The sequence below is a fragment of the Lygodium microphyllum genome, chromosome 6, assembly GCF_053477565.2.
Source record: "Lygodium microphyllum isolate KBCC chromosome 6, Lygodium_microphyllum_v1.1.10, whole genome shotgun sequence".
Lineage (NCBI taxonomy): Eukaryota > Viridiplantae > Streptophyta > Polypodiopsida > Schizaeales > Lygodiaceae > Lygodium > Lygodium microphyllum.
The window spans coordinates 128117254-128261432 of NC_141140.1; the positions used below are offsets into that span (position 1 = coordinate 128117254).

The following is a 144179-nucleotide window of genomic DNA, read 5'->3' on the forward strand; positions in this document are numbered from 1 at the left end:
CGATATAACACAGGAACAACATTAGGATTTTTTGTTTGGCCATCAGTATTTTGAGGAGCCATCTAACTAGCCATAGGCATAGTCACATTGGGAGGAGCTAGCAATAAAGGAACATTTTGGACCATGCTTCCTCTCACATTCGGGTTACTCATAGCTATCCCTTGGCTTCCATTGCCATTGGTCAATGCCAAATTATTTCTCGAAACTAAACCCATATTAAGATTTGTTTGAGAGGCATAGGCCGCTTGTAGTTGGGATTCTACTTCTTGTGCTCGTCTAATTGCAGTGTCTACATCTGGCAAAGTGACACTACTCAACTATACCTGAATATTGAAATCCAGACCATGCAATAAACATGCAGTTGGGAAGCTGCTGGAATAGGGATAGAGGCTTGCAACTTGTGAAAGACCTCTTTTAACTTCTTGGCATATGCTCGGATATCCTCATGTGGCTCTTGACATGTCACATTTAGTACACATAGCCAATATTGACCACCCCTTTCAGGGTCAAACTCCCTTTTAAAGACTTCAAAAAATAAATCAATAGTGGTTATGGTTTCTGCTTCTAGGCCATGATACCATATGGCAACTCTTCCTTTGAGAGTCATGTTAAAGAACATAATCAAATGTCCTTCATCTTGGATACGACAATCAAACATCAACTTTTGGAATTCGTTAATGTGTAGTTCCACATCCTCCTCCACTAACCCATTAAAGATGGTCAGGGGGAAACCTAAGCCTGGAAAATCTACCATTCCAATAGGTATAGCAATAGGTTGTGCCACCATGGTAACAGCCGGATTCACTACTACTACAGGGGTTCGAATAACCAAAACTAGATTTCCACTTGAAGTGGAGGGACTGATTGGAGGGGCGGGAGAATTAGAGCTTCCTCCCCCTAATAGACAATTTGTTGCACTAGGGTTATTAAAACCCTGCCCTTGCACAGCTATTGGACCACTCCTTTACAGAGAGTAACTTCTATTCATCTCAGCCTACCATCTAGCTTATTCAGCCATTTCTTGCTTTTGGAGCTCCACTTGATGGTCTTGTGATTAGCTCACTAATTTATGGCATACACTAGAGAATATGTCCCAATCCACCAAGGCACATAAACCGCCACTTGTAGGTAGCTCCCGGCAAATGTACCACCTATGGGGACCTAAAACTGGCCAGACACTAGCTATAGGCACTAGCTCGGACCTCTAAGATCCAAAAGACACCCCACACAACATCGTGGCCAGGAGCGTCTAAGGGACATGCTACACTAAACATAAAATATCGATCTTGTGTTGTAATAGGACACAATCCAACATTTTCCCTCCCCTACTCCTTAGAGGGAGATCCCATACACATTGGTATAATATACTACGTATCACATACATAGGAGGCAACCTCTCAGCTAAGTGTTGTGGCCCCACTGTAGCTCTCCTAGATCTCGAGGATTGGCCCCTTGATGCGCTACTCCAACATAAATAACAGACATACAAGCTCCACTCTTTTGTATATTGAATGATCCAGGAGTTGATATTTTCTCACTAGACTTGCCCCAAGGAACCGCTCATCTATCCTACAGCAGCCTAGGAATCCTCACGCACTCCACATTGGTCATTTATTTAGCAATCAAGTGCTATGCATCTAGGTTTTATACCATGTGGCATGCAAAATGCAGAAGTATGTAACCATTGTGCGAAAGCATTTTATGATTAGAAATCAGCCACGTGGTGTGCAAAACAATCCTTTAATGATTTTCAACCTGCGCATTACTGCGGCATTGCTAGAGACTAGCACCGAGTTTCCTCGTGCTACTAGTCTCTTTAAACTTAAATTATTATCGGCCTATATGCTATGCATAAACCAAATGAATCAAATTTTGATGTATTTCTAGCAACTAAACACACTCACAAATGCTCTCTCTCCCTAACCATTTAGGTTTTGCAACGTTGCATAGGTTCAAGGTTCATTTGTATGTCATTTTTTCATATGGAAAGCAAGAAAAACACACTAAAAATACAAAAAAGGATGATTTGAGGCTTAATCCTCATGCCTCAACCTTGTCACACATCCACAAACATGGATCATATTTTTTCTTTTTTATTTATCGTGAGAAACTTAAAATTTTCATTTTTCTCTATTTATTTCTTCAAAAATTATGAAAAAATCTGAATCGTGGGCTCTCATTGATCAAAAGCACTTAGTCCCATTTTTCTATTCATTTTTATTCCATGAGACTCAAAACACTTACTAAAACCCCCGATTTCCATGATTTCTTTAAAAACTACACTTTGCGGGTTTTATGTGTTTTGATGAAAGATTATTATGTCATCAAAATTTCTGGGTTTTTTTTTCATTTCAGAGATAATTCAGTATATGCAACCAAGATCAATCATCATCAATCATTTCTCTCAATTATCTTTCATCAAACAAAAAAGAGAACACTTACTCATAAAAACCCGCATGTTCAAGGAGTGTATCCCGAGATTGAGAGGCCGTTAACACTTCCCTCTTGCTGTGATGTGCTCTCTAGCCCTGATCTATGTCCTCTACCATTCCATCATCATCGTTTGCTTCAAAATCGTCATCACCCACCTTCCCCTTCTCTCTTTCATTGATGCATATGAATAGCCCACAAGAGGAGAGAGGAGAGAGGAGAGAGAAAGACTAAACAAGCAATTTTCTTATTCCTTAATCATATCCCGTGATTACAACCTTCTTGTTTGTCTATGCGTGTACTCTCTCTCTCTCTCTCTCTCTCTCTCTCTCTCTCTCTCTCTCTCTCTCTCTCTCTCTCTCTCTCTCTCTCTCTCTCTCTCTCTCTCTCTCTCTCTCTCTCTCTCTCTCTCTCTCTCTCTCAATCGGTGTGTCATGTGAAGAGGTGCCCCCCAACACAATATTATTGAGTTTGGAAATCTCCCAATTCCCATTTTTTGAATACTAAAAGGGTGGCACTCAGATAACATGCCTATAACTTTCTCGAAACCATATGATGTGACCTATCATTGGAAAGCGCTTGAAAAATGGAATCTATTGAGCTATAGAGCTCTCGATTTGGAGTTATAGTGTTCAAGTTATGACAAATCCAAAGATTTGACCACATGTCCCAAACTTTGGAAAATTTCCATATTCCCTAATATGGTGTTCGCCCCTTGTCTCGTCAAATTTCATGAGCTTAAGCTCTTTTAAATAGCCTTTAGCCTTTAAAGATTTAAAAAATAGTTTAGTCCCAAGTGTTCACACTAACCAGCAAGTGTTTTTTTTTTGTTTTCAAGGCCCAAACGAGCTCAGAATTGAAATCCGTCTGGTCAAGCAACTTCGTGACATCGAACTCCATTATCTTGGCCTTCCTTGCGCACTTTTCAACTCCCGGATCCAGTAGCTGCTATATAACGCCAAACCTTGTGGGGATTAAATGGGGGGTCAAACGACCTCCGATTGACAAACCGAGACTTGTGTTGGATTTCTCATATCAAACTCCACATAGGAAAGCTCCAGCTCTTGGCCATCCACCACTGTTTGATTTTTCATGAAAATTGGCTCTTTAACACGTCACGACCATGTTTTCGCTTCAAAATCGGCTCGAAAGGCTTCTAAATTATTGGCTCAAAACCGCTCCTAAACCCTCCCTGTAACATCAATCCCTCCACCTACCTACTCTCCTCATCTACGTTGGGAACATTACTTTCATCATACACTCACACACTTCGAGGTGTTGAGGATGACACAACATACCACCATCAAGATTGTTGGGGATTGGATAGAAGATTACCTATTCAATATCACATATAAGAGTGAATCAAATTTGTGACTATTTCATGTCGTGAAAAATTTTTTAATTAGGTTATGCACATGTTCACAATGACCCGAATATGACATTGCACTTGATGAGCATGATTGGCATGTATCTTCAAGCGGTCCACTAAGATATTGCCGATTATCACAAAGTGGTCGATTGGCTATCAACTCTATGAGCTCTGGTGCTACTCATGACCAATACCTGCATTGATGAAGACCCTACAAAATACCATTACAAAGACTGTGCAAAAAGTAGAAATTGGTTTATTAATTTACATAAATGGGATCACTTTATTGATTTAAATAAGTGAGCAGTTTAAATCCAACAGAATATGTGGATGTGAGATTTGGTATTATTTTTGTTGGATGTTTGAGGGGTTTATTTTATATTTTTATTAGCCAATTGCAACATCTACACCTCCTCCTCAAAAGAACTTAATGCATTTCTATGAGTGACAAGTAATTATCTAACCTTGCTTTATATAATATACCTATGTGAACCTTTAATAATCTCTAGCTTCTCTTCTTTCAATCTAGCCTTTTCATATCTTGGAAAGCTAACTAGGAGGTGGAAAATAGTCTTTGTAGACTAAAAGAGGTGTGTAACCATGGCCATTGCCAATGACTAGCTAGCCAATCAACACCTCTATAAAGTACAAAATGATCTATGCTAGCATAACCATTTCTCACCTCCCAAAGTTGGCCATGGACCCCCACCTCCCAAATGTTTCTAAATCTATAGCTTTGCCCAATCATTTTGATATTAGCATAGATTATAGTCTTATCTTCTAAGGCATACCTCACACAAGGTTATAATGGTTATCCTATTGGTGTAGCTAACTCAATTGGAAGGAACCAATGCAACTACAAGATATAGGCCATGTAGCGATGTTCAAAGTGATGCAAATATTCATTTTAAAAATTGCCCCTATATGTGTGTTGCTAATAGCATCGCAAAAAGCGATGCTAATAGTAATGTAGATAGCAATGCAAATAATGACGGTTTGCAACGAAAATAGCAATTTGGATAGTGACACATGCAGTAAATTAGCGACACAAATACTGACAGTTACAGAGAAAAAAAATTGTTGTTGCCACCCACAACACCATGTGCTGGTTAATATTCTCTGAGGCAATTACATATTGGATACGTAATCATCATCAAGATGGGCATAAAAACTACTTCAAACCACAAGATTGATAACTCATAAAATAAGTACAAGACTATCTTAGAAATCATATAACGAAAGGAAAACACCTTTATCCATTAACACATCTTATAAACAATAGAAAGTCATGACAAATTCGTAAAGGATATAAGAGGTTCTTGAGCTTTGCATCTTAAGATTGTCATCCACCATCACCATCACTTCAAATAGTCGAAAAGAGAGCTCTCGAATAAATCCAATATTCAACCACTATGAACTCATCATATAGAAATTAACACATCACAAACACAAAACCACCATCTAAATGGCACCTCCAAAAGAGAGATATATCATTAAGAAGCATAAAAGATACATCCAAGGGTTTCAGTGAAGATGATCCCTCTTGAAGGCTTGATGATTACAAAAATGATCCATGGATAAGGATTCATCTACAAAAGTTTTTGGAGGATTGTGGAAAAATTGAAGGCATCACATCCTTTCTAGCAAAACAAGGTATCTGTTAGGCAAACAAAGGGCATGAAAATATAGGACATCCAATATGGTATTCACCTTTAGCATCTATAGTTGCTCTATAATCATATCCATAAGCTCTTTCTTGATACTTTCTACTGAATTGGACATATATTCCTTTAGATTTTCATTTCCTAGAGTACTTGTAGTGGGGTTTTGGAAAGCTTCTGTATTACTGCATACACTAGTTGGGTTCATCCATGAGGTCCTCTGTTTTGGTTCTAATTCAGAGCTCTTGTTTTGAAACTTGGTGTTGTTGATTCCAGTGGGTAGGATTCCACTCTTGTTGAGTCGCCATTGGAGGAACTATTTGAGACCACTGTTGTTGTGGTTGAACCACCATTTGAGGCATTGTCATCTGCATCCATTGTGGATTAGGTGCATTGTACTGCGGAACTATTTGGTTCTGGGGGATAGGGGTAGGGAACTATCCTTGGGACTACATTTGGTGGGTATAACATTCCTAGCATGGGAGGAGGTAATACTCCTCTTGTTGAGGTCATTGATCACCTTGCTTCAACTTCATTATACAGTATTGCACCTTCCACTGCAGCTTGTAGATTGACTAGTCTTCTCAATTCCACGAACTTGTGGACTTCTGGTTGTAGGCCTCTGAGGAACACTTCTTTTTGGATGCCTTCATCTAAATGATGATTGGTCCATCTCTTCAAAATGGATTCCATTCGCGAGACATAAGCTTCTACTCTTTCTTCAGAGGACTGACTTAGGTTCATGAACTCCTCTTGCATCCGCTCTTCAAAACCTTTACACCTAAATTTGGTAAGGAAGGCCAACTTCAAGTCATCCCATGTGCCAAAAGTTCCTACTACTTGTCTTTCATACCACTAAAACGCTGCACCTTTGAAAGTGGCAGGGAATATTGCTAACCAATGCTCGGGGGTTATGGCATTGTTAGCCACACATGCTACCATAAACTTCGTTACATGAAGATCATGGTCTTCATTGTACTCTCCCTTAAAAATTGACAATGGGACTACATTTGCTGGCATGTCATCAATATTTCCTGGACAATTTTGACTAGGAAGGGGACCTTGAGTCGCCATGGGGACTTCTGTAAAAAGTGCTTATAGGGCATCAAAGGAGGCTTCTACTGCAAGCTCATTCTCGGCCTTGATTTTTTCCTTCTCTCTTCTCACGTATCTCTGGACTCATTCTAGTGCTTGCCTCTTGATTGTGTCATTCATCAGGGGGTTGGCTCCAATCAATTAGTCTATACTCAACTGAATAGAATCAAAGGGACTTTAGTCTCTGGAGGACTCTCTAGCCAACATCTCCTCTACTTCCTTCTTTTCTATGTCTCTAAATTCAGCCTTTAAACCACTACAAAGGGGGAGATATTCCGTTCTAAAGGTGTCAAAACTCATTCTTCTGAGAATCATTATTGTGCCATCCACGAACAAATTCCAACTCTTTTCTTTCTTGTTTTTGTGAACCTCCACTGACTACGACTCTTGAAGCTTTTTCACAATCTCCCACTTGATAATGTCTAGAAACTTCTCAATGAATGCCAAATCTTCCATAGATGGTCATTCCCTCTATTTCTGCACTTCAATTTGTTCCCAAAAAAATTGCCAAGCAAGCTTCAATCCTTCTCACCTTTCAACTGGTATCAGAGTGTGGTTGCTTGAGCATTCGAGCTTGGTTCGTGACTCCTTCAACTTCCTATTGATTACCTACACTCATTGGGTCTCCTTTTCGATAGCCATAAACTCTCTTGACCTCTCGTCACTCCTCAGCTTCCCGAGCACCTACCCGGTCCAATTGGGCACCCTCAAGGCATTCCTTCAAAGGTATTGAAGCATTATTTTGAGTGATTATTTCAGTTTTCAGGATACAATAGGAAGGGATTGCAAAAAAATCATTTTTTACTTTAGCCCTCCCTTGGCACTCATTGGCAGCCTTATTTGGACACTATACACTTAGTTTATACTTGGTATTTGATCCTGAGCCTTGGCATTGAGCATTGAAGTTATTTACTTCAAGTTTGGGACTGTTATACACTGTTTACAAGCACCCCACAACAATGCTACATTAGGATTTTATGTCTGGATCACTTTGGTATTAACATTTGATGCTCGGTTGGTCCTGAATCCTCCCCAAATGCTAAGGGAATGTATGTCTATGATGTGAGATGCTTTTGGGGATGAATTTTCTCAGCCATTAACTATTTTACATAGTCCAAAAGTGGCCCAAAATAGGGCATCCCCCTATCATTACACTTTATACTTATGCTACATGATCATTTGATGTCTGATTATGCCTAGTTGGTCCTGAGTAGTCCCTGAATGTTTGGGGAATGTATGCTTATTGATTTTCCAACATTTTGGACTGATTTCCTTGCTGAAAATACTCAATTTTAATAGTAAATATTTTTTGTAATAGAGTGAGCTGAAGCCATCTTACATGCCTTTGGTTATGCCTCTTGGTTTCGAGCTATGTCTATGGGATATGCAATGAAGTATTGACCTTCAGGGTACAACATCGAGCTTGTCTTTGGTTTTGAATCTTCATTTGAGGTTGAGCCCTTGGCTTTGGAATGCATTTGATGCACTGTCTTGGATGTACATATGGCATGTATGTTACCTATGTCTGACCGGCGGTCTTGACATGTTTGGCCTATGCCACTACTACATGCTAATTACATCGTTTGGAGCCGATTGCTACTAGAGCCTCGTCTTGGCTTGCGTTTGGATTCCCGGAACTTACTTGGGATATTTCTTGGCTTGCCAAAGTTGTATTTGGGATACAGTTGATGTCTATGGATGCTATAATTGGAGGCTACATAGCCTATATGCTCATGATGTCTTATTGATGCTCGGTCTTGGATCTTTCATCACTAGTGCTATCATATGCCTTTCTTGAAATTCTTGGCTTGATCCATATGGATTTTATGCCAGTGGGAGCATCATTGGATGCTTGACAGACATTGAGCAAGTGGTTTATGCTATTGAGGTTTGAGTCTTCTGAGACTAGGATCTTCTTCACTTGGATGTTGCATGGTTGATATGGCATGGTCCGCATACATGTACTTGGGATGATTTGGGCTTTGCACTCCTTGAGCATACACCTCCTTATGTCAGGTCTTGCCAATGTTGTGTACAATTTGCCCTATTACATAGGGGGTGTGCCAACTTACTAATGGATTCGTTTGACATGCTTGGATGTTTGCTCAATGTTCGTATGACTGTCACATGCTGATTTATGCCTGCTTGATGCTAATTATTCTTTAACAGTCAATGGTTGCCTTGGTGTACTTATTTTGCATATAGTTTGCTCGTATTGTACCTGACTGTAATTTATTACAACAAGAAGTTATGCATGGATTGACATGGAATTTTCATGCTAAATCATCCTGAATTTATGTACTTTTGATGGTACTTGGTGGGCAGCATCATTAGCTATCAATTTGTGGTCATTTTGCCTTGGTTTTTTGTGGTATTTTGGCTGCTTACAGCAGAAAACAGCAAGCAATTGTGAACTATCTTCACCATTTTGGACTATAGTATGGCATCTTCTTCCATTAACAGTGCTATCTTCAACATCACTAAGCTTGATGGTACGAATTATGCCTATTGGAAGAGCCAAGTTTGGTGGGTATTGGTGTAGAAATCGCACGTAAACCCACTAAGGATGCATGGCAAGTAGCCTGAAACTATGACTGATGACAAATGGGATGAGCTTGATGAGTTATGCAAGTCCACCCTCATCTTGTCTCTCATTGAGCATGTGCATTACAATGTGGTTGAGGAAGCATAGAGTTCTTGGCAGCTTTGGGATAAAATTAAGAACCTCTATGACAAGAAAAGTCTAACAAGTCAGATGTATTGGCTAAAGCAGCTTATGGACCTGCGCATGAAGGAGAATATGATAATGTCTGCTCATTTGAGCTAGTTCCATGCTATTCTCAAGAACTTGACTTCGCAAGGTATTAATTTTAATGATGAGGTTACTCCATTATTTTTGCTTGGGAGTCTAAGTGAGTCATGGGATGTATTCTGCACTACCTTATGTGCTCCTACTACTATTTTGAACTTGCCTAACGTAAAGAGTGCTCTTCTGCATGAAGAGATCAATCGTAAGTACTTGGATGCCTCTTGTGTGTCGTTAGAGGCAGACATGGTAATGGCAAGAATGACCATGGGAATGGCCGTGGTAGAGACTCGCAAAAGTCTAGGTCTAAGTCGCATAGCAAGTCTCATGGGAGAAATGCTAATGTGGCATGTCATCATTGCGGCAAGAAGGGTCATATACGCCCACACTGTCACGAGTTGCGCAATGAGAAGTGCAAAGAGAAGAGGAAAGAAAAAGTACAAGAAAAGTTCTCTAATCATAGCATTATGCCTGCAAAATCCAATGTGAAAATCGAGGAGATAAATGTCACCAGACTAATGACTCCGATGGGGAGTACATACTTACAACTAGTTCTTATGATCCTACGTCATTGGCCAATGTTCACTCTATGTATGCGCAATGCTGGCTTTTGGATTATGGTGCTTCATTTCATGTTATACCATGTCATGAGTAGTTTCACTCCTACTACACTATCTCTGGTTCAGTTCACTTGGGTGATGACAGGTCACTTGCTATTGTTGGCATTGGGGATGTACGGTTGCAGTTCTCTGCTAGTAGTACTTTTCTGTTATAGGATGTACGTCATGTACCTGTGCTTACATGTAGTCTTATGTCTATAGGGCAGCTTGATGATGCTGGGTTTCATGTTGGCAGCCTCTATCCTCTTGTAGTTGATGGATCCTCTATTGACCATGTTTTTTCAATGGGTTCTATCCCACATCTATCTCTTTGGCATTCATGTTTGGGCCATATGTTCTTGAAGGAAATGAAAATGCTTTCTGGTTTGCAGTACTTACCGCCCCTTGACTACGCATGTTTTGATTCATGTGAGCATTGTCTTTATGGCAAATAGACTAGGAATATGCATAAGAAGTCTAGTAGGACACACATGAGTGAGCCCCTAGCATAGGTACATTCAGATGTTTGTGGGACCGTGCCCTCTCAATCTATGGGTGGTGCAAAGTATTTTGTGACGTTCATTGATGATTTTTCGCATAAAGTCTAGGCTTACCCCATTAAGCTTAAGTCAAATGTCTTGGTTGTATTTCATAGATGGATTGCATTGGTTGAGAACCAAAACTAGGCATAGGATGAAATGCCTTAGGATTGACAATGGGGGAGAATATGTGTCACATGCTTTTGAGTAGCTATGTGACGAGAGGGGCATTAATCATCAGTTGATTGCCCCCTATACCCCACCCTATAATGGTTTGGTTGAGTGGACGAATAGAACCATCCAAGAGCATGTACACAGTATGCTTACCCATGCAGGCTTGCCATAGAGCTTTTGGGCTGAGGTAGTCAGTATAGCTGTGCATGTCATAAATAGATCACCTTCTAGTGGTTTGGATTTCTAGGCTATAGAGGAGGTATGGACTAGGAAACCTTCATCTTATGTGCATCTACGTGTCTTTAGATGTGAGGCATTCTGCCATGTGCTCAAAGACAAGCGTACTAAGTTAGATCTTAAGAGTGTTAAATGCATTTTCCTTGGCTATGGAGATGCAAGTGAGATGGGTTACCACCTCTGGGATCCACAAGCATGGAAAGTCATCCGCAACCATGAAGACAATATGCATAGTCATCTTGAGAAGGTGGTAGAGATATGCAGGGTTATATTCCATGTGCTCCTGCATAGCCAGTTGGATAGCCTGCATCAACAGTTGGTACACATAGCCACGGTGTTGGACAGGCACCAGAGCCTACAGTGAGACGGTCTACTAGAGATAGATGACTGCCTTATAGATTTGAGCCCTTGATGCATTACATCTTGGTTACAGATGCAAGAGAGCTTCTCACCTATGATGAGGCTATGCACAAGGGTGATAATCACTCCTGGGAGAGGGCTATGCAATCTAAGATGGACTCCTTACATAAGAATATGACTTGGGATTTGATTGCATTGCCTTATGGCAAGAAAGCTTTGCCATGCAAATGGGTGTACAAGTTGAGAAGTACCCCTTGGAAACCCCAAGCCAACTTATAAGGCAAGACTTGTCACTAAGGGTTCTAAACAAGAGCATGGAGTTGACTTTGATGAAGTCTTTTCTCCTATGGTCAATATGACCACCCTACGCTTGGTTTTGGCCTTAGTCGCGCAGCTTGACTTGGACATGTATCAAATGGATGTCAAGAATGCATTCTTGCATGGGGATTTGCATGATGAGATATGACTCATTACTTATTTTGGTACTTTATGTGGATGATATACTGATAGCAGGGAAAGCTCATGATGAGCAGGATGCTCTTAAATCTCAGCTGAAGAAGAGCTTTGAGATGAAGGATTTGGGATAGGCCTCTCACATTCTTGGTTTGTGCATTAAGCATGATAGGCATCAAGGACTACTCTATCTCTCACAGAGGGAGTACATTCATAAAGTCATTGAGTGTTTTTGCATGTAGGACATGAAGCCTATTGGCTGTCCATTACCTTCTTATGTGAAGGTTTCACATGCAGATTGTCCACAAATAGATGAGTAGAGGGCCGAGATGGCCAAGATCCCTTATGCATCAGTCGTGGGTAGTTTGATGTATGCCACGATAGCCCCTCATCCAAATGTTGCCTTTGCAGTTGGTGTTGTGGCACGCTATATGGCTACACCTGGCAAGAAGCATTGGGATGTCGTGAAGGGTATCATGAGATACCTGAAGGGCACAACACATATGTGTATTTTCTATGGTAGCTAGGATACAGGAGTTGTGGGCTACATAGACTCCGATTATGCACGACATGCAGATAGTAGGAAGTCCACTTCCAGCTATGTCTTTACCTATGCTGGAGGTGTTGTTTCTTGGATGTCCAGGGTTCAGAAGTGTATGGCTCTCTCTACCACTGAGGCTGAGTATGTTGCAGCCAATGAGGCTTGCAAGGAGGCCATATGGTTGGGCCATTTGGTTCATGACCTTGGGATTGATGCTACACCTACACTGCATTTGGATTCTATGAGCGCTATTCAGTTAGCCAAGGATGTGGTCTTCCATGTGAAGACAAAACACATTGAGGTGAGGTATCACTTCATACGTGGGGTTGTGGAGGACAAGTATGTTGACCTTGTCAAGATCTCCACTGACGAAAATCCTACAGATCTACTCACAAAAAGCCTCACTACTGAGCACTTTGCCTTCCTCAAGAGATTGATGGGTGTTGAATGAGATGGCGCTTTTCCTCATCCTGTTGTACATGTGTACATTGTACTGTCTTTTTCTTTTTTCTTTTCACTCCTCACTGGGGTAGATTCTCCTTTAAGTGGGAGGTTATTGGGGGTAAATGCACCTCTTCCTAGCTGCTCGTGTATTACTACACTGATAGTACCTGCTACTGCACACTGTAGGTGGTGGGAACCCATCACCATCACTTTATTCTTTATTCTTTATTCTTTTAGTGACAGTTTGAATAAAGGAAGCCCCGATCACACATTCTGACTGTTGGAGTTCCCATTTGTGTGTGTCTCTCTCTTCTTGCTCTTGCTCTCCACTATAGCTCACTTCCAAGCAAGCTTTGATCCTTCTCACCTTTCAACATATAGAGCACATGCTCCATTTTGTGGTAGGTAAGGGTGCAAACAATTTTATCAATAGGTTCTCAAGTTAATCAAGTGCAAGTCCATCTAGACAATAGAAATAAAAGGAATCATTGAGTAGAGGTATTTGCTTGAATAGTAATTTCTTTTGGCCTAACTAATGTTGTTGCTACATTTCAATGACTCATTTGTACCATCTTCAAGGATATCCTGAGGAAGTTCTTTGAGGTATTCATAAATGACCTCTCTATCAAGTGTAGTGGTGGGGAGAGAACCCAGACAAACTAAGATAAGTATTTGATAAATGCCAATGGTCTCTCTCTAAACCCCTTACTGTACAATTTTTTTGTAGAACATAGATACATTCTAAGAAACATGGTGTCAACAAACCAAAATGTAGGTGATTTCTTAGGTTATAATTACTATTCCACCTTCCTAGTACATCCACAATATTATCAATATTGTGTTTTGAAATATCATTATTAGTAGAGCTCTATACAAGCTATTGTTCATGTTTGAATGGACTAGGAAATTCCAAAGTGTATATGAGATTTTGAATAAGGATCTAATGATAGCAAAATTTTTCCAAGCCCCAGATTGGTTAATACCTTCCATATTCATATCTATGCATCAAAACCGTCAATCGGAGTGGTGCTATGGTGAAGTTACTAATTGTAGCATATGGATTTCAATTGGAATGGTGCTACAAAAAATTTGCTTAACATAGCATGGATTTCTTATGAGCTTTGCAAGCAAGTACCTCATTAATGTAGAAATGAACTACTCAATGACAAAAAGGGAAGGATTTGGAATGGTTTGTGCCATGGAGAAGTTTCAACACTCTCTTTCTTTGTAGGTCATCAAGCATTAATTTATCTTGTGAACAAACCATGTGTAAGTAGATGCTTTTCAATGTTGCTATTTCTTCTACTAGAATTTGATAGTTTAGTGGCAATGCATAAAGGAAAGAAACATTACAAGGTACATGTCAACAATCATGAGTGGAAAGTTAGCCTAATGGATTACCTAACTAATATCACTTGGTTTAGATTCAACAAGAAATGAAGTTGTTCAAGGTAGATCCTCATTTCATATTAGGGAAATGGTGTTGTTCCTTTGGAACATGGACTACCTAATCTCCCAATGGAGAAGGCTATACTCACTTGCCCTCTCCTCAAATTCCAACCCTACCATCTTATTGGTGTAGAGTAAATATACCCATTAGGGTAGGATGATGGACTCTTGGGAGGTGCACCTCAAAAAATGTAAATTTACCTCTCAATGGACTATTGAGGAGAGATGTTATGTGAGTAGATGCTAGATGTGCTCCAAGAAGCATAAAGACTTATAGTTGTAGGACACTTTATTGGGCATATTATAGTGGGAAAGGTGTGGCAAGCCCATTTTCGGTAGCCCAAATTATTCAAGGGCATGGCTCAATTCATTAAGCATTATGGTGAATATCAATGGATAGGAGTGCCAATTCGGGAAGAAAAAATGGATTTGACACCAATCGTATCCCATCAACCATTTGAAAAGTGGGGAATAGACTTCATAATGCACATAAGTCCCATAGCTCAATTGTTACAAGAATATAGCATAATTGCAAGTGATTATTTTATCAAATGGACCATGGAAAAATCCATAAGAAAGAATAATGCCTACACAATGGAAAATTCTTGTGGGAGCAAGTTATCTTTAGATTTGGCTATCCAATCAAAATAGTATGATTGACCAAGGAACCCACTTCCTCAATGGATTGACCAATTGTCTCCTTTCAACATTCATGGTCATGGTCATCCACAAGAATTTATCACTCTATTACCACAAGAAAATGTCCAAGATAAGTCTACAAATAAGAATTTAATCATTATACTCACCACATCTATTTTGGCCTCTAGGAGTGACTGGGACAACAAACGCATGGTAGAACTTTAGGCCTATTGAATGGCCTATAAGTTTATGACAAGTTAAATGCATGTTAGACTTAACTATGGCATTTTTATTTTGAGTTTTTAATCCCTACTTTGATAGTAGCTATATAGGAATGGTGGGAACACAATGAAGCTTGACCAAGCATCTCAAAGGACTAGTATGACTCTTAAAGACAAGACTACTAGCCATGCATGAGATGGTATATGCAAAAAGATATGTAGGAAGGCTTGGTTTAATAAACAAGTCAAACAATAGGACTTTGTCAAAATGTTGAACTTAAACCTCTAGAAAGTGAAGGGATTAGCTAATTTTATGATAGCTATATCAAGAAATGTTTCCATCTGAAGATCTAGAGCTGGAGCTAGCCATACTGAGCTGCATAGTATCACATTTAGAGTATCCAAGTCTACTAAACTTGATTGTAAAGATGAAGATCTAGTATCATCCAAATATCTTAGGGTCAAGACAATTGCAAAGAGAGATCATATCACTAATACTTTGATTGGCGGATCATCAATATTCTAACCTATGATGCATGGACCCAAATTAAATAGCATGAACTTGTGCCAACCAACACTACAATTAACCCATATGGGGAAACACCTTACTCTCTCTTGTGGACGTGTAAGATTATAGTGATAATTAAAACTAAAAACATGCCACTCATGTTTTCTGTACTTTTTATTGGGAGGATGTTGGAAAACAAATCTCATTTGGATGAAGCTATAACAAAATAGCCACATGTTAACATCATCTTTGATATGAGATGCATACATCTTAGTCTTCCCAATCATTATAGCTTTTAATATAGGAGATGTCACTTATCCTCAAGGGAAAAGCAAGAAAATTGCATCAGGAGTATTCATAACCTCTAGAGAGGGAGTTAAAGAAGTGCTCAAAGAACTTCTTAAAGCACAAAAGGCAAAGAAGAATGCCGTAAGCCAAATTCTTCCTCACAAAAAGTAAAGGAGCACTAAGTGCATGCCTAAGTTCACCAAAGATGAGATGGCAGCTCCCTTGGACTCTAACAAAGAAGCAAAAAAATGGCCCCATGGGAGACATCCATGAGGCCAAAGTCTTTTCGTTGTAGATACAAATAAAGGCTTAGTTTAATGGCATGATGCATTTCCGATGCCTATTGCATGGTTAATCCTATTATGTTGGAAATACATGGATATGGCTACCTAGACCATCCAAACCAACTCCTATAACATATGATCCATGAATGCTTCCACAATTGGTAACATATGTGCCCAAACCAAAGGGCGAGAAAATCAAATTTGAACCCAAACCTAGATCACCAAAGCCCAAAGTGGAGATAGGTGAACCCAAACCTAGGTCACCAAAGCCCAAAGTGGAGATAGGTGAACCCAAACCTAGGTCACCAACACCCAATAAAGCTTGCTACAGAACCCAAAGTGGAGCCCAAAAGGATACTCCTAAGAAATCAACAACTAAAAAGTCTATGTCTAGTCTCTAGATAAGTAGATAAGTAACCGTCCATGATTCTTGATAATCAAACAAAGAAGGTATCACTCAAATCACCAACCTAAGAGACCTAATACTATAGTTATAGTATTGAAGCCTACTAACATTTACCCCGAAGATGAATATCTACAATCAACCACATGTCTTAAGGTCGCAATGATTGCAAAGAGTATGTAACTAATATTGTGATTGATGAGGCCTCTAATTTCAACTTTTTTACCTATAATGCATCGATCAAATTTGGATAGCTTGAATTTGTTATCTAATATTGTGTGCTGCTAATATATACCAAGTCAATCTCTCCTACAAGTACCTTCTCTCAAAAAGTGGTAATGCATCTCAATGTGTTTTGTTCTAGTATGGGATACTAATTTCCTTGCTATCTATATGTTGTTTATATTGTCATAGTGGGTGACAACTAGATCATCTCTCTACACATCCAAATCACCCAATAACTTATGCAACCATGCCACATCACATGTTGCCATAGCAGCACGTGTGTACTCAACCTCTATACTCGATAAAGCAATTGTAGGTTGCATTTTTCTACTCCACGTAACTGCTGCACTACCAAGGGAAAACATGAATCCACTGGTAAATCTTCTATTAGACATGCTACCAGCCCAACCTAGATCTGTGTATCCAAACACCTGTATATTCTTACTTGTCTCATAGAAAATTCCATAATGAAAACTGGACTTGGCACACCTCAATATGCATCTTACTTCATCCAAATGAGGCTTTTTAGGCAGCTACATAAACTGGCTTAAAAGACCAACACCATAACTCATGTTTGGTCTTGTGATAGTCATGTAAATCATGCTCCCTACTATCATCCTGAACATAATAGGGTCTTCTATCTCATCCCACCATCAACACTCAACTTCACATATTGCTCCAACAACACTAAAAGAGGCTTACATGCTATCATATCATACTTGGATAGCATTTCCTAGCCATATTGCATTTGGGTTAGCCATATACCATCATCACATTTATCACCTCAATACCAAGAAAATACCTTAGCTCACCAAAATCCTTCAACTCAAACTTCTTCTTCAAAAGGTCCTTGGCTTCAGCAATCCCATTGTTAATGACACATGTAATAATCAAGTCCTCCACATAAATGACTATGATGACCAAAACTATATCTCTCTTTCTCACATAAAGTGATTGATCACAGCATCAGAAACATAAAAGCTAATGTTGACAAGATACTCTCCAATATTGTCAAACCATGCTCTAGGTGCTTACTTCAGTCCCCATAGAGAGCCTTTTTTAACCTTGCATATATATGTGGGATACTCTAAATCCTCATAACTTGCTCGCTACTCCATATACACGTCTTCTTGTAATTCACCATGCAAGAAGACATTTTTACATCTATTTGCTACAAACTCAAACCTTTGGCTGTTGGCCAAAGCAATCACATATCTAACAATTGTCATCCTAGCAAACTAGACTGAATGTATCTTCATAATTTTTGCCATATGTTTGAGCATAGTCTTTTGCAACCAGCCTAGCCTTATACCTACTAGAACCATCTACCTTATGTTTACTTTTGTAGACCCACTTACAGCCAATATCTTTCTTACCCTTAGGCAATGGTACTAGATCCCAAGTCTTGTTGGCAACTATCTCCTCATCCATTGCTGCATCCCAAAGCAATGAGCATGACCAACATGGCCTCAACATTCTCAACCAACTTTACCATATGAGCATAATGATGAACTACATAATCTTCAAAACCAAATCCCAATAGGGTATCTAACCCTGCTAGAATTATGGACCACTGGATCACTTAGTGGAGCCTTTATATTACCATGTGCTCTCTGTACACCTTGTTTCCTAATTGAAGGAATGCCAAGCTCATCATCCAAACTCTCTAAACCACTGGAATCTCCATCAAACCCCAAATGACTAGCAGATGTATCATTACAATCTAACACTTTTTTCTTTTCTTTGTCTTTACCTACAATACTAGTGGATGTACCTGAAGATATGGTACCACTCATTAGTCTCCTAGACCAAGGGCTAACTATAGATGTAGTACCATATGATGTTTCTAGTCCACTAAGGCTCCATGATTGTTACTTTTCTATTTGTACTTAACTATCATAATCATCATCTTCTTCCAATATATCACCACTAGATGCATACAAATTGCTCATCTCATAAAACAACATTGCCCATTCTAAACTCACCCATGATAGGATTATAATAGCGATACCCTTTCTACTTTAAAGAGTATCCAATGAAAATATATTTTTTTATTCTTTAGATCAAGCTTCTTTCACAACTCATATGGCACGTGAACATATGCAATATAACCAAACACTTTCAAATATGACACATCAAGCTTCTTGCACCTGAAAAACATCCTTCAAGGATCATTCCATGAGCTATAACTATGGATGTTTAGATCATAATATAGTCACTAGTATGAATAGCTTTAGACTAGAAATGTTTTGGCAAAAAAAATTTAGCCGTCAATGCTCGTGTAACTTTTGCAATATGTCTATTTTTCCTTTCTACAATCCCATTTAACTTTGGGTATACTTGCAAGTAAATTGTCTCTTTATCCCATGAAACCTCAAGAAGTCACTGAACTCATTAGAGAGGTAACCTTCCCCTCCATCTGACTTTAAGTACTTAGCTTTCAATTTTGTTTCTATTTCAATAGTAGCCTTGAAAATTTTGAAGTTCTCAAACACATTGCTCTTTTCCTTCATGAAATACACCCACAACTTTCTTGAACAATCATCAATAAATGTAACAAAATATTTACTACTATCAAGAGATATAATTTTTATAGGTCCCCAAACATCTATATGTATAAAATCAAGTATATTCCTACTCACATTTCTATCATGTAAAAAAGATTGACTTGCATGCTTACCAAACAGACATGCTTCACACACTTTATGAAATTCTACAACTCTAAAAGTAGGTAACCCTATAACTAACCCTTTGTACTACTTTAATTTTAGTATTTGCACATTTGCATATCTAATAAATTTGTTCAATATTTCAATGTGTGTAACCACTCATTTTTCTTTAGCAACATTCATAGAAGGAATTCCAACATCTAAAGTAAACATGTGGCCAGTTCTACTTTCTTTTGCAACCAACCTATACTTATTTTTAAAATCTTCTACCACCTGGTTAGATACGTCTACACTTAGTGCATTGATGGTCATTATGATCCTCATATGGCCCCACTGACTTATCACTTATTATATTTGGTTTGTTGCACCTACCTATAGCCGGCATAGTTATAGCACTAGTTGATTAGTATAGTCAGTTATATACTATTTGACTTAGTAAGCTACTTTTCTTTATGCTATATCTTATTTATACTTTGTGAATATTGTATTGTGTATGAAAGAAGAAGAAGAAACCATCAAGAAAATGTTTTGGCCTCCATCTCTCTTCTTCTATTCTTAAGTGAGCTTCCTCTTGTGTGTATGGTATGTGTTTGGTACAATAACTCAAGCAAGTCCTCCCACCATGCGATTTATGACATGATATTAGAGTGGCGGCACTAAGAGAGGTTGGTTTTGAAGGATGAAATGAAGGAGAAGAAGCAAGGATTCGATTAAGCAAGTAATGGGTAAGAAACTTTCCCAGTCTTCCACTCTTTCTCTTGGATAGTGTATGTGGAGACACTAGAAGTAACGCAAAGCAAAAATCTCAAATTGTTATGAGATTTGGTATACAAATAGCCATTCTAGGCTTCGATTTAACTCACAATGTTATAAATTGTAGTTTCAAGGTATACTGTGATTTTGATTGTGTCAACCAAAGGTGGGTGCATAAGTTAAAATTTTCAAATTTTTATTTTGAGGTATTAACTTGGAAGCAAATACAATTTTAATCTTGTAATAGATTATATATTACATATACTATTGAATAGGTAATGAAAAAGGCTTCTTTGTGTGTTGATGTGTACTTATTGACAGATTGTAAAAGACTTGCTTGCTATTTTGTATTAATTTTGTGATAATGGCAGAGAACACTAGAAACCCCATCATCGAGAATCTAGATGAGAACAATTGCCCATCATGGAAGTTTCATGTGACAAACTTATTAAAAAAGGCCTTTATGAGTTTGTTTCAAGTGAAGAAAAGAAACCAAAACAAAGTAATCCTATGACTATAGAATAATTAAAGGTGTGGAAAGATTGGAATGCAAAAGACAAAAACGTGATATAGTGGCTATTTGCAGTCATCAATAATACTATACTAGGACATATTAGAAATGTAGAAACTTCATACACAACTTGGACAATTATTTAGAATATGTTTTCAGCAAATACAAGGCACAAAAGATTCAACTCAAGAAAGAGTTTAATACTTTGAAGAAAGGGAAAATGTTTGTAAATAAGTATGTTTTGAAAGTGTGTCACGTGCTTGCCTAACAGTTCCCTGGCAGCATGTTTTAGTGGTTCATCGAACCTAGACGGATTTGCCTGACACTCGCAAGAATGCACGGGGTCTATCATCTAGGTTTCCCAAAGTCCACACCTCTTAACAGAAGGTATTGACCGTCCCCACGAGGATCAACCTACAAGCTCAAGGTCCTAATTTGACAAACTGAGGTCTCGATACATCAGCTAGCTCCATCAAAGGTATCCCACAAGGGCTTCTCGTCTGACTCGAGCGATCCTAGTTACCCTTGGTTCATGGAGTGCAATGCTTTTTTCCAATAACTAGTTAGGATTTAGGGAACCCTAACGGAGTTCTGGCATAGCCTCCGCACCTTTCCCCTAAGATAATTTATGATAAGGGTTTTAAGACCTAACCCTAGGTAAGTCAACACTCGACTCTGCCTAATTTTTCCTAATTAACGTTTCGTTCAATCTCTTGAGAGAACCTCCTAGCTTACCGAGACCACCCATCCATAGGATGGATCCGTCAGGGATCTCGCCCACCTGCTTCCCATAAATGGTTTTCTTTATTTTTCTAATTACATATCACATTAAGTTATGGCATATAAAAGCGGCTTCGTTAATTAACCAGTTATCATAGATTCATTCACGTAATTTTACAGCACAACACAAAGATAGAGAAAATAGTTTTTTGGCAAAATATATTTATTTATTATTTTGCAAAGTTATCTGTACCCTCCAAGATTTATGTCCCTTCACTAGTACTGAGGACTCCATGATCCTATCCTGATTCATGTGAGGATCAGGCAGTTCCTAGGAGCAATCAAGAGGTTTACGCCAAAACCTCCCTGGCACTCCTACCTCCTCCTACCTAACGGATTCCTCACTAAGCAACCTCTCACCGTTGAGGCCGGTCCAAAGCTCCTCATGGCGGTACAAAGCAATCCCCCTTGGAGCAGGGTTCCACGTCTAGCCGTGGGGGAGGCATAGCGCGATCTTTCCTCTTATTATCCTAATTATATATTTACAATCAGATCTAACTGCTACAAGCACAATCAATCTTTCCTGTGTAACCATCAATGCATGCACAAATAGAAAAGAAACGGTAGTAAGTGTTTTTAGCATAGGAAGCAACCCCACCCAAATCTATGGTTTCTCTTTTAGGGTCCCACCTTATTCTTAGGGTTTTTCTTCCTACTTGCAACTGTTTTTCGGGATCCTCAAGTTATTTTGTGAGTATTTTATCCTTATGAAAATTTTGATATTTCTACCCTAAAAGATAATATGGGCATTTATGCCTATGGCAAGTAATTCATTCGTTACCCTACCCTAACCCATGCTTAGCAAGATTTCAAATACTTTTTCAAGTCTGTTTAGACTTTAGAATTTGTATTGACAAATTTTTATCAATGTCGAACAAGTCCTATAGACTTTTGATATTTATTATTTCTTGATATTGATAGTTTCAGGGTTATCATGTATTTCAATATTCTCAATATTTTAGATTAAGATATCTTGATGATTCATACGTGGATCAACTCATGATATTGATGCTCTTGCTAATCTAATCATTAATATTAAAATAATGTGTGTTTTCAACAAGAAAATAATTTGTATTTTATTCTACTCATATTCTATGGTTTAGTCGATGATGTGTGACCATTTGCCAAACTTTCAACGTTATCTACAAAGATTAATTTTCTTTTAGCTATGTCCTAAGTGCAATGCAGAATGTTTTTCTAAAAATTTTACTCCATGTAATGCAAAAATCATAAGTGTAATTTTTATTTCATCTTTCAAACATCAAATTATATTTCCATGCATCTAATTTGTGTGTGTCTAGTATATATTTTACTATACAATTTTCTGTTGATTTAATACATTGATTATTTCATGATATTTTCTATTATATGATTTTTCATAAATTATTATAAAATTTATATGCATATATTTATCATTAACAAAATAAAATAGAGATAGCCACTTTCAAGAAAAAATTACAAAATATTGTCTTCCCTAACAACATCTATCATTTTTATGTTATTATGATCACATGCGTCTTTAACTAAATAACAATAACTATCGCAAAATAAACCATAATTTAAAAAAAAAATTAATGACATCATATGCATTTTCATTAGAATGCATTTATGATTGTTTAAAGTCAAATAAAGTGATAAGCTTATAAAATATTAATTTTTTCCAAACCGACAATATGTTATACCTCTCTAGTTTGTTGTGACGAGGGTCTTACCAATTCCTATCACATCATTTTCTCCATCGGCCATGTTCCTTGCTTCCCTTGCTTCAAATGTGCTTTTTGAATTTCCGTGACCTTGCAGAGCCATCGAACGTCAAGCGAATTCGACGTGGTAGTTCAAGGAGAGTTGGTGGTCGTCCTCCAGAAAAAATTCGCCAACGTTTCGCCTAGCAATTTGGTCATATGGGACGAAGGTGTAACAAGGGATAGAGAAAATGAAAATGAGGTATAAAGAGGGGAGGGGGGGGGGGGGGGGGGGGGGGGGGGGGGATATTTTCCTCTTTCAAGGCTCAAAGCTTCAATGGATAAGAGAAGTAGATAAATTTTTCCATCATCGAGAGGTCTTCCTTCTTGCTTTTTTGTGAAGGAGAGGGGGTGTATTTATAGGCATGAGGGGGAGTTTGCAGTCAATTGATTCATTTGGTTAATTATCAAGAACGAATTGAGCTTTATTAAATATTCATTTTGATTGCTTACCTGCTGGATGGTGACATGGGGATAATTTTTAAATACTTTCTCTCCCTCCAAGTATAAAAAACATCATGTATTTTGGCTTATTTTTTCAAAAACGTCTTTTTTTCTTCAAAACAACTTCTTCTAGTGGTTTTTGACAAGTTACTTCATGACTTATCTAGTATATAAAGTCATGTAACACTCATTGATACTTGACTTACTCAATATCGTGCTCCTTATTGCGCCTTCTTTATCTACCGATTAAGGCTTTTACGAATTATCTTGCGGTTACGAAATCAATGTGATCCTTGACGTATATAAATAGAATTGGGAATGCCAAATCAAATATAATGCAGGAAAAATTATATGATAAAGTCATCGTAATATTATTTACGAGGCGTCTTTGCTTTTTGTTGGCTGGGATCATTAAGGTGTCTTCTCATGTCGGATTGCAGAATTGATTTAATGCGAGACTCGACATCAAGAAAATTACATGTAGTCACTTATGTGACAGCTCGACGAGTAATTTTTAAAATGCCTCAAGCCCGAATTTGTTTCTTGATATGAAGCGCTGTGGTGGGAATATTGCATCCTCTCCTCCTTAGAGGAATCAAGATGTCCTCATCTCAAAAAGAACCAGGGAAACTGTTTTTCTAGAGCTGTCTCTTCTATCCAAGTGGCACCCTCCTTAGGATAGTCTTTCCACTGGATAAGATACTCTCTAATGGTTCTGTTTCTTAGAGGTTTCTCTTTTACATCTAGAATCTTATCAAGATGGAGTTCAAGGGCTCCTTGACTAGGCATTACAATTTTCTGGTCATCAAGAATATGATCTTGATTTTCCGCATAAGCTTTCAGAAGGCTAACGTGAAATACATTGTGGAGTTTCACATGATCAGGAAGTTGCAGTTTGTAGACATTAGCTCCTAGGCATTTGAGAACCTTGTATGGTCCACAATACCTTAGACTCAACTTTTTGAAATTTCCTAATGATAGGCAACTCTTATTTGGGTGTACATGGATGAAAACCATGTCTCCCTCTTAGAAGATATGCTCTTGCTATCCTAAATCAGGATAAGGTTTCTGGTGGTCTTTGGCAACTTGGATGTCTTGTCTGATAGTTTTGACCTAATCATCCATGTCTTCTAGCATTTTCTTAGAAGCCTCACTTGTTAGGGTTGGATTAGAGAAATTCAGTAGCATCAAACAATCTTGCCCATATACAATTCTTGAAATGGAGTCATTTGAATACTCTGGTGATATGACACATTGTAGGAAAATTCTACCAAGGGAAAATATTGTATGCACTTTATGAGTTCTCTAGAATAATAAGCTCTTAGTATATCTTTAATGACCTGATTAACCCGCTCTGTTTGACCATCAGTTTGGGGGTGATAAGTTGTGCTAAAGCAAAGGGTTCCAATTACTTCAAATAGGCTTCTCCATAAATGTGACGTAAACAGAGAGTTGTGATCATTAACGATTCGTTTAGGCAATCCATGCAGCCTAAAGATTTCTTTCACAAATAGTCATGCAATATCTGAAGCTTTGTAGTTGGTCTTGACTGGGATAAGATTAGTGACCTTTGTTAGCATATCCACAATCACCATGATTATGAATTATACCCTCTTTGAATAGAAGGTAAGCCAACTATAAAATCCATACTGATGAACTCCCATTTCATCTATGAAATGTCAACTAGCTCGAGCTTGCCTGGCATTTTGGCATGCTCAGCTTTCACCTGCTAGCAACTTAGGCATTCAATAACATATCTAAGTACATCATGCTTCAGTCTTTCCCAGTAGTAGCTTTTCCAGACTACATTAAGAGTCTTTGCATAGCTAGGGTGTCTTGACAACGGGGAGTCATGGACTTCCCATAATATCTTCTTTTCCAACCTTGACTGAGAGGAATGCAGAGCCTTGTCCTGAAATAGACAAGTCCATCATCCACAGTGAAATTTTGGTATTTGACTCTGAGCTTAGGATCAATGTCCTTAACTAGGATTTCTATAAGCATTATGATACTTAGGATCCTTGTCTGCCTCTTCTTTGTCTAGCTCAATGACTGGATTGCTAGGCATCGATATCATGGTAGCTAAAATCTCTCCTTTAGATGGCTCTTCCATGATAAGTGCATTTAGAAAAGCTTTACGACTTAATGCATCAGCACAATCAAATTCTCTTTTCCAGGTTTAAAATTGATTTCAAAATCAAATCCTTGCAAGACTTCAATCCACCGACCCTGCCTCATGTTGAGGTCTGGCTGAGCAAAGATCCATTTGAGACTTTTGTGGTATGTGACCAAAGTAAACTTGCTTCCAAGAACATAGTGTTGCCACAATTTGAGAGCATGGATCACAGTTAACAACTCAAGATCATGGGTGGCATAATTCCTCTCATGGATTTTCAACTTCCTTGAGGAATAGGCTATCAAATGACCTTGTTGCATAAGCACACAATCTAATGCAAGAGAACTTGCGTCTGTTATGACCTCAAACTCTTGACTTAGGTAAAGTAGCTTTAAAATGGGTTATGCTACCAAACTTTTCTTGAGCTGCTCAAAACTGGCTTGCTCAATGGGTGTCCACACAATAGCAGTTTGCTTTTTCAGCAAATTAGTGAGAGGTGCAGCTATTAGGGCTTTTTTTTTATGAAAATTCTATACCACCCAGTCAGCCCTAAAAAACTTCTCACTTCCTTAACTATCATTGGTTGTTGCCACTCTTGAACATCTCTAACTTTGGCTAGGTCTACAGAGATTCCTTTAGCAAATACTATGAATCCAAGATATTCCACTATCTTTTGAAAAAGGTACACTTCTTTTTCTTCACATAGAGCTTGTGCGTCCTCATTGTGTCCACCAGCACAATGCGCAATCTCATCTCATGGTCTTTGTCTCTCTTGGAGTATGTTCGGATTTCATCAAATAAGACTAGGCCAAACTCATCAAGATAAGGTCGAAAAATGTCCTGCATTAATCTGTTAAATGTAGCAAGGGCATTAGTTAGACCAAAAGACATTACAAGAAATTCAAAATGACCATATCTAGTATTAAAGGTAGTTTTGGGGATATCATCTTCCTTAATCCTTATTTGGTAATAACCTGATTAGAGATCAATCTTGGAAAATATTTTTGCCCCCCTTGTAGCCTATCTAGTAGCTCATCTATTCTGGGGATAGAATACTTATTATTGATTATTACCTGGTTTAGTCCTCAATAATCAATGCAAAGGTGAAGATTTTCGTCCTTTTTCTTTCGAAACAGTATTGGGGCTCCCCATGGCGAATTACTGGGTCTGTTGATCTAGTAACTTCTTGAGTTGCTCTTTCAACTCAATTGCTTCAGGGGATAGATATTTAATACGAACTCTTAGAGATTGGAGCAGCTCCTAGTTCAAGTCTGATCTCGTGATCGAGGTGGTAGTTCAATCAGCTCTTCTAGGAAGATGTCATCATATTCCTTAAGCCAATATGGCTCTCCCTCATCTTGATTATTCTACTCAACCTTACTTAATTTTATGAGATACATAGGCAATCCTTTTCTTAACCCTTTTATTATGCGAGATGATTTGGCTAGTTGAACCTTGGGTTTTCTTCCCTCACCTTGAGTCATCACTTTTTTCCCCTTTAGGTTTTGAAAATTCACCTGGCCTTTTCTACACTGAATAGGTGTGTCATTGGGGATTAGCCGTCCATACCCAATAGACATTCGTAGGTCCCTAAATTCATGATCCTAGATCCTATTTCTGAGAGATTACTTCCCAGGCTAAATGTCACTTTGCAAGTTTACTGAGTAGACAGGATTTCTTTTCCATTGGCAAGTTCCACAAGCAACCTAGATGTAGGTATTGTGTCTATACCTAATTTCTTGGTACACTTTGGTGATGTCAAGGATCGTGTGGTGGGGGAACTTGCTCAAGATGCTGCACCGAACACACACAGAATGCGCAAGGAGAAGCTCACTCAAGAGACAAGAAGAGAGATGGAGGCCAAAAACGTTTTCTTACTGGTTTCTTCTTCTTCTTCCACACACTTTACAATATATACAAAGTATAGATAAGATCCAACATAAAGGAAAGTGGCCTCCTAAGTCAAACAATGCATAACCGACTACACTAGTCGACTGGCGCTATAACTATGTCAGCTCTATAAATAGGTGTAACAACCTGAATATAATAAGTAATGAGTAAGTGGCCATGTGAGAGTCATAATGACCATCGACATGCTAAGTGTAGACGTGTGGACCCATCTAACCAGGCGGTCCATCATCAATGTCCGCATGTGTTGAGCTTGGCATCTCAACACTTCCCCTCAAGCTCAACTGCATCTCTGCAACTCCAAGTAAGCTTCGAAACTTTTGAAGCTTCTCTATACCCACTGCCTTCGTGAAGATGTCTGCTATTTGATCTTGTGTGCTGACATACATCAAGTCAATCTCACCTGCTAGTACCTTCTCTCTCACAAAGTGGTAGTGTACCTCAATATGTTTTGTCATGGCATGGAACATAGGGTTCCTAGCCAACTGTATATTGCTCATGTTGTCACAATAAATGACAACTGGACCTTCCATCTGCACATCCAAATCATCCATTAACTTTTGTAGCCATACTACCTCACATGCTACAACAGCAGCACCTCTATACTCAGCCTTTGTACTCGACAAAGCAACTGTAGATTGCTTTTTGCTACTCCAAGCAATTGCTGCACTACCAAGAGAGAACATGTATCCACTGGTAGATCTTCTATCAGACATACTACGAGCCCAATCTGCATCTGTGTATCCAAGCACATATACATCTGTACCTGCCTCATAGAAAAGTCCATAATGTAATGTGGACTTCACATATCTCAATATGCATCTGACTGCATCCAAATGTGGCTTTCTAGGTACTTGCATAAACTGACTCACAAGACCAACATTGTAGCTTAAGTCTGGTCTTGTAATGGTCATGTAGATCAAACTCCCCACTATCCTCCTGAACATAGTAGGGTCTTCTATCTCATCCCCAACATCAGCACTCAACTTTACATTCTACTCCAACGGGACTGAAAGTCATTTGCATGCTGTCATACCATACTTGGACAACATATCTAAGCCATACTGTCTTTGGGATAGCCATATACCATCATCACATCTGATCACCTCAATGCCAAGGAAGTACCTTAGCTCACCTAAATCCTTCATCTCAAACTTCTTCTTCAAAAAATCCTTGACTTCAGCAATCCCACTATCACTATCACCTGTAATAATCAAGTCATCCACATAGCTGACTATGATGACCAAACCTACATCTCCCTTTCTCACATAAAGTGAGTGATCAGCATCAGAAACATAAAAGCCAATATTGACAAGATACTCTCTGATCTTGTCAGACCATGCTCTAGGTGCTTGCTTGAGCCCATAGAGCGCCTTCTTCAACCTGCACACATACGTGGGATGCTCTAAATCTTCATAACCTACTAGCTGATCCATATACACTTCTTCTTGCAAATCACAATGCAAGAAGGCATTCTTCACATCCATTTGCTGCAAGCTCCAACCTTTGGTTGCTGCCAAAGCAATCACACATCTGACAGTTGCCATCCTAGCAACTGGACTGAAGGTTTCATCATAATCTATGCCATATATCTGGGCATAGCCTTTTGCAACGAGCCTAGCTTTGTACCTACTAATAGAACCATCTGCATTGTGCTTAATCTTATAAACCCACTTACATCCAATGGCTTTCTTTCCCTTCGGCAATGATACTAGATCCCAAGTCTTATTGGCCTCTAATGCAGCCATCTCCTCATCCATTGCTGCATCCCAATGAGCATGACCAACAGCCTCCTCAAAACATGTGGGCTCAACATCCTCAACTAGTTTCACCATATAAGCATAATGGTGAGCTGCATAACCTTCAAAACCAAATCTTTTAACAGGGTATTTGACCCTGCTAGATCTGCGTATCACTGGATCACTCAATGGAGTCTTTGCATTAATGCGTGCTCTCTGCACACCTGGAGTCCTCACTGAAGGAATGCCAAGCTCATCATCCAAGCTCTCTGAGCCAGTGGAGTCTCCATCAAGAACTGCATCAATGCCTTCTGACACTTTATTCTTTCCTTTGTCTTTACCTGTAGTGCTACTAGATGCACCTGAAGATGTAGAGGTACTCCTTAGTCTCCCAGACCAAGGTCTACCAGATGATGTCTCTGGTCCACTAAGAGTCCGTGATTCTTGCTTTTCAGCCTACACATGAGTGTCATGATCATCATCATCATCCAATGCATCACCACTAGATGCACACCAACTGCTCATTTCATCAAAGATGACATCCCTGCTCACTCTAAACTTACATGTGACAGGGTTATAACAGCGATACCCTTTCTACTCTAAAGAGTATCCAATAAAGACACACTTTTTAGCCTTTGGATCCAGTTTTTTCCGCAACTCATCTGGCACATGAACATTCTCAATGCAGCCAAACACTTTCAAGTGTGAAACATCAAGCTTTTTACCTGTAAAATATTCTTCGGGGGTCATACAATGAACTGCAGCTATGGAGTTCTGTTCATAATATAAACAGCAGTATGCACAACCTCAGGCCAAAAATGCTTAGGCATATTCTTTTCAGCCACATCAAGGCGCGTGCAACTTCTGCAATATGCATGTTTTTCCTTTCTACAACCCCATTTTGCTGTGGGGTATACTTGCATGTGAACTGTCTCTTTATCCCATGAGACCTCAGAAAATCACTGAACTCATTTGAGAGGTATTCTCCCCCTCCATCTGACCTCAAGCACTTTACTTTCAAGCCTATTTCTCTTTCAACTGCACCCTTGAAAGTTCTAAAGTGCTCAAAAGCTTCACTCTTTTCCTTCATAAAATATACCCACAGCTTTCTGGAACAATCATCAATGAATGTGACAAAGTATGAACTGCCTCCAAGAGATACATTTTGTGCAGGCCCCCAAATGTCTGTATGCACAACATCAAGGATATTTCTGCTTACATCTCTGTCATGTGAAAAGGGTTGTCTTGCCTACTTTACCAAACTGACATGCTTCGCATACCTTACGAAATTCTGCAACTCTAAATGTAGGCAAACCTGTAACCAACCCTTTGGACTGCATTAATTTCAGCCTTTGTACATTTGCATGTCCAATGCGTTTGTGCCAAATTTCAATGTCTGCAACAACACCTTTTCCTTTAGCATACATAGCAGTATTCATAGTAGAAATTCTAGCATCTAGAGTAAACATACGTCCAACTCTACTTCCCTTTGCAACTAACCTGCACTTGTCATTGAAGTCTTCTACAAAGCAGCCCTTTGCATTAAATCTCACTTGCAGCCCTTGCTCTACCATCTGACCCACTCACACCAAGTTCTTTGTAATAGATGGCACATGTAATCCATCTGAAAGACTCTTTGTCTTACCATCATGCAAGGACAAGGGAACTTTTCCAATGTGTGAAATTGGGTGGCATGAATCATCACCCGTTTGCACATAACCTGCATTTTGCAAATCCTGCATCTCTCCAAACCATTCTGCATGGCTGGTCATATGATTGGATGCACCTGAATCAACATACCAGACATCATCATGTGTTCCCTTTCCTATAACAGCATTCAGCATATGCTGCATAACAAACAGACGTTCATTTTTGTCTTCATTCTGTCGTGAAGACGATGCATAGTTTCCTTGCTGCAACTTACCACTACGGATATCATCTTTCTTAGCATAACATTGGGCTGCAATATGACCTGTTTTGCCACAGTAGTGACACAATACCAAAGTTGTTAGAACCTATGTTCTGCCATCTACCTCTTCCTCTAAAGCTCCCCCTGCCTCTAAAGTTACCGCGACCTCTTGAAACCTGCATATCACCAAATTGCTAATTCAATCTGTTTTGCTGGTTGTCACTACCACGTCCTGTACCACGGTCTCTTGAAGAGAACATGCCACGTCCCCTTCCTGAACTGGAGTAGAAAGCTTGGACATGTTCACCACTTCTTTCAGATGTCTCACTCTGCATATTGATCTCTTCAGTGATCATAAGGGAGACCAACTCATCGAAATCTGGAAATGGCTTTCTAACATATACGAAAGTTACAAAAGACTTCCAAGCCTTTTCATTGTTAAGTCCACCCAAGGTAGACGACACCAAATCATCATCATCGGGCATTGCATCAATCGTTGCCAATGCATGTGCAATGCTCCTTACCTTCAGTGCATACTCATTGATAGACATCTTCCCTTTCTTCAATGTATTCAACTCCTGCTTGAGTTGAATCTTTCGTGCCTTTGTATTTACAGAAAACATACTTTCAAGTATGGTCCAAGCTACATATGAATTCTCTGCATTTCTAATATGTCCCAGCATATTATTGTCAATTACTACAGACAACCAATACATGACATTTTTATCTTTTGCATTCCATTCCTTCTGTGCCTTTGTCTCTTCTGCAGTTGGAGGATCACTCACCTCCGGCTCCTTTTCTTCACTTGAAACAAACTCGTAGAGGCCTTTTCCAATAAGGAAGTTCGTGACATGAAACTTCCATGAAAGGTAGTTGTTCTTTTCGAGCTTCTCAATGATGGGGCTTCCATTGTTCTCTACCATTATCACAAAATTGATACCAAACAGCAAGCAAATCTTTTGCAACCCTCGACCTGTAGTGCACAGCAATACACCAGACAGTCTTTTTCACTGTCTGCTCAACAATACATGCAATCTGCAACCAATTTGCTGATAAACCTTGTGTTTACTCGCTAATAAACACCTTTGTACTTACAGATCTGAAATCTGTAACCTGCACACCCACTTTCGATCAATACAGTCGAAGTCACAGTGTACCCTGAAACTGATGTCCGCAACCTTGCGGCTCTAAAACGGGCCTTAAAACGGCCTCAGATGCCCAAAATAACTGTGGAAAATCCCTAAAGGTCCTATATGCAGAATATACCGCAATCTTCACGCACACCAAATCTCACTGCAATCTGAGATTTTTGCTCGACCCTGCTTCCGGTGCCTTCACAGGCACTATCCAAGAGAGAGAGTGGAAGAACGGGAGAGCTTCTTACCCATGGCTTGCTTGCTCGAACCTTGCTTCTTCTCCTTCACTTCAGCCTTCGAAATCAGCCTCTCTCAGTGGCACGGCTCTAATACCATGTCAAGAATCGTGTGGTGGGGGGACTTGCTCGAGATGCTACACCGAACACACACAGAATGCACAAGGAGAAGCTCACTCAAGAGACAAGAAGAGAGATGGAGGCCAAAAACGTTTTCTTACTGGTTTCTTCTTCTTCTTCCACACACTTTACAATATATACAAATTATAGATAAGATACAATATAAAGGAAAGTGGCCTCCTAAGTCAAACAATGCATAACCGACTACACTAATCGACTGGCGCTATAACTATGCCAGCAAAGTAAATAGTTGTAACAACCTGAATATAATAAGTAATGAGTCAATGGCCATGTGAGATTCATAATGACCATCGACATGCTAAGTGTAGACATGTGGACCCATCTAACCAGGCGGTCCATCATCAATGTCTGCATGTGTTGAGCTTGTCATCTCAACAGGTGACATAAACAAGTGTGTGCTTCCACATTCAATCAGAATTTTAAAGGACTTACATTGATATTCTGCTAGTGTTTGAATCACCAGAAACTGGCAATTTGGGCCTTTCTTATGGAGGGTGGCATGAGCAGATGCCCTCTCCATACCGGCTTCCATAGTTAGGTTTCCCTCTTCTTCAAGCTCTTTAAGAATTACAGCATATGCTTTTCCTTTTGCAATTGAAGCTTGGTTTTAACCTCTATACTCTCCTTAGCAAGGGATTTGGCCAAGCTTTGGGCATTGTCTTTTAAAGTGGCTTGGCTCATTATAGTGGAAATACCTAGGTACTCCCAAATTACTTTTGGTAGGTATGAAGTTTCTGACTACATTTGTTTTGGCCCTCTTTCTTTGACTAGGTGGATGTGACCTTGGGCTTGCTTAACATAGCCCTATTGTGAAGTCCCTTTGTTTTGATTCAAGGGCCTATTATTCCTTGGCTTTGACTAAATCTCCTGAACAAGAGGTGTTGCGCAAATCAAAGCATCTTGCAGATCAATCGGGTGCATAGATTCAAGGCGTGTGTTCAGAGGGTGCATAGATTCAATCTATGAGACAAAACTTAGACATCTGCTAAGCAGAAGTCATGGAAGGCGCATATTTAAGCAGTGCGATAAACTTTGAGTAATATGCCTCCAAACTCATTCCAAGTTGTCTTAAGTTAAAGAACTCATTCATTTTATCATGCGATAAGCTGGTGGCAAATATCGGCCACGCACAGCTTCTTTTAGCTTTTCCCAAGTAATAGCTATCTCAGCAAGTCCATGGTCTTTACACCACTGTTTCCACCACATGCCTACATCACTGGTCAATTTCAACTTGACCATCATAGCTTGATTAGCAGGGGTAGTTCTTGCGACAATAAATTAGTCCACCATGGTCTTAATCCAAATCTCTGTCTCAGCTTCAATGCCTTTGCCCTTGCCATCGAAATTCTGGTGGCTTAACCTGCTTAAGGAGATACTTCTTCTCCTGAATTTCAATCAAACTAGTAATAATTGTATTACCATGGGTTATCATAAGTTTCATGAATTAGTTTAGCGCTTAAAATTTTCAGCTTTGTTTCCACATTAACATATCTTACTAGTTTTGTAAAACAATGATGGGCCAAAGAGCACAATATTTTTACAAAATCTAGCCGCCATTATCTTTTATTATTAGTAGCCATAAGTTATGATTTTTACAAGGGATATTTACACATGGTAGATGTTTACAAGTAGAGATACATAAGCATTGATAGGTTAGGCTGGATGATATGTACAATTTCCAAAACAAGATATCATTATATCTTTCTTTTTTAGGGATGGATATCAGTTACATTCATATAGAAGAAAGTAGGTTGATTGATGTCTATGTCTAGAAACCTATACTGTGGAAATGGAAGATCTGAAAAACCATGGATACAGTTATATTGATATTTGCGACATCCTTAGATTATAATCCTGTCGGCTGGGATTACCTTCAATGTCTTGTCATAGATATAATGGTCTAGACGTATTTGCCGACCACTAGTAATCATAAGTGGATTCCTTCTAGACAGACAAAAGATAAAGGACTCAACTACTTTTAATTTTTCCATCCATTCAAGGCATTTTAGATTAGTCTTCATGTTGAAGAATCGATTGACCTCGATGTAGCAATAGTGCTCATCCCAAAACCATCTTTTTTCACAATTCATAGGGGATGGATCATATAGGTGATTGAGTATCCTCGTCATTTTTCTTCTCCACTCGTCATCTGTGGAGTTCAGCATAGATGTGTACATTGCTCGAAAAACAAGGAACTGGTTCCAAGCTTCATTATTCTACCAAAGTTTATCCCTTAACAATTAGTAGGCTGATTATTACTTAGAACAGTTAGTCTTAAAAACCATAGATATTTTTACTTTCAATTATGCTTTGATACCACATGTCATGTGCCTACCTAACAATTCCCTATGGCAGCATGTTTTAGTGGTTCATCAGGAAACTAACCTAGACGGCTTCACCTGACACTCATCATGAGAATGTACAGGGTCTATCATCTAGGTTTCCCAAAGCCCACCTCGTAATGGAAGGTACCGACTATCCCCATGAGGATGAACCAGCAAGCTTGGGGTCTTAATTTGACAACTGAGGTCTCGATACATTAGCTATCTCCATCGAAGGTGTCCCACAAGGCCTTCTCATCTGACTAGAGCGATCGTAGTTACCCTTGGCTCATGGAGTTCAACGCTTTTTTCCAATAAATTGATTAGGATTTAGGGAACCTAGGAGTTCTAGCACAGCTGCCACACCTTTCCCCTAAGATAATTTCTGAATAGGGTTTTAAGATCTGGACCCTAGGTAAGTCAACACTCGGCTCTACCTAATTTTTCCTAATTAAGATTTCATTTAATCTCTTGAGAGAACCTCCCAGCTTACCGAGACCACCCATTCGTAGGACATATCTATCAGGGATCTCGCCCACCCGCTTCCCACAAATGGTTTTCTTTAGTTTTCTAATTATCTATCACATTAAGTTATGACATATAAAAGCAGCTTCGTTAATTATCCTGTTATCATAGGTTCCTTCACATATTTTTACAACACAACACAAAGACAGAGAAAATCGTCTTAAAACATATTTATTCGTTATTTCACAAAGTTATTTACAATGATCTTCACACAAATGGTTTTCTTTAGTTTTCTAATTATCTATCACATTAAGTTATGACATATAAAAGCAGCTTCGTTAATTATCCTGTTATCATAGGTTCCTTCACATATTTTTACAACACAACACAAAGACAGAGAAAACAGTCTTAAAACATATTTATTCATTATTTCACAAAGTTATTTACAATGATCTTCACACAAATGGTTTTCTTTAGTTTTCTAATTATCTATCACATTAAGTTATGACATATAAAAGCAATGTCGTTAATTAACTTGTTATCATAGGTTCCTTCACATAATTTTAAGGCACAACACAAAGATAAAGAAAACAATCTTAAAACATATTTATTCATTATTTCACAAAGTTATTTACAATGATTTTTCCCTTCTACCTACGCAGAAGATAAACCTCCGTTCACCGGAAAATCTCTTTTGTTTGCGCGGGAAGAGAAAAAACCCTCCAAGATTTCTGTCCCTTCACTAGTATACTAGGGACTCCAAGATCCTATCCTGATTCATGTGAGGGTCAGGTAGTTCCTAGGAGCGATCGAGAGGTTTACGGTCAAAACCCCCCTAGCACTCCTGCCTCCTCTTGCCTAACAAATTTCTCACCGAGCGACCTCTCGTCGTCCGAGCCCGGTCCAAAGCTCCTCACAGTAGTATAAAACAATTCCTCTTGGAGCAGGGTTCCACGTTTAGCCGTGGGAGAGGCATAGTGCGATCTTTCGTCTTATTATCCTAATTATATATTTGCAATCATCTCTAGCTACAACAACCACAATCAATCTTTCTTGTGCAACCATCAATGTGTGCACAAATAAAAAAGAAACAACAACGAGTGTTTTTAGCATAGGAAGCAGCCCCACCCAAATCTAGGGTTTCTCTTTTAAGGTCCCACCTTATTCTTAGGGTTTTGCTTCCTACTTGTAACTCTTTTTCGAGATCCGCAAGTTATTTCGTGAATGTGATTAATTATGAGAAGTCTATTTTATCCTCATGAAAAATTTAGTATTTCTGCCCTAAAAGATAATATGGGCATTTATGCATATTCATGCATTGCCTCGCCCTAACCCGTGCTTAGCAAGATCTCAAATGTTTTTCTAAGTCTGTTTAGACTTTAGAATTTGTATCAACAAATTCTTATCAATGTCGAACAAGTCCTACAGACTTTTGATATTTGTTTAATTTCTTGATACTAATAGTTTCAAGTTTGTCAAGTATTTCATAGTTGTTCTTGCTTCAACACTCTCGATATTTTAGGTTAGGTTATCTTGTTGATTCATACATGGGTCAACTCATGATATTGACGCTCTCTCTAATATAATCATTAATATTAACATTACGTATGCTTTCAATAAGAAAATAATTTTATTTTATTCTACTCATATTCTATGGTTTAATTGATAATGTCTAACTTGCTTCCAACATTATCTAGAAAGATCAATTTTCTTTTAGAAATGTCCTAAGTACAATGTTGATTGTTTTTTTAAACATTTTATTCTAGGCAATGCAAAAATCATAATTTTTCTTTCATCTTTCAAACATCAAATTATATTTCCACATATCTAATTTATGCACGTCTAGTATATATTTTTCTATACAATTTTTCATTGATTTAATGCATTGATTATTTCATGATATTTTCTAAATTATTTTCCATAAATTATTATAAAATTTATATGTGTATTTTTATCATAAGAAAAATAAAATAGAGATAGTCACTTTTAGGAAAATTTTATAAAATATTTTCTTCCCTAACAATGTCTACTATTTTTATGTTATTATGATCACATGCGTCTTTAACTAAATAAAAATAAATATCGCAAAATAAACCATAATTAAAATATTTTTTGAATGATGGACATATAATCCTTTTCCAAGGAAAAGAGTCTTTTCACTTAATATTTAATTATTATATTACTAAGGTTATTTTTCTACGCAGCTTTTCATATGTATTTTCATTAGAATGCATTTATAATCGTTTAAAGTCAAATAAAGTGATAAGCTGATAAAATATTATTTTTTTCCAAATTGATGAGATGTTATCTTTCTCCAGTTTGCTGTGACAGGGGTCTCGCCAATTCCTAGAATGTCGTTTTCTCCATCGACCGTGCTCTTTGCTTCCCTTGCTTTAGATGTGCTTTTTGAATTTCTACAACCTCGCAGAGCCATCGGATGTTAGGCGAAATTGACGTGGTAGTTCAGGGAGATTTGGTGGTTGTCCAAAAACAATTTGCCAAAGTTTTTGCCTAGTGATTTGGTCGTATGGGACGAAGGCATAACAAGGGGTAGAGAAAATGAAAATGAGATAGAAGGGGGGGGGGGGGGGGCTGCGGTTATTTTCCTCTTTCAAGGCTCAAAGCTTCAATGATAAGAGAAGTAGATCAATTTTTCCATCATCAAGAGGCCTTCCTTCTTACTTTTTTTTGTGAAGGAGAGGAGATGTATTTATAAGCATGAGGGGGAATATGTAGTCGACTGATTTATTTGGCTACTTGTTAAACAAGAGGCAATTGAGCTTTATTAAATATTCATTTTGATTGCTTACCTATTGGATGGTGGCATGGGGATGATTTTTTTAATGCTTTCTCTTTCTCCAGGCATGAAAAACATCATGTATTTTGGATTTTTTTTCAAAAACGTTTTTTTTCTTCAAAACAACTTCTTCTGGTGGTTTTTGGCCAAGTTACTTCATGACTTATCTAGTATATAAAGCCATGTCATACTCTTTGATACTTAACTTTCTCAATATCATGCTCATTCTTGCAGTTACGAAATCAATGCGATCCTCGACGTATTAAATGGAATTGGGAATGCTAAATCAAATATAATGTGGGAAATTTTATATGTTCAAGCCATCATAATATTATTTACGAGGCATCTTTGCTTTTTGTTGGCTAGGATAATTGAGGCGTCTTCTCATATTAGATTTCAGATTTGATTTAATGCCAGACTTGATATCAAGAAAATTACGTGTTGTCACTTATGTGATAGCTCGACAAGTAATTTTTAAAATGCCTCAAGCTTGAATTCATTTCTTGATATGAAGCGTTGTGGTGGGAATATTACAAAGTGAGACACATTTTGGATGCCTTAGCAACTATTGATGAAATGCCTAATGATGATGATTTGGTTTCATCTACTTTGGGTGGCCTTAATAATAAGAAGGCCTAAAAATCATTTATTACTTCTGTGTATGTACAAAAGCCATTTCCAAATTTTGATGAGTTAGTCTCTCTCATATTCACTGAAGAGATCAACATTTAGGACGAATCATCCGAACGACACCGTGAATAGGTCCAAGCATTTTACTCAAGTTCAAAAAAAGGGTGTAGCATATCCTCTTTAAGAGACTGTGGCATGGAACATGTTGGTGATAACTAGCAAAACATGTTAAATCAATAGTTGAGTAAAATGCAGGTTTTATGAGGCTATTGCAACTTTAGAGATAAGGCAGCTCTAGAGGAAGAGGCGGATGGCAAAAAAAAGGTTCTAGTGATTGTTGTATTATTTAGCATTATTGCAATAAAATAGGTCATATTGCACTCTAATGTTATGCTAAGAAGGATAATATCTATGATGGTAAATTATAGAAAGAAAACTATGCATTGTCTTCACTAAAAATTGAAAAAAAAATGAGTGTTTATCTATTATGCAACATATAATGAATATTATTATAGAAAGAGAACATGTGATGATGTATCGTATGTTGATTCGGATACATCTAATCATATGACCACCCATACTAAATGGTTTGGAAAGATACATGATTTACAAAATCTCAGTTATGTGTAGATGGGTGATGATTCATTCCATCCAATTTCACACATTGGAAAATATCATTGCATGATGGCCAGACAAAGAATTTGTTAAATGTATTACATGTGACATCCATCATAAAGAATTTAGTGTATGTTGGTCATATGGTAGGGCAAGGGCTGCAAGTTCGATTTAATGCAAAAGGTTGTTTTGTGGAAGACTTTAATGATAAATATAAGTTGGCCAAAAAAGGAAGTAGAATTGGCCACATGTTCACTTTAGATCTTGGAATTCTTGCTATGAATGTTAGTATGTATGCTAAAGGCAAGGGAGGACTAGTTGCAGACATTGACATATAGCATAAATGTATTAGATATGTAAATGTGCAAAAGGTGGCATTAAAACAGTCTAAGGGTTTGACTACTTTTACAGGGTTCATTATTATAGGATCAATTGCTTTTAGAGTTGTAAAATTTCATAAAGTGTGTGAAGCATGTTAGTTTGGTAAGTAGGCAAGACAACCTTTTTTGCATGATAGACATGTGAGTAGGAATATACTTATTATATTGGTAGCAAATATTTGTCACATTTATTAATGATTCTTTTAGAAAGTTGGTGGTGTATTTCATGAAGGAATAGAGTGATTTATTTTAGCACTTCAAAACTTTCAAGGCTCTTATTAAAACAAAAATTGGCTTGAAAGTTTAGTTCTTTAGGTAAGATGGAGAGGGAGAGTACCTCTCTAATAAGTTCAATGACTTCTTAAGGTCTCATGGGATAAAGAGATAGTTTGCATATATGTATATCCCACCATAAAATGGGGTTTCATGAAGGGAAAATAGGTGTATTGCAAAAGTTGCATAAGCATTGATAGCTGAAAAGAATTTACCAAAATATTTTAGATCTAAAGCTGTTCATACTGCTGTCTATAATATGAATAGAACTCCCACAATTGTAGTTCATGGGATGATCCTTGATGCTTTATAAGCAAAAAGCCGAATGTATCACACTTGAAAGTGTTTGGTTGTATTGTATATGTTCATGTACTAGATGAGCTACCAAATAAGTTTGATCCAAAGGCCAAAAAATATAGTTTCATTGGATACTCTTTAGAATAGAAAATGTGTTTTGTCATAACCTTTTCATGTGAGTTCAAAGTGAGCAAGGATGTTTTTTTTAAATAGATAACTAGTTAGTATACATCTAGTGGTGATGTATTGGAGGAGGATGATGATGATGATAGTTATGTGAAGCCAAAAAAGCAAGAATCACAGCGTCTTAGTGGACCAGAAACATCATCAAGTGCTACACTTATAGTTAGGGAGACTAAGGAGTAGCCTTGCATCTTTAAGTGTATCTACTAGTGTTGCATATAAAGAAAAGGGAAGAAGAAAGTATCAAATGATGCTAATGATGCATTTGCTAGCCATTTGAATTTTGATGGAAATTCTAGTGGTTTAGAGAGTTTGGATGATGAGCTTGGTATTCCTTCAATAAGAACACTAGGTGTAAAGAGAGCACATGGTAATGTAGAGGCTCCACTAAGTGATCTAGTGGTACGTAGGTCTAGCAAGGTTAGATACCCTATTAAAAGATTTGGTGTAGCTCAACATTATGCTTATATGATAAAGATGGTTGACAATGTTGAGCCCACTTGTTTAAGGATATAGTTGGTCATGCTTATTGGGATGCAACAATGGATGAGGAGATGGTTGCATTAGAGGTCAATAAGACGTTGGATCTAGTAGCATTGCCTAAGGACAAGAAAGATATTGGCTGTAAATGGGTTTACAAAAGTAAGCATAATGCATATAGCTCTATTAGCATGTATAAATCTAGGCTGGTTGCAAAAGTCTTGCTCAAACATATGGCATAGATTATGAAGAGATATTGAGTCCAGTTGCTAGGATGGCAACTCTTAGATGTGTGATTGCTTTGGCAGCAGTAGTGCCAAAGGTTAGATTTTGTAGTAAATGGATATAAAGAATGTCTTCTTACATGGCGAATTGAATGAAAAGGTGTATACGGAGCAGCCAACAAGTTATGAGGATTTAGAGTATCCCACATATATATGTAGGTTAAAAACAATGCTCTATGGGCTAAAACAAGCACCTACATATGATTCGAGAATATCTTGGCAACATTGGCTTTTAAGTTTCTAATCCCGATCACTCACTTTATGTGAGAAAGGGAGATGACAATTTGGTCATCATAGTCATCTAAGTGGATGATTTGATTGTTACAGGTGATAATGATAGTGGGATCGCTAAAGTCAAGGACCTTTTGAAGAAGAAGTTTAAGATGAAGGATTTGGGTGAGCTAAGGTACTTCTTAGTATTGAGATGATAATGGTATATGACTATCCAAAAGGAAATATAGCCTAGAAATGTTATCCAAGTATAGTATGAAAGTGTATAAGCCTCTTCCAGTGTCGTTGGAGCAAAATGTGCCATCTCAACAACATTGACTATACCAAATCAATAGCATATTGAGTTCTTGTTGCACAAGAGGGTCAAAATTTTGGATCCTGTTGCTATTTCTCCTTCAATAGTAAACTACAATAATAAAGGTGTGAGCATAGGTGAGCCAACTACAACCTTTGAGCCTTCTTTGTTTCTTTGCTTTCTAGGGGAGAGAGAGAGAGAGAGAGAGAGGATCGGAGCTTGATTATGAGTCAACTAAGTGAGGCATAGCTATATTCCACAATTGATATGAAATTCTTGAAAGAATAAGAGTTTTTCCAAAGTCCCACCATTGAGAGATCAACAACTTTCAGTTTAGCACAAAAGAAAAATAGCGATTCCTAGGCCTTAAAGGAAAAAATAATTATTGGCTATTGGCAGGTTTTCTCTTAAAAGATTACCTTGCAAGATTGTTAAGTTACTTTGGAGGTGTAAGAAGAAGTATGGATATTTTGGCCCCTCAAATTGGCAATTTTTGAAAGCCTAATAGAAGAAAATATCCCTTTGTCCAAGCTGACTACATGGAAAAGGAGGGTCAAATGGGTTTGCTAAGCTACTCCTTTTGCTTGGCTAAACCTCCTTCTATAAAAGACTATGATATTGAATATCTCCACTAAAGATAAGTTGTCTCAGAGTATAGAAATATCTCCTCTCTATGTTTGTGCAAGAGAGATGAGGAATTTGCAACCTATGTCTTTTGGGATAGTACCCAAGCGAAGCATTTTTGGAGTGCATTAGAAACTAGTATTGTGAGATGCATGATTTAGGAACAATATCACTCTTGAAGTAGCTTAGTTTGGTTATCATGAAACCTTTGATGAGGAGACCTTGAAAGCTATTAATGCCAAAAGGGTTGTTGCTTTGAAGTTTATTTGGAGATTCAAAAACCTAGGTGTTTCTAGAAATATGACGATATCTAGGGTTTTAATGGATGAGGTTCTCAAGCTTCAAGAGCCTCCTTATAATTTTGAGGGGTGTGAAGTTTAAGGCCAAAACCTATAAAATGTCTTGCATGGTATACTTAAGCCATGATGCATCTATGATGTTATAATTATTTTTACTTGTCTAATTCAAGTTGTTCATTAAGGATTCTTCTTATTTATGGCACCATATTGGTAAGATATCTTCTTTCCACCAACTTAGTTCTAGTTTATGTTAACAAGTGCATGTACTCTCTCAAGTCTATGTGCAAGATTAATATATTTTACTTTCATTGAAGGATGCCCCCTCAACATACATCTTGCATTATCAAAAAAAGATGGTGAAAAATGTCTTCTTTTGGTCTTTCACATAAATAATGATGCATCTATGTTGCAATCAACATTGCAATGAAATATGGATCATGAATTTCGAGTGGACTTAATGGAATTTACCATGTTAACACTTTTCATCCACATAGGTATTTTATGGTTATTGTTTGTTTTGATGTTTTTGTCAAAGGTGGTGGTGGATTGTGTCTCTCATGAAAAGCACACATGATGGTGAAGGGTTAAATCATTGGCTGTGGTCTAGAAACATAATTGTTAACATAAAGTTCTCAAATTTTGTGAGCCCCATAAGGACACTTATCACGTGTTAGATAGGGATAGTTGTAGCTTGTTTCTAGCTTCTAAGTGACTCTCTTATTTTATTTGACATAAAGTCCAAAAAGTGGGACATTAGGAGTGATAAAAAAGGGACTTAAAGTTTCAATATGTCTCTATTAGGTAGATATAATATATGTAAAGTAAACTTAAATCTAGCCTCACACTACTCCTATGAGACAAAAGGAGGATGATTCCAAATATTTTATCTCCTTATTTTATAAATAAATAAATTTAGGTGGATTTTTTATGAGACTTCCATGGGAGTACATTGTGATCCATTGAGAATAATGTGAGGTACACAATGGTGCACTTGCTACAATGAACTATGTTGAGTTGAAGATTGAGTCAAAATATTTAGTGAAAATCACAAACGAGTTACAAGGCCAATTTGGTTTGACTGCTTTGACTACATGCAAAAGGATACATTCTTTATTTAAAGGCTATAGATACCATTCACCATTGTTGGCTTGACATGATGGCATTCCACCATGGATCACAAATCTAGAAGGCATCTATGGCCCAATTTAATACAAATCAATTGCTCAATGAGCAATCTTAGGTGTCACACATGATATTGCTATAGCAAACTTATTACAAGAGAATAGCCATTGGTGGAGAAAAATCCATGGCATGGTTGGTTGTTGCCTCTTTAGTGTCCTCTTAATGGACATTTAAGTAGAGATGTAGCAACTCTAATATTGTATTATCATTGACATGTTGCTATTGAAATCACACTCTTCTTTAAAGAAAATACTATGGATGTTAGATGTGTGTAGAAAACACTCATAAAAGTTGTAAACTAGTGATGAGTATTTAAGTTTTGGTATTATTATAAACTAGTGATGAGTGTTTTGTAAATGTTTTCTAGGATGTAGTTATTAATTCCACATTGTGTCACAAAACCACAAGAATTCATAGGCTTGTAAAGATAAGCATGACAAAAGGTACTTCATAAATTGTAACTAGTTGATTGATCCTCTAAAAGGCTCATTCTTTCATTTTGTTATGATGAAAAGATGCAATTTTTGAAGCATTTACCATATTTTGTGGATACCATTATATCAATATAGGTGTTGTGTTTTGAGAGCTGGGAACCTTTGAATGATGAAGTGAGGTTTTTGCTTTGCAATAAATATTGTGACTGAAGTGAAGTTATTGCACCTTGCATTGAAAAGCATGTTGATAGTTTATATAAACATATAATGTGAGTTTATGTGAATATCAATAGGAAATGTTTGAGAGAGAGAGAGAGAGAGAGAGAGAGAGAGAGAGCATATTTAGATACTCCAAAAATAGGTTCCTTGTTTATACTTTTTTTATTGGACAAACTAGTAACGGTGATAATTCTATAATTGGCACCATAATCAAGCCTAGTTTTTGACACATTACATTACACTTAGAGTTTAAAGAAAACACTAAAATTTAAAGTTCCTATCAATTATAAAGTGTTTTACTGAAAAGCTATGGCATTGGTATGGCATGGCTATGAATGAACCAAAGTTACTAATATTAACTATAATGAAGATTTAAACAACACATGGCACTGTGTGATTGGCTTAAAGTTTAGTCTAAGACTCTACAACATTGTGATTAACTTAAAAAATTATATGGCATTGATTTATTTAAATATTTTATTTAGTCTTTTAGCATGGCTACGTATGGTGTTAAAAGTAATGTGAAGTTTTTTATTGTTTTCCTTACAAACACCAAACCTAAATCAAATTTCAATATAGAAGTTATTACTCTATCTTCTTGTAATTCATTGAGTGACTTTAATATGTATAAAATACAATTTCCATGGCATTCAAATCTGTGCTACTAAAGAGAAATAAGGCTGATAAATTTAAACAGAATTGGCATGTGTGATCTACTTGCAAACATTTTTGGACCATACCTTTACCCATGGCTTAAAAAGTTTTGGGGTTTGAAATTAACAAATTCAAACACCATGGAAACTTGCAAATGTAAGAAATTGTTCCCATCCTAGTTGCAAACCAGGCCCTACTAGAGACAAGTTGAGAAGTAGGCCATATTGGAGATAAGAACTTGTCCTCACCAGGTCTTGGTGGGGACAAGTCCTTAAACATGCAACTACTTTATTAGTGAATCAATGTATACATTATTGTATTTTACTATGGTCATCATGATACATATTACATATCCACCCCTATCTAGACCAAGGGAGGTAACATTCAATAGACACTCATATGCCTTTCCCAAGTAGCACCATTTGAATCCCATAGGACTCACAAACTTAACTAATCAAGTGGTTTGCAAAACTACCTCTCCCTAGAACACAAATGTTTCAACCCACTAGAATCAACTTATGGAACCCTATACATCTATGACCATCAACCATTTAGAAAATTGCAAACAATTAGCTCTAGGTCCAACAAAACATGTAGAAAGCCACCCAAATTATCAAATCCACCCATATGTACAATAACATCATTGGAACCACCCACTTTCCACCCAATGCACAAGTCATCTTTAGTTTGCTAATAAGGAGTCCTACTATGGTGTGATGACATATAGAATGGCTTCCTTAATTATTTATTTGCACATGTTTCCTTGAACTTCCTTTAGACACTTGCACAAAAACCATGCAAAATAATCTTTTTGGAAACAATTTTGTGAGATTTGTGTAGCTCGTCTCTAGAAATGTCAACATTGCATGACACAATGCATGTCGGGTTTCACCCTACCCTTATCTAGAATTAGAGACTATTAGATGCTTATACATCGTGATCATCAAATGGTTTCCTTTCCAACATGGGGTTTAGAATCATGGATTTAGGAGCTTATGAGTGCTTATTAGGGATGGATTGGTTAATCCCCAATTATGCTCACATTCATTGTGCGAAAGGTCAAATCACATTCTTAGATTGAAAAGAAGAGTTAGTAATCATTCAAGGCAAAGTTGGAAACCCTAGAATTCAACTAGCAAAAGCTTCCCAAATCACGAAGGGGCTAAGAAAAGGACTTCATATCTACCTTATCAAACTTAAGAAGATTGAGCAAGGAAATGAAGCTAATAAAGAATCATCCTAGCTAAAGGAATATGAAAATGTATGAGAAATGTATTCCCTGAAGAGCTGACAGAACTTCCTCTACCAAGAGAAGTTGATCATGAGATCAAGCTAGGAGTCAAAGCGACCCTATCGTATGTCCATTCTAGAAGTCATTGAGTTGAAAGAACAACTCAATAAACTTTGGATCAAGGATAGATCAAACCATGTAATTCACCATGGGGAGCACTGATGTTGTTCCAAAAGGAGGATGGAACCCTCTATCTGTGCATCAACTGCTATGGGCTAAACCAAGTGACAATCAAGAACAAATATCCAATTCCAAGGATATATGAATTACTTGACCATCTTCAAGGTGCAAAGATATTTTCAAAGATTGATCCACAATCACGCTATTATTAGATAAGGATCAAAGAAGAGGACATTCCAAAAACTACATCCAATACAAGGTACGACCATTATGAATTCATTGTAATATCTTTTGGGTTGACCAATGCACTTGCAACCTTTTTAACGAGATGATGCAAGGCATTTTTTGGCCCTATCTTGATGATTTGTTCTTATCTTCTTCAATGATATCATGACCTACTCAAAGAAGGAAGAAGATCATGAATCACAACTCTAAGTTGTCATTGAAACAATGAGGACACACAAGCTTTATGCCAAGAAGAAGAAACGTGCCTTCTATAAGAGGCATATTGAATACCTTGGGTTTATAGTCTCTGACAAAGGGATTGCTATAGACCCTGCCAAGGTTAAAGATGTACAAGAATGGGCACCCCCCAACGAGAGTTAAGAAAGTCTTAAGTTTTTTGGGCTTGACTGAAGGTACATGACTTTTATCAAGGATTTGCCTTGATTGCCCTGACTTACTCAAGAAGCAAACTACCATTGTATGGACTTCCATTGAACAATCTAGCTTTGAGAAGCTTAAGCACAATTTAACCATAGCTCATATCCTAAAATTACCTGGCTTGAACCAAGAATTTGAAGTTGTCACTGATGGAAGCTCTCTTGCATTAGGGCCTATGCTCATGCAAGAAGGCCATCTGATAGCCTATTCTTCAAGGAAGTTGACAATTCATAAGAAGAACTATGCTATCCATGATCTAGAGCTATCCATGCTCTCAAACTGTGGAGACACTATTTGCTTTGGTAGTAAGTTTACCATAGTCCCCCACCGACCCACAAAAATCTCAAATGGATCTTTACTCAACCCAATCTAAACATGAGGCAACAACGATGGATTGAATTCTTATAGGAGTATGACTTCGAGAGGCCAGGTAAGGAGAATGATGTTGCAGATACCCTAAGCCACAAAGTGTTTCTCAACGCCCTTATCTTAGAAGAACCCTCCAAGGAAAGGCCTCTAATAGCAATGTTGTCAATGCCTAGTAGCCCAATCATAGAAATGGCTAAGGAAGAACCAATTAAGGACCCAAGATATCAATAGGTGATAAAAGAATTCTTATCCAAAGAGACAAACCCTAAGTTTAAGTTCAAGTATTTGAACTTCTCTATAGAAGGAGGACTTATCTACTTCAAAATGAGCATCCCAAGAAGTTAAGACCTCAAGAAGAAGATACTTTGGAAAGCCCATGATTTTCCTTTCTCAAGACATTCTGGTTATGCAAGAACTCTCAATACAATAAGAAGAAGCTTTCATTGGGAAAAGCTCAAAGGAGATATGCTTAAATATGCCACTGAATGCCTGAGTTGCCAACGGGTCAACGTTGAATGTGTCAAAATGCCAGGGAAGCCCCAACCACTTGTTGCTGACATCCCGCAAATGAAGTGGGAATTTATCTGCATGGATTTTATAGTTGGGTTACCTTGTGTCTAAGGAAGATACAATTCAATCTTAGCCATTGTGGATATGCTAACTAATGTTGCTCACCTTATGCTAGTTAAAACCAACTACAAGGTTTTAGATATTGTAAGGATGTTTGTGAAGGAAATCTTTAGGCTACTTGGACTACCTAAAAGGATCATTGTCAGCGATGGTGATTCTCTCTTCACTTCTTACTTTTGGAAAAGTTTGTTTGAAGCAATTGGTACCCAACTTTGTTTTAGCACCACCTATCATCCTCAAACTAATGGGAAAAGTGGATGGGTCAAGCAAGTTATTGAAGACATACTTAGAGTTTATTATTATAGGGAGCCTAAGAGATGGATACAATACCTACCTTTGGTGGAGTTTACTTACAATGCATCCTATAGCCTTATCTCAATCTTAGGCTAATGTTATTCCTTTAGGTGTCAATTGTTGTTGTTGTTGAGAGAGAGAGAGAGAGAGAGAGAGAGAGAGAGAGAGAGAGAGAGAGAGAGAGAGAGAGAGAGAGAGAGAGAGAGAGAGAGAGAGAGAGAGAGAGAGAGAGAGAGAGAGAGGATAGAATAGAAGAAGAGATGAGGAGGAGGAGGAGAGGAGAGAAGAAGAGAGGGGAGAGAAAAAGAGGTGAAGGAGAAGAGAAGAGAAGAAGAGAGGAGAGCGAAGAAGAGGTAAAGGAGAGGAGAAGACTAGGGAAGAAGAGAAGAGGAGAGTAGAAGAGGTGGAGGACAAGAGAAGAGAAGAATAGAGAGAGAGAGAGAGAGAGAGTGAAGAAAGAGAGGAAGTGAGATGGAGGAGCCAGAAGAGATAATCTTTGTTCACAAAGAGAAGCACCACTCTGATTCGCAAGAGCCTTGTCTACCTTCTTATCTTTCGTACTCTGAAAGATACAAAGTCTTAGCGAAGTCACAATCTCACAAGGAGCTGCCAAACTATTTAGAACTCAAGACCGTAAGAGCTTGGAAGTTAGTGTCATGAATGTCTTCTTGCAATGGCCCTAAAGAGGACATATTCTAGAGAAAAGAGCGCAAGAGCTACCAACGCTATCACAAACATGGTTGACACACCATCACATGCGGCACAAGACCATGTTCCTTCCCAAATTAATGCTTATTCAATACATGACTAGGAATGTAACGATAGGACAAGTAAATATTATTAAATTAAATTTGTATAACTCGGAGTTAGGATAAATTGCATAACATCGCATTGAGCAAATGATATTAAGTTCCTTATAAACAAGTAGTTGAACTAAGAATAACATTTTTAATATTAAAATCATATAAAAATTTAGGAAGATGAAAGTTATATTAAGAAATTATTTTTGCATTTATAAATCATGCAAATGATTGGAAAGATGAAAGTTAGATTAGGAAATTCTTTTTGCCTTTATAAATTATGTAAACATTGGAAAGATGAAAGTTGTATTAAGAATAATTTATTTTGCATTTATATATTATGTAAACATTGGAAAGATGAAAGTTACATTAAATTTTTCTTTTTGCATTTATAAATTGCATAAATTTTGGAAAGATAAAAGATGCATTAAGAATACTTCCTTTTTGTATTTATAAATTATGTAAACATTGAAAAGATGAAAGTTATATTAAGAATAATTTATTTTGCATTTATAAACTATGTAAACATTGGAAAGATGAAAGTTTCATTAAGAATAATTTCTTATTTTATTTATCAATTGCATTAAGAAATTCTTAATGTTAGAAAAGGTGAAAGTTGCATTAAGAATAATTCTTTTTGCATTAAGAAATTATTTTTGCATTTATATATATTACATAAAATGTTAGAAAAGGTGAAAGTTGCATTAAGAATAATTCTTTTGTATTTATAAGTATGTAAGCATTAGGATAAGTAAAGTTGCATTAATAATAGTTCTTTTATTTTTTACAAATTATGTGAATGTAAGGGAGGTGAAAATTGTATCAAGGATATTCTCTTTGCAATAACAAAATCCTTAAGTATCAAGAAATACTCCATTAGTACTTATAAACATAGAAAAAATAGCTTTACCTTGATACTTAAGTAAAATTAGGATAATTAAAAATAGATTATCAAGATTATCGATTAGGGGTACTTCTTAAGGGAGAAAAATCCTACTATAAATTTCAAAATTTAATAAATCCCTTAAATTAGGATAATCTCCAAATTCTTAGTGAGGTCAATGACCAATCCTGCTTGACAAGGATTATGAACGAAAGATCGCAAACAAAGACCAATGACAACTAAAGAAATAGCCTAAGGGAAGAAGGTTAATAGAAGTTTAAAGAGGGAAAATCTAGAAAAATCAAACCTCAAGGGAAATTAGGGAAAGCCCCAAGAGTTAGAAGAGAACCGAGTCGAAAGTGGTTGTCCCTAAGTTAAAATCTCACTCAATTGCCTCTTTATTTGTTAGGAATATTGCTTGAAAGAAATTGCTTGTGCTTGTAGCAATGCATACAAGATTAACTTGATGCACTTAGGAAATTGATTTAATAATTTAAAAAATCCTAATACACTAAGTCTACAAAAGGATAAAAAGAAAAGTGCACTAGACCTTGGCTAAGGCTAGTTGTTTGCAGGTCCTAATCCAAGGGGAAAACATATTGTCGTCTTGGAAATTTTTTGGACCAACCTTGATGGTGAGAGGTCACTTCGTAGTAAGAAGTCCTTGGGCAAGAGGAAATAAGGGTACCAAGGGGACTCTAGCTGGCAAACTCTTAGGCTCTTAAGAATTGCCCAAACTCCTATGTGACTCAAGATAGATTTCTTGAGGCCCTGGTACTAGTTAGGGACAAAAATCTTGGAGAAATAATGGCCTTTGTTCCGTTGTTCCATATGGATAGAAGGTGAACAGTTATATAATAATTTTTTATTAAATAATGGACTTGTCTTTCTGCTTCATGGTCACTCAATGGCTTGAGAGATAGCCCTCCATCAAAGGAGAGCTCATAGAGCAGTGCACAACCTCGTGCTTGTGTGGCTTTATGGAGTGCAATTTTTGCCATAGTTGGTGCAACATGCCAACCTCCATCCTGGGCTTGTTCCATCATTCCTTCTTCTACCTATAGTGCCCTGGGACTTCTAGATCTTGTCTCATTGTTCTACTCTCTCCTCTCCAATTTAATCATTATATTTTTCTACCTTGGCTTTGCCTACTCTCAATATACCCTCCACCTCCACCTTGATCCTTGCTCGTCCTCCTCTCTCTTCATCCCCTAGGATTTCATCAAGTCTTGCCGTCCACACTCATTGAGACCCATTAGATCAACCTTATCAAGGCTAGCGAGTTAACCTTTTCAAGGCCTGCAAGGTCCTATGCCTCCAAGATCATGTTCTTGACCTCATCCCATCTAGCATTTATGCCCATCCCAACCGACTAGTCTGATGCATTCGATATCATTATCAACATCCCCCTCACCATGGCCAATGATACCATTGATCTTGATGGATGACCGTGTTTAGCAACAATGGCTAGGGATCTATGCATAACTTCTCAAACATATTGTTTGCCATTGTCTCTTGGATAGATAGCCCATCATCCATTTGTGTTGAGCGATGTTGCTAGAGAAGCAGTTATGCAACCACTGAGTGATGAGCAATAATTGATTTAGAAATAAATAAATAAATAAATAAAGTGATATTAACATTCACTAAGGCACCTCAAAGGTGCATAGGACACAATGACAAACTCAAGATCCAATATACAATTCACTTTGGGGTTGCCAATGGCACTAATAAACATGAACTACTAAGGTTGAGAGAGAGAGAGAGAGAGAGAGAGAGAGAGAGAGAGAGCTTTATAGTCCATAGTATCCTCATTTTGAGATAGAGAGATCCATTCACCAATGATCTAAGGCATCATTATCCAACAAGGTATAGCAATATCCCAATGTTATCAAGTAGATACTTCAGAAAATGCAAGAAAAGTTCAAAAATATAATAGGAAATTTCAAACTTGATTATTGAGGCCTTTTGTGGTATGCTAAAAAAGGAAAAGGCTAAGTGAAGAAGGAGAGTAATAAATTTATAGGCAAGAACAATTCCAAGGTGCTTTAAGGCACGTGCCACTTTCTAGGTTTTGACTCTTGTGAGTTCAAACTTGAATTGGAAAAGACCTACAAACTTTGAAGGTCAAGGTTACTTTTTCATAGTGATGAACAATGAATTGTGTCTTGGTCACTAATCAACTAAAAAAATGTGGACAATGCTTGGAAAAAAACTACAAAGTTTGACGTTGAAGGTATCTCTATTAGTGAACAATGAATTATGCCACTTCGGTATTTTTCTTTTTGTGATTTTTTGAATATGTTCATCATGATTGACAAATTATAAGAGGATGCATAAGGAACTACGAGACATCTTAGGTTCATTTCACACATCTCTAGCTATATGCATGTGAAGGGACATTGGATTATGTGGCCTATTTTCATTTGTCCCAATAATGCAAAAACTTAATTTGCATTACAACATTTTTGTAGTCTACGACTGGTAGACCATTGCAAAAACACACTTTGAGCTTGATTGCATCCATTTTGATATTAATACATTCACCATTTGTATAATGCTTGTCTTTTGGAAGGATTTGTAATCTTTTTAAATAAAACTATGTGTGAAGCTTGGACATCCAATTAAGATTTAAGAATGTTGTTAAATTTGAACTGACCTATACCTTCTTTTAGAGGAGCTTATAGGCCACCTTGAAAACATGATAAGATTTTTGTATGACTCTTAGAAAGGGTAACAACTCAAAACTAGGGCATCTAAACTCTACTTCTATTTTGCCATAGTGCTTACAAACGACGGCTTTGGATACATTCATAAGATCACATGATACTAGGGGATCTAAACTCTACTTTTGTTTTGCCATAGTGCTTACAAACGACGGCTTCGGATACAGTCATAAGATCACATAATACTACTTGCACATTTAAAAAGATTTGAAATCGACCATACTTCATGTCTTTAACCATGTTAGTCTATCATAGGAGGTTCCAAAAAATGCTCTTTCTTGAGCAATGAATTAAGAGACTAGGTCACTATTCTTCTTATCGATGTGTTTGTCTGTATGTATTGAAGTTCTAATCATTGTATTGTTACTATAGGACTATATGAGTTCGGTTCTTAGAAATTACGCTTTGTGAGCAATGCATTATGAGGCCTGGTGAGTGGTCACCGGCCACCATTCTTCTCATCGGTGTATCTCAAAAATCGTTCTTTTTGAGCAATGAAGTCCCTCTCTTTAACCACTACTAGGTGGGTAGTAATAGTAGGTATTCACGTATGACAGTTCCAATTGTAGAATCTTTGATGTACATATCTCGAGAGTCCATCTCATTAACCACTGGGACGTACCAGTAGGACTATTTGGTACTCGTAGACAGTTGCAATTGTAGAAAGATTCTCTCTTCTCGAGCCTTTTTGGGTGTTCGGGTGGGGGGGGAGTCAATGGCTGAAGAGACGTACTCATCCAGATCAGGAATTCACCAGAGTTATCGTTTCAATCGTTTGGTGCATCACGACGGATGAGAGGCATTGAGAGCAGAAGGAAGAAGCTCTCTCTGTGCCTCTGTCTCTGTGTCTGTCTGTAGAGGCTGAGGTGGCTGGCGATGGGTGCTAACCCGTCAAATAATTGCAGATAACAATTAGTGAGAGAGCGCTTGAATCGACGGTCCGCATAATAACCTATCAAATGCACACTCAACTAGACGACAGAGACGCACACACCGAAAAGCATTACATGATATGATAATCCTACCAGAATTGATGAGGATGGCCTAACGCCGTCTTAGGTGGAGCAATTCCTGGTCAACTTCCTCCGATTCGATCCGCCCTCATCATCGCGATCGTCATATGCGACACAGAGGGAGAAATTTTGTTTTTTGATACATCCGATCTCTTACCCACCCATTCACTCAGTTATTTCCAATATACCTACATATATCCATCCCGCGTTTACCCCCAAATTCCCTTGTTTTTCCCCAATTTGCACACAGCAAGGATATCAGCATATATCCATCCCCTGTTTCTCCCCCGAGTCCCCTGTTTCCCCCCAATTTTCACACAACCGACGGCATCTATCCTTCCCCTGGTTTTCCCCAATTTGCACACATCCAAGCATATCGGCCTATCCTTCCCCTGTTTTTCACTCAATTTGCACACAAGCAAGTTTATACCCATTTTTTGCTTCCAATCCAGAGAAGCAGTTCCCCTGCCTCTGATCAAGCGCAGCAGCTCCCCTGTTTTACCTCATCTTTACCCACAGATAAGCAAGGGCCTTGCCTTTCCAAGCACTGTTCCCATCCGGATTTTGTTTTCGCAGTTTTGATTCTTCCGGCATGATGCTCTGACAATCCATTCAGCTCAAAGAAGCATTGGACGGTTCAGTTTTTCTTCTTGGCCTGAAATCTCATGTATTGTCAATTCGGTTACTCAAATCAGAACTGCTTGAGTTCGTCTTCCAGATCTTTCAAGCATTGAAGATTGCTTTCAGGAATTGGGCTTATTCCATTCGCAGTACAGCATAGATGGGTTCTGAAGCGCCTCAGCCCTTTGTGCTCCATGTGACGGGTTTCAAGAAATTCCATGGTGTAGATGAGAACCCAACAGAAATCATTGCACTCGCGCTGCAAGATTATGTAGAGAAAAAAGGTTTGCCACCAGGAATGAGGCTGGGCAGCATCACCGTCCTTGAGACTGCTGGCAGTGGTGGCCTTCCTGCTCTCCTCAACCTGTTGGATTCAGCTCTTCCCGCGAAAAACACCAATTCATCTGATTCAAGCACGGGACCCTGTTCTTCGGATGAAAAAATTATATGGGTATGCTGCCTGCTTAAAAGTCTTAGCAATATGGCGAGTCTTTAGGTATGATGTTGTTGTCATGTATCGTTGAGCTGCCAAGATTATCAACGTATTGCTGTCGATGTAGTAATGGCATCCTTTTCTACCTATTCTTTGTCATTCAGTATTCTGCTGAACTAATCCAACAAAGAGTTACATGTCAAGATTGCATTAGCGGTTGTGGTACAAGCCCAGTTTGATTGACCAGTTTGCAGAATCAGTAGTCGTAAAAGCATGGTTAGCTTAGTAGGTGTTAGCTACATAGGACGTGTAATTACATAGCAAAAACTCTTCTGCACCACCAGGGCCATGATGCTGACCATCTGTGTTTGTGGTATAGAGGTGGTCCAGTCTGAGTTTCTTTTCCTCATTAGATTTGTATTGACAAGAATAAAGTTGACAAAAGTTTGAACAAGGCATGGAAAAGAAGCAGTATGCTTGCAGAGACGAGCATTCTCAGTAGCTTGCAACTTCTTTAAGCGGTTAAAGAAATTTGCATTTCTAATTATGTAGCGATGTAGCTTCTGTTATCAACATGATCATGGAAATTTCATTTGTGTTAGAAAACTTTCTCGCTAGCTCGCAAACTTTTAATGTGGTTAAATAAATTTGCATTTTTTATTTTGTAGTGACGTAGCTTCTGTTATCATCATGATTGTGGAATTTTTTGGTGTGGGAAGGATGAGTGCAGTTCTATTTGTGATTTACTGGCTGTTTGCAAAATGCTGCAGTTTGCTCAACTTAAAAATGTTTCCAAGGACCGAGAGTAACACTAAATTTGTGTTGTATGCCATGTGATGTCTATCAAAGTGTTCATGATAGTATGATTGTTCAGAAGCCTTGCTGGACTGCGCTGATCTTAATTAAGTTATAAGGAATGACTCATATTGTTTGAATATTAATGCAGGTGCATATGGGGGTTAATAGTGGGGCAAGCAAGTTTGCAGTTGAAAGGAGGGCAATCAATGAAGCTACATTTCGCTGTCCAGATGAGATGGGCTGGCAGCCTCAGGTATGTGTTTTTTACTGCCAGAACATTGTTAAGTAATTGTAAAATGAATGAATAGCTGCTTAAAGCTCTTTATATGTGCATGTTGATGTGAGCATTTTACTGGTTTTGCAGAGGGTTCCTATTATTGATGATGATGGTGGGCTTTCGCATGTGCGCGAGGTTATTTTCAATTATCTTGGCAAATGTTTATCCATTATTGTTACTATTCAAGTGTTAACATTGAGACATATGTTTGATGGTAATGGTAATGGTCTAATCAGTCTCCACTTTTTGTCAAACTCACTGTAAAGATTAGGAATATTCTATATGAATTTTCATGAGAGATGCACAGGCCTTCAAATTTTTTGAAAGGAGTTGGGTATCTTCTGTGGATTCATTCAGTGTTCAGATAATCCTGTAGATGTATGAATTTAGCAGGACCCTAGATGTATAGAACAGTGTAGGTGCCAATGAGTGTGATGTGAACTTTTGCCAAGATCTTGGGTAGTTTAATATTGCGTCTCTTGTTATCTTCTTGGACTTCCGGATGGGTGCTAGTAGGATTGATCATAGCCTTGGGTCATAAAGTGGCTTAGTGCATTCATACTAGGGACACTTTCGGGCTAGGGCATCCAAATTCTATTTGTAGGAAAGGCTCGTAGAAGGATCCAACTTGCATATGAGACAATACAAATCATTCCTACTTCATAGAATCATAAAGGTGATGAACATTAGACTCATCTCCCAGCCATGTAGCCAAATGGGCTCACGCCCACGCTTGGGGCTAATAGCATATAGGGTCATAATCGCATCCCAAGAGCTAACGTTCCATACTTCCAGCCCACCTAGTATATGGATGCATCGGCCATTGTGCCTAAAGTCTAAGAGTGGTAATTACACAATGATGTGCACAAAATCAGCCTTGAGTTGTATAAATAGGATTCGGCTGTCCTAACCCTTTAGTGTGGTGCATTCACATTATGCCCCTTTGTGACCCAAGATCGTGACCAATGTTGTTGGTGCTCATGCAGATATCCAAGGATGTAACAATTTCCCCTATTATGAGAACATGAATTTTTAACTTAATTGAAACCAGCCTTCCTTAGATAGGGTGGTAAATAACCTGATTAAGCACTAATTAGAACAAACATAAAATTCACATAAACTGAAAATGCAAATGTTACCACTTAATCTTGGACATTGGATGTCCCATTTGCTCCAAAACTGGCGTCCCTTCCGGTATTTATTTAACTTGTATTGTAAAAGGTTGAAGTACACTAAAATCCAACTTGATTTCCTTCAATCTTCAATATATCTCGCTGTCCTTGGTAGTGAGCAAGCCTTCAAACCGATTCGCCCCTTGGTTGGCTTGGGGATTAGTCTTAAGTTGACCCTTGGCTAGTCAAATCTAACCCCAAATCCAATTGGGATGGCTAGCTTATTGAAATCTTTGGCAATTCTTAAATTCCAATAGCTGATTTCAAGTACTAAGCCTTCAATTTTTTGGCACAAGACATGAGGTGGCTAGTAAACCGTAATTTTTGTGGTAAATTAGGGTCTACAGCAATAAAAATATAGCAGCAGGTGCTATTCACCAAGGCCTAGAAATGGATAAAATCTGCTTAGGGACTTCTTGTAGAGGAGAGAGAAATCTCTAATTTCTACAGCAAGAAAGAGCTCAAATTTGATGTTGCTCTGTTGGATGTGGTTGAATGCTTGCAGCCCTCCACCAACATGAGCCCCACATGTATTTGCTTGTCCTTGTGGGCCCCAAAATCGCTGCCACCTACATGTAGGCAATCTATAGGGGCTGTCATCTGTCTCCAATGGCGGCCTAATCAGCTGGCGCAACTCTTTGACAGCCTCCAATGGCTGGAAAATTACAACAGCAACTCTCTCTTCTCCTCTCCTAACCTCCACAATGCTAGAGTGAGGCTCCACCATCCTCATATAGCCTTTCTCTCACTTGCATGGGCAAGTTTTGCCAAGTGCCAGTCTTCTAAACGCATTTTTATCCAATTAATTAATTTTCAAAATCAATAATTCTGAAAATTAAATTCAGCCCTTGTTCCTATCCAGAAAATTAGGAGTGTCCATCCACAATTAAATTGGCTAGGCCGTTTTGACCCTCAAGTGGTCCAACACATTAATTGGCCCTTGGACTCCCTAATGTCACTGCTAACATCTATTGGCCAATTAAAGGTCCTACACCAAAATTGACCCTAGGTACCCACTATTACTTGATTAGTGTAATCTATTACAACTTTTGCCTTTGACACTTATTGACTTCTCAGGGTCCTTGGCCTATCATTGTGAAATAAGTGACTTGCATATCGGTTTGTCAAAAGCATCGATTCACTACTAGAAATACATGTTGATATCATAGCCAAACAACATGTATATCTATTGCTTAACCATGCTCATGCCCTTTGCATGTTTGAAATTCGAGTGACTTAAATTGGTTACGATCCACACATATAATTTATAACCATTGTAAGAACCATAAGCGATGCATCCATATGCAAAACCCAACATTGTTCTGACCACCAAGGCATTCTAATGCATAAACTAGGCATAAACAATACCTCATAGCAATTATGTACCACATGATAGTTATATAAAGCGTATATCAATTACAAACCACATGTAACTTATGGAAATGTACTTCTCTTGCATCACCTACAAATGTACATTGCATACCATTCATGTATCCCATACATGCCTAGCAAATATTCATCACATCCAAATGTACATTCCATGTATTCCATGTATGTCAATAGCCTTGCAAATGTATAGTTTCAGAGCTTAGATGCAAACCATATACATTTGCATACCAACTTGTAGTGACTAGTATACAGAATAGTGATCCCAATGGGAGAAAGCATATAGTACCTTGGATGCAAGCCAAGTACATCTGAGATCCACTACATAATTGAGTTGTCCATTACTAGGGAAGTGGAGGTGTGACTCAACCTTGAGTATCATGCAATACTCTGGACCTATACTATACTGAACCTAAATGAGCTCTGATTCAAAGGTGACTGTAACTAGAATACATCAAGGTAAAGTGCAACACTGAGGACGATCTGCCATGTTACCCTCCTCCATCCATTTGCATCCATCATAGGTGAAACAATATTGAAACTTCACCAAGTAGCACATGGAAACTTTATCTCTTCATGCCCCAAAACCTACACTAGATTCTAGGCCTTTCTCCCTTTGGATCACATAGATCCTTGGATCTTTCACATTGCTACCAAAAATGGTACATTTAGTTGCATTTCCCTCATGATCAACACTATACGGAGCACTTGCATGACCAATATTAATATCATGCGTCCTAAACACAATGGGTTGCATATGTACATTGCCAAACATACTAGCTTGTGCCCAAGGCATCATGTTGGCATTATCGTACATAGGGTTGTACATTCCACATGCTTTACCCGGATAAATTGGGGCTTGCATACTATGCATAGGTGGCTGTATACCAAATACATCTGGTCCTTGCATCCCCATGGATGAAGCATTACCAGCCATGGCTTGGAAAACCAAACCACCACCAAAGTACCCGGAGTAACCTACATCAGTATGCAGGCCTTGTTGTCCAAAAATCATTGGATGGGCATTTCCAAATTGGCCTTGCATATGCATCAATTGCTCCATTGGCTTATGCTCATTACCCACATTTGGAATATTATATTGTTGCATTGGTTGTTCCTTCGATACATCTCGTTGTCCCAAAGCCCTTGAAGACAATTTCCTCTTCTTACCCACCCTCCTTTGGCGAGTTCAAAAAAGCACATAAACTAAGGATCATTTGCCAATTACACAAACATTTCAGCTGTTGTCCTTAGCTGATCCTTAAACTAGTCATCAAATTCCTCTTCCTCTTGCTAGTAGTCAATAGTCAACTTCAAGAGGTATAGAAGGATCCATGTCTTGTCCAATTTCCTCATTCGCAACTGCTTAGTGCCTTGTCCAAGATTAGACATTGCATTTCCCCAAAACTTGTGAATTTTTCAGATTGAGAGGCATCATCATTGCTTGATCCCATCTTACTATTTGAAAACATGCTTGTTGTAGCACTTTGTTGATCACAAATTCAGTAATATAAATTCACATTGGCTTGCACACAAGTGCCTTGGGTCCACCTACTCAAAGGAGTTGATAGTATCCCGATAATGAAACCATGAAACTAGCCTTCCTTTTAGGGAAAGGGTGGTAAATAGCTTGATTAAGCACTAATTACAAACGAGCATAGAATTCACATAAACAAAAAATGCAAATGTTGCCATATAATCTTGGAGATTGGACACCCGATTGGTCCCAAACCTAGTGCCCCTTGTGGTATTTCTTTAATTTGTATTAATAGAGATTGAAATACACTGAGATCTAGCCTAATCTCCTTCAATCTTCAATACATTCTTTTGTCCATAGCAACCAGCAAGCCTTCAAACCAATTTGCTCCTTGGTTGGCTTGGGGACTGGACCCTTGGTTGGTCAAATTTAACCCCGAATCCAATGGGGATTGCTGGCTTCTTGAAATCTAGCAATTCCTTGAATTCCAATTGCTAAACTCAAGTACTAAGCCTTCAATTTTTTGTCATGGGACTTGAGGTGGCTACTAAACTCTACTTTCTATCGTAAATTAGGGTTTATACCAGCAAAAACGCAGTTCTTGTTCACATGGGCTTGAAAATGATTGAAATTTGCTTGAGGGATTTCTTATAGAGAAAAGAGAAAGATGAGAGAGGAATCTATGATGTTTATTACAAGAAAATGCTTAAATTTGTTGTTGCTCTTTTGGAAATGGTTGAATGACCGTAGCCCACCACCAACAAGAGTCCTACACAAAGTGCCCACCAAGTATACGAGAAGTGTGCACAACAGTTCCAAAGGTGGGCATGGGCGGATCGGGTATGAGCATGGTAACCGCATGAGGAGCCCAAGGTGGAGGGATAGGAACACGTGGAGCAGAGAATGGAAATTCCTACATAGGAGTGACCCAAGGGGTGTGCAATGACAGTCCATAAGCAACAAATGGATATCCTTACGTTTGAAAGGTCGTGTGGGGAGGTTGTGAGTGTCCAGGGATAGTGAGGGGGATGCCCATCATAATCATCCCAAAGTGTAAGGATGTGGGAAAGTGGGTGTATTTGGAAGGTACAGTGTTAAAGGTTGTGTTGGGTTTTACTCACGCCTATGCTCACAGAGGAGTGTCGGTGATTAGTAGGACACTGGGGCACTTTTTACTCTCGGTACAAGAGGTTTTTTTCCCAAACTTATAGTCTTCTTTCGTATGTGCTTATGTCAGACACTTACAGGCAGCACTGATTGTGTTCGGGTGTGAACACCCCTTACAACCCTAAGGTTTAAGGGTTGTACTTATACTTTCAAGTTACACTCTTTTAGTCTATTGCATTGGGTGTTGTGCTTCACTCTCCACACTGTCTACTGCACTCTCAGCTGAGCTTTGATCCTCTCTCCATCTCACATTTGGTATCAGAGCAGAGTACAGCTCAGTCTTCTCTCTGTGTTCAGCTCAGACTTCTCTCTGTGCTCTGACCTGAACCTGGTCAGCTCTGCTCGTTAGCAATACCAGCTGACAGGTGCATCAGAAGTTGTCACTCCAGCAGGAGATGCCTTGCCTCTGTGCCCTGCACAGCACCGCCCGTCAGTGGTTTGGTCAGCTCTACCAACTGAGACGCCTTGTAGCCACCCTGCAGCCGCCCTGCAGCCTGTGCGTGAGTCGCCACACCTTGGGTGTGCCACCTTCAGTGCCTCTAGCACCGCCTGGCCTCTTCCTGCTGCTCCGTTCCTAACCAGCAACCTGGGCCACGCCACCTCTGGTCACGCCCGCCCCTGACAAACACCCAGCCCGCCTGTGCCCGCCTGCCCGCCAGCTCGCCTGGAAGCACTGCCAGTCAGCAAGGGAGCCTGCCTGACTGTCGTGACTTGCTAGTCTGCTGCATTGCTCCAATCCCCAATGCCCTACGTCACCCGCCACTGCTCCATCCACCCGTCACCGTTGCCCACATCCTGCACCACACCTGCCTGAAGTGTTGTCTGCACCTGTACCTGCACCACCACACCCTGTGGTCTGTACTGTACCTGGTCAGCTGGTTTCAGAGTATCTTTTTTTTAAATTTAATTTTTTATTCCAGATTCACTTCTGGAAAGAAGAGCTTCTGCCCGGGCAGGCACAAAACTCTGAGTACGTGTCTGGGACACGGTTGATGCAAATTTCTTGGCAAATTTATCAGAATTTTGGGGATTTTGTATTTTGGTAACACATTGGTGCATGTACAACAGTCTCAGTGAGAAATAGACTGGTTTGAACAATTTTGGGGCTTTTACTCTTACAGTGTTGCTGAACAATGAATGCACCTTGGACTGCATGCATTCCGGACAATTTAGAGAGAGTATACATCAGTGTACTAATTGCAGCAAAGCTATTTGCTGTAATTTCTGGAAATTTTGGAGATTTCCAGGTTATTCCAGTTTGGACATTGCTCTTTTTCCTTCTCTTGGTTTTGATTATCATGGCAAATCAAGGAGGAGATGTATTTACCTATGTATCCAAGGAGGACAAATTGGATGGTAACAATAACTCACTTTGGTCCTTCATGATGAAGAATGTACTTGTTGCAAAAAATCTTTGAGACTATGTCAGTGATGAAGAAGTTAGGCCTGGAGTTATGGCTCATGCTACTCCTCCTCTAGGAGGACGTGAACAACGGGCACCTCAGCCTATTCAGCCTGCTCCACTTCAGCCACTTCCCCAAAGATCATCAGCTCAAAAAGCATAGGACGCACGGGACGCACAGGCTTTGTCAATTGCATTGGCAGTTCAGTGGTCCATCATCCCCCACATTCGTTCGACAGCTTCTTCACAAGAAGCTTGGCTAACTTTGGGGCAGATGTTTGCTGGTAAGAATGAGACCCGCATCTCTTTCTTAAAGAAAGAGCTTGAGACATTGAAAATGGATGAGGGTGATTCCACGCAAGATCACTTGAACAAATTTCAGGACTTGCGTGAGCAACTTATGAAGGTCGACAAGTACTATTCAGATGCATAGCTGATATCTACTACATTGAACTCATTACCTCCTTCGTACTTGGCTTTTCATATTGCCCTAAACCTCACAATGAGGATTGCCCCACAACCTATTTCCTTTTTTCAGTTAGTCAGTTTGCTTCTAGAGGAGAAGCAAACAAGAAGAAATAGTGGTGTGGATATCATAGCCTCTGAGCAAGCTTTTATGACTAGACAGAAGGGCAAAAGCAACGAAGTAAAGACTGCTTAGCAAAGCTTTGGGACTTCAAGCACCTCACAAAGAAGTAAAAAACAAGGGAGCATGGAAACCAAGAAGAGCAAATGCCATTATTGCAAGAAGCTAGGTCACTACATCACTGAGTGTAGAAAGTGCATTGCTGCCAAGGAGAAGAAAAAGGAGTCAGGAATGTGGGTTTTTAATGCTCCTTCCACTGCTATTGAGTCAGCGTCCTTTGTTGTAGACAGGGACTATTGCTTTTACACATGCAGTTATAACACTTCTTGGGTTGATCGAGCATTTAGCTCTATTGAGGATGTAGGCACTTGGTTTTTTGACAGTGGTAGTTCTAGGCACATCACATCTCGCAGAGATTTATTTGCTTTTGTTGGTACAGCTCTAGTTAGCAAGTCTGTACAATGTGCCAACAATGCATCATACTCTCTTAGAGGTATTTGGGAGATTGTGCTCACAGTCATTGATGGCTCTATTCTCCGCCTACAGGATGCTTTGTTTGTGCCAGATATAGAAAAGAACCTGCTCTCTGTTTCTTCTTTGGCAAGTTGTGGATTGCAGGTCACCTTGATGATGACAGATGCATGATGAGAACAAGGAACACATGACTTTGGTCTTGATTGGCACTTTATGTCATGGGTTATATGAGTTGGATACTCGTTCAGTCAATTAGTCAACATACTTGGAATCCACTTTTACTTCTGCTATGATACAAGCAGAGTTATCGTATGCTCCAATGGGGCATGTGAACTATGGTAGCTTGATGCTCTTACAACGTACACAGATGCTAGATGGATTACCTCTTCTGGAGAGACATCCTGAGCACTTGTGCGAATGATGTATTTTGGAAAAAATGCATCGGTTTTCGTTTCTCCGTGATGTTGCTTTTACAGCCACAGCCAAGTTACAATTAGTGCATTCAGATGTATGTGGGCCTATGCAAACAAAGTCATTGCGAGGATGTTACTATTTTGTGACTTTTATTGATGACTTTACTCGATTCTGCTGGGTCTATTCTTTGGTCAAAAAGTCAGAAGTGTATAATGCATTCTTGGCTTTTGTGGCACTTGTTGAAAATCAATTTGGTTGTAAAATAAAGACTCTCTATTCGGACCGAGGGGAGGAATATATGTCCTCTATGCTGAATTCTTTTTTGAAGCAGAAGGGCATTGTTCATTAGTTTACTACTGCTTATACTCCACAACAGAATGGGGTTGCAGAGAGGAAGAATCCTTCACTCATGGAGATGGCCAAATGTATGCTCAAAGCAAAGAGCTTGCCACAGTTTTTGGATGGAAGCCGTTATGTGTGCTTGCTATGTTTTGAACAGATGCCCCATCAAAGCATTAAAGAAAATTACACCTTTTGAGGCTTGGAACAGCTAGAAACCTTCTATTGGACACTTTCGTACCTTTGGGTTGTCAGAGTGCAATGATGCGGAAGCGTAGGACAAAGACTGAGAGAGAGTGAACACAGAGAGAAGAGAGAGAGAGAGAGAGAAAAGGAGACAGTGTAAACACAAAAAATCTGCAGTGTAGTATGCTATATAAAAGTGCAGAAATATACACGGAGGTAGAGGAAATATCTACATGTGTCTCTGACTTGATGACCTCGATCTCCGTTAGCCCGAGCACAGTCTATCTTAGCCAACAGATCTCAAGACCAAAATCTGAAATAATGAATGCTTCACGAACTGGCTATAAATAGCTGAAAAATAGGAAATCCCTTGCACCAAGCCGGCTGCATTAAATGCAGCCGACTGCAGTAAAAACAATAAAAAACTGTCCAATTGCAGATAGTCTAACTGCAGCTGCTGATGTGGCATTTGTATTGTGCTGATGTGGCATCCTGTTGCTGACGTGTCCTCTACCGTATGCTGTATACTGTTGAATCAAACCCTAACTGTGCAAAAACCCTAACATAGCTTGTCCAAGGAATGACACTGCCAAATCAAGGATCCAATCAACTGACGGTAGCGGGAAGCATCCGTCACGGGAGAATCTGAGTGTAAAGTGGCCTTCCAGTTCAGATCCATAAGAGTAGTAATGGGCCGACAAGTCTCCATCTCAAAAGTCACCAAGCCTGAAGATACCTCTGCTGAGAGATGAAAACCCCCCTCTGAGACTGATAAATCTCGTAACCCAAGAAGAAATGAAGAAGCCCCAAATCCGTCATCTCGAATATCTAATGTAAAGCTATCTTGGTCTCTCGGACCTTCTATGCATGATCTGTCAGAATCAAATCATCAACATACAACACAAACAACACACAACCAACCTCGAAAGTGTGCACATAAAGCTGCGGATCGGCCTTGGAGCGCCTATATCCCAACTTCGACTGAAGAAACGAGTTAATCTTCTCGTTCCATGCACGCAGAGCCTGCTTAAGACTATACAAGGCCTTCTTCAACCTGTAGACTTTCCCATCCGAGGACCCAAAGCTAGGAGGCTACTCAACATAGATCTCTTGTAAATCACCATTCAGAAAGGCCGACTTCACATCCAACTGATAGACAAGCCATCTCCTATGGCCAGCCAAGGTAAAAACAGCTCGAATAGTCACCATACGAGCAATGGGGGCAAAAGTATCATGGAAATCAATGCTTAAGCGCTGAGCAAAACGTTTAGCAACAAGGCGAGCCTTGTGCTTGTCCAAAGAACCATCGCTAAGGTATTTGGTCTTGAAGACCCACTTGACACCAATCACCTTCTTGTAAGAGGGACGAGACACAAGAGACCAAGTGCCATTTCTCTCAATAGCCTCCACCTCGGCTTCCATAGTCTTCTGCCAATGGTCAGACTGCAAAGCCTCCTTCATTGAAGTAGGCTCATGATCCTGCATAACACGGGTCATCAAACAATAGTTAGAGCAAACAAGCTCCATAGAATGTGCCTGATTCCTCCTTGACCTCCGCAGTCCATCCTACGGTTCCCACTCCTCAGGGACCCCCTCTATCCCTAAATCTTGGAGTGTGTCACGGGCCCAACGAGGAGGACGAACCCGTCGCTCTCCATCGGTTGAAGACTTGGGTACATTCACCGGCGAAAGCTCCTTGAGAGAGGCCAATGGAAGGGAAGACGCTGAATCAAAAGAAGAATCTCCATCAAGAGGCTTTGGCTCCAAAGGAACTGTCTCGGGAGCCCAACTCTCCCTAGGATCTCCAAGGACGAGGTGCTCCTCACCCCCCTTTATGGCCAGAACTTCCACGAACCGCACATCTCAGCTCGGGTAGACATCCTGCTTGACGAGATCAAACAGACGATAACTATGGGACTGGGAGCTGTAGCCAACGAACACCTGTCATCTGGAATCCGCCTCAAACTTGTCACGCTATGTCTTTGAGATGTGCACATAGGCGTCATACCCAAAGATCCTGAAATAAGAGACATCGGGCTTAGTCTCGAAGTAAGCCTCAAAAGGTGTCATCCTGTCAACGGCCAAAGTGGGGGATCGATTGAGGATGTGAACTGTGGTAGCCATTGTCTCGGCCCACAGAAACTGACGTGTTTGTTGGTGCTCCATCATGGTGTGCGCCATCTCGATCACACTTCGGTTGTTCCGCTCCAAAATGCTATTCTCTTGGGGAGTGTTGGTGTTAGCAAACTCTTGGTGAATGCCCCTATCTGCACAAAAACGAGCAAACGCATTAGACATAAATTCACCTCCCTTGTCTGAACACAAGGTTTTCAATCGCTGGCCAGAACGGTTCTCCTCAAAGAGAAGCCAATCCTTGAAGTGAGAGAAAGCCTCCGACTTCAAAGTCAAGAAATAGGCCCATGCCATCCTGCTGTAGTCATCTACAATCAACATGAAGTACAAGCTCCCCTTCAAGGACTCCGTCCTCATCGGGTCACAAAGATCCGTAGATATAAGCTCCATGGGTGAAGTAGACCACCTAGAAGCTTTGTTGGGAATCACATCCCGATGCAGTTTCCCACGAATGCAAGAGACACATGGCTGATGGCTCACCACTATGTTCGGAAATCCTTGGACAAACGACCCTCGCGATGCCTTCCAAAGGTACTCGTAGTTCAGGTGGCCAAACCGAGCATACCATAGCTCGGACTGTGTCTAGGAAGTAAGAAGAAGAGAAGTAAGAGATGTAGAAGACTTCAATTTGTAGATGCCATTCTCTCATACCCTGCAGAGAGAACCTTCCTTGATCCACGATCAAGGACTCGAACAGTATCACTGTCAAACTCCACCAAGAGGCCAAGAGCACAAATCTTATGGACAGAAAGTAAATGATATCCCAAGCCTGACACATGCAACATCTCGAAAGTGTGGGTACCACCATGTCCATCTGGAATAAGCTACATCTCACCCCGTGCAACAATAGACACAGAAGAGCTATCTCCAATGAGAATTTGCCCACACGAAGGTCGCAAATGGGCAACACCAACAGGAGAAGGAGTCGTGTGCCGAAAGGCACCATTGTCTACGATCCACTCATGAGCCTGGGGAGCTACCATCATAGCATCAGAAGTTGTCGATATAGAGTCCTCAATGACTGCTAACTGTAGAAAAGCAGCTGATGAGGGTGCAGCCACCACTCCAGAATCCTTCGTGTCATTTTTCTCAATGTCCTTCTTGTCTTTGTCGGGGAAATCCTTCTTGTCTTTGACTGGTCTTACCACAAATATAGCAAGTCGATTCCTTCTCCTTGTCCTTCTTGGATTTGTTGTCCTCCTTCTTCTTCTTTTGGTCCTTCCCCTTCTTCTGAGAGGCTTGACCAACCAAAGCCTCGGATTTGGAAGCATTTTGTCCCTTCAATTGTTCCTCTTGGTCCAAGACCATAGGAACCAACTCTTCCTACCGAAGAGTCGACTCCTGCCCTGATGCAATAAGAGTAGAATAAAAGGTACTGAATCGTGGTGGCAACTGAGACAGTAAAGTGATGGCGTCTTCGGAGGAAATAGGCTTCCCCGCATTTTGAACCTACATCTGAAGCTGCCGAAGCTTGTTGATGTGTTCCCGGAGCAAATAAGACTTATTCATGAACAAGGTCCCCATCTGCACCTCCAAAGAAACCCTCTTCACAGGATCATCTAGTTGTACATCTGGTCGAGCTCCAACCATATCTCTCGAGCCACCGTCAAGTGCTCGATGTAAGCTATCACGGCTATGGTGCAAGACAGAAATAGAAAAGATCGAATCCTAGCATTCAGTTTGTCCCAATGAGACTAGGCCTTGGTCAACTCCACACGAGCATTAGAAGAGAGTTTGGACTCATCCCTCATCGAGGACCTGTTAATCTCCTCCATCACCAATTCCGCCAAATCATAAAACTCCAAAATGGCCAACATCATCACCCGCCAAATGTGGTAATTGTCACCATCAAGCTTTTGATCCGATGGAAGAGCCGGTAGGACAAGCACCTTCCTGTCCATTATCGCCTGGAACTCCAAATCAGTCTCTGTAAGACATGTTAACTTGCAATACCTGCACAAACGAAAAATCAGTCCCCCTCTGACTGTGTAAATGCAGCCTTCTAGGACTGGTTTCTCCGCTGCGCAAACCTTCTTCACCCGCCGGAGGCGATGGAAAGGTAAAATCTACAATGGAAGGCCTCAAATGCAGCCTTCCTTCCCTTCAAACAGCAATAACGTGCAGCAAATTCACCGATTGGACTCCTTTCCTACATGCCCACGCTCGCTTTAGCCTTGATCCGATGCGTAGCCCTCCCGCTCGCTCTCGAATTCTGGAAATACAGCCTTGTGTCGCGCTGAAATCTCTTCTTCAAATAGTTCAGCTCTCAGTCAGTCCATCTTCACCGCTCTGATACCATGTCAGAGTGTAGCAATGTGGAAGCGTAGGACAAAGACTGAGAGAGAGTGAACACAAAGAGAAGAGAGAGAGAGAAAAGGAGACAGTGTAAACGCAGAAAATCTGCAGTGTAGTATGTTGTATAAAAGTGCAGAAATATACACGCAGGCAGATGAAATATCTGCATGTGTCTCCGACTTGATGACCTCGATCTCCGTCAACCTGAGTACAGTCTGTCTCAACCAACAGATCTCAAGACCAAAATCTAAAATGAATGAATGTTGGAGTATGCCACGAACTGGCTATAAATAGCCAAAAAATAGGAAATTAATACAGCCGACTGCAGTAAAAACAATAAAAATTTGTCCGATTGCAGTTGCTGACGTGGCGTCCGTACTATGCTGACGTGGCATCCTATTGCTAACGTGTCCTCTATCGTATGTTGTATACTGTTGAATCAAACCCTAACTATATAGAAACCCTAGCACAGCCTGTCCAGGGGATGACTCTACCTCTAACATGGGTGTCTTGCATATGTACACATTCCCCAGGTACTCAGAAAAAAGTTGGATAACAAGGCTGTCAAATGCATTTTTGTGGGATATAGTAGTGAGAGCAAAAGCTACAGACTCTATGATCGAGTCTCTAAAAAGGTGTTTGTCAATAGGGATGTACTCTTTGATGAAAAATCAGAATTATCCCTTGCTGGCTTAGACACATATCAGGCTGCCCGTGATGTATTTGAAGGGCTGCTGTCCATTTCATTTGGTGATTCAGCTGGAGCTTCAACAAGTGAACTAAATGTTCAGCCAGCTGCTCCATTGGAAACTACAGAAAATCGGCCATTGGCTGATCTGAATATTCAGCAAAGTGCTGAAACGAAAATTCAACAAGAGCATATACACACTCAGGAGGCAAGACAAATGCCTAGATGGTATGTACAAACTATGAAAGATAGTCATCTGGACGCACCCATGGCTGGTCATACAAGAAGGCAAGCTCGTATACATAATATTGCACATACCATGGAGTTTGTTATGGCAGCAAGTACAGTTGATGATGAGGAGCCTGAATGTTTTGAGGATGCACAACAAAATGTGTAGTGGATGGCAGCAATGCAAGCTGAGTTTGATTCTATCATTAAGAATCAAACATGGGATTTAATGTCTTTGCCCTTTGGGAAGAAAGCCATTGGAACAAAATGGGTCTACAAGCTGAAACGGAATGCAAATGGATCCCTAGGCAAGGCTTGTAGCTAAAGGCTATGCACAGAAGAAAGGCATTGACTATGAGGAGACATTTGCTCCTACCTCCCAAATGACTACCATAAGGTCTATGGTTGCTTTGGCTGCCCATTATGGATGGACTGTGCATCAGTTAGATATTAAAACTGCATTTTTACATGGGGAACTTCATGAGGAAGTATATGCACAACAACCCATTAAATCAATGCCTTTTTGCTCAGCCAAGGGTTTATAAACAGTTCATCTGAGTTTACCCTTTACGTATGTAAAGAGGGGAGATCCATGCTGATCATTTGTATATATGTTGATGATCTTTTGCTTACAGGGACACATGCTGATCAAATTTCAGCATTCAAACAAAATTTGCAGCAAACTTTTGAAATGTCATACTTGGTCTTTGCATTATTACTTGGGCATTCAGTTCATACATGATGCTAGAGGTATTGGTTTATCATAGTCAAGATACATTGGTAAACTTCTTGAGAAGTTTGGCTTACAGGATTATAAACTAGTCTGTACACCAATGGAACCTGGACTAAAGCTGTCATTACATGATGATAGTGATTTGTTTGATATACACACATATGCTCCAGCAGTTGGATGTCTTATTTATCTATGCAACGCTAGGCCAGACATACAATTTGTAGTTTTAGCCCTGAGCAGATATATGCATCAGCCACGCATATCACATTGGCAAGCTGTTAAGCGTGTCTTTCGTTACTTGTAGAGTACTAGATCTTTTGGATTGCTTTATGCCAAGGGGGGACCACTGTATTTACATGCTTACAATGATTCTGATTGGGGTGTTAATTACGATTCACGACACTCCACTAGTGGCAATTGTTTCTTTCTTGGCTCATCTTGCATATCTTGGCTTAGCAAGAAACAATCCACTATTGCCACATCGTCATGTGAAGCTGAATACAAGGCAGCTTTCACTACCATAGTTGAATGCATATGGATTAGACACTTACTAGCTGATTTGGATGTATCTGTAACAGAGCCTACTCCTTTGTTTACTAACAGTCAGAGTGCCATTGCAGTGGCACGGAACCCAGTGTTTCATGCACGCACGTAACACATTGAGATACATTATCACTTTGTCAGAGAGAGGCTACATGTAGGTGATATCAGCCTTGTCTATGGTCCTACTACCATTAATGTGGTAGACATCTTCAATCACCAAAGCTCTTCCTTGTGTGACAAATTTGAAGCATTTCACAATGCTTTAAATTTGATCTCCTTTGGTGGCGGATGATCCTTGTACTTTTGATCACTCTTCACTCTAAGGGGGTTTGTTGGGTTTTACTTACGCCTGCACTCACAGAGGAGTGTCGGTGATCAATAGAATACTAGGGCGCTTTTTACTCTCGGTACGAGAGGTTTTATTCCCTAGACTTATAGTCTTCTTTCGTATGTGCTTATGTCATATACTTACGGGCACTTATTGTGTTTGGGTGTGAACACCTCCTACAACCCTAAGATTTGAGGGTTGTACTTCGTACTTTCAAGTTACACTCTTTCAATCTATTGCATTGGGTGTCATGCTTCACTCTCCACACTGTCTACTGCACTCTCAGCTGAGCTTCGATCCTCTCCATCTCATAGGTTGATATTCCCCCTAGCGAGGCACCAAGAGGTGTAGTGAATGGAGGGTACGTAGATGATGGGATGGGGAATGAGAAAGTGCTAGGAGTGGAGATGCAAGATCTAACCCCTAGCATGCTTCGAGTGGAAGTGGAGTGTAATCCAACATTTTGGAAAGAAGATGTGAGTAGATCAGAATGTGGAGAAGATAGTGGTAGGATGGGAGGAGTTGAGAAGTGTGGTTTACTTGCTCAAGTGAAACAAATGGTAAAGATATACATGATAAAGGGTATCTGCTTCGAGATCCTTCTCTTTTAAAGTTAACATACTAGAAATCATTTGGATTCTGCACAACAAAAGAAGAAACAAGTATACATAACATAAAATTGAAAATCAATCTAAAATTGTTGCTAGAAACCCATTGGATGCATCTATAACTCATGTTTCTCAATTGTTCTAACTATCAACCACCACAAAAAAGTATTAATTCAGCATAAACCATGGTTGAAATTGTCAATGGCATTTACTAACATGCTGTTGTCTATGAAACCAACTATAAACCATTGAAAACTGAGCATAATTTGATCATAAACTGATCACTTGCTGATTTAAGAACTGGTCACAAACTATTGTAAATGTGATCCCAAATTGATTGCAAAATTTGATCTGAAATTGATCCCAAAAGTGACCATAAATGGTTCCCAAACTGATAAAAATTTAAGCTGAAATTGATCATAATTTTTTCTCAAACTGAGGCAAAAGCTCATGCCAAACTGATTATAAATTGATGCAAAAGTACAGTTTCAATGCCTAAGTGAAACTCATACTTATTTGTATACATCTCATAGTGACTAGTACATTGAGTAATGACCTCATGATAGACATACTGGCAACTCAGCACCTTGGATGTGTGCTAAAGGCATCCGAGATCCACTACATACGAAAGTTGTCCAAAACTAGTGGAGTGGAAGTGCTACCTCCCCCTTGAGCGTTACGTAACACTCTGAAGCCCAGCTTTGTTGAATCTAACTGAGCCCGAACCAAAGTTAGCTCTACTTGGAAGGCATCTCGATGAAGTTTCAACAACTAAGGATGGTATGCCAAGTCATCCACTTTGCATCTATTGGTGAAACAATGTTGAAGCTTCACCAAGAAGCATATGGAAACTTTACCTCCAACTTTACTTGCCTCAAACCTCCACTAGGATGTAGACCTTTCTTTCTCTTAAGCATTGTGATGCTTTATGCTTTCACATTGCTATAATTTCAACTTAACTGATATGCAATATTGCATCCAGTTGACCAGCCCCTCGTGTACTTGAGATGCTAGGAGCACGGGATGCATTAGGAAATATTCTTGTTTACATACTTTGGACCATTGCAATGTGATAGTGCGTGGAAATTTGCATACTACTAGCCATACCAAGGTACATTTTTCCATATGTCGCATACATTACTAGCTGCATTTTTTCTCATACAAGCATTACTCGCTGCATTTTTCCTCATGACCAGGACCATACGGAGCATTTGCATGACCAGCATTAATACCATGAGTCCCAAACACAATGCGCTGCTTGTATGCATTGCCAAACTTGCCACATTGTGCCCCAACATCATGCCAATATTGTTATACATGGATATTACCAGCCATACTTGGATACATTGGGCCTTGCACACCACGCATTGATTACTATATATGATAAGGATTTGTGTCATACATCCCCACATGCAATCCCTAACCCACCATAGCATGGAAACTAGTGTCACCACCAAAGCAACCTGGCAGTCCCATAATTGCATGCATGTCCTACTGTCTAAAAAACATTGGATTGAAACTTCCAAGTTGGCCTTGCATATGCATCAATTTTCCCACTAGTATCATTTGCTTATGCTCATTACCCATGTTTGGAACATTATGCTACTATATTAGCTCTTCCTTCGGTGCATCTTGCTATCCCAAATCTGTATTTACTACCCTTCTTTAAGGGGTTCAAAAGGTGCATGAACTGAGCGTCATTTGCCAATTGTACAAACATTTTAGCTGTTATCCTCAACTGATCAAACTAGTCATTAGATTCCTCTTTCTCTTGCTGATCATCAACTTCTAAAAGGCCTATAAGGACACACATTTTGGTCTAAACCAACATTATGAGCTTGCTGTCCATGCTACTGCATGCCTTGTTCAAGCTTGCATTTTTTCCAACACTTTGTGAATTTTCAAATGGAGAAGCATTATCCCTACTTGATCCTATCTCGTGCGAGACTCACATGTGAATTGATTCTAATCCATAATGTCCCAAACACCTTCTTCTGGGGATCCTATAAATGCCCTATCAGGGTTCTGCATCATTGGAGGCCTTGAGAAGGCATTATGATCTCAAGGAGGAGGTAGACACTATCACGAGGATGTGAAAATTTAATGCTTTTCTTTTAACATTTAAGTAAAAGTTAATCAAATGTGCTAATGTGACTTACACATGTAAAGCGCAAGTTAATTGTTTTATAGTGTGGGACCCAAGACCTTGAGATATCAGTTGGTGCCAAAGGCAAAAGTTGTAATAAGTTATGCCTGACAAGTACTAGATGGTTCTCGGTGTCAAATTTGGGCCTATTGGCTAGTGAGACTTTATAGACTAGGCATTTATTAATTAATTAATGTTGGTGTAAGAGCTAATAGCTAGCTCAAGGATTCTTGGAAGACAAATTGGCCTAGCCAATTTAATTATTGGTTGGTGAAAATAATTGTTTGAGCACTATAATATTTATTAAATTCATTTTAGAATGAATATTCTAAAAATTATTTTAATAAGCTAAATAATGCTGAAAAATGGAATTAGAAGGTTGGCACTTGGCAAAACTTACCCATCTAAGTGAAAAAAAAGTTTTTGGAGGCTGGTAGAAGTATATTCCAACTATTGTGAGAGAGGAGGCTATAAAAGGGGAGAAGAGGCTGCTAATGTGATTTGCAACCACCAAGGATTAGTCCTACAGCACGTGACAACAATTTGGAGCCCTCTAGGACAAAGACTAGCCTCCACAATCACCGCAAGAGGATACTCTTTAGAAGAGCAACGGCTCTAATACCATGTGAAGATATGCTAGGTTTTGCATTGAGGAAGTATGACCAAGAATGAAACATAAAGACTTAGATAGAGACAAGCAAAACTCAAACCCTAAACACAAAATGCAAATCTCAAACATAGAGGCAAACACTGAGAGAAGAAACTCTAAAGTGAATGAATGTTGTAAATGAATGTAAGAGTACAAAATGTACAAGGACAGAGCAATGAAGTGTCAGAGAGTAAGGTCCACTGGAGATAGATTCCAAGTGTTGTAACCACCAATTGGAGATAAGAGAGTGTTGAATAATCAAGGATAGCACACTGGTTACCAAAACATTGTAGTCGGAGACTGAAATATGGTAAAGGCAATATTGTACCACTAGAGAAGGCTGAAAACTGGTCACCCGATGTAGAGAACTGTTGGGCAACAATAGGAGAGGTGTGTGCTGATGTAGATGGCCTGCTAGACAAGAAAAACGTAGGTACTGCAATAATCGCTTGGTGGGAGACAAGGCAAGAGCCTGTTGCTTGGCACTAGATGCTAAAACCGCAAGCTAATTAGGTGCTATGATATTGCAACAAATGGAGACCTCCAAACAGCAGGGTGATGGCTGAAAACAGGTTGCCTAGGACTGAATAGTGATGGGCTGCAGTCGGTGATGATTGGATAGCAAATGGTAGGTGACTGATGGCTGAACTCTGCATAGTAGAGTGAGAAACCTGCACCAAAAGGATGAGATTGAATGGTGGGCAGCTTGTCTATTTATAGATGTTGAAGGGTGCCCCAAAAAATTAGGGTTTTGGAAGACCATCGAACCTCTCTCGAACCGCACACCACTTTTGCATTTTTCTTTAATTAAGGGTGTTTTGGGGCTGTTTAAAAATGCTAATCAACTATAAAGCGTGTTTTAGCTCAACAACCCGATAACCTACAAGGGCTGTCACCTATCTCCAATGTCATCTTGATCTGTTGTGGTCAGCTATTTGACAACCTCCAATGGTTGGGTTGATCACCAATGGTTGGGAAATTGAAACTTATGAAGTGGCAACCTTCTAAATGTAATTTTGAACCATTTAATCAATTTCCAAAATTAATAATTCATTTCAAACCTTGTCCTTGCCCAAAAAATTAGTAGTGCCCATCCACAATTAAATTGGCTAGGCCATTTTGACCCTCAAGTAGTCCAACACATTGATTGTCCCTTGGATTGGCATTAATTAATTAATTAATGCCTAGTCTCTAATGACACCACTATTGACACTTATTAACCAATTAAAGGTCCTAAGGCCAAAACTGACACCAAACGCCTACTAGGATATAACTAGTACAAATTATCATGACGTTTGCATTTGGCACTCATCAACTTCTCAAGGTCCTTGGCTAGTCATTGTGAAGTAACTAACTTGTATATCACATGTGCACCTCACATTTGCACAATTGATTAATGCTTAATTAAATGCTAAGCAAAGCATCAAAATTTCATGTCCTTGTGACATAATACTATTTAAGTTGTGCACATGTGAGAGTAAAATGAATGTGTATTGTAGTAACAAATTATCCTAGCTTGGGTAGTAGGGGAGATTGATAGAAGTTGTTGTGGACATGTGCCAAAAGGGTACCTAGGTTAGATCTTGGTTAGAGACATTGAATATCCCCTTGGAAATGACTTTTGGTGTTATGGGGATTAGGGATTCAAATGATTCAAGGTCCTAGACTAAGGCTTGTGGAATTCAAGGCTTTCAAGTTCAAAGTGGTTAGGAATTTAAAATCGAGGTTTGGCAGCATTTGATGTGATTTGAAATGAGGGCAAGGCCAAAGGGCTATTTTGCTCGAATTTGCAGGTGGAGGCCCTAATGAAAATGGAAATTTGCCAAATGTCAAGTTTGGGTTAGTTTTGGGGCTGCATGCAGATGTATCTTCCATGTTGGCCTCTTTCTCCCCCATTATGGTGCGGATTCTGGGCTATGCAAGGTTAGAAAAGGCTATGGAGATCAGTTTTGGGACAAAACAGAAGAGTTGATGCACATTTTGGAGCAATTGACAGTGGTTGAACCTGGATTTTGAGGATTAGATAGTAGAAAGGCCCTAATTTCTGCAAGGTGACCTGATCTATTTCTGGGGCTGTAAACAGAGGTTGAGTGCTGTGCAGGCTTCTTTCTCATGAGAAAGTCAGAGAATTCTCTCTGATCTGCTCCTCATCTCTTCCTTGTCTGCAACCCCAAATTTTCTCAACCTTGATTTGCTGTTTCAGACCTAATTACAGCAGTAGCTAGGGTTTGGATACTGTCTTGGAATGCATGCCAGCAAATCTCATCCATGGATGAAGGATTGTTATTGCAAATTTGAAGAATCATAGTAGAATTGAAGAGATATGGTTATCTATAACAAGGGTGATCTATATGCAACTGTTAAAGACTCAGTTTGACTTCTTGAGCATTTGGAAACAAGGAAAAAATCAATAATTAATGATGTTGGTCACTATCTTGGGGTGGAAATTGATGCCAATCACTGTTTTAGGGTTGAAATGTAGAGATTTTTCTCTCTTCTTCATTCTCTCTCATCTTGTTCAGATATATATGCAATCTATTGAAGATTTGAGCTTCGAATTTGGACCTAATGTTCTACTGAATGGGAGTTTACAGATCTCAGTCCAAAACCAATATGGTTTAGGGTTTGCATGGTTATATTGGGATGTGTGCATGCATGGCTCCATGATCGAGGAAGGTTGTGGATGTAAATTCGGCTAATGGACAGCAGAATGGGTAAGATTTTGGAGGTCTACAAGAGGAATGATTTGCATGCAATTGGAAAATATTCAATTTGAACTTCCTTGATGGTGGGATTAAGGGGCAATTTGGATTTTATGGATGCTGGATGGTTATGAGCGAGATATTCTAATTTATATAAGAGAATTGACTCTATCAATAAAAAAAGTTGGGAACCCAAGAGCATATCTCTTGAGTTGGAGGCAAGGCCTGCCATTTTCTTGGGAATTCAAGGCAAATGTGAGTTGTACAAGTTTTTAGAAGCAATGTGAAAAGAAATACTGCAAGGGGCACCAATGTTCTAGTGCTAATTAAGTATGGCTCGTCTTAATTTCATTAGTAAGGCATTCAAGCCTGGTATGGTACAATGCTGAATTTTCAGCTAACATTTATCTTATGCTTTAATTTCTTGCTACAATCAATGTAATTCACAGTTCCACTACCCTTTTGTAACAAGGCTGGTCGCATAGCTCCAGTGCTAGGATACATCAACTCCCTTGAGTAGGTGTACCTAAGGCATCTGGTTGCAAGTTAGAATGGCAAGCAATTTGTTGACATTGTGTTCAATTGTCATAAAATTCAGCAAGCATGTCTTCTTAAGTAGCAATTCGGTTATGATGCTTTGTTAGAAGATAATGGAAATGGGCATCGTGTTCAGAAAAATGGGCATCGTGTTCAGAATATTGGTTTTGTTGATGCAGTGGGGACTTCAATGTATCTTAATGCTAGAGAAAAGGGCTTGGATGTTCAGTGTGTGTATCATCAAAGGTAGATGTGGTACAACCTCTAAATGCACCCAATGCATTGAATGAACGGATGCAAATGTTTGCTTTGGGGCAAGGACAATAGATGCATGGGAGTCTTGGAAATGCAAACACTATGCCACTTGGACTGCAAGGTATGCATCCAAATGTGGAACATATGAGGTACTTTGGTGGAGAATCTACATTTCATGCTATGGTTGGTCATGATACTTCTCCTTTTGGTATGAATGGCACGAATGTTTTTGGTACACACCCAAGAAATGCATGGAACACATGAAAAGTATCTAAGAATGGTTGTTGGAATGCAAAATTCCATGTAGACTCACATTGGAATGGTCCCCACCAGTATGCTAATAGGAACATTTGGCAATGCATTTGGTACTTCTAGTATGTTTGGTACACGAGATTGGGGATGATCAACTAGATGTAATATTTAATACTTGTCAAGCTGGAATTGCAACAAATGCACCATTTGTTTTCCACAATTTCAAAGTTCTGAGGATTTGGGTGATCCTCAGGGTAAAAGAGCTAGAACCTAGTGTGAGTTTTCGAGCAAGTAAGTTAAAAGCTTCCATGTAATACTTGGTGAAATTTCAGGATTGTTTCACCTATAGACGCAAATGGATGGAGGAGTGTGACGTGGTAGATCATCCTTAGTTGTACTTCACCTTGATGTGGTTCAATTGGAGTTGATTGTAGCTATTGTGAGTCGGTATGTAGATGTATGTAGTTTGCATCTAGGTTTTGAAACCATATGTTTACATGACACGTAGGAAATACATGGGGAATGTACATTTGCAAAGCATGTATGGGATACATGGATGGTATGCAATATATATTTCCAATTGATGCAAGAGAAGTGCATTCGCATAAGTTGGATGTGATGTGTCATGGGGACATGAACTTTTAGCATTTGATTAGTTATTTTCAAATGTGCAAATGTGAAGCACACATGTTATGCATGTAAAATAAGTTAAAATGACAGGCCAAGCAGCTCATCAATGGTTGTCAAGGGCAAAAGTTGTAATAAGCTGTATTGGATAGGTACTAGGTGGTGCCCTGTATCAACTCTAGCTAAGGAAATTTAATTGACCAATAAGTGTCAGTGGTGACACTAGAAACTAGGCATTAATTGATTAATTAATACTAGTTCAAGGGTCAATTAACGCACTAGATCACTTGAGAGTGAAAATGGCCAAGACAATTTAATTATGGATGGGCTTATTTAATTTTCTAGCAAGGATAAAGGTTGAAATCCATTTTCAGAATTGTTACTTCTGAAAAAGTACTTAAATGGCCGAAAAATCTAGTTAGAAGGTGCCAGTTGGCAAAACTTGCTCATGCAAGTGAGGAAAAGGCTCTTGGAGGATGGTTGAGCCTCATTCCAGCATTGTGGAGGTTGGGAGAGGAGGAGAGAGAATTGATGTTGCAATTTTCCAGCCATTGATGATTAGCCTAGTCATTGGAGATTGTCAAGGAGCTGCCACCAGCAGAGCTGATCAGGAGGCCATTGGAGGCAAGTGATAGAACTGCTGTCGCAATTTTCAAGACATTGGTGATTATCCCTGTCATTGGAGATTGTCAAGGAGCTGCCACCAGCAGCTGATCAGGAGGCCATTGGAGGTAGGGGCCAGCCCCTGTAGACTGGTAGGCGACAACAATTTTGGGGTCCATAGGGGCAAGCAACTGCCTATGGGGCTCTTGTTGATGGTGGGCTGCAGTCATTCAGCCATTTCCAGCAGGGCAGCAACAAATTTGACCACTTTCTTGTGATAAAAATCAGAAATTTCTCAACCCTTTTAAAGCTAGGTGTTAGTTTCTCACCATAGGTGATTGTTATGCGACTTCATTCCTACTTTCAGCCTCTCTTCCTCTCACATGGTTTATCAATGCTGTCATAAGGATTGGCCAGGTCAAGTGTTGGACACCTATTTTGACCTATCAAGCGTTTTTTGGTCTTTTCCTTTCATCATATGTCAACAGGTTCCAAATAGGATCCTAGGGTCCTCTCAAAGTTGTGTAGGCACCCTTGCTAATGCACTTTTCCTTATTGCATGTCTTTCAACTGTGCTTCAAGTTCACCCTTCAAGGTGACTACTTTCTCCTACTATGCCGGTGTGCGATCAAGTGTGTGTCATTAGCACCCCTAATTGAAATGAGCAGCTAATTGAGGTGAGTAGAGTTACTTGAGTTTGGCTTTGGAAGAGACCAGACAATTGATTAGAGCAATACACAATCCATCATTGAGCCTCTGCAAATCTGCTTGAGGTATCAAGCTCTCTGCTAATTTCAGTCAAGTGCACCCACAACAAGATGGAAGGATTCCCAGGCTTAGCCTTCATAGCTTCCCATAATGGCTCATCAAGCATGTCTGATCTAGAAGATCAGTTATATTGCCTTTTTTAATGGATACTAGAAGCTTGCTTCACTGATTATCAGACCTACTGCTGTCTCTTGCTACTATCCCTGAATTCACGCTATGCATCAAATTTATCAATGTGTGGTCCAAATGCCTCTACATTTGAACCCACGAGCACAAAATTTGACACGCACGGTCAAAAGCCCCAAAATTTTTGTACTCAAAGCATCAACCATACATCTGCACTGTCTCGAACATGTATAGAATAAGGTTAATTTTGCCAAAATAGAGCAATTTCAGCAAAACCCCCATATTTTTCCAAGTGCTAGAAGTTCAAATTGCATGGAATTAAACCCGCGTGTACATAAAATAACGAAATGGGGCACAAATTTTGCCCAAACAGCAAAAGCCCCAAATTGCACGAGGTCCAATGTGCATCAATGTCGAGAAATTGGGTAAATTTCAGCCCAATTCTTACATGTACATGAAAAGCCCCAAATGTCGGAGTCAAAATGTCACAAATTCCTACAATTTTTGTGACAAATGGTCTTGCTCTGCATCACAATCCCCAAATCTAGGAAATGCCCCAATTTTCTGGTTCAATTTTGCATAGATCTGAGATTTGTGCCTCCAGTGTGTGAACTCCCACCAAGACAAGGGATAATTGAGGGGATTAAATCAAGAATTTTGATTTTTTTTTAAACACTGACGGCGTTTGTTGACCCTTCTAGTTCGTGACCCGTCAGGTTCGTGACGAGTCGATGAAGCCCGTCCCGTCCGTCACGCACCATCTTTGTCTAAGGCCTGCAACTTGTCGACTAGTTATTTGTTGTGCCCGCAATGCCTGCAGCAATTGTCGCCTACTCTCCAACATCCACGACCTGTCGCATCCCACCTTGCCTTCATCCAGCTAACCACCGTCTGCTGACGCCTCCTTGCGCTACCTGTCAGCCACCTGCAACTTGTTTCATCTACAGCTTGTGACCTAAGCCTGGTCGCCTCAACTGTCTACTGCCTGCCGCTAGTTACCTCACGCCCATCACTTGCTCTGATACCAATTTGTTGTGACCGGTGGCGCGAAGATCGAGACACACAGTGCTTACACACAATAGTAGAGAGAGAGAGAGAGAGTGCAAAGTAGAGAGTGAGAGTGAGCATGACTTGTGGGTACAATGAGAAGTGTACCTCTTTAGGTTTTAAGATAGATATATATATATATGAAAGTACAAGTGTGCTAAGGGTGTGTTCACACCCAAGCACATATAAAAGGCATGAGGACCCTTTATTCCCAACATTGGACAAAAAGAAAGTTTTTTTGCAAATAAAATGTGATTGATTATATTACTCAAAAAAACTAATTACAACGGAGTGCTCATGCTCAACAGACTAGCTGGAGCTGATGCAAAGTCACAAATACATCATGTATACAAGCCTCTCAAAGCGGTCTGGGAGGATGGGAGCAAGAAGCCATGGAGGGGGATGTATCGCCATCTGGGGCTGCCTGCCTGCATCACGAAAAACAGGTCCTAGCCACTCCAAGTATGCATGAAATGACAACGGAGCTCCTAACGAGTCTTGGACTCACCCTGCACTTGATCTTAACAGCTGCGGAGAGAGTGGATGATAGAGATCCAAAGCTCTGCTAAGGTCGCCTGTACTGAAAGTCTCTCTCCGCCAAAAGCCTCTTGACACCGCGCCTTATAGATATGCCATCTATTAAGACTCCCTATGATCTCCCATACCTCAGAACGGTCTGCTGTGGGCTCCAATACTTGGTGGATGGGTAGAGCCTCCAAACCGACCACTGCGCACAACCCTGCCTCGATGATGAATATCGTGTCTTATCCTGGCCTCATACAGAAGGTAACAGCCCTGGTTGAATGCTTGCCAACAAAAAGCTCCCCATGAGAGAGAAAAAAAAAGCTAAATTTTTGCATGATCAGTTACTTGAGCAATCATCAGCCCACTAAAAATTCAGCTCCTTTTGATGCTGATTATGACAATTAGCGTATCATTATTGAGCCAGATGAAAATGGGCAGCAAGGGGATGCTGAACATTAGCTTGAGCATCAAAATCGACATGCTGAAAATGAATTACAGTAACCTGAACATGCAGTTCAGCAACCAAACAATGAGGTAATTGACATTCCCTCGCATGTGGATCCATTACCTGATAGCATAGATCATTGGGTAAGGTCTGCACGTGTCAAAAGACCTATACAAAGATTTGATCCTTCTTTGGACTGCATTTTGCTCACAGATGAAGGTGAGCCTCTTACGTATAAAGAGGCCTTATCATGTGAATTAAAGAAAAGGTGGGAGCTAGCTATGCAAGAAGAAATGAAGTCATTGTATCAGAATGATACTTGGGATTTGGTTACATTGCCCAAAGATAGGAAAGCCATTCCTAACAAATGGGTCTATAAAATCAAATGTGTGGATGGCAAACCCAAATACAAAGCCAAACTTGTGGCTAAGGGCTATACACAAAAGGAGGATATTGATTTTCAGGAAGTGTTTTCTCCTGTTGTCAAAATGACCACTCTTCGAGTGTTATTTGCCATTGTAGCATCTATGGATCTTGAACTTAATCAGATGGATGTTAGAATTGCGTTTCTGCATGGTGATTTGGAAGAAGAGTTGTACATGAAACAACCCGAAGGCTTTGTTATACATGGAAAGGAGCATTTGGTATGTAAGCTTAAGAGAAGCTTGTATGGTTTGAAACAGGCTCCTAGACAATGGTATAAAAAGTTTGATGCCTTCATGCTCTCACATGGATTTAAAAGAAGTAGTGCAGATCACTGCTTATATATTAGGAAGGTTGATGATGGAAGCCTTATTATACTACAACTGATTTCAACCTTTTCCATGAAGGATTTGGGTACAATTGAATATATTTTGGGCATGTGTGTAACACGAGATAGAGAGCAACAGCTCTTATTTCTCTCACAAGAAAAGTACATAAGCAAAGTACTTGATCGTTTCTCTATCGCTGATGCTAAGCCTCTTGGTGTACCTTTTTCACCTTATCTTAAGCTTAGCAAAGCAGATTGCCCAAAAGATGATAAGGCAGACAGTACTATGAAGGGTATTCCTTATGCTTCAGCTTGTGGTTCTCTCATGTATGCTATGGTTGCTACTAGACCTGACATTGCTTATGTAGTGGGAGTAGTAAGCAAGTTCATGTCAAATCGTGGCAAAGCACGTTGGGAAGCAATGAAATGTATCTTACGGTACCTTAAGGGCACACAGAAAATGTATTTGCTATGGCAAGGGTACGTTAGATCTACAGGGGTATTGTGATGCAGACATGGCAAGTGACTTGGATACTCGCAAGTCTGTAAGAATCGATTAGGCACGAAGATCAAGGCAGACTGTCGTATACGCAATGAGATACAAAGAGAGAGAGAGAGAGAGCAAAAGCAAGCTGTGTAGAGTGTGAGCACGTTTTTGATACAATGACTAGTGTATCACTTTAGGTTTATATATATATATATATATATATATATATGCAAGTACAATGTACTAAGGGTGTGTTCACACTCGTGCACATATAAAAGGCACGATAGCCCTTTATTCCCAACAACCTTCCACCTAAAGGCAATGTGCCTTAAGAGGAGAAAAGAATCAAGTCTAGGTATGTACAAAGCTGAAATAAATATATCTATCCAACTCCCATCATCTGTCGGCAATGAGCAAACCGCTCTGCTAGAAGACCCTTTGTGAGAAAGTCTCCAGGATTATCATCTGTACTTTGACAAGCTCAATGTTCTTGCTCTCAAGTACATCTCTAATGAAGTGGTACTTCACCTGTATGTGCTTTGTCTTTGCATGAAAGACAGGATTCCGTGCTAGCATGATAGTACTCTGACTATCACAATGGAGAGCAGGTAACTTTGTGATGCCAAGCTCTCCCACTAGACGTGAAAGCCATAAAGCCTCCTTACATGCCTAAGTGGCAGCCACATACTCTACCTCTGTAGTAGACAATGCAACACACTTTTGTAGCTTGGAGATCCAAGAGACTGCTCCTCTTGTGAAAGTAACACATACCTAGAGGTGGACTTCCTACAGTCCGCATGACCAGCTTAGTTTGCATCCATAAAGCCAACAAAAGATGCCTTCTACTTTCCAAAGCAGATGCACAACTCCTTTGTGCCTTTGAGGTATCCCATAATACCTTTTACTGCATCCCAATGCTTCTTGCCAGGGGTTGCCATGTATCTGCTAACCACTCCCACTGCAAAGGCAATGTCAGGACATGTGGCAACCATAGCATACATCAAACTGCCAACAGCTGAAGCATATGATATCTTGGCCATTTCAGCCTTCTCATCATCAGATGTAGGGTTGTCCTCTGCACTAAGTTTCACATATGGAGGCAATGGAACCCCAATGGTTTTCCCCCCCCTCCATATTGAAACACTGCAAAACTTTAGAGATATACTCCTGTTGAGATAGATAGAGTAAGCCTTTCGATTTTTCTTTTGAGTGTTCGCATGCCAAGAATGTGATTTGCATCACCAAGATCCTTCATGTCAAAGCTGCCATGAAGACTTTGCTTCAGTGAGTCCAAAGACTTTGCTTCAGTGAGTCCAAGGCATGAGTATCCCTGCTAGCAATCAACATGTCATCAACATACAAAACCAAGATAATTAGACTGTCATCTGTTGCCTTCTTGGTGTACAAGCAGTGATCCACTTAACTTCTATGAAAGCCTTGGGACTGCATGAATGTATCAAACTTATGATACCATTCTCTTGGTGCTTGTTTCAGCCCATACAAACTCCTTTTAAGTTTACATACCATTTTTTCCTTCCCTTGTTTAACAAACCCTTCACGCTGCTGCATATATATCTCTTCATGAAGATCACCATGTAAAAACGTAGTCTTTACATCCATCTGTATGAGCTCCATATCCTCAACTGCTACCAAGCCCAAAATGGTTCTCAATGTAGCCATCTTGACTACAGGAGAGAAAATTTCATCAAAGTCAATTCCATGCTTCTGCTTGTACCCTTTTGCAACCAATTTTACTTTGTACTTTGGTGAGGAACCAGAAGTGACCTTCATCTTATAAACCCATTTGCATGGAAGGGTTTTCTGCCCTTTAGGCAACTGCACCAAGTCCCAAGTGCCATTTTTTTCAAGAGATTCCATCTCTGACAGCATGGCTTTATACCATTTCTTGCTGTCCTGTCTCTCTATTGCTTCCTTGAAGCAAGACGGTTCACCATCGTCTGTCAACATGACATAATCAGCCACATTAATTGCACCAGGAACAAACCTGTCAGGTTGTCTAGTAGCCCTAGACGATCTCCTAACCCAGTGGTCATTGTTTGCTGGCTGTTCCTGTGCAAATCAGCATTAACAACTTGTTGTCCTGGTTGTTCCTGCACATGTAATGGCTCATTTTCATGGGCAATAGCTTGCTGATCATTTCCAGCATCATTTCGTGCATTTATAGGTTCATTTGCATCAGGTATTTGTTGTTGTACAGCGGGCACATTTTGCTGTCCAAAAGATATTTGTTCCAGGAATACAACCCTATGGACCTCCTCAGTCTTTTCGGGCTGTTTGTGCATGCGATCTTCCCAGAAGATAACGTCATTGCTGTGTACTGCTTTCCTTTTCTCGGGATTCCACAATTTATACCCCATTTCACCCTCATCACCATATCCTAGAAAAATTCATTTACAGGACTTTGGCTCAAGTTTGCTGCATTTTTTTTTACGAATGTGCACAAAAGCCTCGCAGCCAAACACTTTCAGATGAGCATATGAAGGTGGCTTGCCCGACCACGCTTCTTGGGGAACTCCCCCCCCCCCCCCCCAAAGACCTGTTTGGTGACCGATTAATCAAGTGAACGGTTGTCATACAACCTCTGCCCAAAAACCATGGGGTAATGCAGCATGAGACAGTATCGCGCGGACCTTATCCTGTATGGTCCGATTCATACGCTCTGCAACTCCATTTTGGGGCGGATTATGAGAGGCAGTGAGCTCCCTCTTTATCCCTTTGCTGTCGCAAAATGTCTGAAAGGCCTTGGACACATATTTCCCACCATTGTCAGAGCGAAGACACTTAAGTGTCTTATCTATCTGATTTTCAGCCAATGCCAAGAATTTTTTTAACTTATCAAGCACTTCATCCTTGCTACGAATAGGGTAAACCCATACTTTCTATGTAGCATCATCGACAAAGGTGGCAAAATATTTCTTTCCCCCTAAAGATAATCCTGGCATTTGACATACATCCGAATGTACTAACTCTAGAGGAGAAGATTTCAAAGAAAGAGATTTTTAATGTGATGTCTGTGCATGTTTGCCATAAATGCAATGATCACAATGCTTAAAATCAGCATAACGAAGACAAGGCAAGTAACCCAAACAAGAAAGCACTTTCATTCCTGTTTGACTCATGTGTCCCAACCGGCCATGCCACAAAGAAATGCTTGGCTGCTCGGTCACGGCAACATGGTCATGCACACTAGATGCATGAAGTGGATACAAAGTATCACTCTTGCAGCCTCTGGTAATAACCCTAGATCCCTTACAGATCTTCCATTTTCCATTACCAAAGGTGGTATGAAAACCATCATCATCTAGCTGCCCTCTGCTAATCAAGCTCTTCTTGAGCTGAGGTACATGCCGTACATGCTGAAGTGTAAAGACAGAGCCATGCTGAAACTGTAGCTGCACACTGCCAATACCTGCAATCTCACATGCATAGTTGTCCCCAAGATGGACAACACCATGTCGACCCCCTGTATAGGCGGAAAACCACTCACGATGAGGGGTGATATGAAAGGAAGCACCTAAATCAAGAATCCAAGTATGCATGTCATCATCTGTATCTGCAAGTAAAGCATGTGCACCAAAATGTGAAGAGACAAAGAGTACATCACTCTCACTATCACTGTTATGAGTGACTACATTCACCTCTTCAATTTTTACACTGCTCTTCTTAGGCTGACTGTCCTTCTTCTCTTCCTTGCTATCATCTGTCTTCTTGCCTTTTCCTTTCTCTTTCTTCCATTTGTAGCAGTCACGTTTAAAGTGACCCTTCTTGCCACAATGATGGCATTCAACATCTTTGCCGCGTGATTTACTACGTCCCTTGCCATCATATTTGCCTTTTTGCTGTGATCTGCCCCTAGTATGCAAAGCACTGGAAGACTTACTGAATGCATTGTTCTGCCGATTCATCTCTTCCATAGATAGAGCACTCTCTACATCGGCATACAAAAGGATCACATTAGAATTGCTCATAACAGTCCCAAATGTATCCCAACTCTCTGGTAGAGTGCAAAGTAAGAAAGTAGCCTTAAATTTCTCATCAATCATGAACTTCAAGGCAACCAGCTGGCTGAAAATGGAGTTAAACTCACTCAAGTGAGTAGACATTACCGTACCTTCTTTCATACGCAAATCCATAAGCTTTTTCAGCCAGTACACTTTGCTTGCAGCACTCTTCTGTGCATCCAGTTCTTCCAATCTAGTCCATATAGCATATGCAAAATCCAAACCTTCAATGTTGAAGAGCAAGGCATCAGAAATCAATAGCTCTATGGTTGAGTGTGTAAGCTCATTCAACTCATCCCAATCGTTCTGATCCATGTCCGCAAGCTTTGCCCCTTTGGTTTTGATCGGCTTTGCTTGCTTCTTTTGTAACAGGATATTGTAGCACTGTTTTTGCCACACTACAAAATTATGTGCGCCTTCAAGCTTCTCTATATGCATCAAATTACTTTTGTCATTGCTGCCAGCCATGGTTTTCAGCCCAAATGTGACAAAAAAAAAACCAGCAAGTGCAGGCCCAAACTGTCACCCAAGTGACCAAGGTACAAACAAGTACCAATCAGCAATAAATGATCACGCAAAAGTACAGATTTGAAATCTGTAATTAAGTTTTCAGAAGCACCAAACCAAGTGCTACAGCATTATCCAACTGATTACCGCTGTTCCAAGGGCATGTGCATCACATTACATGAGAAATCCCAAAATTTCAGCTGCAATTTCTGTTGTACATGTACCTACGAGCATAAAATTTGACACGAACAGTTAAAAGCCCCAAAATTTTGTGCTCAAAGCGTCAAACACACGTCTGCATTTTCTCTTTCATGCATAGGATTGTCCAATTTTGCCAAAATAAAGCAATTTCAGCAAAACCCCCAAATTTTACCATGTCAAGAAATTGGGTAAACTTCAGCCCAATTTGCACATGTACATTAAAAGCCCCAAATGTCGGGGACAAAATGTCACAAATTCCTGCAATTTCTGAGACAAATTTGCTTGTCCTGCATCAAATTCCCCAAATCTGGGAAAAGCCCCAAATTTTGTGGGTCAAATGTTGAGAAATTTCACTCAAATGAGCAAAATTTCAACAATTTTGGCGAAATCCCCAATTCAAATACACACAATGTCTGCAATTCCAACACAGATGTCTCAATTTTTCACAAACAGTGCTCAGTCTGGCGAAGCCCCAACTTTCTGGGCCAAAATTGCTGGCATGGTGTGTTTGGTGCCCGCGTGCCCTCTCGACTGCTACCCGACCCGCTAGCGCCCTGGTCGTTGTTCCTTGCAGACGTCACGCCCACTGATCCATGCCCGCCACGCTATTGCTTGCTGGACCACGCTAGTCAATCGTCATCTACAGTCGATGTTAGCTACTTCACCAGTCGACTGCCTCAAGCTTGCACTTGTCGACTGTCTCTCCAGCACACGAGCCTGCCTGCGACTCTCTTGCTCGCCTTTGAGCTATCTTTTGCAAGCTCCGGTCTTCTACCTTAGCCTGACGACTGTCTGCAGGACCTTATGCTCTGATACTAGTTTGTAAGAATCGATTAGGCACGAAGATCGAGGCAGACTGTCGTATGCACAGTGAGAGAGAGAGAGAGAGCGAAAGCAAGCTGTGTAGAGTGTGAGCACGTTTTTGGTACAATGACGAGTATACCACTTTAAGTTTTTAGAGATATATATATATATATATATATATATATATATATATATATATATATATATATATATATATATGCAAGTATAATGTGCTAAGGGTGTGTTCACACTCGTGCACATATAAAAGGCACGATGGCCCTTTATTCCCAACAAAGTCTACTAGCGGGTACATCTTTACCTTGGCTGGTGGGGTAGTTTTTTGATGCTCTAGATTGCAAAAAATAGTAGCACTCTCTACCATTGAGGCTTAATATATTTCAGCCACTGAAGCTTCAAAGGAAGCAATTTGGCTCGGTCGTTTGGTTGAGGATTTTTGGCTGCCTACCAAAACACTTATACTTAGATGTGATAGCCAAAGCACTATATACTTGGCTAAGAATGCCATGTTTTATGCACGTACCAAACATATTGATGTTCGGTATCATTTTATTAGACAGGTTCTGGATGATGGTCTAGTCACCCTGACTAAGATCAAATCATAGGATAACCCTGCAAATGTTCTCACTAAAAGTCTTGCAAAGGCTCAACATGAGCATTGCATTAGACTTGTGGAAGTCGGTTAAAGGTTCTCTTCGGACCTTTAAGTGGGAGGTTGTTGGGTGTAAAGGCCCTTTACGCTCTCCCAAGTATATACTACTTCACACCCGTGAACTCACCCTAGCGGGTGTAAGTGTACCGTACCCTAAGTATAAATACATTCTTTCATTCTTTGTGTGTACCACACTGGTACACACCTATCCATCGACTCACTCTCACTCTATCTCACTGTTCAACACTGTTCAGTTCTAGATTATTGAGCACCTCGATTAAAAATCCTGCTCTCTGCTCTCCCTCTATCTGCTTCCGCTTCAACTCTACATCAATATGACATAATCAACAACACAATTTACACCAAGAACAAACCTATCTGGCTGTTTGGTATTTTTGGTCAACCTACAAACCCAATGATTAATGTTTGCTGGTTGTTCAGTTTGTAAATCTGCATTAACAATTGAAAGGCCAACTGCACACTGCCAATCCTTGCAATGTTACATGCATAGTTATCCCCCAAGTGGACAACACCATGTCTACCACCATTGTAGTCAGAAAACGACTCACGGTGTGATATCACATGGAATGAGGCACTTTAATCAAGAATCCAAGTGTACATGTCATCATTAGAATGTGCAATCAATGACTATGCACTAAAAGAAGAAGAAAAAAGTACATCATTGCCATTGTCACTTTCATGACAGACTACATTGACTTCCTCTGTCTTCACATTGCTCTTCCTTGCATGTTGGCTGTCCTTTTCCTCATCTTTGCTATCATCAATGCTTTTGCCCTTGTTCTTATTTTTCTTCTACTTAAAGCAATCCCGCTTGAAGTGCCCTTTCTTATCACAATGATGACCTTCTATATTTTTTTCCACAAGACTTGTTGCGTGCTTTATTTTCAGAATCACCCTTCTACTGGGATCTGCCTCTAGTATGCAGTGCATTGGAAGACTTGTTTACTAAATTATTTTGCCTATTTAGCTATTCCGTGAGTAAAGAGCTCTTCACATCTGAATATAACAGCATGGGATTGGAGTTACTCATTGTTGTCCTAAGAATGTCCCAACTTTTAGGCAAAGTGCACAGCAAAAATGTTGCCTTGAACTCCTCAACAACGTCGAACTCCAAAGCAATCAGCTGACTTAAAATAGAGTTCAAGGCAAAAATGTTGCCTTGAACTCCTCAACAATGTCAAACTCCAAAGCAATCAATTGGCTGAAAATAGAGTTAAACTCATTCAAATGTACAGACATAGCTATACCTTCCTTCATGCGAAGGTCCATAAAAATTTTCAACCAATAAACCTTGCTTATGTACTTTTTTGAGCGTATAACTCCTCAAGTCTTTGCCACATATGATAAGAAGATTTCAATTTCTCTATGTTAAATAGCAAAGTGTCTGACACTGAAAGCTCCTTGGTAGAGTGTGCAACATCTAACTCATCCCACTCATCTTGATCCATGGTTGTTGATTTTACTCCTTTTGTCTTTATGGGCTTCGCTTGTTTCTTTTGCACCAAGACATTATAGCACTACTTCTACCATATAGCAAAGTTGTGTGCGCCCTCAAACTTCTTAATGTGCAAAAGATTGCTGCCATCACTACTCCCAGTCATGATTTACAGCCCAAAAATGACTCAACAAGCAACAAATGTAAGCCCAACTGTCACACAAATGACCAAGGTACAAAACAAGTACCAACCAGCAATGAGAAAACCAAGTTGCAGAAATTTCAGATCTGCAAATCAATTTTCAAAGTCACAAAATATGTGCTATAGCACACCACATGTAATTGTAGCTGTGCCACGGGCTAATACATCAATTGCATGAGAAAGCCCCAAAGTTTAGCTGCAATTTCTGCTCCAAATGCATCCATGGACACAAATTTGACTCAGACGGTCAAAGCGCCTCAAATTTTCTCTACTCAAACTGCTCAAATTCCATCAAACACAATTCTCGAGTAAATTCCACAATTCACTTTTGCCAAAATTTCACAAATTTTGCAAATGCCCCAAATTTGCTTGGGGTCCAATGTGGTCAATTTGCATAGAAATTGTACTGCAAGTGTATATCAAGACTGAATTTGACACAATTTTGCAAAGGTCCCAAATTGTGTGAGGTCCAATGTGTCAAAATTTCACAAATTTTACTCAATCAAGCAAAATCTTAGAGCATATGTCAGAAGCTTCAAATTCCGAGAGGAGTAAATGCATGCACAATCACTGAGATTTGTCAATTTGTGCTTACACATACGTATCAGCTTGCAAAATTTGCCAAAAGGATGAACCTTTTTTTAAAAACGTGTTTTTTGTCAAGAGAAAAAACGCTAACTGTCGACGACTGTTTGTGGGACCAACGCCTGCCCTGCGCTGGCCTACCTTGACTTGGAAACTGCTGCTGAAACTGTCACCTGATTGTTGGACAGCTCCGCATGACCTGCGCTAACTGCAACCGGTGACCTGCGCTAAACCTGTGCCTTGACTGCAACCAGCGACCTGCAACTGATTGCAACCTACAACCTACCTGTGACTTACGCCTGGTCTGCGTGTCCTGCATGACCTACAGACTGATCAGAACTGAAGGCAACTTGCTACTCTCTACATGTGGGATGAGCTGACATAGCTCGAGTGAACTCCGGGAAGCACACTCTCGATGACTGATGCTTTGATACCAGTTTGAAGTTCCCGATGCACAGTGGAGATGTGATAGTCAGCGATGGCAATGGCAGAGAGAGTGAAAAACGTGAGCAGGTCTAGAGAGAGAGAGAGATGCACGATGTGTGGGTACAATATGAGTTGTATCTCTTTTAGGTTTTAGAGATAGATATATGTAAAGCACAAGTGCTAACGTTCACACCCGTGCAAATATAAAGTAAAAGTACTAAGGGTGTGTTCACACCCGTGCACATATAAAAGGCACAATGGCCCGTTATTCCCAACACGTAAGAGTATTTTAGAGATAGATATATGTAAAATACAAGTGCTGAGGGCATAGCAGCTAAGAAACGCATTTCTTTGAATTTGAAACTTACGAAACGTTTCTTAAAGTACGAAACGTTTCTGAGAGTAAAAAACATGGGTGTTTTTAACTTCTTTTTTTTTGTGAGTTGGAACCCAAAATATGGTTTTTTTTTTACAAAAACTAATGGGCAATGTTAAACATGATGATGATGTTGTGTAATGACTCATGAGGGCTCAAAATTTTGAATGAGAGACTGTTTTTTCGTGATTTTGATTAGTTTTTAGACTTTGTCAATCTAGTATCTATTCTTGTCTTGAGATTTGAATATTATATGACTTTAGTCTCATTTATGAGTTATTTATGATATATTACGATTCATTCTTGATTTTGACATTTTATCAGTTTGTTTTGAAATGAGAATCATGATGTTGTAACTTGACTCAGTCCATATTATAGATAGGCTATTTACATGTTAATTTCAATTTTCTTTGTATGATATGTATGAATCATAATTTTTGAGTTATAAACCATAGTATAGCTTATCCAAAGACTAACTTTGACATAAGTGACAAGTCAATAATGGATCATGGATATGTAACGTATAATGTATTATTCTCAATTGACTCTATTATCACTCAATCTCAATTAGCCATTCTTTGTTTAAGAGAAAGTTCCATAGAGGTTTAGAACCTCTTTTCCCAGTCAAAACTATTAAAAATCCCTATATAAAAAAACCCGCGTTTCTTATTTTACCCCCTCTCGAAAGAAACTTACGAAACACGTTTCTGACGTTTCATTTCTAAACATTTATGATGTTTTTGGCTGCTATGGATGAGGGTGCATTCACACCTGTGCACATATAAAAGGCACGGTGGCCCTTATTCCCAACATGTAGGAGTGTCTTCAGAGTAGTGGGAATATTTGTTACACATGAATTCATTGTACTCCACTTCCTTCATGAGCCCTACATTTGGGAAAGATGAAGATAAAGATAATGCATTGTCCCCTCGTTGAGGCCATAATGTCTCCTTGGGGCCTTCAACGATGGAGAATTTGAAAAAGGCATCGTAGCGTCCTAAGAGGAAGGAGTTTGAGATGTCGTGCATTGGTCATGTGCCGCTTGTATATCTCGCAAATCCAAGCCTCCACAATAGCCACAGGATATTCGTTAGATGAGCACCAACTTTGATACCATGTGAAGATAAGCTAGAGTTTGCATAGAGAAAACACAAAATGTATGAACACAACTAAAACACAATAACTCAGACAAAAATACAAAAATGCAAACACACAAGAAAGATAACTCTGAAGTAAATGGATGAATGCTGTAAATTCTAAAGGTGTACAAGATGCTCAAAGGAAAAGCTGTCCACCAAAAACTGATAAATCTCGTGGACTAGGTTGAGTACTTGGAGAGTGACATCCACTAGAGACAGATCCCAAGGGCTGTTACCATGAGTTGGAGCTGTGAGCAGAGTGTGTAGGCAGCAAAAATGCAGCCTGTAGGAGTGTGTCAGAGGTGAAAGCAGCCACCAGAAGCAGTATGGCAGCAGTAATGATGACAACTGATCAGGCTGCAAATGCAGCTGCCTGCCGAGGCTGAATGGCCAGGGTGGCAACTGGAAACAGCTAGACAGGTACTGCAGCAGTTGAGGAAGCTGTCCAACATGGCGAATATGACGAGAACACTGTGGCCTGGGTGTAGAAGACAAAAATGTAGGCTGAACAGGTCATTGAGATATGGTGGATGCTGGCATCAGAAAACAGCTGAAAATGCAGCAATAGAGAGGACGCTAGATGGCTGGGTGGCAACAGGATGTAGGTCGCCAACAGCTGAAGGAGACGTGGCAGAAGTAGATGGATGATGGAACAAGAAGGCTGGGCATCCTCCTATTTATGGATGTGGATCCTCCCAAAATTTGGGTGTTTGCCTACAAGACACAGAACCTTTCGTAATCTTTGAGTTTTGGGGATGTTTTAAAGAGCTAGCGAGCGAAGATTTAATGTGTAATGCATCTGTTTTAGCTAACATGCATTGTCTTGTATATGCACGTTTGTTTGCATGTAGTTGGGCTCTTTCATCACTCCGACGTATTGCTAGTGTTAAGAGTGTTCTTTTGTTGTGTGACGAGAAAGAGCCTAAGCATTATTGCTCGACAGATCCTCAATTAAGATTCAAGGGTACAGCTACTCAAAGCAGATCTAATGAGGCATACTCCTGTCACAACAGGATCTGTCATTACATACCACCAGGGAGTCAGAAACCCTAGATTTTGAGTCACAAAGGAGGGGATCTCATACTGTGTTATGGCTTTCCCTCTATTTTTAACAATGTGAATTTCTACGCTGGAGGTTCACAAAGCTTTAAACTGTTACGTGGAGCACAGCTGCTAACATTACCGTCTAAGTTGTTATTCTGCATATTTAGCTTTGCAAAACTTCAAAAGCAACCTGGACCTAATGGGTTAAGCATTTGAATATAACTGCACTTGTGTCTGATCAGCTTGTGAGATGTCAGAGTAGAGCTGAACACTAATTATTGGGATTTTTGAAATGGAAGTGCAGTACCCAATTGTATCAGAGTGGCGGAACTAATCTCCATGTTTTTCGCATTTTGCTGAAAAGCAGACTGATATACCTGTATCACATCTGGTTGATACTCTGGCGGAAAAAGGGCACAATGTGGCTGTTTCAGATGATGCGGGGCGATTTGTCTGCAATTATGTGTATTATCACTCCCTCACTCATGCTGCAGCCCATGGAACAAGGTGTTTATTCGTGCATGTTCCTCCCTTCAGCAAAATTGAGGGGGAGAAGCAGCTCGACTTTATGGCTTCACTGCTTGAAATCTTGGCATCTACATGGTGAACGTTGTGCATAGATTATGGTCGAGTGGTGGCTACATTTTCAAAAGCAAGACTACTATTGCATGCTCCTCACAAAGTTGTAATTAACTGCAGTTGGCTGGGGTCTTGTTCTATATAGGCTTGTAACCCTAATCAAGACTTTGGACACACAAGGACTCGTGGTGCTTCCATGGTGATGAAATGCCTCGATGTAGATTTACAAATTGTAAAATGACCAAGTTTTAACACAATATACGGATGACATTGCCTATGTGTGGGAAGTATTTATTCGGTCTGGTATTGCGTTCCACTAAATTGTGATGTGCATTGTGAACGGAATTTTTCATGTACAGGGGCAGTTGCAGGTCCCCAACTCTTTGACCCAGTTCGTAGCGCATGTGCATAGCATGGACTCTCGAGTCAATTTGCACCTTTCAATAGACCTACACCATACCATAAGGTGGGTTTGATAAGAGCATCATGGATTCTCATGAGGTGGGAGTGGTAAGCGTTCTGTATAGGGAGGGTTTTGCATAGCATGCATTTCATGCTGTCAAGATGTTTGCATTTGCATAATATAGTTTTGGTGTGATGTGGCTTATTTTGTGTAGCTTTAGAATGGGTGGTGTATTTGTGATATCAAGGCACCTAGTTGGGCGGAGGCCAAAATTACAATTAGCGTACCACTCTTTGTCCAACTTTCTATAAATGTGGAACATGTGGCCATTACTTGTTTGACATATCCAATTATATCCAAAGGTTAAGAGTATTTATTGTCACACATGCAAACATGAGACAAACTAGGAAAATAATGTTTAAGTAGTCAATGGATGCTTCGTGTGCAATCAACATTCTAGCCAAGTCTTACAAAAGGTATTGAGAGAATGTCACCAATCTTGTGTTGTGTGCTTACTAACAATACGAATGTCATTCATAGTCAATGTCCCACAATTGAGTGATGACTTGAGGTGTAATTAGTAAGTTTCATATGTTATATGACTTCCACTTCTGCAAGCTTCATGTCACTTGCATTGCAATTTCATTTTTCACCTTTTTCTCAAGCTTCTCTCTTCATTTCTTGTGCACATTCTTCTCTTTCTTTAATCACACTTGCTTCAAAATGTTAACATTTATTAATGATCCATTAACTTTACACCATCTAGACTTTTGGTTCATTACAACTTGTGGGGGATCTCAATTATATAGTATGGTCAAATTCATGTTGTTTTCACCAATATAGACAAAAAAGCTATGTTTTCCATCTTACCATCTCTTGTGAAGCTCTTAGGCATGTCTCATATGGGAGACTAATATTTATAACATCATGACAACTAATTAAGTTCACAAAGCGACACTCACACGACTTTGCAATAAATACTCCATTTGTAAGATATTTTTAAGGCTCCTACGCGCATCCTTTGGTTGGCTTATATGTCTCCATCAATACTAGGTGTATTCTTTGGTTGCCTTATATATGCTCCTCAGTGGAGAAAGCTTATGCTAGATTCAACTATTGTCTTCCACCATGGTGTTGATAATAATATAATAATCCGTGCACATGCTTTGTGATTTTGAGTGTATAGCTAATAATTTTTGGGAGAGTTTAATCATTGCCATATGTTGATGAAGTGTGTCATGTACATGGTTAGAACTAGTTCAAGGGAAAAGTAAAATGTTATTACACGAACTTCAACATTGTCCTTTGCTTGTCTTTTTGGGTCACCTAGGCATCATTTGATTGCATCATAGCACTAATAAAATACAATTTCCATGTTTATTTAGTCTCATTTATATTCCACTTTCTAAAGAGAGGCCCATTATGCATTGGGTGGGGTAAAGGGCATCATTATTTCATATAGGGATGGCAAATTTTTCGCTTAGATTTTGGAGGTTTTTTTCACATATGGGAGTACAATGGTGGGCCAGCATACTTGCTATGGGTGCCCTTTGCAATGCTATTTGTGGTAATGGGACCCATTCTATCCCAATATGAGCTATATTTTGAATGGGTAGTATCTTACATAGTAGTTAATAAGGGGTATCATTATATACAAGTGTAAGGAGTTCAATGGCTTAGAAGTGATTACCTTCTTTGCTTTAGTCTAGCCCTTAAACAAGGAGAAGCAATGGTGTGATTTGATCCTAACTGGTAGTTTCTCATTCTATGAATTGAGATAAATGATCTGCCAACCATCGAGTTGAACCACATTGGCTTTAAAGCACAAGCATCCATCTTGATAAATCTGCTATTCCATGTGCTTGCTAGTAAGAAAGCAAGGCTTAATGATTAATTGAGAAAATATCAAATAAAAATTTTAACCATGTCATACATATTTAGACATTATGTACATGCATGCTACTAGCATTAATTGATGGCCAACAAGGAAAATCGGGTCATCTACTTTATGCTTAATATTGGGCCTAGTTAATACCACAATGAATATGTTATTTGCATGTCTTTATATGGACACCCTTGCATTTTTCTTTCCAACACTTTGGTCCTTTGGTTTACTAAAGATGTTTAAAAAGTGTTGCATGGCTCTCTCTAATTTTTTTTCTCTTGATGAACATCATAATTCTAAAGAAGCTAACATTTATTAATGGTTTTAGTAGCTATACTTTTAGTTAATTAGAGATACATGTAGTTTTAAATAAGGGGATTGGTTAGATGTTAGGCTTAAGGGGCTAGTTTTGAATAAGAAGCTTGTTTAGGGTTAAGGGAGTCAAGGTTAGTTTTAATTAAACTAGTTGGGTTATAAGGGAGTGGCTTAAGGAGATTGTTTAATTTAGAAATTTGTGTTAGTTTAATTTTACTAGTTTTAGTAGTTATCATTATTTTTAATATTTTCTTTTAATTTTTTTAGAAGTTAATATTTACCTAAGTAGTAGTCAATACTTATTAGCAATTTTAGTAGTTTTACTTTTAGTTAATGAATGACACATGTTAGTTTTAGAATGGACTTTAGTTAGGGGTTAATGGAGTTAGTTTTAATTAAAGTGATTGATTAATTAATTACTAAGCATTAGTTTTAATTAAACTAATTTTGTTTTAAATGGGTTAGCTAGGTATTAGGCTTAAGGGGTTAGTTTTAAATAAGTACCTATTTATTATTAAATAATTCATTATTGGTGGATGTTATGTTGCAATGTGAAACTAATAAATTTTTTACTTAGAATTGATGTACTTTGCTTGAGTTTAGCAAAGTTAACTATAAATTTCGTAGATGCAATCTTTCACAAAGCTAGGATCTACCCTTTCTCCTTTTTGTGCAATCATCACTAGTAAAGGAAAGTAAAGAAAAGTGCAATATTCTCAAAAAATTAGAGAATTGCACCCTTCTTCCATTGTTCTAAAACAACAAAGAGACTTGTGTGAACTCTTTAACATGCTACTTTTACAGTATGTTTGTGTTCTTGTTACTGTTATTCTTTTTGGAAGTTATAAGTTGAAGCTTAAACAATACATGTTTTAAAAAAAGGTGAAATGTAGAAATCATCAAATTTTCCCATTTATATTTTGCAAGGTGCTCTTCATCAACATAACGTGTGCTTAATTAGCTCCAAAAACTTGTAAGGATTGTTCATTTAATGTATAGTTTAAAAGGAATGCTTCATTTTGCTTAGATGTATTTAAAGACATCTTATGGTCTTTTTGGTAGACAAAATAAGATGTAAAACTATATTCAATCATAGAATAGTATTGTTGTGATGAATAGATATACATTCTTATACCAATAGACTGCACAACAATAATTCACTCCATGCAAATGCCAAAACATAGGACCTCCTTAAGGTTTTCAAGGAAAAGCAAAATTATAGCTTCTAGAAAAACATTGCTAAAACCATGTGCCACAAGTTGGTATGATATGCACAAATTTAAATTATCTTTGGAAATATAATTTTCAAGCATCATTAGCATACTAACAATATGTTTAACACATGCAATACTCACAATGTAGCACTAGACCACTACCTCACAAATAAGTAATAGATGCAAATTCAGATATGCAAGTTTTGAAGCACTATCCTCATTTTTACACGCCAACAACACATGGTTGACATCGTAATAACAAAATGTGCACCATGTTGTACAAATAAAGATTAAAACAAGCATGTAGTGGCTCTATTGCTAGACTACACAAAAAGGACTCTCCATGCCGAACCATTATAATTACAACTTTTTGAGTATAATTGATGTGTCGATCTTAGTCTTCGAAATGACAACGTGACGACAATTACAAATAGAACATTGGATTGACAATCCATCCTCAACAATTCTTTCTTATCTTAGAATGATCCACTCCCTACCTATTAACCATGCTTAACTTGACAATATCTACCATGGTTGATATGTTCGCTTTTAATATGATGCATAATCCATTGATCCAAAAATACATCACAATATTAGAACGTCCACGTCTAAAGATAGGTATCTTGGTCCTTAGGAAGCAATCATTTGAAAATATTCTAGAAGTCCACTATGAAAGGACATTGTTTGACCCAATATTAGAAATAGAAAATGAAGTAGGCTATACTTTGCTTCACAACATATTCAAGCCTAGTTGACAAGAGGCATTCGAAAAGAGCCAATTAACATGAGTTTGCATGTATCATCTTGCGGGACAACAATTGGCTTCTACAAGAATAGCAACATCCAAAATAGATGGCTTACTTGCAACAAGCTCATCTTGCCCAAATATCACCTAGTAGAATGCACTATTCCCATTCATTGTCCCTTACTTCCTAATCTTTTACAAATTAAAACAAGATGTATTTATTGTGAGCAATACAAGCACAACTTGCTTACAAAGAGATGTCGATAACTACAAGAGAGCAAACAATAACATTTCCAATGAGGAGGTGGTCAAAGCATATAATCTATTGTAGCATACTTGCATCAATAGCATGTTCCTCTTCTTGGCACCAATGTGACTTGAAGGACCTTATCATAATGACACAAATGTAGGGCATAGCTCACTTCTTTCATACGCACTCTCATAGATGTGGAGTACAATTAGACTAAGATCACAACACATTGGAAGTCAATTGGAAGGAGTTCAATCTGTAATTGTCATGGAAAGATTGACATGTCAAGTACATTATCATCTTCACACCAAATGCCACCCGTTCTTCAATCAATACATCATTGGGAAAGCCACTTATGTGATGTATCAAACATCATGTGATTAGGTAAGAATGTGATTCAACATATGGGCTCATTTCATGCACATATCATCCTATGGTTACACGAGGCAGACATTGAGACTACAAAAAACGAGATTTGGGTATACGTTCCATCGAATGACAAGAGATGTAATTCAACACAAAAACTAAGAGCCCTCATCTTGATAAAACAACTTCATAAGTATCGTTGCTATATAACTAGTAACAGTAGCCATGGAAGATGGAAGTACTACTTTCCATTTGCCACATACAACAATCTAGAACCAACAATAGACACTGAAATCCATTGTTATATCTACTACTATCTTGGAGGTGAGCACGGTAATCTTGTGCCGTATCACCCAATATTACTAGTCTTGTGGGGAGCCCACTTATACATTCAATGAATAGCAAATTCATTCATCTCATTCTAACTGTTCAAGTATGTAATGAAGGCCAAGCTCAAGGGTAGATAAAAAATTTAGATACAAGATGCCAATGACTAGGTTGCAAGGCTTGGATTCACACAAGCAAAAATTAATCTCACCCACAATATTTTCCAAGCTAGTATCACCCACCAAAACAAGTGTGAACTACATGCAAATTCCAATAGTGAGAAGAAGTGAGGCTACTCCACAAATGACTCTTCAATGTAACATCCAGCCTACACATTATTAGCATCACAATAGGCATTGGAAAAAACTTCCTCATATGTTGATATAATTACAATCTCATTGCTAAGAATAAAAATGTGTTGCTAGTAGTAAGCATATGAGTAGCCCTAGCTAGACTATGGAGCCTCTCCACCACAATCCATTACTAATTTAAGATGAGTTTAAGATACTAGCACTTGCATAGTAATATCCAGTATCATTACAAGAGACATATGCATGTTTCATCACAATTAAAGAAGTAGAAACAATAATGAGATGTCCATGTTGACATAAACAACATTTGACATAATAGTACACCAAAGAAGACTCTGTACTTAATACATTTAACAAAAATGCATTATATTATTTAATAACTTTTGCACAACTCTGTCGTTGATCTTTAACCATCGAACCAAGTTTTGCTAACAATGTTGCATCATCTCATTAGCATATTGGGCACTTGGACAACACCACACCCTCCACATTTCAATCTAACATGCTCATGACCTACCATTCCTACAATTCTTGCCAGTAATTAGGTACGAGCATCCAACCAAGGAAGAGAGCACATACAACCTAAAATGTGATATCTAGTATCTATAAATGTTCAACAATGTCAATTCATGTAATCACATTGAACTATGCATGCAGATGTTCAAGCTATACATTCAAAACCACAACGTCGTAGGTACCTAACAAAAAGTCACATGAGAATGACAAACAATCTTGGGCAAATACCATCAACATATATTATTGGACAAAGACCATAGACATATATCAATGGATTTACAAACTACAACCTCCAAAATATGATGGGTACATACAAGGGTCAACAACAATCCACATGGAAAACATAATAAAATCACAAATTGTACAAACTTTGCCATGATCTTTAGCATCTTCATTTGTTTATAATCTAACCCAACTAAAAAATATATATTTCATATCAAAGACCATTTAAAAGACATAATTGATAGATTGAAACTCCAATATGAAGACACATGAAATCCATTATGAACAAGTGCTACCCAAGTCCTACTAGATACCAAAACAAATGGTATTTTCACATATACAATTGAGATCCTACATTATGGATTCAACATCTCACTCGAGGCCATGGTAGAAGTGACAAAAGGAAAAGCTAACAATACACTAAAAAAGTACAAGGAAAAGAACACTCATGGTCATGAAAAGCCTACCATGACTATCAAAAAGATCATATACTGAATAGAGAGGTCTACAACTTCAAATCCATGGTATCCAAACCAATCCATTAAGTGCTATCATATATGTCACAAGTAAGTACTCGTGCATATCTTCTTTTAAACTTGCAATACATTTAACCGAAAAAGGGTATCTACAACAACAATAATATTCCTTACAAAAGTGCAAAGACAAGAAAATCAAACTTCTACCAACACTAGAGTATCAATCTCAGTCACCACTAATGTTGTCACAAGCTCAAGTGCAACCACATCATCCAATACCAACTCCAACAAATACCCATAAGCTAATTCAAAAGCAACAACATAGAGAAACAAGGCCAAACACTTCATTTATAGCATATGATGCAAACAAAAGAGAAAGATGTACATAGGGTACATTGCAAACATTGAAAAAAAACTCTAGCAAAACAAAAGAAAACTTGTCAAAAAAAGAAAAGAAAAAAGGCATCCAAACCTACCAACCATTCGAAGAAATTTTAAGGTCAACATAGAGGCAATAGCTCATAGCATAGACAAGGCCAAGAACTTAGAGAAGGAGACGATCCTCAAAATGAATGCAACTATTGTACGCTATAACAACTTATATGGACACATAGCGAGATGTAAAAAATATCAATTTTTAAAAAGAGAAAACTCAATTTAGCATAGGGATATATTGAGCACAATATGTTCTATGCTTCTTGATGCCAAATAAATAAGTACAATTCTTTCAATTTATGCATAATCCATGGCTTTCAAAATTTTGAATTTTAAGTAGATTTGCCATTTCTTAAACTCTAGTCAAATATTTGATAACCTTTAACAAAATTGAAATTTTTTTAACATCCATAAATTGAATATATTACCTTCATTTTGGTACATGCATGTGTCAACCTAGTTTTTAAATGCAAAAAGATTATAGTCCTCATCTTTTTCCCTAAAAATATTGAACCATTTAGAATTATCATTTTTCCTTTTTTACTAGGTTTGATGTTTTCTAACTTTGTGGTTTTGGATTGAATTGTTTGGAATTCCTTTTGCTTGAGATAATTATCTTTAGGGTTTGTGGAGGGCTCCTATGTTTCAGTAGCCTGTCTGTCCCATTTTGTATAGTCCTTATTAATATAGTGTCTTGATTATGGAACTTAAACATGAATTTGGGATATTCTTATTTCCTACTTTTGAATAGTTTCTCCCCTATTATTCTTGATTAGGGTAAATTCTTTGAGTTTGTTACTAAGATCTATCTCCACTAAGATGTGCAAGTTACACCTTGGGTTGATGTCTGAGGTTGATCTCTATCCCAAGAATTACTGCATCAATGCTATAACATTGAGAAACAAGTAGTATAGGTCATGTCGATTAGGAAATTCAATCCAAACAGGAACCTTACTAGCACAACATTATTCTTTGTATAGGATATTGTTATGGTGACTTTCTATGATTTTATCCCTTTGCTTAATTTTTCAAATTAATGAAATTGCTTGAGACTCGATGACTTCTAGTTAATTTAACGGGGCAGGCCCCAAACCATGAAATAATGTGGTTATGCATTGCTATATGTTAGCTTTAGCATATACCTTTATAAGAAAAACAAGACTCGCATGCTAATAATATGCCTCTTTGAACCTCAGTTGAATCCCTTTGGTTAATCTTTTAGAAATAGCCCAGCTCATGAAAATTTAAATGTCTTTTTGTCTTAAAATGTGCATTGATTCTATTAGTAGTAAAGATTCACAACCTTACCAAAAGATGGTCAAGCTATAATATTAGAGCTTTGGACCTTAGAGATTATTAGTCTCCATCCAGAGTCTTTGGACTCAAGCTTGAGAGCTTAAGCAGTAAGGCAATGAGCCAATTACACCTACTCCACCTATGAATGTAAAAACTAGTACCTATTATGTCTTCATACATTTACAATCTTTTCAACTATGATACATTTCTTTGCATAGTAATATAAGGTATGAAATATTATATTTATAAAAACCTTTCCTATTCTTATGTATTTCGAGTGTATTTCATATCCCAATTTTAAGGCACCATTGTCTTTTCTCCCACTACACAACACATACTTTAGCCAAGGGAATACTTCACTTGTTTCTCTAACACTTTCATCTGAGATTAGCATTCTACAATGAAATCCAACAGTGTTTTTGTTAAGTTGGTGAATGGGGCAACAAAAATCCAATTAAGCCTTTGATACTTGCAATGCAAGATTTTTAGCTTAGTTCTTACTAATTGATTTTTGATTTGGCTTATTGGTAATGAGCTTGACATTCTCCAAAAAAAGAAAAATCTATTGCTATGACACTAGCTTTGTATCAAGCCTATTTGCACCGTGCTATAAACTCAATCATCTTAATATAAAATGCTCCTATAATATGCTATTTCAAGACAAAATATTGGATTCTGATCTTACTATTAAAAAAAATGTTGTAATATAATATTCAAGAATGTTTATGAAATCCACTTTTCTACACACACACACACACACACACACACACACACACACACACACACACACACACACACACACACACACACACACACACACACACACACACACACACACACACACACACACACACACACACACACACACACACACACACACACACACACACACACACACACACACACACACACACACACACACACACACACAAAATGAAAATGGTATTTGCAAGTTTAGTCTGGTCACTTGTGGTGGCCCCCTAACGCAATAGGTCCTGATTTGAGTTATTGTTGTTAAAATGCATGGATCTGGAGCATGACTTTGGTGGATGATAGATGTAAATAAGACTCATGAAGACATAGAGTTGACAACTATTTATTACACAAGTGAATTGGGTTCCAAGATTGAGACTTGGACTCATAAACACAATTTTGTGTATGTAGACAATGACATAGACACTTGAGTGAAAGGACAAAAGTACTATGACATTGCATTCAAGTGATAGGCAAGCACAATGCTTTATAGCTTGAGGATAGGTAGCACTTTCCATCATTGTGCTTATGGGATCGAGCAAGCTTGCATATCCTTAATCCAACTACTCCATAGGGGCTATACTAGGTGTGATTGTTGCCTAATACTCAACTTCCCTTGTCAATCCCAACCAGAAAGGCACAAAGTGTGTAAAGGCTTTAGTGAGTGACCACCCGCAAAGTGTGGGCACTCCATAAACATGGTAACATCTAGAGGTTGTTGCAAAACAAAGCTAAGTGTAGGTACCAAAAACATGGTGGACATCCAGAGGCTGTAGCTAGGGCTTCACAAAGTGTACAAAGGCTATAGTGCCAAATTGGATGAGGAGTTTACAAAGCTTATGACAGAAGCATTAGGGCAAGGTTATACAAGGCTTAAAAAAAAGTCTATCAGAAAACTGGAAATAGAAGGATTGGTGAGGCTTGTCCTTTTGCTCATGATAATCTTCTTCTTCTTCTTCTTCTTCTTCTTCTTCTTCTTCTTCTTTTGCTCCATTGTGTTGTTCTTCTTTCACCGTTGCAAGATAGGCCTTTTGAGACCTCTTTCTAGGATGACATAACTTCTCAGTATGTCCAATCTTTTTGCACAAGTCATAAGTTAGATGGTCCCTTTTATCTTTGTTCCTTTAAACTTCTTTTCTTCTTCTAACAAAGACGCTTTAATATCAACCAATTTAGGGTTTGGCATGTTGATTAAAGTGGTTGAAACATTATCAAAATTTGGAGGAAATTTTTTAACAAGACACCGATACAAATAATATATTCATCCATTTTCAAAAATTTTCATGCAAGCTAGGTTAGAAGACTTTCCATGTAGTTCAGATGAGATGCCAGGGATGCATTAGGATTCATGTCTAGTCTAAAGAATTCAATTAGCAATCCATGCTTAGAAGACTTTGACTGGGCTCCAAACAATGTGTCCAATCTAGCCCAGGTGTCATGGGATGTGTCATAGCAAGCATCCACATTATGAATGTAGTTGTCATCCAACTCAAGCTTTATGATGGCTTGAGCCTTGTCATCATTTTTGTGCCAGATTGCTGCAAGGGCAACGTCCCAGGGCTTTTTCTCTTGTCCATTAGTGATGGCCCATAGGCTCTTCTTCATTATGATAAGCTTTATGTGGGTTTTCTAGGTATGAAACCTAACTCCTTATGAAGCGACATGTCAAAGAGTCTTTGCCCATGTTGGAATGGTTGGAACAATATAAAATCAACACCAAAATTCTCAGAAATAAGCTGACTTTGAATGTGTCAAGAGACACAAGCAATGGCAATGGTAAATAGTATCAAGAGATACTAGCTTGATCTTGAATCTTCCAAGTTGGATTTTGAATCTCTTCCTTGCTGTTGAGAAGAGCAACAAACAAGTGATAATATATTAGCAAGAAGGTTGAGCTTAAGTGTACCAAGAAAGTAAAAGATTAGCTTGAAGCACTTGATGTTGTCAAGCTTGATGATGCTTGATCTGCAAAGTTGGTTGCTTGATATTCAGGCAAGTAGCTTGATCTTCAAGACTAGTCCAAATATTTTTCTTGAAGGTTTATAGTCACTAGAAACTTCAAATCTGAGTGAAGGAGGCTTCAATTGACTAAAAATAGTGGAAAAAATGAAGTGGAAAAGAGCTTAAAGAGTACTTGGCTATGGTTGGCTATGGCCGATTAGGGTTTTTAGAATAGGGGTCTGATTTTTTGGTTGAGGCAGCTTGTACAATGAATCATTTGAGAAATCCTTTTAGTGGAAGATAGCTTAGGTATGGAGCTTGCAATTCCCTATGGTGATGGATGACAACATCGCACTGCACAGAACGAGAATTGACAATATGAATAGAATTCAACGTAGTTTAGTAGACAAGGATTTCAAATTTGAGCAATGATGGGCTATGTGGTAAGAAATGTTAAGCTTTGATGTGATAGAGAGGAGCTTTAGGATCAGGAGAGAAGTCTCTAGAAGGAATCTTGTCAAGATCTTGCCTAGTTGAAGAGATCTAAGAGCTCAAAGCAAGGCAGGTATAGCTTGGCTATGGTTGCCAAGAGGTAAATGGTGTAGATGAAGTGAGAAATGGAATCATCAACTAGATAGGGGCAAAGAGGAGCTAAAAGAAGAGCTTGATGAGCTTAGCCATACTCACCATGGCTCTAATACCATGTTAAAATGCATGGATATAGATCATGGCTATGGTGAATGATAGATGTAAACAAGACACATGAAGACATAAAGTTGATAACTGTTTATTATACAAGTGAATTAGGTTCCAATATTGAGACTTGGACTCATAAAGACAATCTTGCATATGCAAACAATGACACATACACTTGAGTGAAATGACAAAAGTACTATGACATTGCATTCAAATGATAGGCAAGTACAATGCTTTATAGCTTGAGGATAGGTAGCACTTTCTAGCACTGTGCTTACGGGATTGAGCAAGCTTGCATATCCTTAGCCCAACTGCTCCATACAAAGGGGCTATAGTGGATGTTATTGCCTAATTCTCAACAATTGCAAATGACAATCTAGAGTATTCACATTGTAAGTTTAGTACTCAAATCCTAAAGCTAGTAATAGCAATCTAAGTCCTCCAAATAAAATTTAAGTACTATATGGTTATTACTAATTGTTGAGGGTTGAACTGTCTTGTTTATGTGGGATGTTTTTTGGGGTTGGATGGTTGATTGATTGGTTTTTGATTGAGTTATGATGTTTTGTTAGGTTCTCTTGTGTGTCTGTTTGGTTCTTATAGGTCTATTTTTACCTCTATTTTAATATGTTTTCTTTCTCTTTAAGAGCTTATGATTGTGAATGATTTCTTTTAAGAATTATTGAGAGTTTGTTGGATGATTTTTTATGAATTGAGTTGGTCTTAGTTTGAGGTATATGGTTTTTATACCTTCTATGTAGTGTACTATTGAGCTTCTATATGCCGTTTGTTGTCTTCTATATGCTTCTGTAAAGTGTTTTTTAAAATGAATTTTTAGATTGGGGATTTTTTCCAATCTCAAAAAGAGAAGAATGGAATCTCTTAATAGGTCAAAGAAGCAAAAGAAGTAGTTGTTGAATACTTGAAGTGAATATTAAAGTGATAGTGACATTGATGAGCTCTCAAAGAACACTGTAGTGGCTCTAGTGACTCTTCATATCATACATATCTTTTGGGAGGTGTATCCATGACCAAGAGAGGGTTATTGAGAATTATTCTTTTTTATTCTCATGTACTATTGAGAGAAACCATCTGTGAGAGAGATAATGTATGAGAGATAGCCAATTTCTATGAAGAAACCATGTATCTATGTGAGAGAGATTGAGAGAAAAACTATGAAGATAATGAAATATGAATACTATGGGATCAATTCCATTCAAATTTGAGCATTTCTTTTTGTTCCTTTGGTCCTTTGGTGGTTTCTATGAAGAACATGAAGAATATGATAAGGATTTGCTGTGATAAATCTATGGGAGATCTTAGATATGATCTTTTTGTGGGTGGATGATTGATATGAGGAACAAGCTTGTTAGTGCTACAAGATAGATTTTCTTGCAGAAATTAACCCATTTTTGTAGTGTTATTTAGAGAACTCCATGTTTTTTGTGTGCAGCCAAGGAATAATTCCAAGAGGAAGAAAAACCATGGAAGAGTGTAGAATTCCTACTACTATTGAAGAATTGGAGATTCTCATTGCCAAAGCCACTTTGTACAAGAAGTTAATTCCTCAATTTTAGACCCATATCACTGTCTTGATGCAAGCTCTTTGTGATAGACTGATCTCATTGTCTTCTAAAGCTACATAAAATCATGTCACTATAGCCAACTGTTTTCCACAAAATTGAAGAGCAAAATAGAAAGAATGAGTATCAATGAAAGATTTAGCCTTCATTGAAGAATTTGCAGCCATCATCAAGTGGGAGATTATAAAGAAGATTCATGAGCCATGGTCAATGGAGGTTTACAAAAATAAGAAGGAAAAGAGCCGAGAGCCTTGTTTGTGGAGACACAATAGCAGGACATGTGGGACACTTGGTACATTGATAATATTTTGTTTGTTGAATTGGCAACCCACTAGAAGTTGGTAGATGGAGTGTTCTTTATAACATGCAATATTTAGATCCTCTGAAGTTGGTACTATCAGGACGATGGCACTATGGTGATTCTTTTAGAAGAATGAATTTTAATATCTTTAGAATTGAATACCTTCCTCTTCGCAATGGTATGAAAGTAGAATTCAGAGATGTTGAAAATAAAGAAGTAGAAGAAATGTTAGCAAGATAGTCCTATAGAGAATGATGAAGCCCCTTTGATCCCCTTGTGTTGGGCACAGAAAATTTGGGTGGAGCCAACTCTCTGATGAATGGCATGATAAAGAGACAAGCACTAGGATGACTCCAAAGATACGTGAGAAGAGAGAGAAAAAATAAATCAAAGTCGAGAATAAGCTTATAGGAGAAGCATCCTTTGACACCCTTGCAACACTCTTTACAAAAATCCCAACGGTGAACCAAGGTTCCCTTCCCAGCCAGATTCATCTCGGAAATATTGATGACCAGGCTAGTGAATGTAGTCTCACTCTGCCAATCTTCAAGGGAGAATACAATGAAGACCTCGATCTTTATATAGTCAAGTTCATGGTAGCATGTGTGGTCAAAAATGCCAAAACCCCTAAGCATTGGTTAGTGATATTTCCTGTCACTTTCAAGGGTGCAAGCATTTTCGTGGTATGAGAGACAAGAAGCAGTGTGGACTTTCGGCAGCACATGGAACGTATTGAAGGTGGCCTCTCTCACCTTTTCAAGTGTGAAGGTTTTGAAGAGCAGATGCAAGAGGAGTTCATGAATTTAAGTTAGCCCTATGGAGAATGGATAGAAGCATATGTCTCTAGAATGGAATCTATATTGAAGAGATGGACCAAACATAACTTGCATGAAGGGAACCATAAGGGAATTTTTCTTAGAAGCCTACAACTAGAGATTCAAATGTTCATGGAACTTAAAAGACCAACTAATCTACAAGGTGTAGTGGAAGGTGCAAGACTATTTGATGAAGTTGAAGCAAGATTGTCTATAACCTCCAGAAGAGGAGTCCTACCTCAAGAATGGTGTATACATCAAATCCAATCCTAGGGATTGTTCCCTACCCCTGCCCTCATATCCATACAATGCCTTCATTGAGTTTACTGAATCCACATTGGCTGTAGACAATTCCTCAAATGATGGTTCAACCGTGATAGCAGTCACCTCAAATAGTTCCTTCAATGGCAAATCAACAACATCAGTGGAACCCTAACAATTAGAACTAACAAGCAATAGTCCCAACAAGATCTCTAAATCTGAAGAATTAGAACAAAGAACCCTATGCATCAACCCAACCAATCTCTGCAATGATTATAGAGACTCCCCAAAAACCTATTGCAAGTGCTCCAAGAGGAGAAAATTTGAAGAACTATTTATTCAACGTAGTTGCAAACATAAAAAAGAAGCTAATGGATGTAATCACAGAACAACTACAAACACTAAAAGTGATATACTGTGAGTATATCCAATACTACAGGAGTAGGAAGAGATGTGATGCAATCAAATATCTAGTGTGGAAAGTGCCATCAGCTAGGACATTTGGCTACTTAATGTACCCAAAAACCCACCATAGTAGGAGCATTATGTTCTTATTGCCTAAGAAAGAATCATACAGAAAACATTTGCTCTATAAAGGAGATACATGACAAAAGTAATAAAGACAAGGAAGCTAGATTTAACTTGCTAGAATCCAAGATGACAACCCAAGATATTATACCAAATCCTAGAGAATTTGAACCTAATTTTGGTCCAAGGAGGTTCTCTGCCAAAGTTACGAAGGAAGACAACTGGTGGTGGAGAAATATCACAAGTGGAATGCTACATATGTGGAGAAAAGGATCATATCTCCCCAAACTGTCCAAACCCTAGAAGGTCCATAGACTATAAGCCCTTATGTAGTCGATGCAAAAAAGGACACATTGCTAAATATTTTCCTAGTCCATGTTAAAAGATGTGGATCTAGAGCATTGCATGAGCTATGGAGGATGGAACATGTAGATAGGACTCATGTAGACATAGACATAGACAAGATAAACTGTCACACAAGTGAATTAGGTTCCAAGATTGAGACTTGGACTCATAAACACAATCTTGTGTGATTGACAATGACACATGCACTTGATTGAAGGAAAAAAGTACTATGACATTGCATTAAAAAGTGAATCAAGTACATCATTATATAGTCTCTGACCTTTCTCCACTCTTCTCACTATGCACGTGGGATTCAGGATATCTCTTCTTGGAGCATACATCATTTGTCATTTCTCAACACCCCCCCTCAAATGATGAGTTCCTACACTTGTTGGCTTTTGCCCCTCCCTACATGATGACATGGCCCTAGCGACTAGCTCATAGGTAGCCTAGTCAAGTTAAAGCTTGAAACTTTACATCTTTGTTAAGGGTTTTGTTTTACAAAGAAAATTCACTAAGGAAAAAAAAAACCAATATGGGAAAACATAAGATCCACTATGGGAAATATTATTTCTTGAAAACAATCTGTTAGAGTTGTTGATGGTAGAAGTATCTTCTTCTTCTTCTCTTTCATTCATGAACCGATTCTGATGGTTACCATTCTACACTTGTTGTGCTCTTTTATGGTGGAAACATTCACTGGCTATATGGCATGTCATCCAATCTTACCACAATAATAACATGTCATCCAATCTTTGTTGTCGGAGTTGAATCCAATCTTTGTTGTCATCCAATCTTTTTTGCTCCAGCAGCTCCTTTGGTGTATAAGAGATTTTCCCTAGATGATGGGACACCATCTTTTGCATTCTTGTTCTTCCATTCATTCTCTTCATCAAGAAGAGCAAGCAATGATGGCTAGATCCTTGTTGTTCATCTTTTTCCACTCCTTTGTCTTGAGCTGGTCTTCTTTATCAACAAACCCATCTTCATCATCTTCCTTCTTGCTATTTGCATCTCTTGCATCATCCTCAAATAGATCCCACAAGTCCTTCCACATAAGGTGGTATATGGTCTTCTCCTTCCACACATGAAAGCCTTCTCCATTGAACTTGGCTATTTGCTCAAGTTCTACCATGTTGATAACCTTCAAATAGATGAGACAATACCATAAAGTGAGTTTCCCAAGAACACAAGTATATTAGTGCCAAATAACACTAGTTAAGTGTATTAATACATACTATGCTTGAAGATTTGAAGATCTTTATGTTGAGTTTGATGTTGATGGTGATTTCTCCCCTTCTTTCCGCTTTGATGGAAAAGAACTTGGTGAAAATAGAGTGAATCACCAAATTAGAATTGCAAGAACTTCCTTGAGCTAAGGGAGGTGTGAAATGAAGTGAAAAGAAAGCTTGAGGTGAAATGGGTATGGAGTCTTGGTCTTCTCTTGAATCTTTATGGATGACTTCCAAGCTTACTCAAGCACTTTCAGATCTATAGTGAGCTCCAAGGAAGTGTAGCTCAGTGATTAAAATCACTATTGATAGCTTCAATGGGAAGACATAGTGAAAATGCCAAGCTTTAAAGCTTGGCTATGGCTACTGCCCTTCAGGGTTTGCAGACAGGGGCCTGATTTTTTGACAATGTTGGGCTTTGGCTAGGGCAATGTTGGTGTTTGATGTGCCATAAAGAAGCTTTGGAAGTCAAGAAACACTTTCCCAGAAGGATGCACTGGAAGATATGGCATGTAGAGAGAGATCTAGATGCTCAAAGTAGGGTAGGTACTGTTTTGGCTATAGCAGCCATGAAAGCTGGAATGAAGGTAGAGGTGAAAACGAGGTCATAAGCTAGCATTGAGCTAGACTCAAGTTAAGAAAGCTTGAGAGAGTAGAGAGGAGAGATAGATTAAGGTAGGCAATGCTCAACTGAGCTTTGATACCATGTCAAAATATGCGGATCTAGAGCATGGCATGAGCTACGAAGGATGGAACATGTAGACAGGGCTCATGTAGACATAGACACAAACAAGATCAACTATCACACAAGTGAATTAGGTTCCAAGATTGAGACTTGGACTCATAAACACAATCTTGTGTGTTGGACAATGACACAAACACTTGATTGAAGGACAAAAAGTACTATGACATTGTATTGAAAGGTGAACCAAGTACATCATTATATAGTCTCTGACCTTTCTCCACTCTCCTCGCTATGCATGTGAGATTTAGGACATCTCTTCTTGGAGAATACATCATTTGTCATCTCTCAATAGTCCATTCCTCCTTATAAAGGCTAATGCTATCGATAGCTAGCAGAATGCTTAGGAGCCACTCATCCAAAGAGAAAATAATCCCCCTTTAAAAATTATAAAGTTTAATATGCCAATAGAGAAATAGAATATTGCTATACAAAGCACTACAGTGCCATAGAGAGACATAGTGACAATCCAAGAGATAGGACCAGAGGTCAGGTGAATGTACTTCTAGTGATAGAAGAAGTGGTGATGCAGCCTTTACTTGAAGAAAGGGAAAAAATGAAAGTAGATATATCTCCATTCCCCAACCGATTGGAGAAGCCTATAGATCCCATAAATGAATATGACTTGGTGAAGGACCTAGATATCTTCCACCCTAACTTGATATATCAACAACTATTGATATCATCCCTTAATTGCTGCAAAATGTTCAAAAGTATTCTCATGCATTGATGTGGCCTACAAATTGCTAACCGTGCAATTGCCACCAAGATCAAACAAAGCCCAAGATCCTATGAAAGAAGTGGATGTGGCCAATGCCTTCTTGAATACTAGCACTCTACTCCTCTAGAGACCAACATCTGGATAGAAGGTTGTTTTATTGCAAGTGCATTGATTGATGGAGGTTTCTCAATGAACATCATGGACTGATGTGATGATGAAAGATTTGGGTCAACAAGGATGCAACCTACTTAGTGGCTCATCAAATTGGCTGATCAAAGTAGAATTAAGCCTTTAGGCATCCTTTCTTATATAAATATCACAGTTGCCATAAGAGATTAGTAGATGGCATACTTGGTGGTAAAGCCTAACTCTTATGGAACATCTTGTCCTTTGTTTTTTTGGGAAGACCATGGTTATTTGAAGCTAGAGCAAGGACTAATTCCCTAGATAGGGGACCAAATAAAGTAGTCTTGAAGTTGTATGGTGCTAAAAAAGGATGTGGGTCCACCTCCATAGAGATCTCATGTGACTCTTCCAATGAAACTACAGATGGAATGTTGGTAGAAGAAGATGCTATCAAGTAGGTATTCTCAAAGAAACTAGAAGCACATTCCCTTATAGTGGGCATTGTGAACCAACTCCTAGTAGAAGAAAAGTCATTGTTGATGGGTAAATATCTCCTTCCCAAACAATCTGGAGTAACTTTTGAAATTAGTTTTGATGCTAGAATCGAAGCATGGATGTATTGCTCCCTGTGCTACATGGCCATTATAGAGCCCAAAACAAAAGCACATGCCATTATGGAAGCAAAAGTAGAAGATGCAACAGAGAGCTTGTTCATCTTATATAGAGCCCCTTAAGATGAAGAAAAAAAGACAAAAGGGGAAGATGATGAAAATGAAGATCAAGATTTAAAAAGTGAAGAGGAAAGTATATTTGATCAGAAGGTCCTAGAGACTCAAAAGCTGAAGGGCCTCTCCTATTGGATAGCATGATGATGGTTCCTTTTGGTTTGTTTAATGGTCCTTAGAGTGTACAAAATATGTATAAGAAGGGAATTAAGAAAACAAGCCTTCCTTTCATAGTGGTTCTTGTTGCCCTGGGTTGCCTTTCTCAAGAAAAGATAATGATGATGCCCCCTATCAATAGGTACCAAATCCACTATAGCAAAGAAACACAGAAAGCTCGTGTTATGTGACATTGCTAGATGCATCCTTTGAAGACGAGTCCTTGAATATAGAAGGAATTACCCCTAAAAAAAAAGTAGAAACAACCTTGGTACCATTTCAGGATTCCAAAGAACTAGATGAGTCCTCAATGAAGAAAGAAGAAGCTAGTTCTAGCAAAGCATCAAATGAAGAAGCCACTCCCTTGAAGGAGTTGGATTTGTACCCAAAAACAATCCACATGACCTTTATCATAGAAGTGGAAGGTGAGAAGAAATTGTCCTTTATTAACACAAATGGTACTAAGCGTCACCTGAAAGTGAAAAGTACCCTCCTTGATAATAAGGAGTTATTAGTCCTTCGAGACCTTTTGAAGGAGAATCTGGATGTATTTGCCTAGTCTTACAAAGATCTGAAGGGGATTGATCCCATATTATTGTTGAGAAATGTGCAATCACATCCACCATAGCCTCTTTGTATGGAACAAACAAGGCAAAGAAACATACTGCAAATAAAGCCTTAGACTAGGTCATGTGTGCATGGTTTATCAGAACCACGGTTGGTGATTACCATGGTCCCTTTCCACTTTTCTCCACCTATCAATACCACCTACTGTAAGCCTATAAAAGGGACTCATCCCCACACTCATTCTATCAGTCATTCTCATTAGTTGTACTTGTATTATGCTTGGATAATATCAATTGTTCTTCTTTGCCAATTCTTATATCTCATTATGATTGTCTATTTGCTCATTAGTGATCCTCCTTAGCATGCATCTTAGTATTTTAACATGGTATTAGAGTGGATTTTAAGTTAGTGAATCATTAGGCCATTAATTGAGTCATTCCAGTTTGAATTTCTCGCTCCCTCCACTTTTCCATGGATCTCTCACCTACCTCCATAGCTACCCACCTTCATTAGAGGACTTGAATCTCCCTCTCTAGGTTGTTTCAGCTCATGGTTTCTTCTAGGAAAATACTCCCTGACTTAGGGCACTCCTACCCATCATGTCAAAGCTCAACATTGTTAACTCCATGCTCCAACATTGTGCCTTTACTCAACTGCTACCATTTTCTACACCCTCTTAGTTCATACTACCCAGTCCGCTTGCACGCACAATGATGCTGACCACAACCATAGGGCAATTGAAGCCACACAATCGAACTATCTCTAGCTCAGAGGGTTTGTAAAATGATTGACTCTATGTGCTACAATTAGCAAAAGATAAGACGACTGCTTGAAACCCTAATTGAGAAGTTGTAGCTCCTTCAACATCAAGCTTCTATTTCCCTTCATTTTTTCATTTTCAATCAATTGGAATTGTTTGCCACTTGGGTTAGAGTTATTACTTAGTTTCCAGCAACATTTGAAGCATTATATTAGCAAGAAGAAGATTCAACATCAAGTGCCAACTACATTGTATCTCTTAATACTAGTGTTGATTAACACCAATCCTCTTGTGTCCTTTAACACACTCAAATTCAACACTTCTGCTGGACTACTCTTAGTTTTTTTTTGCAATTGCAACATCAAATCAAGGAGCGGAAGACTTGGAATTGCAAGATCTTGAAGATTCCAAGTTCAAGGGCATAATAGTCACCAAATCACCTAGTATCTCTTGATATTAATCACCTAGTGCTTCTTGGCACTTGTGTTCAACTGAAATTTTAATTTTGTGGAGTTGATTTGTTGTTGATCTTGCAATCTCAAAATGTGCAAAGACTCATCGACATCCTGATTCAATGGTGTTGGATTCCATACATGGCAAACTAGGATCAAAGTGATCCTAATGAAGAAAGGCTTGTGGTCAATCACAAGTGGTCAAGAGAAGAAACCAAGGGAAGGTGCACTTTCAGTCGTATGGGATAAAAATGATGATAAGGCTTAAGATATTATCAAGCTTGAACTTGATGATAGCTACATTCATCATGTTGATGATTGTGAAACCTCTTACCCGACATGGGATCGATTAGAAACCTTATTTGGAGCCCATTCAAAATCCTCAAAATATGGTTTATTGATTGAAATTTTTAGGCTTGATATGCAAAGTAATACCTCACTTGCAACTCGTTTGAATTATATGGAAAGCTTGTTGACACAACTTGCAGGAATCAATTTGAAGATGGATGAAGATATTTGCATTGGAGTGCTTCTCAAGAGTCTTCCACTTGATTTTGATAATGTGTCTACCACATAGCTGAAACTTGTGGACATCAAGGCCTCTCTTTTGGAAGAGGAAAAGAAGATCAAGAATAAGGGAGAAACAAGCATCCCAAGAGAAAACTGGGCATATTGACAAATTTTGCTATGCTAAGAAAAGGTCTCAACGAGCATATCTTGCTAAAGTCAAAGAAGATGAAGACAACATTGAAGAAGAACCCCACGAACAAAAGGATAGGACTCACTAGTCCCTCTTTTGTAGCTCATTTTTTGATAGACTTTTTTAAAGTCTAACATGTGGACTTGCCTAATGTTCCCACCATAAGCTCCTATACTCCTCATGTAGCCTCTACACACTACAACCTCTACACACTTAGTAAGGCCTTGCAATAGCCTCTAGCTTTGTAAGGTTGTTTTTTCTTCCATGTCTACACTTAGCAAGGTTCTACTCATGACAGCCTCTGCATACTTAGTGTCTTTTCTGGTCGTGATTGAGGAGGGTGTTGAGAAATGTGCAATCACATCCACCATAGCCTCTTTTTCTAGAACAAACAAGGCAAAGAAACATTATGCAACTAAAGCCTTAGACTAGGTCATGTGTGCCTCATTTATTAAAACTATGGTTGGTGATTACCATGGTCCCTTTCCACTTTTCTCCACCTACCAATACCACCTACTGTAAGCCTATAAAAGGCACTCATCCCCACACTCATTCTATCAATCATTGTCATAAGTTGTACTTCCATTATGCTTGGATAATATAAGTTGTTCTTCTTTATCGATTCTTATGTCTCATTATGATTGTCTATTTGCTCATTAGTGATCCTCCTTAGCATGCATTATCAGTATTTTAACAATTATATCAACACCACATTGATCTCAAACTTAATGTTGAGCCAATAAGGCAACATTAGAGGAGAATGAATCCAAATTACTCAGCTTGGTGAAAACAAAGTTACTGAAGCTCTTGGAAGTTGAGTTCATTCATCATCATGTGGCCAATAGTGAATGGGTCTCACCTATTGTGGTATGCCCAAGAAGAATGGAAAACTATGAATATGTGTGGAGTTCCACAAACTAAATTCCAAAACTAAGAAAGATCACATCTCTATCCCTTTCATAGACTAGTTGTTAGGCACATTGTAGGACATGAGCTCTATTCATTGTTAGATGGATTCAATGGATATAATTAGGCAGTTCACCAAGGAGGACCAATTCAAAACAACCTTCACCACAAAATGGGGGACCTATACCTACAAAGTGATTCCATTTAGGCTCTGCAATACCCTTGTCACATTTTAGAGAGTGATGATGGCTGCATTCAAGAACCACCTACATGATTGCATTGAGATATATTTAGATAATTTTTGTGTCTTCAACTTGCTCTGTAAGCATTGGGGACACCTAAAGTAGTCCTTTGAGCAATGCCGAGAGTATGAAAACTCCCTCAACCTCAAAAAATGCATCTTTGGAGTCTCCTCAAAAGTCATATTGGGCCATATTGTCTCTATGTATAGGGGATAGTAATAGATCAACAAATATTGAGAAGATTATAGCCTTGATAGCACCAACCAATCTTAAATAGCTTAGAGGATTTCTTGGCACCATGTGGGCTACAACAGGACATTCATAGCACATTTTGCAACAAAGGTAATCCCCTTGGACAAGATCTTAAGGAAAGATGCACAATTTTAACTAGACGAATGATTGTTAAGAAGCCTTTAATACCTTGAAGAAGTTCCTCATCAGAGCACCTATCCTGCAACCTCTCTTGATTGGATGAAGGAGCTTCATGTGCACACTAATGCATCTACAAGGGGCTAGGCATTGTCCTATGCCAAAGGGCTCTTTGAAGTTGGATCAATTGATCTACTATGAAAGCCAAAGGATCATTGATAGAGAGTGGAATTATACAATGACAAAGATCAAGTGCTTCACGATAGTGTTTATCTTGAAGATGTTCTAGCACTACCTATTATTAATCCATTTTGAATTTAATGTAGATCATGAAGTGATGTCCTTCTTGATGAACAAGGTAGATGTCAAAGGATGAATGATGAGATGTCTCCTCTTGTTCCAAGAGTTTAACTTTAAAGTGGTTACCAAGCCCAATCACTCCCATGTCCTAGTCAATCATCTATTGTGGATTTCTCAGAATGAAGAATAGGAGCAAGATGATTGGGACCTCCGAGATGCTTCTTTGTTTCTACTGGAAATAACTCATTGGTATGTAGACATTGCTAACCTCTTGGCTACACAACAATACCCTGTTGGCCTCTCCAATAGAGAGAAGAAAAAGCTTCTATTGGAATCATCCCCCTACACCATGCTAGGCAATGCATTGCATAAGAACATCAAAGATGAAGTACTACAAAGATGTGTCATAGGATACAAGATTGGGATTATTCTAATGGCTTTCATAATGAGCTATGCGGAGGACATTTTACAGGAGAAGCCACAGCTAGGAAGGCTTTGCTCGCAGGATATTGGTGGTTGACCCTCCACAAGGGTACTTATGTTTACTGCAAACTTTGTGATGCCTGTTAACAAATGGAAAAGCCTACCAAATTTATTGCCGTACTACTATGACAAATAATTCCCTTGAAGCCATTTGAGAAATGGGGTATCAACTTCATGGGACCAATCGACCCTCCAATCAAACAAAATAAGAACAAATACATTCTAGTATATACTAGCTATGTGATAAAGTGGTGTAAATCCAAAGCTCTTAACCAAGATAATGGCAACAATTGGCTTTATTCCTATGTGAGAACACTATCACCCACTTTGGAAGTCCTTTAGCGCTGGTAAGTGATCATGGCACTTACTTTCTAAATGAGAACACTATCACTAAGATCATGCACTGTAATTCTACTCTCTTATTAATCTCAATTCGAGATGGTGAAAAAATGAAGAAAAAAGCAAAAAAATGATGGAAAAAGAGTAAAGGCATAGAGGCGGCCCCTAAAGCTAAGCTGAGGCAAAAAACACAATTTTAAATGAAAGGTGCCTCAAAAAACTCTAAAAACTCTTGTAAAAGAGCGCAAGGCTCCCTCCTGTGCCATTTGTAAAAGAATAGACGGGTATAGGCTTAGGGCATGAAGCAAGAAGAGGGAATTAGAAAAAGGAACCTTGCCACAATGGCCGGTCATGTAAAAAGGGATGGGTGCCCATGGGATTTTAGGGCTTGTATATAAAGTTCAAAAAGTAAATGGAAGATCATTCTTTGGTGTGTGGCTAACAAGAGTCCTCTCTTCTTCTCTTCTTCTCTTCACCTTGCTTGTGTGTGTGCTCTTGAGAGAGGGAGTGTGAGAGTGTGAGGGATCAAGAGGGTGAAGCTCTTCACCATCCCATCTTCTCTCTTATTCTCTCTTCTCTTCTCTTCTCTTTTCTCGTGCGCATGGCTATGGTGGATGGAGCTTGGAGATGGAGGAGGCTTGAGCTAGCATCTAGGATCATGGAGTTATCGGCACGTGCGAGAGAGGAGGCAACTCATTTCGGCATCAAGGTAAGCTCACTACACCTCGAGAGGATCAACGGCGTGTCGGGTAGGTGAGAGATAGCCATGAGAGCTCGCTTGAAATGCTTGAAACAATAAGGGGTCTGTGGGTCTTGGCGGTTGAGCGTGAGCTCCCACTACATTTTGGTTCCATTGCCGGGACCAACAGATTCAAGCTTGAGCACTTGCGCACCTCATATCGAACATTGAAGTAAGGGATTCATTCTTGAAATGGAGCTTGAGATAGGTAGGAAGTTTGGGTTTTTTTATCTTCAAAACAAGTAAGTATTTTGGGTTATTTTTTTGGTTTGATGATTGGAAAAGATGGAGAAATCATTTCAGTTTTTTGCCTTCGATCTTTGTTGCATTTAGCATAGGTTAGGATTAGGAAATTAGATCAGAAAAGCATAGGGTTTGTTGCTGTAAAACAGGGCACAAATCATGCAAAAAAGAGTGCTTGGGATATTTAATGTCAGCAAGTGAGTGATTGGGGATATCAAAACCTTACTCGAGAAGGGGTTTAAGAGCCAAGAGGTCAAGGAAGAGCTCATTTCATACCCTGACATTGAGAGAGAGAGAGAGAGAGAGAGAGAGAGAGAGATCTTGGAGATTCGATTCGATCTTGCCGCCAGGGAGTCTATCATGCATTCCAGGTATATGAAGCCCTTTCCCTTATGCCTTGGTATTGATTTGGAAGCTCTTGTGTGATATGATTGCACGTGTTGCGAGATTTGAGTAAATTTGTGCCTTCGTTGCCGTCGTCACATGCCATTTGGCCTGTTCGAGTGGTCAGTTCCTGGGCCAAGTCCTAGAATCGGCCCTCGGTCCACTTACTCTCGGTCTACTAGTCAATTCGGCTCGTCCGAGCTTACCACCGATCTCATCACACAGGCCCAATGTCGCATACATCTCCACGTGTACTTCTTCCCATCCACACGTCATTAGGCAAAACCAGCTCGGGGTCTTCTACCTACGTAATATCTAAGTATGCACGGGCACTCACATAATATCTGCACCAAAGTATACACACAGTGTGGGTCCTCAAGTGCAGGACAATACTCTAGGCTTGCTTCGAGTTCGACTTGTCTCCCAAACTCATCAAAATCTATCTTGTGCATGATAAGAAGACTAGCACTACCCCTTAGGGAGAGACCACTTGAGAGGTTTTCCAATTGCAGGTATTAAAGACTCCAACAAATGTGCCGTCAGCTCTACATCAACACTCCACTCTGACCTCTTGTCCTTTACTTCACCATGCAAACCACCAGAGAATCATCACGAGCAAAATCCACCATGAGCATCCCACGAACCCCAACCCCTATGCCAGCTATGAGTGGCCATTCCCAACAAAGAATAGCCCTATCGCCACCTACAACAATCATATCACCAACCAATCGGAACAGCACAGTGCCACCAACGACCTTCATCCGCACCAACATTAGAACTCTCCCAAGGCAAACCACAACAGTCCCTTCCACCCATGTCTTCGGTGCAAGCTCCGTATGCTACCTTCGATGAAGAGTGCCATGGGACTGGCACTCGTTTAGGAGGGGGCTAATGTTAACCCCAATACGAAGAAAGCAAAAGGAAATAAAAAAGACGCAGAGCAAAGGAGGAAAAAATGTAGCCCGACTGAAGAAAGAAGAGAAGAAAAGGCCAAAAGCGCAAGGGCAACCTTAAAAAGTCTAAGGCAAATGCAAAAGGGAAAAGGTGCATTTTAAAATAAAAAGGCGCACCCTGAACTCTTGTAAAAGAGTGCCAGGCGGTGGAAAATCCAGAAAGCTAAAACCGAAGACAAAGACAAAGGCCAAGGCAAAGAGAAACACAAGACAAAGGCGCATAAGGAAAAGTGTAAGTCAAAACTTTTGTAAAAGAGCGCAAGCGCATTATGGTTTAATTCAAGGAGCGCTGGGATCTCACCCATGCAATTTGTAAATATAGATGGGTGGTGGAAAGGAAGCTAGGAAGATAGAAGGACAATGGGAAGGCACCGAGATGCATGCGGTCTTACTTGTCTTAGTCCTAGGCGACACAATGAGAAAGGGGATTGTAGACACATGAGCGGGGGTTAGTGTACTGAGCTACACAATGCTTCAGACTTGGGGAAACCCCCCTATCGAGATTGCTAGGTTCAATGTTACACTAGCAAACGGTATGAGAGTGAAACCATTCGGGGTACTTAAAAAGTGGCCGGTGAAAATCACAGGCGTCGAGTTCTCGGTTGACTTTATAGTCATGAAGGGAGTGGACTATGATATCCTATTAGGCTGACCCTTGATGCGCAATGCCAGAGTCATCGAAGATTGGGGTAATGGCTTAATCTTCCTTGGCAATAATTCGAAAGTTGTGAGGGTAGAGATGGACACTTGGATGACCTCACCAGTCGACTTGGATGCCATCTCCACGATGCTTAAAGGTAATGCTCAAGTCAAGAAGTCCTATGGGCCCTTGACCAAGTATATCCCATGCCTGGAGGATGAGTAAGATTGGACGCATGTCCTTGCTATGATTGACTTGCCATTCTCGGATCATGAGGCATATGAGCAAGCCATCAAGATAGTCAGGAAGTCAAAAGACACACCCTTCGTACCAATCTGCATGGTGGCAGGAACCCTTTGTGGGCGACCTAAACCTGTCACATTCCAAGTGCCAAATAACAAGAGGAAACTCCAAGAGATTTTGGAGTATTTGACCGGCAAGCTAGTTGGCAATCTAGCAACAAACTTCAAGCCACTCCAAGATTTGTTAGACGAACCAAGGTGGCAATGGACCAGAGTGCATGACTTAAACCTCATGTACAATTGGGCCCTAGTCCCTAATCAGAGACAAGAGATATACCAAAACCTAGGAGACGATGAGTAGTTGGACGAAGATGACTCCAATGACGAGTATGAAGATTGTCGTTCTTTCAGTGATGAAAGTGAGGGTGAGATAGACACAATGGAATATGACACTGAGGGACGAGAAATAGAACAGATAGGAGTGGACTCCAAGCCACATAAAAAGAGTGTCTTTAAGATAGAGCGAGGGGTCATGCACATGGATTGTGATTGCGCTTGGTTGGAACACATAGGAGCCATAGATTTCAAACAAGCAGGCCTAACCCAACCAGGTACGACACCAGTGCTTAGAACAGAGTCACCCTCTGAGCTGCGACTACTAGGAGAAACCACCTCTTTTAACAAAAATGGCGAGTTCAATTCTGAGTCGGAAGTAAGCTCAGATAGCGACCAAAAAATACATAGACCATCCAAGACCAGATGCACCAATGGGGACCTACCCATCCACTTGAGGCACAGATGGTTGAAGGAAGAAAGGGAAAAACAGCCTAGGGACACGTAGACAAAAGAGCAAAGAGAGCCACAAGATCTCCTTAAGAGATTTACGAAATTCAAGAAGGGTGACAGGGTAGTAATCCTATTGGGTGCCAAACGCCAAGGGCAAACGAGTGAACCCATCGAGGGACCGCGGCCAAGGTCAAGGAGGTGAACCTAGCACAAGAAGGGGAGACACCCCGACCGATCTTTATTGGCGATGACTTGACTGAGGAAGAGGAGATGAGTCTTGTTGCTCTCTTGCATGCGTATATAGATGTGTTTGCTTGGTCCTTAGAAGAGCTTAAGGGGGTAGATTCGAGTGTAGTGACTCATAACATACCCATGACACCAGATGCAACGCCGGTCAAGTAGCGATCGTACCCGATGAATCCAAAGCACGCTCATGTAGTCAAAGAGAAGATTGACAAGGTGATGAGAGCAGGATTTATTTACAAAATTGAGCACACAGACTAGGTGTTGTCGATAGTCATAGTGATGAAGAAAAACAGAAAGATTAGAGTGTGCCTCAATTACAAGAAGGCGAACATTGCCACTAAGAGAGACAACTACGCATTGGTGTACACCTAGCACATGCTCAAAAGAGTGGTAGGCAAAGAGACCTATAGCTTTCTGGATGACTTCTTTGGATACAATCAAGTGCAAGTGCATCCTGCCGATAGCTGCCTGCCTTCGCCACTGAGTGGGGCGTCTTTGCTTACATAGTCATGCCCTTCTGGTTGACTAATGCCCCAGCCACCTTTCAATGCCTCATGTGCACCATATTTAAAGACATGCTTCACAAGGAATTGGAAGTCTTCGTGGATAACTTGTGTGTTCACTCGACCTAGAGAGAATACTTAGACAAACTCTGAGTAGTCTTTGAGCGGTGTCACCTATATCGTCTCTCCCTGAACCCCTTAAAGTGCCAGTTTTGGGTGAAACATGGATGCATCCTAGGGCACGTGGTGTCAAAGAATGGCATTGCCACCGACTTCTCGAAAGTGAAGGTTATTGCTGATCTTCCACCCCCAATCAACTATAAGGGAGTTCAATGCTTCTTAGGCCATATGGGATACTATCGACGGTTTGTGCTGAACTATGCATTGATTGCCAGACCTTTGTACAAGCTGTTGATCGCCTTTGAGTGGACTGAAGTATGCCAACGAGCGTATGAGGAATTGAAAAAGGATCTGACTATTGCACCGATTTTACAAGCCTTAGATTGGACCATTACCTTTCACGTGCATATATTGATGCTTCGAAATTTACCGTGGAGGTAGTGTTGTGCCAACTTGATGAACACAACCTCGATTATCTAGTGAGCTTTGCTAGCAGACAACTCATTGAGACTGAAATGAATTACTCAACGACTGAGAGAGAGGGTTTAGCCATGGTATTTGCTATAAAGAAGTTTCAGCATTATCTGTTGGCTATGCCTTTACTTTCTTTGTGGACCATCAAGCCTTGCTATATCTAGTAAACAAACCCTGCGCTATAGGATGCATAGCTCGATGGCTCATGCTTCTAGAATTTGACTTCTTCGTGGTTGTACAGAAGGAAAAACAACACTACATGGCTGACCACATGCCACACATCCCCACGAGAGAGGCCGCTGGACAAGGCATCGCTGATGAATTGCCAAACACCCACTTGTTTAACCTTTCCAACAAGAGAGATTTGTTCAAGGTTGATCTAATGCCACATCATCCAAGTATAGCCCACTAATGCCAAATTAAGCCCATATGGGGGCTGCTCAGGCGCACTTCTCAGCAAGTGCATGGCCGTTGTTTGTATCGAGTCTGAGATTGTACCAATGATCTTTTACATGTTGCCAAATACTAAAGACGCAGGCATGGAGTCACTGCTAGGGCGAACCTTCAAGAAGAAAACTCACTGCAATGTCGATTATGAGTCGTAGCACATCCACCTCGCCATAGGCAAGGTCCGCATTGTTACAGCCTTTAGCAAGGGCTACACGACCTCATCAAAGTCTACAAGGCCATCGATAGAAATACTCGCAGCCAAGTCTATGGAGGGGAGTAGTGCTCGACCACCATCCACCGAATCTCACGAGCCGCCGCTCATAATAGCAAAACCTAAGGCCCAACAGCCTAAGTTTCAATGGAGGCCTAAACAACCGCAACCATCACCTAGGAGTAGACGCTCACGTCCTCGTAACACAAGAAACTCTAAACCTAGGAGGTTGAGATACACTTACAGAAATTAAAGCATGATCAAGCCAATATGGGTTCATAAAGCCCTCTTGCATGTGCAAGGCTACTATGAGGGAAATGCGTGGATATGGATCCCTAAGGCTCGAATGGACCAAGGCACTACCCACACGCCGCCCTCAAGCTTGATCACCTCACGCCCCATAGAACCTCAGAACTAGAAGCTGCAGTGCTTCCAGGATCGCGTCCTACAAGCTCACCCATGCATAAGCCCAGAAGAGTCGAGCAAGCCTATCGGTCCAAACCACAAATGCCTTTACACACTTCAACCCCTGCTAGTGCCGATAAGACTTGCCAAACCCAATCCGAGTGTATCAACCCATCCGTAGCAGCTACTACTCCGACACTCATCCACGAGGCTTAACCACCACTTCATGGGCAACTGCTACCATTTTCCGCCAAGCCTTTTAGCCCCATCAAAACCGTAGCCACCTGCAGGCCTTAAACCCTCCTATGAGTAGAAATCATTCTTAACTCTAGTAACAGACCTAGCCGAAGACACAAGGGATGATGTTATTGCTTGTCTTAGAGGCTTAGATGCCACGTTCATATCGCTGGCTCTAAGTTGTGACCATTTGGACTTAGGCGTGTTGCAAGAGCCTTTAGCAACTGAAGTTTGCACGATGCCTTGTTCTTGGGAAACATTTGAATTCGCACTTGTCAAAACACCCCACTCAACTTTGCCGAGTTGCTACGCACTGAGATATCAAGAGAACAAGCCATCAAACAGTGCCTCATTACATCCTATGATAAGTGCGTGACTTCTTCCATCACCGACAAAGAAGTCGAGGAGTTGAAAGCGTTAGCTGACACCGATTCCCCATTTTTACAAAACTGGTATACTCTGTGATTGCAATGGAAACTTGAAGGATGTCAAATCATGACCAACGCTGAGTAGCGCCACGCAATCAAGACATTGGAGTATGACCCAACCTATGTCGCACCCACCTCATATAGAGTGTTAACCACTCTTTGTGGCTGACCCATGGAAGAGCATGTCAAAGGACACCCATATCTTGATCGTCTCCTGATCGAAGAAGAGCTACACATTGCTAGCCATGTTGATTCCAATGATTTCCTAACGGATGTCCTCACTTACATCACACACGTAAGTACCCGACCCTTCGATCTAGACCGCAAGGCTCAGTTGGAGTATAACCCAGAGTTCTATACTTGGCTCATGTGCAAGTAACCCTTATATCTGAATGCTGAATGCCCTTGACCTCCTAACCTTCAATCCCAGGAAGGATTCTTCTCAATTTGGAAGGGGAGGGGGTAAGGTGAGTGAAATTAAAACCAATCAAGATCAAGTAAACACATAAACACATAAGAAACTGGTGATGTAGGAGGAATGTCACAAAAGCTTTGAAATAAAAGGCAAAAAGTCTGAAGGGAAGAATCTATGTTGGATCTTAATGCTTTCATTCAACAAACATAAAGTCTTTCTTTTCAGCAAATTATTATTTTTAAAAAGTGCTAATGGGAATTATGGTTCATGACAGGAATGAAAGATGTCACAACAAGACCGTGCCCACCAACTCCCCTTCAGAGAAGAGGAGAGGACCCATTACGGCATCTCCTTGGAAAGCTGTGTCTACAACCAACTAAAATTTCAAACCATCCATAATATCGAGGAAGTAGTAGCCAAGAGGGTTGTAGAGCAGTGCAACCTCACTAAGTACCTCCAGAAGTTCACATAAGAGCCTGACCTAACAAAGTGTGTGGAATTCCTCAGAACTTACAACCTAGATCATGAATGTGGAATTATAACAGTGGGAAGGGGGGGAAAAGGCCAAACATGTACATGTACCCTTGAACCCAGCCTTGGTGGAGAAGGCACTGGGGTTAGAGCCTAAGGTGGAGAAGAAGAAGAAAAGAGACATCTATGCCATGCTTAAGATGAAGAGGGAAGAGGTGATGACCAACGACGGCATCAACATCTAGGATATCCCTGCCAATGTCTCAAGCTTTGTGGCCTGGATGCAATATTTCATCAATAAAGAATCTTGGAAACCACAGCCACGAGGCAAAAGAGGCCGGCCACAGACGTCAAATCTAGACAAGATAAAAAATGCCAGAAAGTGGAGGCCTCTACCACTCTGATCCACATAACAATGACGTCACCAACAACTAACTATGACGAATACGTTGCTGAATTTCTCTCTCAACTAGAGAAAGCTAAAGAGGAGAGGAAGATAGTTGTGGTTGAGTTAGATGTAGAAAAAGAGTCGGTAGCTGCTTTTCAGCTTAAAAAGACCCATATAGCCATGCAACAAAATAAGATCTTTGATCTCAAACAGGAGCTGAAGGCTAAGGACGACATGGAGGAAAGTTGGAGGCAAAGGCTGGAAGTTGAGAATCAGGAGTTGGTAAAAATATAGAGGGAGTATAAACTCTTGATCATGTAACATGAAGAGCTAACTGCAAAGACTGATTAGATCAAATGAGGCATGGAGGAATTTTCCGCCAAAGAAGAGGAAAGGAAGCAAGAGGAAGAACAACATCATAAGGAGATGGAGACCATGACTGAGAAGCTGAACTTAGAAAGAAAAGAGCAGGAGAGAATGAGCAAAGAATTGAAAGACCAGGAGAGCAAAGACTCATAGCTTTGGTGCAAAGGCAAGGGGAAGGCATGGAGAAAATGAAGAAGAGAGCCGAAGAATGGGCGGGATAGAATGAAAGGAGGATGAAGACCTTGGCACGTCACCTGGCTCTCATGGAAAAAGAGAAAATCCTTGTAGAGAGTAGAGCAGAGGCTGCCCAAGTAGCCTTCAACACTCAATAGAAAGCCTTCTTGAATACACTAATGGATACTACCCACTAGAGAAAGGGGAGTCCCTCGAGGTGGCAAAGAAGAAACTAAGCATAGCCCGCATGGCCCTGTAAGCAGGACTGCACATGCCACCCCAATCTGATGTTGTGGGGCTGAGCCTTGATGATCAACGGAAGTACTTATTGATGACTGGCCTAACCCCCCAGGAGGTCGATGCACTAGGCTTTGAAGAGGAAACATAGCAAGTAGACCGACAGAGGGATGAAGCTGAACTCCAATTTGATCTGGGCAGATTTAAAGAAGAGGTGATTCCACAACCCCCCTCGCCACATTCCCAAGAGCAGCCATCAATTGACACATTTGCAAAAAGACAGGCTGGCCTTAGGGAAAGGAGAAAGAAACTGGTGGAAGAAACCGGGAAACAAATGAGAGCCAATCCGGTTGTGCGACCATCCGCACCCCTACCACCATGCCCAGATGACCTCCTAGCAGGTTTCCATGCTGAATTAATAGTTTGAGAGCGATAAGAAAGGGACAAAAAATCCTTCTCCTTTAGCTTCCTTCTGTCTAATAGCCTGAGGAGAGTCATGCCACTTAAAGTAGTGGAGGAAGTGATTGCAATTGGAAGTCGACTAGGCCAGCAATGGTTGGAAGAGAGAGAAAAGAATCCCACTCTCTAGGGGGCCAGCAATGGCTGGAAGAGAGAGAAAAGAATCCCACTCTCTAGGGGACCGAAGAGGCAGACTTTTGGCAGAATAAGGTCTTTGAAGTGCCACATTCTGTACAAGGCTATAATTTCCAGTCCATGTGGAGGAGACATGTGTGCGACGTTAGCATGCTCACTTGGATGGCCTTTTGCAACACCTTAACCTACGAGAGAAACAACCCTACATTTATGGCATACCCTCGTAGGGTAGGAGTGGATTTTGAAACTACCCTCCATGGATGCTATGACTTCCCCATTATATATAATCCTAACTGTGCCTCCTTTGAACAAGCTCTCACCTTCACCTTTGAAAGTCTAGACATTTCCATGACCCGTTTCCTCGCTGACTTTTCCTCTTGCCCCAATCCAGCCTTCATAACCACCTGTAACTACCTTAGGCTTCTTAAACTCTTACTTAAGTAGGACCCTATCCCACAAGAACGTGGCCTCCCACCCCTCTTTTTCGATCCTAACGCCATCGATAGCTGTGCCATGACGTGCTTGATGATGAGAGCTAGCATTCTACCTTCTTTTTGCCTAGCTCTTCTTGAAGATATGAACGATAGCTAGTTTAGCCGATGTAACCACCCCTTCCTCTCCACCACTTCACTCCATGTTCACATGAATCTCAAGGGATACACGCAGAGCTGGCAGTTTTTGAGCAAATCTATTCGGCCCCCTTCTCCACCTCACTCTGACGATGAAAGTTTGAAGCTGGCTATCATCTTAGCTTAATAAAAATTATTTTAAAAAAGAGAAAACACATCACAAAAAGAAAAAGACATGGAAAGAAAGACTCACATGAGGACACAACCAGGACCGCACAGGACACGATCATTGCACCTAGGGGGGCAAGTTAGGCGTGCCAGGTGGCTTTGGTCAACCGGCTCCACTCCTAACCCCCTAGCCCCTTTTTGAACCCCCACTTCATGCTTAGGGCACATCAAGGGCAGGACATACCTAGAGAAGTAACACTCACCTATGGTTAGACCTGTCACCCTATGCTACACACACCGCACCTCCTTATCGCACGAATGGGGTTCTCAAGTGTGGGACATCACCCAGGCCTGACCTAGCTCCCTGTTCCACCAGCACGAGCACAATGCACCACACAGTAAGGTAGACACTCCCCTTAGGTAGAGCACCGCACCTTCTCCTTTTAGGTACTACAAAATGCGGCAAACCACTAACTTCGAAGGCCGCATCATCCACTTGACATCTGATTGGCTTCTCCGTCAACCATCATTGCCAAAGCTTCCAAAGCATCTAAGTCCACATGTGCCTCTACCATCATCTGACCAACAACTTGCCAACTGCCTACCCTTTCCCAACAAATAGCTAGAAGTGCCATGGGACTGGCACCTGTCTCCGAGGGTGGTAATGTTAGCCTCAATTCAAGATGGCGAAAAAATGAAGGAAAAAGCAAAAAAAGGATGGAAAAAGAGCAAAGGCGTGGAGGCAGCCCCTAAAGCTAAGCTGAGGCAAAAAACACAATTTTAAATGAAAGGCGTCTCAAAATACTCTAAAAACTCTTGTAAAAGAGCACCAGGCTCCCTCCTGTGCCATTTGTAAAAGAATAGACGGGTATAGGCTTAGGGCATGAAGCAAGAAGAGGGAATTAGAAAAGGGACCTTGCCACAATGGTTGTTCATGTAAAAAGGGATGGGTGCCCATGGGATTTTAGGGCTTGTATATAAAGTTCAAAAAGTAAATGGAAGCTCATTCTTTAGTGTGTGGCTAACAAGAGTCCTCTCTTCTTCTCTTCACCTTGCTTGTGTGTATACTCTTGAGGAAGGGAGTGTGAGAGTGTGAGGGAGTGAGGGATCAAGAGGGTGAAGCTCTTCACTATCTCCTCTTCTCTCTTCTCTTCTCTTCTCTTTTCTCGCGTGCGCGGCTATGGCGAGAGAGGAGGCAATTCATTTTAGCATCAAGGCAAGCTTACTACACCCTGAGAGGATCGACGGTGCATCTGCTAGGTGAGAGATAGCCATGAGAGCTCGCTTGAAATGGTTGAAACAATAAGCGGTTCGTGGGTCTTGGCGGTTGAGCGTGAGCTCCCACTACATCTCTATTATACTAGAGCCAATGGCCAAGTCAAAGTCACCCATTGCATCCTCTACTCAATCTTGATAGGTGTGGGAGCTTCTCGCTCAACCACCAAGACCCATAGACCACAAGTGTTTCAAGCCAAGTGCAATGGCTACCTCTCTCATAGCCATGCGCATTCTCACACCTTCAAGTGTAGTGAGCTTACCTTCATGCCCTATCAAGTTGACTCCTCCCTCAAGCTCTCCAGTAGCTCCATGATCAAAGGTGCAAGTCAAGAAATATCCTCAAACTCCAAGCTCTATTGATGCACATGAGACAAGAGAAGAGAAAAGAAGAGAAGAACAAGAGAGGAGAAGATCTCACCTTCTCCACCATGGTCCCTCACACTCACACACTCACTCTGTCACTCCCTTACACACTCTCTCTCAAAGCACAAGCACAAGCACAAACAAGAGCAAGAAGTAGAAGAAGAGAGCTAGTTTTGGCCACCTTTAGGAATGATCTTCTTCATTCACTTTTTTCATTTTTATACATATCCTACTCCTCTTTGGATGCACAAGCAAGATCAAGAAAAAGAAGAAGAAGAGAGCTAGTTTTGGCTACCCACAAGAATGAGCTTCTTCATTCACTTTTTTCCTTTTTATACATGCCCTACTCCTCTTTGGGTGCCCATCCCTCTTTTACATGAATAACAATTTAGCCTAAGTCCTCTTTCCCTATTCCTCTCCTATTTACATTGTTCCTTCATCCATACCCATCTACATTTACAAATTGCACAGTGGTGCTTTTTTACAAGGATTAAGGGTGTACTTTTATATTTAAAGTGCACCTTTTCCTTTTTGCACTTGCCTCGGAATTTTGAGTTTGCTTATTATGCTTTCGGCCCTTTTCCTCCTATTTTTCTATTGGACAGCCTTTTTCCACTTTGTCATGTGTCTTTTTTATTTTCTTTTTCTTTCTTTGTATCGGGTTTAACATTATCCCCTCCTAGCTGAGTGCCAATCCCATGGCACTTGTTAGTGAGGACTCGGGTGGTTGAAGGTTTATCATGAGGGTCGATGATGGGGCTTCAGGGACATTGACCATGGAGAAGAAGCATAACAAGATGGATGAGAGGTGGTAGAAGCCGAGGATAGATTGAGTGGGTGATGGGGGTCTCCGATGTTGGTGGTTGATTGTAGGTTGTCAAATTTACTTGAAAATGAAAAGGAAGTGCACTATATGGGGATGTGTCTACCTCACCGTGCAGTGCATGGTGTCAGTGTTAGTGGAACTAGGAGTTGGGTCGAAGCCCATGGTGTTGTCCCACACTTGAGGAGCTAGTTCATGTACAAGGAGAGGTGTGTCTTGCCCTTGATGTGCCCTAAGTATGTGAAGTGGGGGAAGGGGCTAGGGTTGTCCCTAGATATAGTTCTTATGATGCTCGTAGAGTATAGATGGGTTGATTTCATTGTTGTGTTTATTTTCTTTCCACTTCTTTCCTTCTTGTCCCTTTTTTTTTCTCTTCTCTTCTCTTATCTTTTTCTTCTTTTTTTTGAATTATAAAGGGAGCACACTAAAGAAGCATCATGTCCTCAATGAGCAGGGGCCAAGTTGTGTGGCAGCTTGAGGGCTTTGCTTAGGAATGCCTTGCTATATAGATACCCCTTCAAGTCAGCTCTTACATTGAGTAGAGTAGATGACAAGCACGGGTAGTTACACATAGTGAATCTACTATCACTCATGTCTTCTAAGAGGTTCATACAAAATGATAGCAAGAGGGTGGCCCTCATCATGAGGCACACCATTACACAACTAATTATTCCAACATTGATATAAAAAGAGAGAGGTGACAACCACTCTTTCTTTGTAGTAGGTTTTTGTTTCAATAATATTCGCAATAGGTGAAGGTAGTTATATGTGGTGATGAAGGCAAGGTTGGGGCATGAGGAGAAGTCTTTGAGGAAATCTGCTCTTCAAGAATTGAGGTATTTACATTGTAGATCAAAGGGAAGTCGTATCTACCATGCACCTCCTGGATGAAGTCAACTCCAATCCTTCTTGGGTTGGGCATGTAGGTACGATCATCATGTTCATGTGGTAGGGTACTGCAGAAAGTGACCCAGGCCTCTATGCTAGAGTCCCAGATGTTCTTGCACCACCTAGGCTATGCCTCGTATCCCTCCACCCTTCGAGGTATCTCCACTGCCTTATCTTCTTAGTAATTTGCAATTTCCTACGGCCACCTCGTGGGATGTCTCATCCATTCCTCTAGCCATCTCCTTCCTAGCCTTATTGAAAGCTTATTGATATCCTCCACCACCCTAGGAGATAATACTCTATCCAATGTACAAGGAAAGGTGAAGGAGAACTCAAAAGGGTGGCCATGATTTTCCTATTGCTTCCACACTGCAAGTTCCTGGCCCCAGTTTTGATAGGGTTGCACTCCTCACTTTGAGGGATGGCCACCTATGGAACTTGCAGTGTCTTGGCTTGGAGCTTCTTGTGAGCAACTTCCAACAGTTCTTTACATTTGTGCCTCATTTTCGCCATCTGTTTAGGTAGTCCAACTTCCTCCCCTTGCTTTTCTGGTTGTACTTATGGCTATAGAGGGGGGCTTGGTTCCTACACTTGTTCTGCCTCTTGTTGGTGTGGTTCAAAATTGGGCCCTTCTTCCTAGAACGGTTCCATTAGCTCTTGTTGAGATGACTGCATTTTCTATTTTAGCTCCCAAAGCCCTAGCAAGGCGAGTTCATGTGAGGTTAAGCTAGCTGAGATTAGATGGGCATGTTGCTCCTCTACTCCCAAGTTAGTGCTAAGCTTGGGTGCCTTGGCATAGAGTCCATGTTGCACCGCCCACCTTGCCAGTTATAGTTTTCTTTTTACTTGTTCCAATGTCTCTTCTCCTCCCAAATATGTGACATTCAACATTGTGCTCGAAAATGTGTGTTGTTTCTCCAGCATTCCTATCTCACTAGTCAAAGCTTGTTTTCTGCCAGGTATGTTCACTCTCAGAATGGGCTAGCTTGTAAGATACCTTCGACTCTATCTTTGTTCCTAGTTGCCAATTCCTCTACTTTGTCTTTTATTTTGGCCCTTGATTTTGGTATCGGGCTAGGGTGGCAATCACTTGCTCTTATTCATGCCACAAGGTGTGCATTTGTTGTTGCTCCTATTTTTTTCGTTATACTTGTTCCCTTAGTATGGATCGCTCATGGAGAGCTGATTGAAGCTGGTTGTGCAGATCCATCAGCTTCTTCATAGCCTCCTTGGAGCCTCAAGAGAGACACCAAGGAAAAGGGGTTTCTACTGCAAGAAAATATATATTGTAACATTAACAAGCTTTGTTTCATTCTTTAGAGAACCACAACAAGGGAAAAAACACCACTAGCAAGAAATCTTCAAGCAGCTTCATGATGACTCCCAACTCAGTGCAAAAATAGGCATATAAATGTGCTAAACATGGAAACATCTTTCGTAAAAATAGCAGTTGCTTTTGTACCATATTGTAAAAAATCATTATATGAAGTAATGTAAAATGTGTAGTCCAAAAGAGACACATTATAAAATATTACTAGGAAAAGGAAAGGTCAAACGTTTTGTCTCATGCTAAAAATGAAAGGTCTTTAGACCTTAGTCCATGTATGCAAATTTGAATTTTATAATGCAAGAAAAGGAAAAGGGTGGTTGCAGCCGTGGGATTTGGGGAGGTGGGAGGTTGAGGTGGTTACACCCTCTCTTCCTTTATCTTCTCTTGTCACGGTTCATTTTCCTCTCTCCCATTTTGGCACAACACTTGCCTTCTTTTTCTTGCTTTCCTCTCTTGTGCTTCATGCTCATTTTTATGGAGAGCGAGGAAGAGGAAGAGGGTGAGGATGGAAGAATTTCTGTCAATTTCTTATGTGCCATTAACTTATGTGTTTTGGAGAAATGGTTCTTGGTGAGGAAGAAAGGTTTCTTGCAGGTTTTTGTGACCAACAAGCCATTTGCAACCTCTACCTAGGTGGTTCATGGTTCGATTTGTGCCGTGGTAGGGTGCTCTTCACTTCATAGAAACAGTCTCCCACGGCTTTAACTTCAACAAAATTCATCATTTTTTTCATATTCTTCATAAAATTCATCAATCAACAAAGAGAACACAAAAGAAACACCACTTTGAATGGAAAAATATCACATAGTATTCATGTTCATTGTCTTCATAGTTTTCTTTCACAATCTCTCATAGAAAGATACATTGTTTTGACTATATCTAACTCTCTCTTTCTCTCCCAATCAATAGTACATCATCTCTTTACTAAAATACTCAATAATCCCTCATCATAATCCTTCTTTGGTCGTGGATGCCCCTTCCAAAAGACATGTCTAATATGAAAGGTCACTAGAGCCATTACAGTGACTCTTCATAGCTCATCACTCTCACATTACTCCAATCTTCTCTTAAGTCTTCAACAACTCCTTCTTCTACTTCCTTTTTGAACTTACATTCACCACTTTCCAAGGCTAGAAATCTTTTCCAAATTTACATATACATTTCACAAAACACTTACAAAGAATACATAACAGAATAGAACATGAACAGAGGCTCTATAGAAGCTCTTCAACAGAGGATTACAGAAGGTTAATAGGAAACATCAGAACTACATAACTCATACTAAAACCATTCCAAACTATCGAAAACCATTCAATGAGATTTCAAACATTCTCAACTTCCATCAATAATTAATCCATGCTTTATACAGAAGAAAATCAAAACACAACAGAAGCTAAATAGAAGCTATCATGACCAATCAGAACCTCAACGTAACCTATTAGAACATCACAGAACCTCATATCTCTATTAAAATCATCATGAGCTTCCAAAACATAATCAACCTCATCCAAAACGCTCTCAAACACTTCCTAAACAATTAATCATCACTCAAAATCCTTCAAAAATCAATCATTCAGGCCTCAAAAACAACAAAAATCAACCAAAAAACCTAGTCATTTTCCCATTCAGCATATCCCCACACTTAATCAAAAAGCGTCCTCGTGACCTAAGAAAAAGTAAATATAAGTTCATTAAAGAGCTCAACTTGATCTTCTTTAGCATTATTCAATAATTCACCCAACCACAATCCCAACCTATCACCTGTATCTAAGAAAGAATACAATGAAATGAAAACAATTGTATCCAGTAACACATCTTATAAACAATTGCAAATCATAACAAATTCGTAAAGGATATAAGAGGTTCTTCACCTTTGCATCTTAAGCCTTTCATCCACCTTCACCATCACTGTAAATAGTAAAAAAGAGAGCTCTCAAACAAATCCAAAAATTCAACCACCACAAACTCATCACATAGAAATTATGGAGCCCCAAGAGGAACACCAAGGAAAAGGGGATTCCACTGCAAGAAAATCTATCTTATAACATCAACAAGCATTTATTTCATTCTTTTGATCATCAAAACAAAGGAAACAATAAATCTTCATGCAGCATCATAGTAGATATCTCCCACGGATTTAATAGAATCAACCATAATCTTCAATATCTTCATAGAATCCTTCAATAGAACAAAGAACACAAAAGAATACACCATCTTTGAATGGAAATCAATCACATAGTATTCATCTTCAATGTCTTCATAGTTCTCTCTCTCAATCTCTCATATACAGTTACACTGTTTTGATAGAATTGACTATCTCTGGCTCTCTCTCTCTCTCTCTCTCTCTCTCTCTCTCAATATAGTACATCATCTCCTCACTGCAATACTCTCATAATGACTCTCAATAATCCTTCTTAGGTCATGGATGCACCTCCAAAGAGGTGTGTCCGATGTGAAGAGGCACCAAAGCCACTACAGTGACTCTTCATAGCTCACTACTGTCATTGTCACTCCAGTCTTCTATTCAATCTTCAGCAGCTGCTTCTTCCATTTGTTTTAGCTCTTTTGAACTTAGATTCATCCTTTCCAAAAGTTAGAAAACTTTACCAAAGTCATATATACTTTCTACAGAACACTTACAAAAGATCTACAGAACAATACAACACAATATCAGAGTAGATACAAAACAGTTACAGAGCAGAGACATAGGCTCTATAGGAGGTTTACAGAGGGTTACAGAAGGGCATCAGAATCTCATAACTCATAATAAAACCATTCCAAACTATCAAAAACTATTCAATAAGCTTCCAAAAGATTTTAAACTTCATCAATCATCAATCCATGCTTCATACAGAAGAAAATCAGAACAAAACAGAAGCTACACAGAAGGTATACAGAACCAATCAGAACCTCAACAGAACCTATCGGAACATCACAGAGCTTCATATCTCTACTAAAAATCATCATGAACTTCCAAAACATAACCAATATAATCCAAACCACTCTCAAACACTTCCATTAATAAACATACATCACTCTAAATCCATCAAAAATCAATCATTCAGTCCTAAAAAACAACAAAAATCAGTCAAAAATTCAGTCTTTTCCACTCTCAACAAATTAACATAGTACAAACACAAAAAAACCATCTCAATGACACCTCCAAAAGAGAGATATATCATTAAGAAGCATAAATGATACATCTGGAGGTTTCAGTGAAGATGATCCCTCTTGAAGGCTTGATGATTACAAAAACAATCCATGAATAAGGATTCATCTACAAAAGTTTTTGGAGGATTCTGAAAGAATTGAAGGTAGCACATCCTTTCTAGCAAGACAAGATATCTGCTAGGCAGACAAATGGCATGAAAATATAGAACATCCTGTTGGTGGGAATCAATATTCACATTGACATTCATACATAACTTTGAAATGGCATTTTGATCATTATGTGAATGCCTATGCATATATGGTAGGTACCAAGCAAAGTGGGATGCCAATCTCATTGAAGGATCTAGAGATTGTGAATATTGTTGGAAAAAATGAAGATAATTTTGGTACACTTGACTAGCAACGGTCCACTCCCCTGAAATTTTTGGCTAATTAATTTGCGGCCCAGTAAGAGAATTAGTTGAACTCCATCCTCTTCTTCTTGGAATCTTCTAATCAAACCCTTCATACCCACTAACCAACTGAGAGGACTGAGAAATAGAAGTGGTAGGAGATGGAAGAGGAACCGGTACAAGAGGATGAAGAGATGGGTAGGAAAAATCATAAAATGAGGAATAAACTAAAGAAGGATTAGTTGAGAATTTTGGCGAAACGGTTAAGAAAGGTGTTAATTGATAAGCATGAAAAGTAGAAGGAATATGTATAGATGGGAAAAGACAAGATGGAGAAGGGGAAAATACTCGATCTTCAATGAAAGAACAATAGGTAAATATTGGAATTTGTGGTGCACCCTGAGGTTGGAAAAGAAGAGGTAAAATGACCGTTGAGTTGGATTGATAAAGATAAGAATCATATTGATGGGCCATTTGTTGATAAGATAAGCTAGAAATGGATGGACCTAAAGCAGATTGACGATGGTAAGCATCAAAGAATGAAGTATCAAATGGGTAGTGCTTGGAAAGATAAGCTAAAAGATCCACCCTCAGTTGGTTAATGTTCTGCACATGAGTAGAGGCTTTGTTCTGTCTTTGGTTCAGGACTATAGAATCAATCATTGTATGCCATAAAGTGTTAGGACAAGCAACTATTTTAGAATAATAACACTGGAACATTTCATCTATCCTCAACTCCAAATGTTTGACGTACAAGGAAGCCTGTAAGACCACATCCCCTATATACCAAGCCCGATCTTCATCATCTGGAATTAACAGATCACCTTGTAAATACATATAAGACATTAGCATTGTATTCGAAGTCAAAGAGTCTTCAAAGACCATAAGAACCACTTGTTAGCAAATTAGAAGACCATGCTCCGCTCCAACCATCTTGTGGAAGAGGCAGATCCATCATTGAGAGCTTAATATAGAAGGCCAACTTCTGCAAACTGATAGTGGACAAAAAAAGAATGATCGGGAGGAACATACTCCTAAAATTGCTCAAATGAAGACCATAATAAGTCCCCATCCTAGACTGAAGCTTTTCCACTTTAGCTTGGAACAAAGGGCATATAACATGGCTTGTCGTTGGAGAACTGCCAAGTTTGCAGGGCACAAAGTAGAAACTAGTTGCCCATGACTTTGTGTAGTAGATCGAGACTGAGCCAATTGATCTTTGAGTTGTTGGATTTGAGTATTGCTATGGTCTAAGATAGTTGTGGTGGATTTAAACTGCTCTACTTGGATAGCTATTACTCCCTTCATCTCTTGGCCCTTCTTCTATAACCTATCCCTCTCCTCTATTATAGTAACAAATTGAGACCTAGCTTTTGCTAACAGAGCTTTCAATGTAGAGATTTCATCTATCTGGGTATCCATGAGCTTAGTCTACTGCTCCATTTGCATACAAAGGCCAGAAAATTTCTCCTGAGCATAAGTTAACTTAGTATTAGCCTTATTTAGCTCCTCCTTAGATTGTTGAACTTCTTCATAAAATGAAGAATAAATTTGTTGTATAAAGGCAGTAACTGAAAGTTCAATGGAACTCTAGATATCCTTGCACAAAAAAGGAATGGCGTCTCCCATTACCAGGCGATGCACAGAAGGAATAGTAATGTCTAGCATCCCATCTCTATGGGCTTTGAAAAGTTTGGTGTCTAAAGGAAAGTAGGTAATGTGTTGCAGGATTGAGCAAGAATGGTAACAAAAATTGGAGGAGGAGGAATTGGAACTGATCTAGCCACCCTCTTAGGGTATTTTCTCTGTAGGACTAACGGAGGGGGAGAATCATCATCCACAGTGATCACATCAGTCTCTTCATTAGGAGGAGGAGGAAATTCAGGAGGATCAATTAGAGGGAAAGGGATTGGGAAAGGGACTTCCTTAATAGGAGCAGTATGGGTCAAGAAGACATGAAGGTAAGACCCAAAGGTGACATTAGTTACATTTCGTTGAGTAACTTGGACAAAATGTTGATCCATCTTGGACAGGAGGTAGGTACTCCAATCAATAGTGATGCCTTTTAGAACCATACGGGAAGCTGTGAACAACTCCTTGGAGAGGTAATGAGATGGGGTTTTGGCACTATCCCGAAGGAATTGGCATGTTTGCTTCCAAAGGGCACTGGCAATCATGGAGACACTGACCCTTGACATGGTAATAACCTTCTTCGGATCTAGAAAATCCTGAGTCTACTTTTGCAACAGCTTCAAAATATCCTCTTTGGAAAACAACTGATGGGGGCAGCAGGGACAGGCTCCCCACGATATGGCTGATAAAAAGCCTTGCCTGATTCTTAGGCATCAGAAGAATAGTAGTACCATAGACAGAACCAGATCTCTTACTATAAGAGGCTAAAAAGTGATCACAAAGGGCAGGATCATGTGGAACTAGTAGTTAGTAGTAAGGAAAGACCCACAAAATTGGATAAGCCCTCTTTAGCGACAAGGTTCGAATCCAGTAATAAGGAGTAATCATGCAATACCAGAGGGACATATTAGATCGGGGGAGGGGTATGAGGTGCCATTCAAATGGTTTTACACACACACACACACACCACACACATAGAGAGTCACAGTGAATGCCTGCAAAACAATAGGATAACCATAAATAAGAGATCAACCAGAATAGACACACACAGACGTGACTAACCGATTGACCATCCCAAGCATCTCACATCCTTAAAAACTTTGGCATGACCTTTACATATACGTGACCGAAAGCTTCATGCGATACAATACAATCAAACACCTTGGATTCCTATAGCAAGCTAAAAAGAAAACTACATACCATACTTGTAATCGTGTCATAGCAACCAAACCATAATACAACAACAACCCACACATAACATGACCAGAACTTCTATAATCAGGTTTGACAACTGAATTAATGCGAAGGATTGCATGTGCCCATCCCACGAAGCGCATTTATTGAAAAGGAGAAAAAGTGGTGTGAGGGGAATCAGTTTAATGAATGGTTTGTTTTAAAAAATTATTTAAAAATGGGTGAAATTTTATTAGGTGTTAAACCGTAAAAGAAAACGATGGTTCCTTCTTAAAATGTTAGCTACAAATTATTAGGGTGAAGCGGTGCTTTAAACAAAACATGGACTATGTTTCCCAGATTGAAGTTTCTAAAAGTAGATTCATTTATTGGACATTAATGGTGTGTGGAGTACTTTTTTGCAAATGCATGATTTTTGTGATGTCTAGTTCATTTTTAATTAAAATTACACATGTTTGTAGTGTACAGAGTGCGTGCTAAGTGAATGATGGGTTTATTTTAATTTATTAGAAAAATGTGTGTGTGGCACGAGTGCGTGTGGAAAAGTGGGTGAATAAAGTTCATTTTAACAATTAACTGTAGTTGTGGGATAACCAAAAATAAATAAAGCAGAAAATATAAAAAGAAATACCTGGCAGGGGTGTGTATGCAATAAAATTGAATATGCTATTAGTAATGAAGATGATGCAACCACAATGTAATCCGATCAACAAAATCCAACCAACTGAAAAAGTTTGCAAAGAGTAATGAATTTGGATATAAATAATGAACTTATATTTTTTGCATGTTTGGTTAATCAAAAATATGGATTAAAGTAAAGCACAAAAGTCCAATAAATTTTCAAAATTTTCCCAAAATTTATTTCCTATTTCTAGGGTGGAAAAGAATTTACATAAAAAAGGGGGTTTTTTTGTTTAATTAATTGTGTCCAATTAATGTCAATCATTTTGACATATGCAAATAATCCAAAAATATAAATAAATATGAATATGATTGATTTTTTTTAAAACTAGGATTTTTATGCTTTTTAAAACCATTTTAAGGTAGTTTTCATAAAATTCAAGGGTTTTAATTATTTTCTAGTTTTATGTGAGCATTATCAACTAAGAAAGTTTTGGAAATTTTTTAAAAAAGTATTAAATTATTTTAGAAAATTTTAAGAAGTTTTTTTAATAGTTTTTGGTATTTTTATGAAATTTTAAGGTTTTTATAAGGTTTCATGTGTGTTTTAAGTGTTTTTCGACTGTTAAATTTTCTCAAATCAGAAAAATGTACATGGGTTGTGTGTTAGCTACGTGGAAACGACTGAGCATGCATCACCACACGCACAAGGCTGGATGCACGTCCTCACGCATGAACACTCGCGAACAACTCTCGGACG

The 144179-nt window shown here is 39.4% G+C and overlaps 1 protein-coding gene across 2 annotated transcripts; it reads left to right on the forward strand.

The window, feature by feature from the left end:
• Positions 1-54008: 54008 nt before the first annotated feature.
• LOC148035113 (uncharacterized) lies at positions 54009-96759 on the forward strand. 2 transcript variants are annotated; one of them, XM_087680078.1, is made up of 4 exons: positions 54009-55333; positions 56262-56366; positions 56478-56525; positions 96269-96759. In XM_087680078.1, the coding sequence occupies exons 1-4, from the start codon at positions 55043-55045 to the stop codon at positions 96506-96508; spliced, it is 684 nt and encodes a 227-aa protein (XP_087536204.1). In that variant the 5' UTR covers positions 54009-55042; the 3' UTR covers positions 96509-96759. The 2 variants fall into 2 exon arrangements, with proteins under 2 accessions (XP_087536204.1, XP_087536205.1); XM_087680079.1 differs by lacking the exon at positions 96269-96759 and adding an exon at positions 77939-78556 and having other exon boundaries at positions 54115-55333.
• The last annotated feature ends 47420 nt before the right edge of the window (positions 96760-144179 follow it).

Bases quoted from the DNA above. Each gene is read 5' to 3' on its own strand.
- LOC148035113 (XM_087680078.1), top strand. From the start codon at position 55,043: ATGGGTTCTGAAGCGCCTCAGCCCTTTGTGCTCCATGTGACGGGTTTC. The intron at 55,334-56,261 runs GTATGCTGCCTG...ATATTAATGCAG, and splicing joins CGGATGAAAAAATTATATGG to GTGCATATGGGGGTTAATAG. The intron at 56,367-56,477 runs GTATGTGTTTTT...CTGGTTTTGCAG, and splicing joins AGATGGGCTGGCAGCCTCAG to AGGGTTCCTATTATTGATGA.